The following is a 133,453-nucleotide window of genomic DNA, read 5'->3' on the forward strand; positions in this document are numbered from 1 at the left end:
CAGTCATGGAAGTTGTCTCTGGGACGGCTAGGGAAGAGCCAGTTGAGCTTGATGGTGTGGGCTTTAGGACAGGCTTTGATTTTGGTCCAGGTTTGGGTCTGGGGCCTGGAATAGGCCTTGCACCTGGTTTTGCCTTTAGACTGGGTCTGGGGGTCCACCGGAACCCAATTCTGGAGCTTGGACTGGTGGTCCTTGTGCTAGGTCTAGTGGTGGTTGTAGTTCCTGTAGTTGAGCTACTGCTAATGCTGTCCCCAGGGCTGGAACTAGCAGTCTTGTAGCTTGTGCTAGTAATCTTTGAGCTTGGACTATTGGTGCTGGCTGAAGAGTATCCCGGTGTGGTGTTGCTTCGGCTGGTACCTTTCTTAGTTGTCTGTAGATTGGGTCTTGTAAAGCTGATCCCAGGGCTATGCCAAGTAGTGGTTGTTGAAGTTGAGCCAGTTCTGTGATAGGTCTTTGGGCTAGAGCTGGAGGAGCTTGTTGGGCTGAGTGGTCTGGGCTTTAGGACAGGCTTTGATTTTGGTACAGGTTTTGGTCTGGGGCCTGGAATGGGTTTTGTGCCTGGTTTGGGCTTTTGGCCAGGTTTGGGGTGTAGGCCAGGTCTGGGCTTAATCCTAGGTGTGGTAGTCATTGTGTTGGGTTCAGGGTTTTGGGCAGATGTCGTCTCAGGGCTGGTACTGGTGGTTCTTGAGCTGAGGCTAGTGAATCTGGTCCTTGGGCTGCGGCTAGGGGTGGTTGTAGTTGCTMGAGTTGAACTTGAGCTGGAAGAGCTGGTTGGGACGCTTGAACTGGAAGTATTCGGCCTAGGGCTAGTAGTGGTTACTGGAGAGTGTCCCGGCATGGTGTTGCTTTTGCTGGTGCTTTTCTTAGTGGTCTGTAGACTGGGTGTTGTACAGCTGATCCCAGAGCTAAGGCTAGTGGTGGTGGTTGAAGTTGAGCCAGTTCTTGGATAGGTCATTGGGATTGAGCTTGATGAGCTGGTTGGGCTGGGTGGTCTGGGCTTTAGGACAGCCTTTGGTGTTGGTCCAGGTTTGGGTTTGGGTCTGGGGCCTGGAATGTGTTTTGCTCCTGTTTTGGGCTTTATGCCAGGTCTGGGCTTAATCCTAGGTTTAGTAGTCATTGTGCTGGGTTTAGGGTTTTGGGCAGATGTCATCTTGGAGCTGGTACCGGTGGTTCTTGAGCTGAGGATAGGGAAGCTGGTTCCTGGGCTGCGACTAGTGGTGGTTGTAATTGCTGGAGTTGAACTTGAGCTGGCAGAGCTGGTTGGGATGCTTGAACTGGAAGTCTTTGGGCTAGTGATGGTTGCTGGAGAGTGTCTTGTCGTTGTGCTGTTAAGACTCCCTAGGCTGGGGCTTGTATTATTAATCCCTGGGCTGGAGCTGGTAGTGCAGGAGCCTGGAGTGGTGGTACTTGGGCTGAGGCTTGTGCTGTTGTCTGGAGTTGAACCAGGTCTGGGAGTGATCTCTGGGTCAGAGCTGGAAGAGACAGTTTTCCTTGATGGTGTGGGATTTTGGACAGGCTTTGGTTTTGGTCTAGGTTTTGTTCTGGGGCCTGGAATAGGCTTTGCACCTGGTTTTGGCTTTAGGCCAGGTCTATGGGTCCACAAGGACCCAATTTTTGTGCTTGGACTGGTGGTCCTTGGGCTAGATCTCGCGGTGGTTGAAGTTCCTGGAGTTGGGCTACTGGTACTGCTGACCCCATGGCCGGAACTAGTTGTCTTGAAGCTTGGGCTGGTAATCTTTGAGCTAGGACTAGTGGTGGTGGCTGAAGAGTGTCCCAGTGTGGTGCTGCTTTGGTTGGTACTTGACTTAGTGATCTGTAGACTGGGTCTTGTAAAGCTGATTCCAGGGCTAAGGCTAGTGGTGATGATTGAAGTTGAGCCAGTTCTGGAAGTGGTCTTAMGGTTGAAGCTGGAGGAGCTGGTTGGGCTGGGTGGTCTGGGCTTTTGGACAGGCTTTGGTTTTAGTCCAGGTTTGAGTCTGGGGCCTGGAATGGGTTTTGTAACTGGTTTGGGTTTTGTGCCTGGTTTGGGCTTCATGCCAGGTCTGGGCTTAATCCTAGGTCTGGTAGTCATTGTGCTCGGTTCAGGTTTTTGAGCAGATGTCGTCTCGGGGTTGGTACTGGTACTGGTGGTCCTTGAGCTGAGGCTAGTGAAGCTGGTTCCTGGGCTGCGGCTAGTGGTTGTTGTTGCAGTAGTTGAACTTGAGCTGGAAGAGCTAGTTGGGATGCTTGAACTGGAAATATTTGGGCGAGAGCTAGTGGTGGTTGCAGGAGAGTGCCTTGCCATTGTACTTCTAAGACTGCCTAGACTGGGGCTTGTATTACTAATCCTTGGGCTGGAGCTGGTAGTAAAGGATCCTGGTCTGGTGATATTTGGGCTGAGGCTTGTGCTTTTGTCTGGAGTTGAGCCAGGTCTGGGAGTGATCTCTGGGACAGAGCTGGAAAAGCCAGTTGGGCTTGATGTTGTGGGCTTTAGGACAGGCTTTGGTTTGGGTCCAGGTTTTGTTCTGGGGCCTGGAATAGGCTTTGCACCTGGTTTTGGCTTTAGGCCAGGTCTATGGGTCCAAAATAACCCAATTCTGGCACTGCTGGCCCCAGGGCTGGAACTAGTTGTCCTGTAGCTTGGGCTGGTAATCTTTGAGCTRGGACTAGTTGTGGTGGCTGAAGAGTGTCCCAGTGTGGTGCTGCTTTGGTTGCTACTTGTCTTAGTGGTCTGTAGACTGGGTCTTGCAAAGCTGATTCCAGGGCTAAGGCTAGTGGTGGTGGTTGAAGTTGAGCCAGTTCTGTAAGTGGTCTTAGGGTTGAAGCTGGAGGAGCTGGTTGGGCTGGGTGGTCTGGGCTTTAGGACATGCTTTGGTTTTTGTCCAGGTTTGTGTCTCTGGCCTGGAATGGGTTTTGTGCCTGGTTTAGGCTTTAGTCTGGGCTGTAGGCCTGGTCTGGGCTTAATCCAAGGTTTGGTAGTCACTGTGTTGGGTTCAGGGTTTTGGGCAGATGTTGTCTCGTGGCTGGGACTGGTACTGGTGGTCATTGGGCTGCGGCTTGTGGTGGTTGTAGTTGCTGGAGTTGAATTTGAGCTGGAAGAGCTGGTCGGGATGCTTGAACGGGAAGTCTTTGGACTAAGCCTTGTGGTGGATACTGAAGAGTGTCCCGGTGTGGTGCTGCTTTTGCTGGTACTTGTCTTAGTGGTCTGTAGACTGGGTATTGTACAGCTGATCCCAGGGCTAAGGCTAGTGGTGGTGGTTGAAGTTGAGCCAGTTCTTGGATAGGTCTTTGGGCTAGAGCTTGATGAGCTGGGTCGTCTGGGCTTTAGGACAGACTTCGGTGTTGGTCCAGGTTTGGGTCTGGTGCCTGGAATGGGTTTTGCTCCTGGTTTGGGCTTTAGGCCAGGTCTGGGCTTAATCCTAGGTCTGGTATTCATTGTGCTGTGTTCAAGGTTTTGGGCAGATGTCATCTTAGGGCTGGAGCTGGTACTGGTGGTCCTTGAGATGAGGCTAGTGAAGCTGGTTCCTGGGCTGCTGCTAGTGATGGATGTAATTGCTGGAGTTGAACTTGAGCTGGAAGAGCTAGTCTGGATGCATGAACTGGAAGTCTTTGGGCTAGTGGTGGTTGCTGGAGAGTGTTTTGGCGTTGTGCTGTTAAGACTCCCTAGACTATGGCGTGTATTACTAATCCTTTGGCTGGAGCTMGTAATATAGGATCCTGGACTGGTGATATTTGGGCTGAGACTTGTGCCGTTGTCTGGAGTTGAGCCAGGTCTGTGAGTGATCTCTGGGACAGAGCTGGATGGTATGGGCTTTGGTTTTGGTCCAGGTTTGGTTCTGGGGCCTGGAATAGGCTTTGCACCTGGTTTTGGCTTTAGACCGGGTCTGGGGGTCGACAAGGACCCAATTCTGGCGCTTGGACTGGTGGCCCTAGGGCTAGATTGAGCAGTAGTTGAAGTTCCTGGAGTTGGGCTATTGCTACTGCTTGCCCCAGGCCTGGAACTAGTCATCTTGAAGCTTGGGCTGGTAATCCTTGAGCTAGGACTAGTGGTGGTGGCTGAAGAGTGTCCCAGTGTGGTGCTGTTTTGGTTGGTACTTGTCTTAGTGGTCTGTAGACTGGGTCTTGTAAAGCTGATTCCAGGGCTAAGGCTAGTGGTGGTGGTTGAAGTTGAGCCAGTTCTGGAAGCAGTCTTATGATTGAAGCTGGAGGAGCTGGTTGGGCTGGGTCGCCTGGGCTTTAGGACATGCTTTGGTTTTGGTCCAGGTTTAGGCCTTAGGCCTGAGAATGGCTTTTCGCCTGGTTTAGGTTTTCGTTCATCTTTAGGCTTTATGCTGTGACTGGGCTTTAGGCCTGGTCTGGGCTGTGGCCCAGATTTTGGCTTTGTGCTAGGCCTTGGGTTCCACCATGACCTGGTAATTGTTGGGCTGGGTCCTGGGTTTTTGTCAGTCATTGTCCGTGCAGTGCTGGAGCTGGTGGTGGTGGTCCGTGAGCTGAGGCTGGAGGACCTAGTCAGGATGGGTGGTATGGGTTTAAGGCCAGGTCTGATGGCCTGGATAGTTTGTTTGGGCTTGTGCTTCTGGGAAGGTCTGTTTCTTGGGCTAATAATCCTTTTTGATGAGCTGATGGTTGTTTGGTTTGAGCTTGTTTTGATACTTGGGATGGTTCTGTCAGTCCTGTAGCTGGTGCCTGAACTTGGGGTTGTGATGGGGTCAGACCTGGTGGCTCCTTGGCGAGGTAAAGAGGAGATGGTCCTTTGAKTTGAGCTTGTGTTAAGAATTGATTTCCTTGTGCTGGAGATGGAAGAAAATCTTGGGCTAGAGGTTGAGCTGGAGGAAGGACTTGGAATATATCCACCGGCACCATCTGATCTAGATCCTAGGCTGGGATTGGTGGCAGGGCCTGAGATGGAGGTGGATGTTTGGTCTGGTCCTGAGGAGTGAGGTCTGGGGATTAAGCCCTGTGTCAAACCAGTGCTTGGGCTAGTTGAGGCTATGTCCTGATTATCACTTGACCCATCTGTCGTCACCACTATGCTGTGTCTCTGCACTTTTTGGACTCTTTTTTCTACCTCTTTCTCTACCTTCTTTACTGTCTCCTCTCTCTGATTCTCTTTCTTTTCTTCTGTCTGTCTGTGGCTCGGGGTTTGCTTCTCTCTCTCTTTCTTCTTCTGCCATTCTTTCTCTCCCTGGGTCTTCTTCCCTTGCCAAGGATGTTGGCTCTGCCTCTCCTTCTCTTTCTTTTTTTCACTATCTTTCTCTATCTTCCCCTCCCTTTCCCTCTCTATCTCCACCTGATGTTGTCCCTTCTCCTCGATCTGTTCCCCATTTCCCCACCCTCTCTCTTCTTTCTCTCTACTCTCACGCTCCAGATCCTTCTCCCTTACCTTATCCCCCTGACTCTCCTTCTCAGTTTGCATCTTTGTTTCCCATAACCTCTCTCTTTCATTTTCACTCCCCCTGTTTTTCTCTATCTCTCCCCCTCTCCCCCTTTCCCCTTCTAAAATGTTATCCTTCTCCATCTCTGTCTCCCTTCCCTCCTCTTCCTCTCTCTTGGTCTCATTCTCTATTTTTTTCTCCCTCTCTATCCCCCATTCCCTGTTTCCCCCTCTTTCTCTCTCCTTTTCCCTCACCCACTCTGTCTCCCACTCTTTCTCCCGTTCTCTCTTTCTTATCTCAACAATATTGCTCTCAATCTCCCTGGCCCTCTCCTCCACTCCCTCTCTCTCTTCCACAATTGTTCTCTCCCTGTCTCTTGCCCCCTCTCCCTCCTTGTCCATCTCCATCTTCCTTTCTCTGTCTCCCTGTCTCTCTGTCTTCTTCTCCCACTCCTTCTTCCCCTCTTTCTCCTTCTCCCTCTCTCCCAATCTCACCTTCTCCTTCTCTTCTTTCTCCCTCTCTCTGTCCCCCAGCCTCTCTCTCTCCCGCTCCATCTGGCTTATCCTGCACTCCATGCAGGCTCTCTTCAGCTGCTCCACGGTCTCCTTTAGCCTCTGCACCTCCTTCACAGTCCTCTCCAATTCCCTGAGCTGCCGGGGCAGCATGACGTCCAGCGGTGGCAAGGTCACTCGGTAGGGGCATGCGTCCTCGTCCATCCCCTCTCCCCCACACTTCCCTGCAGGCTTTATAYTTACCAAGCAGCTCACAGATTCTGTACCCCAATTAAAGTCTCCCTTGCTGAGGTTTGCATAGTTCCCAGGGGGCGTGGAGAAGGCCAGCAGGGTCCCGCACACGCAGAGCACAGCTAACCTCATCGCTATCCTGAGCTATAAGAATTCTGAGAGAAGAGAGGGCGAGAGAGGGTGCATGAGGATGCCAAAGACCCACCTCGGTGTGTGGGAAGCTGTGACAGAGAGTGGGAGGGAGAAAAGAAAGGGAAGAAAGAGGAGGGGGCTGAGGGACTTCTTGAAAGTGGTGTTTGCTTGTGTGAGAAGGATTTAGAGGAGAGAGAGAGAAAAGGAATGGGAGTGAGCGATTAAAAATTGGGCGTCCACTTCAAGGGGGTATCCATGTCTGTGAGTGAGACAGGAATGGATGAGATGAAGAAAGAGGGAGTGAGAGAGGTAAAGAAAGAGAGGGGAGGAAAGAGAGAGAAAGAGATAATTGGGGGATTATAGCAGTCTTTGGCCGCTTCAGCATGTCACCAAAAGAGTTAACAGGTACAGAGCTAAATCGGTCATAAAAGGCACAAGGCACGTGAAGCTTTAAAAACGAAAGGCATTTATACAGCATATTGTAATCCTATTATTATTTTCCACATTGTCTTTAACCAAATCAAAACATCTAATGAGGACCATTCGCAACGCATTCTTATTCCATGCTGTAATGATAAGCACACATTGTTTTCTCTTCTTGTATATCACTGCAGTGAATATGCATGTGTGTGACGGTTGCTTTGGCATCCATTTCCCCATGCGTCCTGTTAATAGGGCCGACACGCATGCGAATGACAGATGAGACAGGTCCAAATATGCATTTGAAGCACAAAGTCGCCGGGCCCTGGGCTGTGGCTTTATGTTTGTTGCATTACTGTTCAGACATATCTGATATCTCTCTGTCTCTGAGCCTCAGTTCTCTCTGGCTTGAGTGGAATAACAGGCAAGAATTTATCATCACATATTTATCCAAGGGGGTTTGTGGTTGCTAATTACAGTGTATGGGTAATGAATTGCCTTAGTTAGAGATAAGGATTATGGGCCAATTGTATGCATTCTATTCATGGAAAGAGCAAAGTTTTACGCCTTTGGAATGTGCCACTGGTATAAATCCACAGTGCCTACGTAGTCGAAGAATGAAGTTGCCCCCGATACACATGACTAGGCACCAACCCCAATGGCTCAGGTTAGGATTTGGGTGAGTGAATTTTTAAAATCCTAGATATGTGCCTAAGGGCAACTTCTACCCAGAACGATGGCACTACACTGCACAGCCAATTTCCTTCATATTTATTTTAGACCCAGGCCATTAACACCCTCTACTGTGTCCTTAGCCATGTTTGGTCAGGAGGGGGGTTTTCATCCTCAGGGTGCCCTCTTTCTGAACGCAGTGTTTTGAATTCCCACGGTAACCTGTCTTGGCCTACTCTCTGTCCTGGGTTGTGTAAGCACTAAGCAGCACTATAGTTTTTCCTTAAACCGGCAAAAATAAACATCTTACTATCAGTAAGGCTTTGCTACCTAGACTGGACTACTAGATCAGGCCTCCCGGCAGGCCTCACCATCACCATCCACTCTAGGCAGAGAAGTGACTGTCGTTGGGCCTGTATGTTTGTCTGTGTGTGACTGCCCTATTCCTAACTGAGCTGGATTCACATATCTGTCTGCGATGCCATGCCACTTCCCTGTAATGCCATAATTCCTGGTAGGCCACTCCAACTCTGGAGCGAGATGTGGCAGTTGTGTTGGCTCTATGCCTAAGTTTTCTTCTCAGACCAACCAGAGTCTCATCTGTCTGCGACGCCATTCTAGTCCCCTGTAATGCAGCACTTGGCATGTGGGTCTGATAGCGTAAACACAGTAATGTAATGCAGTATTAGGCATGACAAGTCACCTGTCATTACCATGAGGTTATGTTTAGTCTAGAAACTGTAGTTGAGACTGGTCAGCTGGTCAGCTGTGTTCTGACTAGATAGGACAAGGACAGGAGCTTTTTTGTATTTGTATTTATTAGGATCCCCATCAGCAGTTACTCTTCCTGGAGTCCGAGCAGGATACATTTCTGTTTTAATCCTACATCATAAATAAAATAACACATCATAAACAAAACAACACATCATACAAGACATTACATCATTACTATATCCTCACACATCTACAACATACATTTTACAATACTACAATACAACAGTATTAAAGTATTACAGTGTGTGTGTGTGTGTGTGTGTGTGTGTGTGTTTGTGTGTGTCTTTTCACAGTCCACTTTGTGCCGTGAGGTGTTGTTTTATCTGTCAACTAATTTACTACACACACACACTTACACACTTGAACACTAATTAGTTCACATCTTCTCCAGCCTCAGTCAACCCTCTGTACATACTGGAACTGATAACTTCCTGTTCCTCTGTGTAAAAGTTCTCCACTTATTCATTGGTCAGTTGCCTGATTTTTTAAAAATGAGAAAGCGAGGACTTAGAGTCCCACACATCTGGGCTGGATTTCCTACACAGTGTCAAACACAGATAACATCAGGTCATTTTTGTTTCTGTTTCAAGAGCCTGTACCTCATTAAGACATTGTTTGACAATTCTTTCTAAGATTCCCTGAGTTGATACAGGGTCTGGAAAACATGCTTTAAAGGGAGAGTGGGTTGTTTGGTTCTAACACCTCTCARCCAGGGGAGTCTGACTCTCAACCATCCACACAATCGTTATAAAAAACCTTTCTATTTTTCCCCTGAAGGAGAAGTTGTGGTGTACTGGAAAACAGTTTGTTTGTACCTTTTTTTTTGCCAGCAAATTTACAACAGGACATTCTAGTTTTATAATCCTCATATTGTGTCCTGAGGGACCACTATATTGTATAACTTGTTTAACTGTGAATTTCTCCARTTAGTTTCACAGTGCACTAATGGAGGAGGAGTGGAAACCAGCAGTAAACAAGATAATTGAGATGTGTCAATTCATTTGACCCGTATCGTGCTTCGCAATAGTGTAAAATCTTCCTCTCCTTATATTTATATCTATCTTCATCTGCATAGATGTGAAAGAGCAGGACATGTGAAAGCAAAATCCTGGTTTATATGTCTTCCATATGTTTTTAGATAAGAGGAGAGGACAGGGAGAGGAGGACACTTCAGACAATTGACTCCAGACATGTACAAATTACCTCGACTAACCTGTACCCCGCACATTGACTCAGTACCGGTACCCCCTGTATATAGCCTCGTTATTGTTATTTTATTGTGTTACTTTTATTACATTTTTTACTTTAGTTTATTTAGTAAATCTTTTCTTAACTCTATTTCTCGGGCTTGTAAGTAAGCATTTCACGGTAAGATGTGACAAATAAAAATTGATTTGATTTGATTTGATTTGACATGTTTGTGGATGGAGAGTGTGTGTGAGGGTCGAAGGGGAGTTACTTACTCTTTCCAGTGAGTCATCACCATCTCCATGGTAACCCACTCATTCAGTGTCAGTTCTCTGTCCAATATACACTCAAGAACAATTTAGGGCCAGAGAAATAAACACACTCTGTTAGAATAATCCACTGTTAGGATTTAACTGAATGCTGTGTTTATTCTATACTCTCCGTTGTCTCTGATGGATTTTAACCCCTACTTGAATGTTGCATTAAAAGGATAGAGTGGTATTAAAAAATGGATCCCTTCGCCGAGGGTGCACTTGAACAGAATTATTTAGATGAGGGATAGTTTGCATATTTTCACTGTGTTTATTTCWGATTTATGTTTGCATGCAGAGAAACTTCCCTTTTTCAGATAACCAGTGCATTACTGGAAACATGTTTGAATGCTGTTTACAGCACTTAGTTTATTCGGTAACTGAGACACAAGCTAGGTAATATAAATAATCAATAAATGTGAAAAGACACAGCTGAAGTTGAGCGTAAACAGGCCTATTACTATTATCAAGGTTGGATTGTGTAATRTGAGTCATGTTTTGAAATGACATCACTCGCTTCATGTATTTGGGTTTTAACTAGATCTGTGAAAACAGCAGAGAGGTTTAAAGTGCACGTGATGTCTCTCTCTCCGTCTCTCAATTTTCCCTGTCACTATATTTTTCCATTTCCCTCTCTTCTCTCTTCCTCCCTCTAACACCTCCCTTCCTTCCTCCCTCCTTTCATACAAGTACTTGGGAGTATGGCTAGACGGTACACTGTCCTTCTCTCAGCACATATCAAAGCTGCAGGCTAAGGTTAAATCTAGACTTGGTTTCCTCTATTGTAATCGTTCCTCTTTCACCCCAGTTGCCAAACTAACCCTGATTCAGATGACCATCCTACCCATGCTAGATTACGGAGACGTAATTTATAGATCAGCAGGTAAGGGTGCTCTCGAGAGGCTAGATGTTRTTTACCATTSGGCCATCAGATTATCCACCAATGCTCCTTATAGGACACATCACTGTCCTCTATACTCATCTGTAAACTGGTCATCTCTGTATACCCGTCGCAAGACCCACTGGTTGATGCTTATTTATAAAACCCTCTTTTACCTCACTGCCCCCTATCTGAGATACCTACTGCAGCCCTCATCCTCCACATACAACACCCGTTATGCCAGTCACATTCTGTTAAAGGTCCCCAAAGCACATTACACCCCTGGGTCGCTCATCTTTTCAGTTCGCTGCAGCTAGTGACTGGAACGAGCTGCAAAAAACACTCAAGCTGAACAGTTTTATCTCCATCTCATTATTCAAAGACTCAATCATGGACACTCTTACTGACAGTTGTGGCTGCTTCGCGTGATGTATTGTTGTCTCTACCTTCTTGCCTTTGTGCTGTTGTCTGTGCCCAATAATGTTTGTACCATGTTGTGCTGCTGCCATGTTGTTGCTACCATGCTGTGTTGTCATGTGTTGCTGCAATACTACGTTGTTGTCTTAGGTCTCTCTTTATGTAGTGTTGTGGTGTCTTTTGTCGTGATGTGTGTTTTGTCCTATATTTTTAAACCCAGCCCCTGTCCCCGCAGGCCTTTTGCCTTTTGGTAGGCCGTCATTGTAAATAAGAATTTGTTCTTAACTGACTTGCCTAGTTAAATAAATAAGCTCTCTCTCCCTCCCTCATACTCTGGTCCGCACAGAACTAACCACTAACTACTGGGCCCAYACGTCAGTTCAAAGTCTAGTTTTGATTTACATTTGCTTGAGTTGTCAACTAACGTGAATTCAGTGTGAAAACAACTAAATAATGTCACCATGTCATTGGATGTAGGTTAAAAGTTGGGTAAAAAAAAAATATATATATATTACATTGATAACTTTTTTCAAATACAATCAGTTTCCACGTTGATTCAACGTCATCACATAGATTTTTTTTGCTTGAAATAACAGTGGGTAGTCCCTACTCCTGCACTTGTGAAGTTCAGAGAAGATTGGGTAGATTTCAGCAATATGGAGAGAAAAAAATCGATCAGCCTATTAATCAATATGAAGGAAAAGGAAACCTATTAATCAGCCTATTAATCAATCAAATCTATTTTATAAAGTACTTTTTACATCAGCAGTTGTCACAAAGTGCTTTACAGATAACCCACCTAAAACCCCAAAGAGCAAGCAATGGAGCGGTAGAAGCACAGTGGCTAGGAAACKACATTGCTTATGCCTATCCAATTCTGTAGGATCTACATGAAGTGAAGTGCTAGGAGTAGAGTCCTCTCCCCCTCTCTCGTCAACCCCCCCTTCTCTCTCTCTCTCTCTCTCTCTCTCTCTCTCTCTCTCTCAACAGCAAGACATGGATGCCATTGTTCAGTGAGTCGTGCCTCTGCTGCCATCGTGTGGTATATTTTAATATTGCAGCATAGCCGTGATTATGTATTTTTTTAACCTTTATTTTTAAGAACAAATTCTTATTTTACAATGATGGCTTACCCCGGTCAAACCCTCCCCTAACCCTGACAATGCTGGGCCAATTGTGCCCCGCCCTATTGGACTCCCGATGACGGACGGTTGTGAGACAGACCTCCTGAGTGGCGCAGTGGTCAGTGCTAGAGGCATCACTACAGACACRCTGGTTCGAATCCAGGCTGTATCACAACTGGCCGTGATTAGGAGTCCCATAGAGTGGCGCACAATTGGCCCAGCGTCGTCTGGGTTTGGCTGGTGTAGGCCATCATTGTAAATAAGAATTTGTTCTTAACTGACTTGCCTAGCTAAATAAAAAAAAATACAGCCTGGGATTGAACCAGGGTCTGTAGTGATGACTCTAGCACTGAGATAAATTGCCACTCAAAAGGTTGGTGTAGTGAGTACCCAAGCAAGGAAAAACAAATAGTCAAATGTGGATTAATAACTCTTTACAGGAAAGACACTCATATATTTAGAATATTCTCTATCGTCCAATCTCTTTCATTTATGTCACTATATCAATTATATATCTCATATCACAGTGATAGTGAGAGATGTGGCAATGTCAATATTGTACTATATTCATTGTAACAGTGTAGCTGAGGTACAGGGTGCATAGTATAACATTGTATCAATGACAGCTAGACTTTCCCGTTTGCAAAGTGTTTACTGTTCCCCCCCTCTTGTTTTCTGACGTACTACACAGGGGCCCGCCCCTCCCTGTCTCTCACGCAGCAGTTACGTATGAGCGTAAAAAATTGAAACTTTCAAGATGGCTGAGTCCGTAGGATCCATGCATTTCGCAGCTAATGGCAAAATAAATCCCCCAAAACCCTTGGTACCCAAAATACCACCTGAGAGTCGACCACAGTCTTCCAACGATGTCTTCCCCCCACCGCCCAAGAAAGTCAGAATTGAGGAGAAGAGCTTGAAGCAAAAGAAATTGAACGGGGACGTAGTGTGCGCAGGGGAAAAACACAACGGGAAGCAGAGTTATGGAAGCCCAGCGAAATGGAGTTTCGGCCCGGCTAAGCCGAGCAACTCCACCTCGCCAGCTCCCGCACGAAAGATCTTCAAGATCAGCAACTTTCTCGCCTCTCCTTCGAAAGTGAAGAAACCGAAGGAGAAACGTCACAAGGAAAAAGAGAAGAGCACTAAAATGCAGAGATCACTCCTGGAGAAAGTGAGCCCTCCGAGTTGCCATACAAAGACGGAGAATGGTGATGTAAAGATGTTACGAGGTCAGTCTTCTGAATAACGGATTTCATGTTAAAAGTAATGGAAACTAGGTTTTAAATTACTAAGGCCAGCTGATAACATTAGTTACAGTGCCACTGTACAGTAGGCCTACATAATGCCACTAGGCCCAGCTGTTTATAATACTACTGACTGATAGGCCTACACTTGAGAAGTTGAACATGAATGACGTGTTGATTGATCACTATCAATATATCTGTTACTACATAATCTGTATTACATTTCCATTTTTAAGATCACACTGGCAAAGATGAGGAAAGAGAGAAGAAAAGGGAGAAGGATACTGATAAAGAGAGGGACAGGGAGAAGAAGAACCACCCAGGGATGGTTGTGAATGATGTTGCGAGGGAGAATGGCGAGGTGAAAATGCCACTGAAAGGTATGGGTGAGAGAAGCTCTTCATGGTGATTGCTTGGAGATTGATGCCGTGTTTGTCATGCRCATGTCAGAGGTGTTCACACTGTTTTAGTTWRCCTCTCATAATACATTTAGTCAAAAGCTGTGAAGTAGCTAGGTCATTTACCAGGACTAGTGCCTTCAAGATGTATGCACATCTTATTTACACCTGTTGGCTTACACGTCTTCTCTTCCATGCAGACTCAACAGAAAAGCCAAAATTCAACTCTGAGGACGAGCTCCTCTTGAAAAAGTTAAAGAAGAAGAAGAAAAAGAAGCACAAAGACGGCGAGAGGGAAAGACGCAGCAGGCCCAAGATGTACCACCGCTCCAGCCAGACGGTGTGTTCTGGTGTATCTGTGGACCTGCCGGARCTGCTCAACACACCAGACAGAAGTAACAACAGCACCAATAACAGTTTCTTCCAYACCTTCCCAAGTCCCCATCAGGATTTTTCCAGCGTCACCACTAGTGTGTCCACCTCCACAGCTTCCATGGTCAGGGAGAGGTTGGGCTATGGCTCCCCCCTCCACAGTGCCCCGTCCCTTGGCATGGCGGTGCTGGAGTTTGGCAGTCTGATCCATGTGGAACAGCAGGCCAACGGCGGGGCCTTGGTGGCCCACGCTTACACTCAGCAGCTGGCCTGTCTCTCCCCGGCRGAGATGCAGCGCTTCGCCCAGGAGTTTGTCACCCTGTCATTCAGCGAGGACCAAGCTGACGCCGCCCATTACGTCATGGGCATCATCCATGGAGCGGCCTCCTACCTACCAGACTTCCTGGACTACTTCTCCTACAAGTTCCCCAACGCACCCGTCAAGATGGAGGTGCTGGGGAAGAAGGATATAGAGACCACCACCATGACCAACTTCCACACTCAGGTCAGTGGATGGATGAGGGAGAATGCTTTATAATGCTGGTATAATACTGTTGTGCTTTATAAGCATCCCAAAGAATCACCACATCAGTACCAGTCACTTCCACACACTGGTGCTGATGTTGTGTATGTGTGATTTGAAGTGCATGTTGTTTTTGTAGCCCYGCGTTTTCACGGGACTAGCCTCTCCATCTGGGCCATATCCATTTTGTTTACGTTTAGGCTTTGTTATCTTTGCTCCAAAGGCGTTGGTGAATCTTTGACGCTCCATATGTTGTTCGATTATTGCCTGGATGAGGGTTTGAACCAGCCTAAAATGACAGAGCATATCAATCCCACCTCGTTGATTTCCCACTGCGCCAAGGATGTTGCTCATAAGTCGAGGTTGCGCAGCCAAGAATGAATAATTGTAGCGAATTCGGGGGAATTTTTTTACCAAAGGTGAACATACTCAATGACGCCGACCCGGCTGCTGTATTTACCCTAGAATTAGTTTTTTATGCTTTCTTTTCCTTACAGTAGGAAAGCATTGGGCTTCTTACCCTGTAAATCTCTCTTTTTAATATGAAAACCCTGCACCTCTAAGGTGCAGGGTTGAGTAACTGGGTGGTAGTTGGCTAGTGATGGCTATTTAACAGTCTGATGCCCTTGATATAGAAGCTGTTTTTCAGTCTCGGTCCCAGCTTTGATGCACATGTGCTGATCTCGCCTTCTGGATGATAGCGGGGTGAACAGGCCGTGGCTCGGGTGGTTGATGTCCTTGATTATCTTTTTGGCCTTCCTGTGATATCGGGGGCTGTATGTGTCCTGGAGGGCAGGCAGTGTGCCACCGGTGATGCGTTGGACAGATCGCACCACCCTCTGGTGAGGTACCGGGCGGTGATACAGCCTGACAGGATGCTCTCAAGGGTGCATCTATAAAAGTTTGTGAGAGTCTTACATGCTGACCAGACCGGACACGTGCACGAGTGTCGCAAAATACATTTTGAAATCAATGTTATTAAATTATTGCACCCACACTGCTCGCTCGCGCCAACGAGCGTCTGCGATGCCAAGGGCTAAAATAGAACTCCTTTATATTTCTGACGCAGATCGCTCTGAAAGTCCTGCCTCTCCCATCTCCTCATTGGTTTATAGAAGCAGGTACCCACTTGCCATCTCCTCATTGGTTATACCCACGTGGGTGATTGAAAGACYAARTGTTTTGCCGGTCGTCGTGGTAATACTATGAYAGTTTAGATGCCYATCACCATATAAGTTCAAAGATGAAAAAGCCTGGAAGGAGGAGAGATGACTAGAAACGATTCGGTTGYCCGTTTTATGTGTGGATTAATTGTCGGAGTAYAGGACCTTGTGCATTTCAGGTAAAATAACAACTCAATGTTTATATCCCAGGACAAATTAGCTAGCAAGTGCAAGCTAACTAGCTAAAGTGCCATACATGTTTAATGCTTTTCGACCTGTCCCCAAATTAATGTCACTGGTTCAGAGTTTGTTTTGATATTTTAACCTGCGTGTCGTGATCGCGTTTGGTGTAGGGGGGCAAAATAAATATATGCACGATAGCGCACGATGGCGCACGCGTGCAGCCGGTTTGGGTTCCGTGTTAGGGGCCAAGCTACATTTCTTCAGCCTCCGGAGGTTGAAGAGGCGCTGTTGCGCCTTCTTCACCACATTGTCTGTGTGGATAGACCATTTCAGGGTGTCAATGTGTATGCTGAGGAACTTGAAGCTTTTCACCCTCTCCACTGCAGCCCCGTCGATGTGGATGGGGGCGTGCTCCCATGCTCTCTCCTGAAGTCCACGATCAGCTCCTTCGTTTTGTTGAGGGAGAGGTTATTTTCCTGCACCACTCTGCCAGGGCACTTCTCCCTGTAGGCTGTCTCATTGTTGGTAATCAGGCCTACTACTGTCATTGCAAATTTGATGATTGAGTTAGAGGCATGCGTGGCCACACGGTCATGAGTGAACAGGGAGTACAGGAGGGGACTGAGCACGCTCCCTTGTGGGGCCCCTGTGTTGAGGATCAGCAGGAAGTCCAGGACCCAGTTGCACAGGGCGGGGTTCAGACCCAGGGCCCCAAATTTAATGATGAGCTTGGAGGATACTATGATGTTGAAGGCTGAGCTGTAGTCAATGATAGAGGTTGACCGATAATGATTTTTCAACTCCGATACTGATTATTGGAGGACCAAAAAAAGCCAATACTGATTAATCAGCCGATTTAAAATAAAACATGTATTTGTAATAATGACAATTACAACAATACTGAATGAACACTTATTTTAACTTAATATAATACATAAATAAAATCAATTTAGCCTCAAATAAATAATGAAACATGTTCAATTTGGTTTAAATAATGCAAAAACAAAGTGTTGGAGAAGAAAGTAAAAGTGCAATATGTGCCATGTAAGAAAGCTAACGTTTAAGTTCCTTGCTCAGAACATGAGAACATATGAAAGCTGGTGGTTCCTTTTAACATGAGTCTTCAATATTCCCAGGTAAGAAGTTTTAGGTTGTAGTTATTATAGGAATTATAGGACTATTTCTCTCTATACGATTTGTATTTCATATACCTTTGGCTATTGGATGTTCTTATAGGCACTTTAGTATTGCCAGTGTAACAGTATAGCTTCCATCCCTCTCCTCGCCGCTACCTGGGCTCGAACCAGAAACACATCGACAACAGCCACCCTCGAAGCAGCGTTACCCATGCAGAGCAAGGGGAACAACTACTCCAAGTCTCAGAGCGAGTGACGTTTGAAACGCTATTAGCGCGCACCCCGCTAACTAGCTAGCCATTTCACATCGGTTACACCAGCCTAATCTCGGGAGTTGATAGGCTTGAATTCATAACAGCAGAGCTGCTGGCAAAACGCACAAAGTGCTGTTTGAATGAATGCTTACGAGCATGCTGGTGCCTACCATCGCTCAGTCAAACTGCTCTATCAAATCATAGACTTAATTATAACATAATAACACAGAAATACGAGCCTTAGGTCGTTAATATGGTCGAATCCGGAAACTATCATCTCGAAAACAAAACGTTTATTCTTTCAGTGAAATACTGAACCGTTCCGTATTTTATCTAACGGGTGGCATCCATAAGTCTAAATATTCCTGTTACATTGCACAACCTTCAATGTTATGTCTTAATTACTTAAAATTCGGGCAAATTAGTTCGCAATGAGCCAGGTTGCATATACCCTGACTCTGCGTGCAATGAACGCAAGAGAAGTGACACAATTTCATCTGGTTAATATTTCCTGCTAACCTGGATTTCTTTTAGCTAAATATGCAGGTTTAAAAAGATATACTTCTGTGTATTGATTTTATTAAGAAAGGCATTGATGTTTATGGTTAGGTACACGTTGGAGCAACGACAGTCCTTTTTCGCGAATGCGCACCGCATCGATTATATGCAACGCAGGACACGCTAGATAAACTAGTAATTTCATCAACTATGTGTAGTTATAACTAGTGATTATGATTTATTGATTGTTTTTTATAAGATAAGTTTAATGCTAGCTAGCAACTTACCTTGGCTTCTTACTGCATTGGCGTAACAGGCGGGCTCCTCGTGAGGCAGGTGGTAAGAGCTTTGGACTAGTTAACCGTAAGGTTGCAAGATTGAATCCCTGAGCTGACAAGGTAAAAATCTGTCGTTCTGCCTCTGAACAAGGCAGTTAACCCACCGTTCCTAGGCTGTCATTGAAAATAAGAATGTGTTCTTAACTGACTTGCCTAGTTAAATAAAGGTGTACATTTTTAATTTTTTTAACCGATTTCCGATTGTTCTGAAAACTTGAAATCGGCCCTAATTAGTCTGCCATTCCGATTAATCGGTCGACCTCTAGTCAATGAACAGCGTTCTTACATACGTAGGTATTCCTCTTGTCCAGATGGGATAGGGCAGTGCGATGGTGATTGCATCGTCTGTGGATATATTGGGGCGGTATGGAAATTGAAGTAGGTCTAGGGTGTCAGGTAGGATGGAGGTGATATGATCCTTAACTAGCCTTTCAAAGAACTTCATGGTGACAGAAGTGAGTGCTATGCGGTGATAATCATTTAGTTCAGTTACCTTTGTTCCTGTACCTAAGAAAGCAATGGTGGATATCTTGAAGCAAGTGGAGACAGCAGACTGGAATAGGGAGTGATTGAATGCACTACCAGTCAAAAGTTTTAGAACACATACATTTAACGTTTAAAAAAATGTTTACTATTTTCTACATTGTAGAATAATAGTGAAGACATCAAAACTATGAAATAACACATATGGAATCGTGTAGTAACCAAAAAAGTGTTAAACAAATCRAAATATATTTTATATTTAAGATTCTTCAAATAGCCACCRTTTGCCTTGATGACAGCTTTGCACACTCTTGGCATTCTCTCAACCAGCTTCGAGGTAGTCACCTGGAATGCATTTCAATTAACAGGTGTGCCTTGTTAAAAGTTAATTTGTGGAACCGTTGTGGGTGAGCGGATGATCTCCGTATGGGTACTTCCCACTGTAAAGCATGGAGGAGGTGTTATGGTGTGGGGGTGCTTTGCTGGTGACACTGTCTGTAATTTATTTAGAATTCAAGGCACACTTAACCAGCATTGCTACCACAGCATTATGCAGCGATACGCTATCCCATCTGGTTTGGGCTTAGTGGGACTGTCATTTGTTTTTCGACAGGACAATGACCCAACACACCTCCAGGCTGTGTAAGGGCTATTTGACCAAGAAGGAGAGTGATGGAGTGCTGCATCAGATGACCTGGCCTCCACAATCACCCGACCTCAACCAAATTGAGATGGTTTGGGATGAGTCGGACCGCAGAGAGAAGGAAAAGCAGCCAACAAGTGCTCAGAATATGTGGGAACTCCTTCAAGACTGTTGGAAAAGCATTCCAGGTGAAGCTGGTTGAGAGAATGCCAAGAGTGTGCAAAGCCGTCAAGGCAAAGGGTGGCTATTTGAATAATTTCAAAWATAAAATGTATTTAGATTTTTGAAACACTTTTTTTGGCTCTTACATCATTCCATATGTGTTATTTCATAGTTTTGATGTCTTCACTATTATTCTACAATGTAGAAAATAGTAAAGAATAAAGAAAAACCCTTGAATTGGTAGGCGTGTCCAAACTTTTGACCGGTAGTGTATAGATAGCTAAACAATCCAGCCAGCTTGTCTGCGCATGCTTTGAGGACGTGGCTAGGGATGCCGTCTGGGCCAGCAGCCTTGCGAGGGTTAAAGCGCTGAAATGTCTTACATCGGCCACGGAGAACGAGAGCCCACAGTCCTCTGGAGTGGCCCGCGTCGGTGGCACTGTGTTATCCTCAAAGCACCTGAAGAAGGTGTTTAGCTTGTCCGGTACCAAGATGTCGGTGTCCGCAGCGTGGGTGGTTTCCCTTTGTAATCCATGATTGTCCTTGCCACATACGTCTCGTGTCTGAGCCGTTAAATTGCGACTCCACTTTGTATCTGTACTGACACTGTTTGTAATGTTTGATTGCCTCACTGAGGGCATAACTGCACTGTTTGTTTTTGACCATATCCGTTTGCGCCTCAATGAAAAATTGTGCTGTATAAGCTTGAAAAATAGTAATATAGTTAAATAGACACTACAGAGGGACAAACAATTGAACACAAATAATTATATTTCTATAATTAATTGAAAATGGAGAGAGACTGCTGGCTCCATCAGAATGCCCATCCTGTAAGGAGCGGAGGACAGGGGGCTGCAGAGTCCCAGCCGGGCACGGGTTTAGAGGGCACGGACAGAGGCCAAGCTGGTGGAGTAGCCTGTAGAGGAGCGGAGGACTGATGCAGGTAGAGGTGTGGACTGGATGGTGGGACCTCCAGGTACTCCTTGAAAGTAATTGGCAGCTTTTTGTTTTTGCGTCACTCTTTTAGAACTGTGTCTCCTGAAATGGCAAGCATCCTTACTGTCAAAAATAGAATTAAATTAAGTCAAATCCAAGTTGTTCGTGATATACACAGGATACCTCAGTGTAAACAGTGAAATTAAATGCTTACTTGCAAGCTACCTGTCAACATAGCCCTTGATAATTCATGACTCTCAATTCCATTACATTACACGTAAGTCATTGGACCAAGGCGTCTTCTGTACGGGGGTTAGAGTTACTACACAGCCATATCTCCATGTTAGAGCATGTGTTTACGGAAAACAGACTGAAGGCAGAGTCGACTGCCTGTGGTAATTGGCTATCTACGTCTTTTAAGTGTGTGTGTGAACAGAAGACGGATGCCACAAACGTGTTGTCACTGAAAAATACTGTCAGCGACAACTGTGTTAAAACCCGGTCAAAACAGTGTGTGTATTTTGATGTGATATGAAAGTAGAGGGATTTCTGTTTCTGGAACCGTACCGTAGTTGAGAATCGATTCACGTTTAGCTGGAGTATTTGGCTGTTTTGGCTGCCAGAGCCAGTTCGCCTTTAAACAGAACATGTAAGGTCCTTGGACTATAATGACTAACTTTAGGCTCCTTTAGTCCATTGTTGGACTACCTCTCAACAGTGCAGTGAAATGTCAAAAACAAAGAACACAATAAGGCAAGTGGTAAACAAATATTAAAAGGTATAAAAATAGTAGTAAAACCTAGCAGTAATGGTATGTACTGTGAAATGTGCTATGTCAACAAGTAGATGAAGTGAGCAGTACATATAAATAATATCAGCAGTGATGTGTGTGCGTGGGCAAGGGCTGTGACTTTAGTGGAGCGTTAGGTAGGAAGCAATACTGTCAGAGTCAGTGGAAACTGTCTTTTAAGGTGCAGGTGAACAGCAGGTTGTGCAGGTGGACAGCCAGGCCTTTTAAGTCTTATGGCCTGGTGGTAGATGCTCCGGTACCGTCTGGCAGACAGAAGCGAAGAGAACAGGCCGTGGCTGAAGTCCTTGGTGATCTTCCCGGGGGACGGTGGAGCTGCCTTTACAGGCGGTGATGCAGCCAGATAGGATCTTCTCAGTCGTGCATCTGTAGAAGCTGGTGTCTGAGGACAAGGCTCCCATCTGACAACTTGCTATGGAAATAAGGGGGCGAGTTTATTGATGAGTATAAGCAAATTGGGTGTATAGATGGAACATTTTAAATGAACAGTGTCTAACCTTTACCTGACATCTCAACTCTCTCAGCACATTATAACACACACAAGCAAGTGCATGTTTATTCAWTGTCAACATCTAGCTAGCCACATTATTCATTTAAGTAATTTCAAGCTATCTGACTTTAACTAGCTGGGCAACAAAACTTAGGCCTACTATAAAATCACACTAGGATTTCAGCCTAGTATGGAAATATTGGGGCTGACATGAAGAGAAACTATTTTGACAACCTGTCAAAACATGCAGCTAGCTACTGTTACTGTAAGTACTGTGGCTAGCTAAGTTGTTAGCCAACTGTACTAATGTGATGATCGTACATGCTAGTGATAATGTTCCAATTGAAAACAGCAGACAACTTCTGATTTCAGAAAAATATAATATGAGCCGCGAAAGTTTTAACTTTACTGTTGGATGAAATGTTTGTTAGAGACAGAGGAGAGACACTCTTCTAGTTCCGGACACTTCCATAGCTCTATTCTCATTGGTCAATTCTTGATTGCGCTGGCGTCTCGGATTGGTTGGCAAGTGCAATTTTTGGTTACCTCTTGGTTGTAAATCAAATCAAATTTTATGTCACATACACATGGTTAGCAGATGTTAATGCYAGTGTAGCGAAATGCTTGTGCTTCTAGTTCCGACAATGCAGCAATAACCAACGAGTAATCTAACCTAACAATTCCACAACTACTGCCTTATACACACAAGTGTAAAGGGATAAAGAATATGTACATAAAGATATATGAATGAGTGATGGTACAGAACGGCATAGGCAAGATGCAGTAGATGGTATAGAGTACAGTATATACATAGGCATATGAGATGAGTAATGTAGGGTATGTAAACATTATATTAAGTGGCATTGTTTAAAGTGGCTAGTGATACATTTTTACATACATTTCCATCAATTCCCATTATTAAAGTGGCTGGAGTTGAGTTAGTATGTTGGCAGCGCCACTCAATGTTAGTGATGGCGTTTAACAGTCTGATGGCCTTGAGATAGAAGCTGTTTTTCAGTCTCTCGGTCCCTGCTGATGCACTGTACTGACCTCGCCTTCTGGATGATAGCGGGGTGAACAGGCAGTGCGCGGGTGGTGTTGTCCTTGATGATCTTTATGGCCTTCCTGTGACATCGGGTGGTGTAGGTGTCCTGGAGGGCAGGTAGTTTGCCCCCTGTGATGCGTTGTGCAGACCTCACTACCCCTGGAGACCTTACGGTTGTGGGCGGAGCAGTTGCCGTACCAGCGGTGATACAGCCCGACAGGATGCTCTCGATTGTGCATCTGTAGAAGTTTGTGAGTGCTTTTGGTGACAAGCCGAATTTCTTCAGCCTCCTGAGGTTGAAGAGGCGCTGCTGCGCCTTCTTCACAACGCTGTCTGTGTGGGTGGACCAATTCAGTTTGTCCGTGATGTGTACACCGAGGAACTTAAGACTTACTACCCTCTCCACTACTGTCCCGTCGATGTAAACGGCGATATGTAGACGGCGATATGATTGGTTGTCATAACCAGAAATTTCCTGGACTCACTGTTGTCAGGGGTCCTCACGAGATGGATATTAAATACATGATTGGAGATGAACACCTCAAGGATGACCTGATCAGCTCATTCTCTTCCCTCCTCTGTTTGTGAAAGCTAGGCTATGCGTGACTTCTTAACTCTGCACTAGGTCCTGCTAGTGTGACTCCTTGATTCTTCTCCGAGTGTTTGTTTCCGTTCAGAATCTGCATTTATATTTCCCCCCGACCAGGGACTCTTACTCCTGTATCCTAGCAACCCTGTTTCCTTCCTCCCTGCAGATAGCTTGAAAGGTCTACTGCTCTCTCTCAGYCGTCACGTGGTTGAACATTCAGCAATGCTGAAAATGAAAGGCAGTCACTTACTACTTGACTTGATTCCATCATGTGAACAAACACTGCAGGGTGTTGAAGGGTTATTAGTGAGCTTCTGTTACCATTAGTAGCTGTGTGTATTGGGCCATGACAGAGACACCTGCTACAGCTAGATGTTGCTGACATTAATGGATTCTTGATGGATAGATAGTCAGCTTGTCTTGCGAATATAATGTGTTATGGTGTTAACAGTCCATTTCCGCATGATGGGAAGAAGATGATGAATCAGCCTGTGCTTGTATTTAGGTTAAACTGTGTTGTCAAAATTACAGTAACATTTCTCAACATCAGTGGTTATTTTTACTGACCCGAAACTTGCATGGTAAAAGAAAAGTTGAAAAGCGGAGTTTGTTGAATGTTTATCTTCTGTCTGTTGGTAGATGTCTTTCTAGCCTTATTGACTATTTCAGCACCTGTGTATCTGATGCTGGTGTCTCTCTTGACTCCTACTTCCAGAGCACTTACCTGTCCATTCACATCTCCCATTTTAACCTATCTTCCCCCTTTGTCTGTCTCCAGGTGAAGCGTACCTACTCCCAGGGGACGTACCGTGCGGGGGCCATGCGGCAGGTCAGCCTGGTGGGGGCCGTGGACGAGGAGGTGGGAGACTACTTTCCCGAGTTCATAAACATGCTGGAGGAATCGCCCTTCCTTGAGGTGGGTGTAGAGTATAGGTCTTCTCGTCTCCCAAACATCCGAATTGGATCCGTTAAATTCCTCCCCGACAGGATCCGGTAATAAAAAATAAATAATCTATGTCGATTCGGATCTGAGGTGGACCAGATACGACCCAAAACATGTCAGACCTGAGAGAGAATCAGATCCAAATTGGGTCGGCCTGTATCCTACCAATGGATCCAAAATATATATTTTTTAAATGCAGCTTTTTTGTCGCGCAAGACAGCGAAATGGTTTTGACTTGTCTGGCAGTGAACTTTAACGTGTATTTTCAGTTGTATCTAAAATAATTGATCTGTGGTCTACAGCTTAGTATTTTCATAATAACATGCCTATAGTTAGATGGAGAACATGAGGTTTTCAGAAATGTTTCCTTATTTCGGTTGATCAAATATTTGATTAAGATTCAATTCTTTGTGATGATCATCGTGTGCCAGAATGAGAGCAGCGAATAGTTCACTTTTGTCTAACCTAATATTTTATATGCCTATTATTTTACTGAGCAACATTACAATCTAGCCTATTTAACTGTTTTGATCAACATTGATTTAGACTAAAGCTAGGCTATAGCCTGTGACCTGCAAGCTTCAAATAGGCTACGGAAGGATGGCGTCTCCCATCAGTATTCCCAACAATTGGGAATTGTCGGTCTAGATATGTTTTTCCGCTATGACAGTGCTATAATTTAATGTAAAATATTTCTACGTTTTCAGAGATCTGTTTTGTTTCTGTTGACCACTTTTTTTTTGTGGTAATTTTTAAGACTATGAAAATCACCACATTATGTGATGAGTGCTGTGTGTTAGACAAACAGTACCAGTCAAAGGTTTGGACACACCTACTCATTCAAGGCTTTTTATTTTGACTATTTTCTACATTGTAGAATAATAGTGAAGACATCAAAACTATGAAATTACAACCATGGAATCATGTAGTAACCAAAAAAGTGTTAAATAAATCTTTGAGATTCTTCAAAGTAGCCACCCTTTGCCTTGATGACAGCTTTGCACACTCTTGGCATTCTCTCAACCAGCTTCATCTGGAATGCTTTTCCAACAGTTTTGAAGGAGTTCCCACATATGCTGAGCACTTGTTGGCTGCTTGTCCTTCACTCTGCGGTCCAACTCATCCCAAAGCATCTCAATCGGGTGATTGTGGAGTCCAGGTCATCTGATGCAGCATCCATCACTCTCCTTCTTGGTCAAATAGACCTTACACAGCCTGGAGGTGTGTTTGGGATCATTGTCTTGTTGAAAAACAAATGATAGTCCCACTAAGCCCAAACCAGATGGGATGGCGTATTGCTGCAGAATGCTGTGACACTGAGTGTCACCAGCAAGCACCATCACACCTCCTCCATGCTTCACAGTGGGAACCACACATGCGGAGATCATCCGTTCACCTACTCTGTGTCTCACAAAGACATGGCAGTTGGAACCAAAAATATCAAATTTGGACTCATCAGACCAAAGGACAGGTTTCCACCGGTCTAATGTCCATTGCTTGTGTTTCTTGGCCCAAAGAAAGTCTCTTCTTCCTATTGGTGTTCTTTAGTAGTGGTTTCTTTGCAGCAATTCGACCATGAAGGCCTGATTCACGCAGTCTCCTCTGGACTACAGTTGATGTTGAGATGTGTCTGTTACTTGAACTCAGTGAAGCATTTATTTGGACTGCAATTTCTTAGGCTGGTAATTCTAATGATCTTATCCTCTGCGGCAGAGGTAACTCTGGGTCTTCCTTTCATGAGAGCCAGTTTCATCATAGCGCTTGATGGTTTTTGCGACTGCACTTGAAGAAATGTTCAAAGTTCTTGACATTTTCCATGTTGACTGACCTTCGTGTCTTAAAGTAATGATGGACTGTCGTTTCTCTCTTCTTATTTGAGCTGTTCTTGCCATAATATGGACACCTACTGTATAACACACCTACCTTGTCACAACACAACTGATTGGCTCGAATGCTTTAAGAATGAGAGAAGTTCCACAAATTAACTTTTTACAGTCACACCTGTTAATTGAAATGCATTCTTGGTGACTACCACATGAAGCTGGTTGAGAGAATGCCAAGAGTGTGCAAAGCTGTCATCATGTATTTTTATTGGTTTAACACTTTTTTTAGTTACTACATGATTCCATATGTGTTATTTCATAGTTTTGATGTCTTCACTATTATTCTACAATGTAGAAATAGTAAAAATAAAGAAAAACTCTTGAATGAGTAGGTGTATCCAAACTTTTGACTGGTTCTGTAAATATATCAAAGTAAATAAGGTGATGTGTAATTGTGTGTGGTCCCAGCGTACCCTGCCCTGGGGCACGTTCTCCAGCCTGCGCCTGCGGAGCCCCACAGAGAGTGATGATGGGCCCATCATGTGGGTCAGACCAGGGGAACAGATGATCCCTGTGGCTGACATGCCCAAGTCCCCCTACAAGAGAAAGAGGTGTGTTGCGTTGTTTTGTTTGGCATGGTTGTTTGACCACCATAGTGAAAAGATTGAGTTAGGTCTAGGCTTGGTAGGGACAAGAACCAAGGCATGGCAGCAAGACACTAACATGACATAAGACATTAGAATTAATAGCTGACAACAATGAAGTAGTCTGAGGTATCTTAGGATTTGGTATCCTTATGCCACATCCTATAGCATTTTGTTACTACTTTTTAAGGTCAGTTTACATTTCCCCCTGTTCCAGGTCAACCAATGAGATCAAGAACCTGCAGTACCTGCCGCGGGCCAGCGAGCCCAGGGAGATGCTGTTTGAGGACCGGACCAGAGCCCACGCCGACCACATCGGACAGGGCTTCGAGAGACAGACCACCGCCGCCGTAGGGGTGCTCAAGGCTGTGCGCTGCGGAGAGGGGTGGGTACACACCTGGCCTCTGTACCCCTGATCTAGTACACACACACACACACACACACACACACACACACACACACACACACATCTGTACACACCTGAGCTCCTCTTGCTGACAGTGTCTCTCTCCCCTTGTCTGTCCCTGTAGTGATGCTCCTGCCAGGATTACCAAAGACGTGGTGTGTTTCCACGCTGGAGATTTCCCTGAAGTGGTCCAGAGGCTCCAGCTAGACCTGTACGAACCACCCCTCTCACAGGTACTTCTGAGATCAATGGATTCTACATGGATCATTAGAACAGATTATTAACCAATGATTGTGTGTGAATGGTGGCTTTAACTAACAAAATAATCTCCTCTACTGCCCCTTTCACTCCTCCTTTTTTGCTCTCCCACCCTCCCTCCTTCTCTCCGACACCTCTTGCTTCCACCACCTCCTTCTCTCCCACCCACCACCCACCACCCTCTCTCCCTCCCACCCACCCACCCCTCTCCCTCCACCCACCCACCCTCTCTCCCTCCCACCCACCCACCCTCTCTCCCTCCCACCACCACTCTCTCTCCCACCCACCCACCTCTCTCCCTCCCACCCACCCACTCCGTAGTGTGTGCAGTGGATAGATGATGCCAAGCTGAACCAGCTGAGGAGAGAGGGCATCCGCTACGCTCGTATCCAGCTCTACCACGACGAATCTACTTCATCCAGGGGAGTGGTGCACCAGTTCAAGACTGTGTCTGCTGTCTGCAGCCTGGCCTGGCACATCCGCCTCAGACAATACCACCTGGACCAAGAGAGGGAGGAAGAGGAGAGGGAGAAGAGCTGTACTTCTACACAGGCAACAAGTCAAGTCATAGAGGAAGCGGAAGAAACGGAGGAAAGTGAGGAGGAGGGAGGGAAAGAGGACACTCCTACACAGCCACAGGTAAAGACTGAGGAGGCAGGGGGAAGGGCGCCTGTACAGGAGCCGCCATCAGTTTGCAAGGAGGAAGAAGACACGCGGGAGGAGGGAGGGGAGAGAGGAGGCTGTACATCGACACTGGCATTCCCTTTAGTCAAGGAGGAGAGAGGGAAAGGAAACGCAGTCACAGAGACACTACTGGAAGTCAAGAAAAGAAAGGAGGATGATGACCATCACAAGATGGAAGAGAGGGTGAGAAAAAGAGCAAGAGATGGCACTACACCCACACAGATGCCACCACAAGTGCTGATGGAGGAAGATAGTGAACTCTCAAAGGCATCACAGCAGGCTGGCATAGAGAGAGAGGAGGAAGAAAGACATCAGAAGACACCTCCACAAGTCCAGAATGAAAGACAGAGGGTAATAGATGGTAGCACAGCCACACAAACACCTCCACAAGTCAAGAAAGAGAAGGACAAAGGGAAGGGGAAAGATTTGGAGAAAGACGGGAAGGAGAAAGTGGAGAGGGAGAAGAAGGAACGGGGGAAAGAGAAGGAGGAGCGGGGGAAAGAGAAGAAGGAGAAGGTGAAAGATAAGGACAGAGAAAGGGAGAGAGGGAAAGATAAGGAGAAGGATAGAGTGAAGGAGAAAGAGAAGGGGAAAGATGAGAGTGTAATGGAAATCACCACACAAACAGAGATGTCTCCACCCATTAGGAAAAAGGAGGATGAGGAGAGGAAACACACACATCCATCCCAACACGCCCAGAGGGAGGAGAAGGGAATGAGGGAGGCAGACACAGCCTCAAAGACACAACCTCAAATCAAAAAGGAACGAGACAGGGACAGAGGTGGTAATAGTGCACAGACACAGTCTCACACACGGCTAGAGAGAGAGGAGGGCAGAGAGAGCAGCACACACAGACACAAACCCTCTCATGGAAAGAAGGACAGAAACGGGTATAGAGAGGGTAACCCATCCACACACCCCAATCCAGGGAGAGAGGAGGATGGGAAGGTTCTCTCTCCTAGACCCACACCCTCTCATGTGAAGGAAGGAAAGAGAGATCGAGAGGTCAACCATAAGGACGAGAGGAAGAAACCGCCCCCTGCCCCTAGCTGCCCCCCCTCGTACCACAAACCCCCACGGACACTTGTAACCTTTGACCTCTTTAAGCCTATGGACGCACTCCAAGCCCCGCCCCTGTCCCTGGCAGACAGGTCTCACCACAGTGACTGTCGAGGTGCTCGCTCCAAGTCTGAGAGTCGGACACTAGCGCCCTCTAAAGGAGCAAAAGTAAAGGACATGACACACACCAAACCTGCAGTTCCTCTCCAGGACACACGGCCGCAGCACTCGCTAAAACAACCCCTGAAACCACACACCACACATCCACAGCATAAAGACTTTTTATTATGAATGTGTAGTTCTCTCTATTGTACAACTTACTTAGCCTTCTCCAAGATCTGTTGCTGCTTCAGCAATACTATAATTGTCATGCCATAGTACATATACAGAGGAGTTGAATTGGCTAAGGCATATACAGATCTGGGATCAGGCTACAACTTACTGTAAGGCCCTGTTTGGAACTTTGAAATGCATCCTTTCTTTCTTCCTCCATTCCTTGGAAGTAATTATTGGTCTAATACAGTTGGAGGGTAAAACCTAGTCCAACAATGGACTAAAGGAGCTTAAAGTTACGCATTATAGTCCAAGGACCTTACATGTTCTGTTTAAAGGCGAACTGGCTCTGGCAGCCAAAACAGCCAAATACTCCAGCTAAACGTGAATCGATTCTCAACTATGGTACGGTTCCAGAAACAGAAATCCATKTACTTTCATATCAAAAGACATATCAAAAAATAAAATTCACAAATTAAAAATATACACTTACTGTATACTGTTTTAACCGGTTTTAACAGTTACAGCCGACAGTATTTTTCAGTGTCAACACGTTTTTGGAGTCTGTCTTCCATTTACACACAGGTGTTCAGAGACGCAGATAACTAATTAGGTACGCCTTTATCTTCCGTTTGTTTTCCATAAACAAGTGCAGTAACATGGAAATATGGCTGTGTGGGAACCCTCATCTTATTTAGGTGTGTAGTAATTTAGCCTTTTTAAAAAATATTATTTTGTTGCTAATATGAAAAGATGCGTTCCTTACGTTTTCAAAACCATGCCGCAAGCGACGCATTTTAACGTTCAGAACGAGTGTCTGGGCTCTTAAACTCCCCTGGCCAGAAGATACTATCGTCAATAGGCGCTACGGTAGTTAGCCTCTATGAATGTGTGACACAAACATAGGTGTTACACCACGTAGTTCTCTCTGAGGAAGGATGCATTTCATAGCATCTGAAGAGGGCTGAAGGAATGTACGCTAAGTAGCTCACTTCACGTTTGTTAGTGAATCTACGTAGGTTCTTTCTATGAAAAGCGTTGTGACCCGTGCGTTAGTGCCTGTGCACTACTTAGCTACACTGTTCTTCAAGCACCTATTCTAGGTACCCTATGGCTCAGTCCAAAAACAGCTCCTTGGCTCCTTTGTCTTCTAGCCTTTCCCCCTTTTAAAGTTTGCAGATCTGAAGGGACTGGTTAGGTGTATGTAGGCAATATGTTTCCCCATCTAGGCTCAATTACAAATAGACTCCTACCCCCAAACCCTTGAAGTCTACACTAGACTATACTGAAGTGGTTAGTAGGGATAGGACTGTTTGGAGTGTAGAATTAGCCTTCCTGTATGCTATGGGGAGCTTCTACTATATTGCTTATACCTATCCAGGCACCTCAGGTTTGCCAACACTGAAGGGCTTAGAGCTAGGGGCTATTTTTGGACCAGTCTTGTATGTATGATTCAACACAGGGCTGTAAATGATACGTACCGAATCTGTACAGTATAGATGTACTAGTACTGATGTGAGAAAATGTATACATAAATGCATATATTTTTTGTAAGCCGAGTTTTATTTTCCATAGAACTTATTTATATCATTTTCAGTCTGTTTTTATTTCAGATGTATGTGAGAAACTCTGTTGTAAATGCCTTTTATCTCCTGAGATTAAGACTTGGTAGTGTGATTTATACTCTGACCAGAACCTTTCAATAAAAGGTTCCTAATATTACAATGGTCTCTTCATTGTGCTCATTCAATCTGTATGGCAGTGGTTCAGCACTATAGCGCGATTGAAATTTAAAGGCAATGTTAGAAAACAGTATTCACAGTAAACACTGCATATGTCAGCTCAATCGCAAATTACATTTAAATTGTGCTGAATAAAGATTGAATCGATCCCTTAGTTAAACTGAATTGACCCCAACTCCGATCGCACACACTGACAACCACCAATCATCCAAATAATGTTACATTTGATTGACATAATGCATGTCTGTCACTCGGGACATAATACCAGGCACACCACACATTTCTTTACAGAATCTTCCATAGTGCTACTGCCATATGAGTATATACATTTTAAGTGGAACTCTCAACCTATACCATGGGCCCTACAGACAAAGTCATGACCGGGAATATCCCAAATCCCCTTTAGTGTCTACAGATCTCAGGGAACCTGATCTGATAGGTGTAAGGCTGCTGACACAATGGGATTTTGTGTCTGAGAATTTCGGATGGAGACGATGCTTTTTCAATAGGTGCCGGATGAATGACAACGGATGATGATTCTCTGACAAAAAAAACGCAGTCTTTTGACAGACAAACTCGTCTGAAAATAGTTGACTTGAGTTGTACTTTTGACGGACAATGATGTACACTGTTTATTAGGTACACCCGTATCGTACCCGGTCGGACCCCCCTTTTTCTCCAGAACAGCCTGAATTCTTCGGAGCATGGATTCTACAAGGTGTCGGAAACATTCCACAGGGATGTTGGTCCATGTTGATGCGATGGAATCKTGGAGTTGCTGCAGATTGGAGGCGGTACATTCATGTTGTGAACAGCCCGTTCCACCTCATCCCAGAGATGATCTATTGTGTTTGGTTAGAAACACTGTTCAGATTTGGACCAGSCAATTTTTTCCCACTCAATTGTCCAGTGTTGGTGATCGCGTACCCACTGGCGCCGCTTCTTCTTGTTTTTAGCTGATATGAGTGGAACCCAGTGTGGTCATCTGCAATAACCAATCCGTGACAAGGATCGATGAGTTGTGCATTCCGAGATGCCGTTCTGCACACCACTGTTGTACTGTGCTGTTATGTCTGTTTGTAGCCCGCCTGTTAGCTTGCACAATTCTTGGCATTCTCCTTTGACCTCTCATCAATGAGCTGTTTTCGCCCAAAGGACTGGATGTTTTTTTGTTTGTCGCAACATTCTCGGTAAACCCTAGACACTGTCGTGCGTGAAAAGCCCAGGAGGGCGGGTGTTTCTGAGATACTGGATCTGGCACACCTGGCACCGATGATCATACCACGCTCAAAGTCACTTAGGTCACTCGTTCTAACGTTCAATCGAACAGTAACGGGATGCCTGCTTTATATAACAAGCCACGGCCACGTGATTCACTGTCTGTAGGAGCAATCAATTTTCGTGAACAGGGTGGTGTACCTAATAAACTGGCCACTGAGTGAAAATCATATGATTTCATCCATGTTCACGCATCTGAGTGTGGCTGTAGCTTAACGGATAAAAAATAAGGGAAGGTTCTAAAGGTTGTCAGACCTTCAGTCCTGGCACACCCCAGCCAGCCAGCGACAGGCCCTTTGTACAGTGTTTCTCAATCCATTCCTGTGAGACTCCAAAAATATGCACATGTTGGTTCTAACCCAGGTCCAAGCATTAGCCTTATTTCGCTAACATGGTTGATGATTACTTGCTTAGTAGAATCAGGTGTGTTAGTGCTTGACTAGAGCAGAAAACAAATACATGCAGCCTCCTGGGTGAGCCACAGGACTAGATTGAGAAACTCTGCCTTAGCAAACAACAAAACATCACAGAAGACAACATGGAGTTATTATAGCTCTTTCTAACCCCGATGCCCTGGCTGCCAGTAGCAGTAACAGTACGAGTCCTGTCCATGAATAAGCTGACCTCTTACAGAACACTCCAGAGGGCAGGTAATCGCTGCCTCTGTTCTCTTTGGAGTGGGTCAGGTTACCAGTTATGTAATTCTCTTTATATCAGACTCAGAGCCTTGTTCCAAGACTTATAGAATGTACACTTCATTTCTCCCTTTGAAGTAGTCACTAATCTGCATGTGATTAAATAAATGAAAGATGGGATATACTGCTGTATAATCAGTCATACTGCTTACACCAATCCAACCCAGCAAAGTTGAGGAATTGTAAATATTTATTTTTGTGTCTGTTTCTCRGTGCTATCCACAGAAAAACAGATCCCTACCACTTCAAAAAGACACATAATTAATGTTCACATATAAACCCCTTGGACCTAACGGTTCCAGTTATCTGAGAGTAACAAAGGCACATGCACAGATCAGTCAGTCTGTCAGGAGGTCCAGTCTGCTTATGAATACCCTGAATTCTCATCCAGAGTCCATCATGGCAAAGACCAACATGGCTGCAACATTTCTTGCTGTATCACTAGGGCGAAATAAAGATTACATTTGTAAGCAGCATAAACCCATAAAACATATTGCCATATCACTACTCTCTCTTGTAGTAGTCTCTCTTGTAGTAGTCTCTCTTGTAGTGGTCTTTACATCCTGTACTAGTGGAGTAAACTAAATCAATTCCCATCTCCATTTACCCTCCCATTCTTTCAGTCTTTGCTGTAGTGAAAATGAACAATTTCTCATCTCCATATTCTTCAGTTCAGTTTCTCCTACAGTGGATAACAATAATCTCCCATTCATCTCCCCTACAGACTAACTTGCAGTCTTTATATCCTAGACGGAGTAAATAAAATCTATCTCCATCTTTCTCCCTCTCCATCCTCTCACTCTCTGCGGTAGTGAAAGACACTGTAGCCCAGCTCCACCATGGCCCCGACCAGCAGGGCCCAGAGGGGAACACACACCACACTGAGCCAGATTTCCATCAGCCTCTCCAGCCGGGCACACAGCGTCAGACAGAAGCCCAGCTTCAGCAGCATGGCCACTAGGTACCACACCCTCCGTCGCAGGTTCTGCTGGCCTCCACGCGGGTCATAGCCGGGCTTGCACCGACCCGCCATCTTCACCACGAGCATGAGGATGAGGATGGTGTCAAAAATCCATACGGGGAGGAAGATGAGGAACCAGTTCCAGGGGATCTTGGAATCCAGTTTGAGGACCAGCATGATGAGGAAGATGAGGGAGAAGACCCAGGTCAGGAGGACTCTTTGGGCCAGAGACATTCTCATTTAAGGGATGGGGTGGTGCCCTGGAGGGGGAACGTTAACAATGTGGCACTGGCAAGTCAAGAGCGAGACGAACCTGAAGATAGGAGACATACATGAGTGACATACACACCTAAAATGTGAGACAATACTAGCTAACATACCAGATTGTACAGGTTGTGATAGGAAGGTATAGCAATGTTGTCCTCCTGGCAATGTTTATTTTTTTGTGGGGTGAGGGCATGCTAAACGTATAGGAGTATGCTGTAGGTAGCTAACATTAACTACTGTAGCTAACTAGTCTCTGCAACGTGCAGTCTGAGTCTGCAAGCACACTAACGTTAACTAGTTGACACACTTCTAATGGGGGATCATGATCAGATTATTGCGATTTATATTTAGTCAAATAAATGAATGGCAACAATATTGGTTAGCGAAAATAGCATTAGCTTAGCAGCTACAGTTAGCTAGCTAGCTAGCTAAATCTAGCCGAACTCACATATGGCCAGCCAACATTCTCCTTACCTGGATCGGAGGATTTGTCACCTAAGTATCTTTAAAAATCCATATCATAGACAATCTTGTATTTTATTGCACTTTCCGTTACGATAAAAACGAAAAGTGTCTAGGGGATTTTTCGAATGTTTATCTTCCGGTTGTCGTTATTAAAAACATTTTTTTATCACGCTATTATCCACTAGGATTGGCCATTCTCTGTCAATCATACAAAACAGCCCTCTGATTGAAGGAAAATAAATACGTGAAACCGAGCATTACCGTAAAGTACACAAAAGGTGTGCATATTTGTTTAGTTCAGGCAATGGTATAATTTAAGTAAATGGACTAAATATATATATTTTAAGGCAATAGAAATCTGTACTTAGCCATTAGAATTTTTATTCAAATCTGATATCACAAATGAATGATAATTACAACCTTGGATAAAAATTTCTCATTACAGATTGTCAAAAAAAGCTAAGTATTAAAAAACGGTTGAGGTAAAACATCATAAAAATAGCTTCTGTTAAAAAGCCCTTATTGAAATCACAAGTTAAGTTAAAAAGCTTACTTCACAATACCTAGCTGTCCTAAAAAAACGATTTATTTACAGTTGAAGTGCCACACAACACAGTAAATGAGACAACATTAATTATCGTTAAACCCTATTTTTCTCATCATAAGTAAACAGTAAACAACAATTACAGTTCAATATTTAGTTTCTATGGGTAATACATAACATGAATGCTTTATGACCTTTGAAAAAAGGATGACAGACTGGTCCCAGAAGTACTTTAGCCAACTTCTCTATCATTGCCACACCATACATGTCATGTTTGGCATGACAGTAAAAAAACACACAGAGGAAGGGAAACATACAGATGGGACAAGCCAGGTTAACACAGATTGGACTAGGCAGGTTSTTAGAATGAGAAGCAAGATGTGACCAAATTACATTCACATCGTGTATTTACTCCAAAAGCTACTTTTATCTTTGAATTTTATAGTAACTGCAGTTCTCCAAGTTTTGTAGATGAAAACCCAGACACAATCCAAGGGCCCACATCCAAGGGCCTACAAGGTATGGCATCATAGTAGTGTGAGTCAAGTTTCAAAACACACAAAACATAAGCATCCCAAAAAAGCAGATATATTCAGATCTAATCAAATGCTTAGAAAAGTTTGTTTTTTCTCTAAGTAAATGCTGACTAAAAAGAGGCCTCTTGTGGGGAGAAGTATGGAGTGCACTTAACCATGTCTTTTTAGGTCTAGGTTGCTTCTAGCCTAGCCACTGATCTAAGGTCAGTTTAGCATTTTCCCCCTAATGTCTAAGATAAGATATTTGGGGAGGGCAAGCTACCCATGATTCCCTCTACTCAGTGCTCTGCCTACTCCCCCGACCATATCTCATTGACTCTGAGCAGCGGGGCTGGGAATTCTATGAATATCCCGTCTGAATCTAAGTCCAGGGACTCCAGCACCTGTCCAATGACGGTCTCCGGGCTGGAGGATCCGCTGATTGGAGAGGAGGGGGCAGCCTTGTCCATGTCCGTAAGGGTCATTGTTGCCTCCGTCCCATGGAGGGGTCCTGGGGAGTGGAGGGGGAGGATGGAGGGGGAGGGGAGAGGAGACTCCATGGTTCCTGACAGAAGGAAGATTGTGGGTTAGAATCAATCAGTCTGGCAAGAGTATTTTCTTATTTTTAATACTCTGGGAACTTTTACACCCTGCGCCTCTGGAAGTTTGCAGTTTGTAGTGTATGCATAACGTAAACCTAGTGAGGAGGACAGATGACCTACCTCTGAACTGTGGAACCACACAGAGCCTGTTAGCAGAGGCGCTGGAGGTGGATGCGTCGGACCTGGAGGCCATGTCAGCGTAGGCCAGCCCCTGTTCCTCCAGGCAGGAGATGATCTCACAGGCAGAGTGGCGTCGGATGCCCCCGCTGCCCACCGAGCTGGCATCAGGGTCATACTCTGCCACGGGCGTCAGGAGGAGAGGGATGTTGTAACTCTTAGAACGGACCACAGGGTTCTTAGACGGCTGGTCCGCAGGCTGCTTAGGCCAGCACCACTGCAAACGCTTCTCTGTGAGGGAGGCACATAGTGTGTAAGAGAAAGAGAAAAGAAAGCAAAGGAGAGAGAAAACATAGTGGGAGAAGAGTGAACAGCGCAGTGTATGCTTCTTACCCAGCACACAGGAGCAGTGTGCCACACTGCCATCTCCAGAGTAGAGGCCGTGGGTGCCCAGGTAAGGAGAGACCACCCTCTGGACCAGAGACTCCAGACGCAGGTAGTCCTCACTCACACCCCGCGACTCATGGACACCCTAAAGGGAGAGAGAGGAGAAAGGTCAGAGCGAGTGTGTGTGTGTGTGAGAGAGAGAGATAAAAAGAGACAAAACGACTCAAAGATATAAAGGGGAAACATATAAAGACAGAAAAAGAGAGRGAAAGAGAGAGAGAAAAGGAGATCAAATAAGTGAGCGATAAAGAGAGAGAGGCGTACTGTACCTACCTGCAGTATAAGCAGCATCTGTGTGACGGAGGGGGGAATGCGGGCGCGGGGCCGAGACAGAGCGTCCTCCAGCTTCACACTCAGAACTATGGTGTTCCTGAAGTGGAGCAGAGCCAGCTGTCTCACATTGGGCTCCTTACCCTGCAGGCAGGAGAGGAGAAGGGTAGAGATAGACAGAAGAATGGAGCGAAGGGTCAGGAGAGGGGGATGTAACGTTATGAAAACTTAGCTTTAAATACCTGAGAAAATATTCTTATTTATTGTCTGCTGAGAGAAATACAGATAGAGAGAGAGAGAGAGAGATTGAGGGTGAGCAGGTTAGAGGAGCGTCAGGACAGAGTGACAGTGAAAGCGAGATGAAGGAGAAGAGTCAGAGGATTGGTACCTGTACTGGGTGAAAGATGGCCTGCAGCATGTTGAGAACATCACAGAAGAAGAAGTCCCATGTCTCTGCCAGAGAGTCCAGTGACTTCTGACCTGCATACCAACAGGAGGAACAAACCATCTGCTGTTAGTAAGAGAATAATATCACAATGCACAGCTGCTTGGGACCTATGGCCTCAGATTACTTTGGCGTGTTAAACACAGAACACCACAGACCCTGACAAAGGTAATGTAAGCTTCAGTTCAACTATTCTTCTTTGGAGCACTGGCTGCTCTCTACTGTGTCACTCTGTAAACACATCTACTAATATTCAATTAACAGTGAGACACCACAAATACCTTCGTAGAATCTTATTTTGTCCCGTAGAATGACCATGCCCTTTGTCAGCAACTGGTTCTGAGGGACAGAGAGGTTCAATGAAACAACTTTTGTAAAAAAAAAAAGATATTATGGCTCAATCAGAAACAATCTATCTATGATATTATTTCACCATTTAGCAGAACCATCACTTACCTGGAGGTATTCTGTGAAAAACGACCCCAGCTCTGTTTTCAATAGGTATCTGAGTAAACAAAGACAAGAGTTCACCCACTAGAGCTATAGGGTACATTTGACTAGTATAATACACTGATAACACAAAACAGGCAAAAGATTCAAAACCAACTATGTAAAATTTGATGATAGCATATTATTGGTTAAGTACGTGTATATTACTGTGTAGGTACATGTATTCACACCAAGGAATGTACAGTAAACCTCATATAACTGCATGGTATCTGGGTAAGTGCAACCCAGCTCTCTCTTTTAAACATACTGTTCATGTTTGTTTCCAGTGGTATAAGTATATGTTGAAACAGTGTTAGGAATAGACCCTATGATTGACTCGGCTCTCCAAGTGTGTGATGCGTGTGATTTCAGTTGTTTACTAGGCTATAATGGAGGCTGATATGACAGAACTGATGGCTCTAATGTCAGGCCTGGAAAGATAATGAGACATCTGGCAAGGCCACATGGCTTCACACACACACACACACACACACACACACACACACACACACACACACAACACAGGCAGACATGCCATGTTAGCAAACCGTTGTGTGTGTTTGTTAGTGTTTAGAACTCACCTGACACCTTCGTGAGACATAGGTTCATTGTCAGACAGACCTTTCTTCTGGAAGACGGCAATGACAGCATTGTGGATGCTAGTGAACACGCACGCACGCACGCCGCAGCACACACCACACACACACACAACACACACACACACACACCAAACAACACAACCAACACACACACACACACACACACACCACACACACAGCCACAACACACACGTACTGTTTAGATTACATTTACCCATTAGATGATAGTTCATGTTCATACAAATGTAGAATCTTAATTTGAGCGAGTTTGCTATAGCAGGAGTTATTATATGGATTATAATTATCAAACATTATTGTAGGGGTTGATGCATTTTTCATAAGGGAAATCTGAAATGTCTAAGTGGAAATTATAAACTTGAAATACAATACATGTTTTACATTTCCTGCATTGGAGTAAAGTTATCCTGCAAGAGGGTGATCAAATGAAGTTCCTACATCTGTAACAGGCACAGACTACATGCATGGTCAGGCTGCAGCATACCTGTTCCAGGTAGCGTTGGCCCCGGCCCTCTTCTGTTTCTCTCCTCTCTCCTCCGGTGATCCCTTCTCACTCTTTCCCAGTTCACTGAGACTGGGGGAGCTCATCAACTTCAGCCTGTGTAGAGTCCTCATAAAGGCAGAGAGGGAGGGAGAGAGAGAGACAGCACACTAAGTATTGAACTAAACCAAAGACTAGAGTCTGAAATACTAGAAGAGAATGAAAATAGGGGAGTAGAGAGAGGGCATGAGAAGAGAAGAGAAGGAAGAAAGAGTGCAATGTGAAAGAGGGAAAGAGAGACATCTGGAATCTGGTCGAGGCAGAGACCAGAGCAGAAGACTGAATGAGAGAGTGAGGAGAAGAGAGAAAGAGGATAAGAGAGAGCGAGAGAGAGAGAGAGGGGAGGAGGAGGAAGGAGGGGCTATCAGAGCTGTCCTTTGCAAGGGGTGGGCCATGGTGTGACTTTTCTCTCTCTCTCTCTCTCTCTCTCTCTCTCTCTCTCTCTCTCTCTCTCTCTCTCTTTCTCTCTCTCTCTCTCTCTCAATTCAAAGGGGCTTTATTGGCATGCAAAACATATGTTTACATTGCCAAAGCATGTGAAATAAATAAAAGTGAGAAGAAACAAATGTAATAGTAAATATTGCAATCAAAAATGTTTAAAAAAGATAAAGACATTTCAAATGCTATATTATCAGCTATTTACAGTGTTTTAGCAATGTGCAAATAGTTGTAGCACAAATAATGGGGGAGGATAAACAAACAGATAAATATTGGTGGTATTCATAATGTTGTTTGTGCTCCACTGGTTGCCCTTTTCTCATGGCAACGGGCCACAAATCTTGCTGCTGTGATTGCACATTGCGGTATTTAACCTAACAGATATGGGAGTTTATCAATGTTTGATTTGTTTTCAAATTCTTTATGGGTCTGTGTAATCTGTGGGAAATATGCATATTTAATGTAGTCATACATTTGGCAGGAGGTTAGGATGTGCAGCTCAGTTTCCACCTAATTTTGTGGACAGTGGGCACATATCCTGTCTTCTCTTGAGAGCCAGGTCTGCCTATGGCGACCTCACTCAATAGCAAGGCAATGCTCACCTACTCTGTACACAGTCACGGATTTTCTTCATTTTGGGTCTTTCACAGTGGTCAGGTATTCTGCCACTGTGTACTCTCTGTTTAGGGCCATATAGCATTCCAATTTGCTTTGTTTTTTGGTTGAGGCTCTCTCTCTTTCGCTCTCTATCTCATATACACACATACTACACTGACACTCCAACACACACACACATACTACATACGCTCACACACACACACACATGCATATTGACACCCTACATACACAAACACACTTTCACATACGCTGCTACTACTCTGTTTATTATATATCCTGATTGCCTAGTCACTTTTACCCCTACCCACAGGTACATGATGTATTACCTCAATTACATCAACAACCTCGTACTCCTGCACACCTACTCGCTACTAGTACCCCTTGTGTACAGTCTCGTTATTTCCTTTTATTTTTAGCAAATAGTTGTCTTACTTTTTAACTCTGCACTGTTGGGAATGGGCTCATAAGTAAACATTTCACTGTAAAGTCTACACCTGTTGTATTCGGCACATGTGACCAATCAAATTTGATTTGATGACAGTGTCTAAAGAAAGTCTACACCCCCTTGAACTTTTTTCACATTTTGCTGCTTTAAAGTTACATCTAAAAGGGATTAAATGCGACATTTATCCTATAGATCTACATAACCTACTCCACATTGTCAAAGTAAAAGAAAGTTCTTGAACATTTTCCAAATTCAGAAAAAATAAAACTGAAATATCATAATTGGATAAGTCTCCACTGCGCTGAGTTAATACTTGCTGGAAGCACCTATGGCAGCCATTATAGCTGGGAATCATGTGAGTAAGATTTGACCAACTTTGCAGAACTCTTAGGGCAATATACACAACCGGTCAAAAGGTTTAGAACACCTKCTAATTCAAGGGTTTTTCTTTATTTTTTACTATTTTCTASATTGTAGAATAATAGTGAAGACATCAAAACTATGAAATAACACATATGGAATCATGTAGTAACCAAAAAAGTGTTAAACCAAATCAAAATATATTTTATATTTGAGATTCTTTAAAGTAGTCACCCTTTGCCTTGATGACAGCTTTGCACACTCTTGGTATTCTTTCAACCAGCTTCACATTTAATGCTTTTCTTTTTTGTCTTGAAGGAGTTCCCACATATGCTGAGCACTTGTTGGCTGCTTTTCCTTCTCTCTGCGGTCCAACTCATCCCAAACCATCTCAATTTGGTTGAGGTCAGGGGATTGTGGCGGCCAGGTCATCTGATGCAGCACTCCATCACTCTCCTTCTTGGTAAAATAGCCCTTACACATCCTGGAGGTGGGTTGGGTCATTATCATGTTGAAAACCAAATGGCGTATCGCTGCAAAATGCTGTGGTAGCCATGCTGGTTAAGTATGTCTTGAATTCTAAATAAATTACAGACAGTGTCACCAGCAAAGTACCCCCACACCATAACACCTCCTCCTCCATGCTTTACGGTGGGAAATACACATGCGGAGAACATCCGTTCACCCACACCACGTCTCACAAAGACACAGCGGTTGGAACCAAAAATCTCCAATTTGGACTCCAGACCAAAGGAAACATGTCCACCGGTCTAATGTCCATTGCTCYTGTTTCTTGGCCCAAGCAAGTCTCTTCTTCTTATTGGTGTCCTTTAGTAGTGGTTTCTTTGCAGCAATTCGACCATGAAGGCCTGATTCACACTGTCTCCTCTGAACAGTTGATGTTGAGATGTGTCTGTTACTTGAACTCTGTGAAGCATTGATTCCTGCAACTTCTGAGGCTGGTAACTCTAATGAACGTATCCTCTGCAGCAGAGGTAACTCTGGGTAATCCATTCCTGTGGTGGTCCTCATGAGAACCAGTTTCATCATAGCGCTTGAGGGTTTTTGAGACTGCACTTGAAGAAACTTTCAAAACTGTTGAAATGTTCCGTATTGACTGACCTTCATGTCTTAAAGTAATGATGGACTGTCGTTTCTCTTTGCTTATTTGAGCTATTCTTACCATAATGTTGACTTGGTATTTTACCAAATAGGGCTATCTTCTGTATACCCCATACCTTGTCACAACACAACTGTTTGGCTCTAACACATTAAGAAGGAAAGAAATTACACAAATGTAACGTTTAAGAAGGCACACCTGTTAATTGAAATGCATTCCAGGTGACTACCTCATGAAGCTGGATGAGAGAATGCCAAGAGTTTGSAAAGCTGTCATCAAGGCAAAGGGTYGCTATTTCAAACATAACATATATTTTGATTTGTTTAACACTTTTTTGGTTACTATATGATTGCATATGTGTTATTTCATAGTTTTGATGTCTTCACTATTATTCTACAATGTAGAAAATAGTAAAAAGAAAAGAAAAACCCTTGAATGAGTATGTGTTCTAAAACGTTTGACCGGTAGTGTATATCCATAGTTTTTATAAAAATTGCTCAACCTCATTAAATTTGGCTGGGAATCATTGATGGACAATAATATTCAAACTTTGTCTCAGATTTTCAAGCAAATTTAAGTCAGGACTGAGACTAAACCACTCAGGAACACTCAACACGTCTTGGAAAACCCTTCTGTTGTGTCTTTTGCATTAACATTTGTGTGATTGTCTTGCTGAAAAATAAAACTATCCCAAGGTTAGGTTTTCAGAAGACTGAGGTGGCTTTTCCTCTAACCTGGGTTTTGCTCCTTTCATATTGATTTTGATCCTAACAACCCCCCCAGTCCCTGCCGATGACAAGCATACCCATAACATGCCACCACAATGTAATTCTGCCCTATGACACCCATCAATTTCTTTCAAGTTTCCAGTTAGTTCCATGGTAGTTATACCAATCCGATTGTAGGGCAACTCTCTGTAGCGCCATCTGCCATCCACTACATAAGGAATGGGGCTAGGGGTTGATTTCAGACTGGCTATAGCTTTATGACCAACCTCATAAGAGGGCTAACCAGAAGGCAAATTTTTAATGTTAATCCTTTGAGTTGATCCTCACCTCCTGATTGGATGATGATTGCTGTCAATATCAGGGCTTGGGGGCGGGGCTGAGAAGGTGGTGAAGTTGAGTGACAGGGGTCGGGGGGAAGGGCGAGAGCCGTGCCTCCGACGGAGTCCATCCAGCATCTGCCAAAAGAAACATTGAGAAAACAACATAAAATTCATCAACACAAGTAACTGCAAGAAAGCCTTGACTCACCAGGGTCTTATTATTCAGGTTGGGTTCAGGTTTCAAAGTGACAAATGCTCAGAAAGAACCGTATTATACAGAACAGGCATTTCTCTTCATCATGCAGAATAGGAACTTGATTGTGTCTGTGAGCTCTATATTTTATAGATTATTATTATGTCACAGCAGCTAGCCAACCAGGAAACATTGAACACATGGAAAGAGAGAGAGAGCAGTCAAATCCACAGTGAACTCTGAACAGCCTGGTATTGGATGTTCTCTCTATCACTGGATACTGTTGCTGTAGCAGCCTGTCATTTGAGAAGTGTAACAACAGTGGTATTTTGAAATCAAAAGTTAATGCTAACTCACTGCTAACTCAAACTCATTCAGTCTACACGCACGCACACACACACGCACGCACACACAATAGAAATACAAGGGTTAGTTTTAGTTTAGAATATTTTGCATGTGATGTGTCTTCCATTGATAGGATGTCAAGGTGTCGTCCAATGATGTTACAAATAATACAATGGCGCCATCAGCTGGTTATTGGGGAAAACTACAGTCTAGGCGCTCTGTTATTTTAACAAAGAGTATCAATAAAGAGTTGTTTTGATCCTAAAAACGTCATGCAGTGGGCGTATCTGAGACTAAAGGAAATTAGAGATACATTTCTTCCAATATTACACAGGTCTAATGTTACACAATAACCAGGCTTCACTGTTGTGTCTGCACAAAGGATATTGGTACATAGGGCTGTTGCAATTTGTAACGACAGTTCCTAAAAAAGACATAGTAATTTAGTAATGATTGAATAGGAGCCTACAACCCAATTTAAAACAAAATGTCATTCACTCAACTAACAAATCCTACTTCCAGTGGTACCATTTACTTAATGTCATACTGTAGCCTAATAATTGTGACTGGAGATTACAATATGCAGATTAATCTAATAAATAATAATAGGAGGATCCAAGCACGTCTGGGGCTGTCCAGGGGTTGGGGCAATGTGTGTCAGACTATGAACATGGCAGGTGTGTATTCTCTTTGTATGGCAGGCGTGTGTTGTTGTCTCTGCGTAAACTGGTCGTTGGAGCAGACGCAGACTCCACACACACACACACACACACACACACACACACACACACACACACACACACACACTCCCTTCGGACTGTCTGCCCCGCATGCCACGCCAGTCTGGGTATTCATTTGGATATTCTGCATTTGTTCTTGCGGAGCGGCTGAGGTCCCTTTTCTTCCATAACAATCTTGAGATCGATCGCTTTAATTTGCAAACGAGGGCATTTACCTCGTTAATTTATGAGAACCCCTAGACTACATAATAATATCCTTGCTTTATACGATATTTGATGTGTACAACCTACACAAAGGAAATGTATTCCAAATATATCCCCATCATAGAACACGATGGCCATGTCACAGGGAGGAACGTAGCCTACATTACAGTGCGTACGTGGAGTAGACAACTTTAACATGTGCTACAGGATATGCAAACAAACTAGCCCATGTAAACAATGCGACAGTAGACTATCTTAGATTTCCCAATCAACAGACGCCCATACCTTAAAAATTAGACCATAAATAGCCTACCCGGTAGGCTATCATTCAAAGTTCACTGTACACACACATCCATAGCACGCTACGTACTCACCGTTCTCTCTCCTGATCGTGTTGCTTATAATATAATATAATGATATGGATATCATATATGGATGTTCACTAGCATTGATGTATAGCCTATCAGCAATAAACACCATAGTCTATCTCATTGTTGATTCCCAGTCTGCACTGACCAAACAGCCATTGGGGTGCAGTTGTGGGGTGCGCCAGCGACCTATGCTGCGGGAGTCATTCCATGAGCATGCATGCTCGCCCCCGTGTTGTTTTGACGAGATCCGATCCACTGGACCAGACGCCTTGCGTGTTTTGCGTCTGTTGGTGCTTTCAAGACAACTCGGAAACACGGAATCTCCGAGTTTAACTATACGTTTTTTTGCGTAGAGAATTTCTATTGGTCAATTCAGACATTTTTCAAATGGTAACGAGTTTTCAAGTTGGACATTTCCGACTTTCCCGAGTTATGAGTTGTCTTGAAAGTGGCATGTGAGCGTGTACGCGCGTTTTTGTGTCTGGTGTTGTAGGGTGGACGAGATAAACATTCTCATTCAAGCAAGGAAGTTGTAAAAAGGAAAAGAAAGATCAGAATGCGCAATTTCAATTAGGCCTATAGATGTTTATATTATATTTTACAGCATTCTTCTACAATTTATTGTACATAATTTGTAATGTAATAGCCTACACATTCCCTTTTCGGAGAGCTGAATAGTTTTGAATTAGACTAGTAACCTAATTTTCCCTAGTTACACAGTTACAGGCTGTAACTATTTACCAGTGGTGGAAAAAGGACCCAATTGTCATACTTGAGTAAAAGTCATGATACCTTAATAGAAAATGACAGAAGTAAAAGTGAAAGTCACTCAGTAAAACACTACTTGAGTAAAAGCATAAAAGTATTTGATTTTAATTATACTTAAGTATCAAAAGTAAATGTAKTTGCTAAAATATGCTTAAGTTTCAAAAATAAAAGTATAAATAATTTTAAGTTCCTTATTAAGCAAATCAGACGGGACACATTTATTTTTTAAATTTGTAATTTACGGATAGCCAGGGGCACACTCCAACACTCAGACATCATTTACAAACTATGCATTTGTGTTTAGTGAGTCCGCAAGATCAGAGGCAGTAGGGATGACCAGGTATGCTCTCAAGATAAGTGTGTGAATTGGACTATTTTCCTGTCCTGCTAAGCATTCAAAATGTAACTAGAACTTCTGGGTGTCAGGGAAAATGTATGGAGTAAAAAGTACATCATTTTCTTTAGGAAAAAGTTGTCCAAAATATAAATATATATAAAGTATAGATTCCCKAAAAAACTACTTAAGTAGTACTTTAAAGTATTTTTACTTAAGTACTTTACAGCATTACTTTCATCTTCACTCACATAAACGCTCAGTGAGGGTACTTCATAAATTTGAGTAAAATCTTTTTTTTTTTCTGTAGACCCATCCTTGGTGCTTAGGATGTTCAGGTCTGGACCTTTGTTGGTCTGTCTCCATAACAATGACTGTTTACAAGTGGATTATAATAGAGTAGAACGAAATGAACAGTCAGATCCACACACGCACACACACACACACACACACACACACACACACACACACACACACACACACACACACCACACACACACCACACACACACACACACACACACACACACACACACACACACACACACACACACACACACAGCTCTCATGGCGAGATTTTCTTGGGTATCAGGCTACATTCCTGTGGGCTTCTGTAGCCTAGATGTAATGTGTAATTCACATTTTGAATATGACCACTATCTCCCCATAAAGTCCTGACTAATGGGGTTAGACACATGCTGCTCTATATCCAGCATTGACCCCAATCTCACCCAGTTTAAGCACAGCAGAGAGGGCTCTCCTCTGTGCCATCTGTCACATCATCATGGCACGAGTGGCGGGGGCCACTTTAGTGCAGTCAGTCAGGGTTGGCACAAGGTTGGTCGAGAAACTGCGATTATAAATATTTTTACGTTGACAAAGGTCAAGGTTATTTATTTTTCACATATACAGCTATCTATGTGACTGAAAACAATGACATATGAATTAATGATGATGATGATTCATTTAGGACATGAATGCACAAATCCTAACATCCTTAAAAATACTGGACAAACCCACTTAACTCGCGTACGACCAATGAACAAAGCGAAGGGATTTGACTAGGGTAAAATTCAGGATGGGTAATGGCTGTTTGTAGAGTACATTTTGTTTGTCGACGCAACATGGAGACAAATTGAAGATACAACAACCATTTGAACAGTTTGCTATTACAGCAGATAAAGTGGACTTGTGTGTCTTGTGTGTGCTCGTTACCACACGCCTCGGGACAAGACCTGGGACATGCTTTGCTCTCCAGAACAGGGTGCCATTGAAGGGAGTGATAACTGGAGTGGCACAGTTGAAACTGAAATGGTAGATTCCTGGTGTCTGTGACGCCRGCCGTTTGGTGCAACGCAGATCCTGTTGAGAGTGTAGTGAAACACAGAAGACACTGCCTGTCCTGCGGAGTTTTTATGCAGAGTCTTTACCCAACAAAGTCAAGTTAGGATGTGTCAGTTGTCCCGTGAGAGCTTTAGTCACTAATTCATTACAGTGTTTTAGGGGCCAAGCGTATGGTCATGTTGCAGCAGAGTGTAGAAGGGAGATTCCTAGATGTGATAAGTGTGCAGGACTTTATTTAACCTTTATTGAGACAAAGGAATGTGTAGTATCAGTGGAAAAAGCTGTGCGTGTTAACTGTAGGTGTACCTATGGTGTCCGATGAGAGAAAGGCAGGTCGAGGTTGCCAGAATCCGAGTAGTACAGAAGGTGTGGTATGCTGAGGCAGCGAAGAGAGTAGTAGAGGAAGATGGTTCTATTGCTAGGGATCCTAAGTGTGTGAGTAGGCTGAGGCCAATAGAGAGTGATAGGAATAACATTTCAGTAAGGTTGGATTCTAAGCATTCATAGCCATGATAACCATGGCTATGAAATGGAAAGCAAATCACTGAAAATAAATGTTGTGGTGGCAGCTGTAGAGAAGTACTTGGGTCTACAAAATMTTACTGCAGAGGAGTTACAAGATGTGTTGAACGATAGCTTCCCGTCCTCCTAGGCTGCTGGCCTGGTGTAGGATCAGATAGGGTCAAATTGTGTAATAATGGTGAGGTTTTAATAGGTGTAGGGTTAGTTGGTGTAGGGCTAGTTTCCCCCGTTCTTTTCCTCTTCCCTTTTGTGTAACAAAGTTGAATGATTTCACACCCCAGAACAGTAGGCGGAAACACAGGGCTAGAAAATAGAAATTGTAGATTAAGAGGCCCACACTCCAGTACAGTAGGTGGCGGTACAGTGATGGTATATGCACCTTTCAGTTGGTTGCGATCCACCAATACAAATTTAAAGAAGAAGGAGAAGGGTCACATTCTTCAAGGAGATAAGTCACTCAAGGAGGTAGGGGAAGGAAGATGGCAGAAGCGGATGTTCTGTTTGAATCAGATGGRGTGTCWAGTGGAGATGAGAAGAATTGGATTACAGTGGCGAATACAAAAGGAAATAAGAGAAGTAAAGTTGTAGTGGAAGCTAGTAAARCCAAGCCTAGTTCTGATTCTTTTRTGTTTGGAGTAAGAGTTTTGGATCGATGGAGTTTCCTGGGAGATCCATTTTAAGTCTATGAAAATCATGGATGCTTTGGGTAAGGTGGTGTCGGTGAGAGTAACGAGAAGTGGGCTTATTTTGTTATTTTGTGTATCTATGGAACAGAAGGACCATGCTCCGCGCCTCAAGAAGATATCGGATTGGAATGTGTCGTGTGTGGATCTTCGAAGCAGGGCAAAGGATATATGTGAAGAATTGGATCAAGTGGTTGGTGCACAARGACTGACCCGCATGGTSMATGGAGTGAGGAAGCCCACTCTATCCATTCTATTGTTTTTTTATTAGATTCTCTCCCTTCTCACGTCTATTTGGATTTTATGAGATGAGTCATGTGAGAACAGTCATGACCAAACCCATGCAATGTGAAAAAAGGAAATRATTTGGCCATGTGTCAAGTGTATGTAGATGAGAGGGGTATCGTATGCTGCAATTGTGGTGGTGAACATGCACCTGKATTTCTGAAGTGCCCTGTTAGGGTGAAGGAGACGGAGCTGGCAAGAATAAGGGCTGTCCATCATGTCTCCTGTCCAGAGGTGGTGAGAAGAGTGGAGTGACGTTGAATAAGTAATGGTAGTAGGAGTAGAGACACCAGATGATGTTCCTTGTCAACAGAGGGATCCTGACATGTTGCATGTTATGAATTTGGACTTTGTAGCATTTATTGCATTGGTTATCAACTGTACAGCGCAAACAGAGAGGAAATCAGAAAGAATAGTCATCGTTGTGAGTGCGGCTGAGCGTTTTTTYGGACTCAGATTTTACAGCAGAGWCATTACAAAGAGACTTGTAGATGAATGCTCTGTCCTCACAGGCGCCTGAGCAGGAGTGAGGTGGTTGTTTTACCACCCCATACAGTAGGTGGCGGCAATACACSAATAGGTTGTAGTCTGCCATAAAACTTTAAAGAAGAAGAAGATGCGTCACTCAAACTTCGACTCAGGGGCAAGCGGGAAATACAATATTTTGTAGCTAGCTAGAATTCACTAGCTATAAACTTAACACGCTCTAAACTCTAAGGTAATTTACGGAACATGTATTAACTTTCCAACSTTTGTGAATAATACAGCTTCACCTCATAGCTAGCAAATTTTTCATCGGCTAATATATGCCAAAACAACTGCTAGCCAGTTAGTTATAGCGAGCCAACTAGTTAGCTAGCTAGACACATTCCAGAAATGAGCAGTTTGTATCAAAGCGATAGCTACATTGTAACTATTCAAATCAAATTTTATTGGTCACATACACATGGTTAGCAGGTGTTATTGCGAGTGTAGCGAAATGCTTGCTTATTAAGGTCAAAGTATGAGTTCGTTTGTAAACTCTGCGCACTTCGTTATGTCAGCATTTACATTTTCTAACGGTACGTTGCCGATTTGGACAGTAATACAGCTGGATACGTTTTATTAGTCGTATGTACTGGATACACATGGCATACACCGTCCAACGAAACGRTTACTTTCAGGGTCTTTCTCGACACTGTAACAGTAAGAAACAAATATATAACAATACGAACAAAGGAAATGGCTAAGTAGAATAGAATACACATTTAACCACAAGTAGATATAATGTTAATACAGGAAGTGTCGTGTGGCAAATTMTGGTGGCACCAMAATTGGGAAGGACGGGCTCGTGGTAGTGCATCTTTAAGGGGCGGCAGGTAGCCTAGTGGTTAGAGCGTTGGGCCAGTAACTGAAAGGTTGCTAGATCGAATCCCTGAGCAGACAGGGTAAAGATCTGTCGTTCTGCCCCTGAACAAGTTAGCCTGTCTTTGTAAATAAGAATTTGTTCTTAACTGTCTTGCCTAGTTAAATAAAAACAATGAGCTGACTGTTATTAGTGGAATGGTATGAAACAAATGGTTTGATGTAATTCCGTTCCAGGTTTTATTATCAGCCGTTCTCCCCTCCGCAGCTGACAGGAAGGCACAATTGAATGCTTAGAGACCGTCAGCTTGTGGCCGTGGGTTCTTTTTTGATGCTGCGGGCCTTTTACAGGCACCATTTCGAGGAGATGTCCTAGATGGGTGTGAGCACGGTCCCAGTGATGTACTGGGCCGTTTTCACCACCCGCTGGAGGACCTTGCGGTCGTGGATGGAACAATTCCCATACCAGGCCTTCATGCAACCGGTCAGGACTTGATTGACTGTCTGTCATACACTTTTTGCAGCACCTGCCACAGTATTGATAAACTGGAGACTGTGAAAATATGCACCATGATACAGAGGAGGACAAGAGCAGCCAAGCATRCAACACGCGCTTCGGGCAGGTAGGTTTGGGGTGCATCTCAGGAGTCTAAAGTGGCTCCAAATCCTCTATCCTTTCATGTAAACACTGATGTGAAAGAACTGGACAAGGGAATGCGTCATCCATCCTTTGTTTTCAGATCAGTTAAAGCTGCAATATGTAACTTTTTGGGTGACCCTACCAAATTCACATAGAAATAGAGATCTGCCATTCTCATTGAAAGCAAGTCTTAAGACACTTGTAGATCTGTTGTGAACTATTGCTATGCTTCCCATTAAGTTTAGTTTTAGCGGCTRTTACTTTAAAAGTACTTCTGAGAGTACTATATTTTTGGTTATGGAAAATATATTTCACAGTGGTTTAGATGGTACAGTGATTCTCTATAGTCTACACTATGCTTGTTTTGTCACAAACTGAAATTAGGCAAACTATTAGAATTTTAGCAACCATGAAATGGCGGAGTGATTTCTGCATAGTGTATCTTTAAGATGCAGGATAAGAAAGCCTCTTTAGACTATAGAAAATACCTTAGACTTTTTTTATCCACCCAAATGAATAAAAACAGTGTAGGACACTGACCTTTTTGCTTTATAATGGCAAGCAAACCTCAACCAAGACTTTATCTTTCCAGTATAACTATACTGCAGAGGAGTACCAGGCAGTCCAGAATGCACTGCGACAGAAGCTGGGACCTGAATACATCAGCTCCAGGATGGCTGGAGGGGGCCAGAAGGCAAGGCCAAGTCACACAAACTTTTTTGTTGTTGAAAACAACTTCGAATTACATCCTAATCCACCCAAGAGAAAACTAACCAATAAGTACACACTTCATCATCAGCCTTCACTCACTAAAACGCCCGCTTGGAACTAAAAAACAGTGTTGTCCTTGTTGCAGGTGTGTTACATCGAGGGGCACCGTGTGATCAGCCTGGCCAATGAGATGTTTGGATACAACGGCTGGTCTCACTCCATCTCCCAGCAGAATGTCGGTAGGAGAGCTGGAGCATCGCTAGCTATTAAACAGTATATTTAGACACTTACTTCTGTCTTCAGTGTAACCTTTATTATTTATTTATGACCCACTGGGTACTGTATATGAATGTGTTAGTGTAATGCACAGTCACAACACAGCGACGGTCTGTCTCCTCACAGACTTTGTTGACCTCATCAATGGGAAGTTCTACGTTGGAGTCAGTGCGTTTGTCAAAGTCCAACTGAAGGTGGGTGATGGGCAGAGAAGTCAACCATTGTTATTTCAAATCTACAGTGCCACTGTTGGCTCTTCCCAGTTTTGGAAGTGTGTTTCAAGGGAGGGTGCAATGAGTTGTGTGTTGTTCGGCAATGCTGTGCCAACATTGGTTATTATGTTTACCCATTAAATAGTTGGGAGCATCTATAGTACATATATAGTAGTACATACACTGAGTGTATAAATCATTGGCACCTTCTAATATTGAGTTTCAACCCCCCCCCTTTTGCCATCAAAACTYCCTCAGTTTGTTGGGGCATGGGCTCTACAAGGTGTCGAAAGCGTTCCACAGGGATGCTGGCCCATGTTGACTCCAATGCTTCCCACAGTTGTGTCAAGTTGGCTGGTTGTCCTTTGGGTGGTGGACCATTCTTGATACACACGGGAAACTGTTGAGTGTGGGAAAACCCCTCACCGTTGCATTTCTTGACAAATCGGTGCGCTTGGCACCTACTACCATACCCCGTTCAAAGGCACTTAAATCTTTTTTCTTGCCCGTTCACCCTCTGAATGGTGCGCACACACACACACATAATCCATGCCTCAAGGCTTAAAAATCCTTTAACCTGTCTCTTCATCTACACTGATTGAAGTGGARTTAACAAGTGACATTGATCATAGCTTTCACCTGGATTCACCTGGTCAGTCTGTCATGGAAAGAGCAGGTGTCCTTAATGTGTTGTACACTCAGTGTCTATAGTAGCATATATAGTGTACAACTTTGTTTTTTAATACAGTTTACTCTCTGTTAGCACCACTACAAACCATTTTGGGTGTGTCAACTCACGCTTTTTACTATAATGTATTTCACACACTTACTGTATTACTAAGTGTGTTTGGTGTGTCTCTCTCCCCATAGGACGGGTCGTTCCATGAGGACGTTGGCTACGGGGTGAGCGAGGGACAAAAGTCCAAGGCCCTGTCACTGGAGAAGGCCAGGAAAGAGGCGGTCACTGATGGACTGAAGAGAGCACTCAAGTACAGGGGGAGACACTACACTTCATGTACCATGAACTACTTTTTACTGTGTGTGTGTGTTGGTGTCTAAGTTTGTTGTAGTTCTGATATTTGATCCCCCATCCTTCCAGATGTTTTGGAAACGCCCTTGGGAACTGTATCATGAATAAAGAGTACCTCATATCCATCAACAAGATCCCTAAACAGGTTAGATACTGTTCCTGTCAACTGTCATTTACATCCATCCATCCTTTCCAGTGTTCACTGTCTGTGTCTCTCCCAGCCTGCTCCCCCTCTGGACCCGGCCCAGACCAAGCGTTCTGACAGTGAGCCGTCAGTGGAGAAGGCCCGGCTGTCTAGCTTGGCCCGGTGGGAGGGTGCTGGGCCTGGGTCAGGGAGGGCACCACTGGAGCAGCCCAGGGCCCACAACCACCACCAGGCTCCCCCAGGGGAGCACGGGGACAGAGGGGGAGCCAGGACCTTTCTCTCACACACCCCTACTGCTGTCTCTGGACCTGTAGCTCCCTCAGCTCCATCAGACAGTGAGAATAAGTGCTGTAATCTTGTCAGGTAAGCAACAGCCAGATGACTAACTGTCAAACCTTTCTTGTGTATTGGTTTTATTACAGGTGTGTCTGTCTCTATATTTCCTCTCTGTACCCAAACTCTTACTCTCACCTCTGTTCTCTCTCTTATCTCCTCTCTATCCCTCTCGTCCTCCTTCCTTCAGGTCTTTATCAGATGTGGAGGACCTCTGTCTCTCTGACGCCCACACAGACCCCAAGCAGCTGAGGAAGCTCAAGCAGCAGCAGCTGCAGCAGAAGTTCCGCCAGGAGATGGAGGTGAAAAAGCTCCTACAGGGACAGGGACAACCTCTGCTCCAGCTCAAGACAGAGGGCCCAGACACAGCTATTGCACAGGCACCCAGTGGAGCTCATGGTAAGACAATAAGCAAGCAAGAAAATACTATATTTTGGAGGACTGGTGCTTGACTTGGGCAGGAGCTCACCGGAGTACCGGCACCTTACATTTTCTATTGTGAAGCTCCTGCACCTAAAATATAAACAGTCCCGGTACCCAAAATGATTTCCGGCACCTATTTCAGTCCAAGTCGAGCACTGTGGAGGACCATACAATCTGTTAGCAAGAAATGTCCAAGTTCTGTATTAATGCAGTATGGCGTTTGTGTTAGCGTCAGTTAACCATGTTCTATGTGACTGGTGTTCGTCTTGTACTAGTGTTGCCATGCTCTTTGGGAATGGGATACCTCTCCTTCCAGGTAGGTTTAGCACCCCTGACCAGGGACAAAGACCACCATGGCTTACAGCACACCTAGTGGACACAAAGAACCCTGCAGKAGGGATGAGTATCTTGCCAGTACCGTAAACCACCACCAGGGAGCTCAAGTAGAAAGAATGGGAACTACGCATATTGTTGCGGAAATCTACCTCCCTATGCTGCCGTCTCTGTTACATGTGTACCTGAATACTGTGGCTGCTTCTAGTTGTTACTGTTGTACTAGGGGCTATAAAATCCCCATAGTGTGACAATATACTGTATATTCTCTAACACTTGTCATCGTCCCCCCAAGATAACCCAGAGCTGTGGAACTTCACTCTTGACGGCATCCAGGAGTTGGAGGCCCCAGCAGGTGGACCTTCTATAACATCATCCTCGTTACGACCCAGCACGCCAGGGGGTAGTCACCAAATGCTGACCCGCAGTAAGACACCTCAGAGAGGGGCTTCACCATCCCTACGACCCCCCGTCAGGCCCCACGAGCCCCCACCACACGGCCAAGGACAGGGGGGGCACCAACCCCAGTATCACAACCCTAGGACATCTGACAGGGCAGGTGAGACTGGGTAATGAATGAGCTGCTTTAAAACAGTGGACATCATTAACCCTGGTCCTGGGGGACTACTGGGCGTGCTGCGTTTTGTTTCAGACCTGAACTAACATATCTAATTATCAACACCTTGATTAGCTGAATCAGGTATTCTAGCAAAGTAAAGTACCTTCAATTTAACCAGTTTGAGAAACATTCTTGTTATTGGTACAGCATTTTCTAGATTATTAATTGCCTTTTCTTGTCACAGGTGAGGCATTCAGTCCATGTAGACAAGGACAGTACATGAAGAAACGCAAGCTGGACACTTGAGAAAAGGCTGTTACCTAAAAGCCATTTTACCAACAAGTCTTCATTTTGATTTTGTATTTTATTTTAATTGAGTATATTGGCATCTCCTGTTGCTGCTAAATGTAAAGAAATGTTTATGGTTTTTGTAAATAAAATCAGGGATTTGTTTGCCTTTCAAAAAACGGGACTATTCTTTTACATGCAAGTGTAACCTTTGTTCTGAATGTCATCATGTTACAGGTCCAGGATCCGGGCCACACCAACCTCATTGGCAGAAATAGGTCTACTTGGTGCATGTAAAAGATGAAACAATATGATTTCAGTTGAATTTTTATTAATTTTTTAACACTTTGTACAACGTGAAAAAACAACCATAGAGTAGGCTGGTCCCTGGAAGAGCAAGAGAAAAGATGGACAAAAATCCAAGAGTACAACATGAAATAACGTTATAAATGTCAGTAGCCTAAGGAGACAATTGTGCCTGTAGAATCTTTTCACCACTTGAGGATAATTGGGTGATTAGTAGCTTGTGCTGTACAGTGGGTTGTTGTAGGTAAGCCAAAGGTCTAAAACCAGTTAGCATGCAGAATTCAGGAAAGACACATGCCAATATTATATTGAGATACATTGACACCTGAGCAATTCATGATCGGCACTTTGTGTGGACTTGCATACAGCAAAGAAAAGCAGGATCTCAGTTTTCCCAATATCAAAAACACTAAATAACAACCCTCGTCGGCATGAAAACATTTCCCCTTGGTGCCTATTAAACATTGCATATTCTGCATTGCAGTAACTTATTATTCTCTAGAGAAGTTAAAGTAGTAGTTCAATCCAGGAGTGGGTGAGGTCACTGTATCGAGGGGAATGGCACTCATCACGTAAGGTGGCAAAGAAGCAAGAGAATGGTGCCAATGGAGAGAAAAAACACAGTTTAGTTTTCTTATCTGTTGAAAACAAGTGCTGCTATGCAATACTGTACTGATTACATTCACTTAGACAAGTCATACCCTTTTTCAACAACCAACATAAGATACACAAATGCCGGTTTTGGTGACTACAGAAAATAACCTGTTTTCATGCAACACTGCTCTGCTTTACATGAGTCAGTCCTGTGTTGATATAAGACTCACCTGCCTCTTCTGACAGACTTCATTAGGTATGTTTAACTTTCACATGAAACATTTACCCATGTCTATGGACGTTTGATGGATCTCACAGGTCGSCAGTTAACTGGTCTTTCAGTCACTGGACTCTAGTCCATCAGAAAGAACAGTAGGGCTAGGTGATTATGGTGGAAGTTCTCAGTAGTGAGGATGCGAAGCACTAAAGAGTTCTGAAAGTTTACAGGGCTGTCCGTGTGTGTACTGTGTGGGGGTGGGTAAATCGCAAGACATAATACTTACTCTATGGCGATGAGCATTATATGAAAGCATTATTTAAATGTAACACATGTACCTTGCATGTATAGACATATACACAGTAAAACAAAACAAAAATGACAGGGTGGTGTATGATAAGAGCTGAAGAAGCACAGGACTACTCTGCTGTTACGGAGTACAATACCAATAATAACCCTGCAATTGCACGTTATATTCCTTTAACTACATGTTGTTTAACAACATTTAATAGTTAGTGAAACATCAAAATATGATGGCTGAATACAGGTCCATAGAGAACATATTGTATTTGTATTTAAATATACACACAAAATAAACCACAGAAAGGGAACCCCAGACAATTTGTCATGATTTTGAAATATGACGACAACGGGAAATAAGGTTGGATAGATTTGTGAAAAGTTGACATTTCTAAGGTCTGTGTGAACATCATGCCCCGTTCACTGCTAGATAATATACCAGTAGTATCTATAGATAACCCCATGTCTCAGGAATGTACCGAGGGCCATAGCCTTACTTACCACCTGGTGTACTGTAGTCACTCTGATGAGGTGAGACAACCGACACAGTAGCTGAAGCCTACAACTCAAACAGTTGATAAGCCTAACCAGTCTCTAAAGCGTAAACCAAAATCACTCATGGATACAGTCAGGCTAAATCCAAAGCATGGACATGACAGGAAGTAGATAATGATAAACTATCTACAGACAGGTCTGTTACTTAGCTCACGCTAACAGGTTATGGTCTCAAATAAGAAYGTAACACCCTCAGTCAGGCATAACATCACACCATCTCAGAGGGACAGATAGAGTCAAATATAACCATAGAATCATAACCTAGGACAAGAAATATTTGTTATACAAAGAAAATGTGTACATGCGTTTAGGGGTTGAAGGCCACTGTTACACGGGGCCAGGGACTCACTCCTTTCCCCACAATGCTATTATTGCATCTTACTGTATGGCGATGATATGGGTAACCACTATCCAGTAAAACCTTACCGACTTCCATTCACTCTTCTTTCCTTCTCTACATACTGTATCTCTCTCGACTTTCTTTATACAAACTTGATACCCACAATTCATCTGTTTCTCACCAAGATAGCTTCCCATACCATTCAACACCCCCGAATCTCAGCCAATAACAGTAAGGCTAGGAGGTGCGTGTGTGTTGGCAGGGTTTCTCTCTATCTTCTAAATTCTGTCCTAGTTAAGCTTAAGGCCAGTTACAGTCAAGAAGTGATTAAGAGTTCCCCCTCCCCCTCCCTATCCTCTCCTTCAAGGGAATGATGACGTCACAATGGTGCTTTCAACAGACGTCTCTGGCCGTTGCTGTTTGTGCTCTTGGCTTAATGGCTTTCATTGGACAAACCTAAATGTCAATCACAACCCGCTTCCACAGCCATTGGCAGAAAAGACTGGGCCCTGGTAGGGGTGAAGGTGTGATTGGTGTGCTATGGGTATGTATTGCACTCTCCCTCCAACCGACAGACAGACCTCTTTTTTCGCCTGACAGGACCACAGTCTCCTCTCCTTCGTTCTCTTCTTTTTTGTTCACCTCACCAATAAGCGAAACAGAACAAAACATCAGAGAGTGCTAGTAGTTGTCCTATGGCTCTCCTCCTCCCTGCCCTCAGTCCCTCTCAGCCTAGCCTGACTAACCCAGGTCCAGGCTACGTGGGCCTCAGGTTGGGGCCTCCAGGGTTGCTGACAGGTTTCTGAGTGGCTCCCACGTGGAAGGCCTGCTGAAGCGGGGCTGAGGCCGAGGAGGGGGCTTGGGGCTGGTACTGGGCCTGCGGCTGGGTGGAGGCCAGGAGGCCCACCTGACAGGGACCTGTAGGTCCTGCCCACTGGGGGGTGCTGTAGGTGGATGGGCCGTAGCCGAAAACCTGGGCAGGGGTGCCCAGAGAGCCCTGACGCGGGCAGAGGGGGATGGAGGGGTTGGTGGAGGGGTGGGTAGTAGGGCAGAGGTGGCCGGGGGCAGAAAACTTTCGGCCCATGTTGGCTTGTGGAGGGATATGTAGAGGGATCTGTAGTTAGGAAGAGGGGACAGGAGAGAAGGAGAGGAATTGGATAAGGGGAAGTTACAAAAAAACACTATTAAGTGAAAAAAAAAGCAAGCATAATCATGAAAAAATAGAGCTAAAAACATAGATTGGCAGATGATGGAAATGGCTGGTCTTTAGACTGAGTCGTGAGGCCTTACGTCGTGTCCGGGTCCCTGGGATGTCCCCTTGGGTCCTTTCTTGCCGTGGGAGAGGCTGATGGCGTCTCGAGCCCAGTTGTCAACTAGCAGGTGCAGGTCGTCTGTGAATGTGCCCTTGCGACTCTGTGTTACGGCCGGGGCCATGTTAGGGCCTGACGGCTGAGACTGGCTGGTGTTCGCTCCACTGTCTGAACTGGTCCCACTCACTCCTGGAAGACATACAGAGACGAGTTCAACCTGGGAAGCCAACTCGTTTCTCAAATCAAGTTTGGCTTCTCTTCTGGAGATGTATCATCTCTTGGTTTGATGAATATTACGTGGGTTTGCCTTTCTAAAACATGTAGTGAAGGAGCATAGACAATAGGAGCGCCGCTGGGTTTGCTTACCCATGGTGGAGGTGCTGAGGCTGGGCAAGGAGGGGGAGAGTTTGAGATTCTGGAGGGAGGTCCGGCTGCCTGGCTCAGAGAGCCCTGCCGTGGGGCGAGACGTCTGCTTAGAGGAGGACTCTGGGGAGATCTGGCCTGTGACTTGGGCTGCTAAACACACACACCAACATCAACCACAGAGTGGAGAGAAACAACTGATCACATTACATTTATACCTTCTAAGCTAGCAGTCTCTACCCTTTAATATTGACTGATTACTCGTTGCTTGCAGTCCAACATTTGTATATTAATTTCCATTCAGCAGTGCGGAGATAGTCCCTCACTAGATACAGACAGCTGGACTGACCAATCATAACTCGTGTTACCTGAGTGCAAGGGACCGGGCTGGGCGCTGCTGCGGGCTGATTTGCTGGCCTTGGTCTTGGRCCTGCGTCGGCCCCCGGCCATGGCCACAGACGGGGAGAGGACAGCCGAGGGACGAGGTTTACCCAGCCTGGTYAACAGAGCATCGATTTCCTCCTTGTGACGGGAGTGGAGGGTCTGGCTCTCTATCATATGTCTGTGGAGGGAAGGAGGAGTGGAGGAAGAGAGGAGGAGGGCAGAGTGAGGCAGGGTTGTAACAAATACAGTACAACAGTCATCACTTCTCTCTTCCACCACTACTAAGTGATCCCATTGAAATTTAAAAACATATAAAGAGAAATATTGCCCAAAACGGCAAACAAACAAACAGGTTACATCTTGGAGGAGTGAAGGTAACATACTTCTCTCGGAGGTGGCTGACTTCCCTCTCAAAGGCCTCATCCTCTGGCCCTGAGTCATCCTCGTTGTCGCTGGTCATGTAATGATTAAACAAACCTCTGTTCACGCCGGAGGCGGAGCTACAGGGGTTAGAGGTTGTTGAAGAGGAAGGGCCGTTCTGATGGGAGGAGCTAGATCCCGAAGGAGCCGTGGTATTGGCTGCAGCTGGCGTCACTGAGAAACGGCCCACTTTTGAGACAGAGTTGGGGCTGGTTGTGACACTGGCAGTCACCTGAAAGCGTCCGATGGTGGCGGGCTGCGTTGGGACAGAAGTGAGCCCATCTACGGAGTCTCCATTCCAGACTCCTTTGGAGAGGGAGGAGGAGCGGTGGAGGGTGTTCTCTGGGCTGGAAAAGGAGGAAGACGAGGAAGAAGAGGAGGAGGACGAAGAGGGTGTGAGGGAGGAAGAGGAGGCGATGGTAGAGGGGTCAGGAGTGCTGCCGGCGCCAGCTTCTGAGACCTGGAAGCGTCCCAGTTTGACGACCCCTGTGGAGGGCGTTGCTGCTCTACTGCTCCCTGGGATGGTCTCAGGGCTCACAGCTCTCCTCAGCTGGCCGTCCAGACTACCAAGAGGCTGCTGGGACTGGACACACACACACGAGACATGTCAGTAACAAACATACCAACACAACTCACTCAGAAAACATTCAAAATAACTAACGCAACTAATATAGGTAAGATAACACAACAGAACAAGCACAACTCTGTGTGTAATGTGTAACTCTGTCGTTGTATGTGTCGAACTACTTTGCTTTATCTTGGCCAGGTCGCAGTTGTAAATGAGAACTTGTTCTCAACTGGCCTACCTGGTTAAATAAAGGTGAAATATATATTTTTTCAAATAAAAACTAGACACACCACTTAAAGATGACCCAACGTTCACCTATTCCACACATCTACAAAACTCAACATTACAGTACATAACTTAAAACTTCTCAAGGGTACAAGTTCTGAAAAGAGGACTAACCTGGTTTGGTACTGGGAATGGAGGCAATTGCTCAGAGGTAGGGGTGTCTGCCTGCTCGGAGACACCAGGATACATCCGACACACACACACACACACACAAAGATGTAATCATTATTATCAAGGTGGGAGAAAATCCCTCAAGTTACAACAACTGAAAAAAGCATTTAGTACAAATACTATATTTTCTCAGTCACTGGACAATCAGAGTACCCTCTACTGTACCTGCGCTCTGGTGGCTTGGCCATGCTTTTCTGGATGGATCTGTGCATGTTCCGCTGGTGTGAGGCCCTGTCCTGCGTTGGAGGGGGGGCCCGGGGCTCCCTGTTCCCCTGAAGTGAGGGACAGGTTGAAGGGGGGCACCAGGGCCGCCAGATGGGGAGGGGAGATGGTCTCTGTGGAGGAAGAGGTGGTCTCAGTGTTGCCAGTGTCAGCGGAGGTGGTGTCCTTAAAGAGGGAGCGCAGCTTCTTTTCTAGGGCATGGATGTCATCTATACCAGGGGCCTTGGACTGGGACTCTCCCCCATCTGGGTCCCCTGGCTGCAGCTGGGACGGTTGGGAGGGCAGGGTAGAGGGTGGAAGTTGGGTGGGAGCCATTGCAGGCTGTGCCACAGGGACAAAGGTAGGGACAGGCTGAGACTGGGAGGAGGTGGGCTGAGTGACAGGAATGGACACAGGGATAGGCTGAGAGGACAGGATAGGAACAGGAACAGGGTGCTGCTCTGAGCTGGTCACAGTCCCAGAGTTACTGGGTGGAGCTCCAGAGACAGGGGGGAAAGGGGCAGAGCTGCTTCCCAGCTGGGGGGTAGCAGCTGGGGGGACAGGGGCCGGGGTGGCCTGGGGAGCAGCTGGAGGAGGGGATGTGATTTGGGCAGGGGTAGGCTGAGAGGGGGCAGCTTGGTAGCCAGGCTGGGGGTGTGGGGTGGGATCAGTGGTAGCAGATGCAGGGGCTGGAACTGGGGTTGGAGACACCCTCCCGGTGGCAACTTGGCATGTGGAGGGGGGAAGAGAGGAGGACCCAGAGGGGATGACAGAGACATGAGGCAGGGTGGAGGAGGTGGTGGGGGCCGGGTGCAGACCAGCCTGGGAGGAGGGGACTGTGCTGGTGGCTCGTCTCTCCCCACGCGTCTCCCTCATCTCAGTGAAGGCCTGCTGGAGGCGGCTTGAGGGGGCAGACAGGGACAGGCCCAGACTCACTGGGGCAGCGGGGAGGTACACAGAGAGAGGAGTCACTTACATAATCTGGGCTCTTACAACAAGTCATTTATCATCATGACGTCAAACACACTAATGTTGGTAAATGCATCAAGCAACATGTTTTAGAGTTCTCAAACATGTCAAGGTTGGAAGTGGGGCACATTTTTGAAACACAGACTTCTAACATTCTATATGTGAGTTCTGGTTGCACTTTATGGCCCAGAGATTCCAGTAACTCTCACCTGGATGGGGCTCGTCCCCAAACGAGGTGTTAGCCGAGGGAGGGCCGAAGAACTGCTCTCTCAAACGGGACTCTGGGACAGGGCTGACGATGAACCTCCGGCCTGCAGAGTGGACCACCTGAGCTGCAACGTCTAGGCAACAGGGGTGAGAGGTGAGTAGTGAAAAGGTGAAGCCCAGACAACCATAATTCAGTAGAGATAGTAAATGTGTAGGTGCATGTTTACCAGACAGAGGAGTGGGCTTGTCACGCTGCTGTAAGGGGTCATCTACCACAATCTGTGGAGAGAGAAGGACAACACCATGTCAACTAAAGGCTGCCTAGGAGTTAGTGGGTGGGTAGTGTAGTGAGGGGAAAGATGAAGTGTTGCTGTGGTATGTTACTTGAGTGAAGGGCGGTTGAGCGCAGCCTTCCTTCATGCCCTCTACTTTATCGCCCGGCATTTCGATGACCTCCCGAACCTGCTCGATGAACGACTTGCGTTCGCTCTCCAGGATAAACTTACTCAGGACCTGAGAGAAGGATATACATTTAACTACAATAATACAAAAACCCATGCCTATCAAATCCACATTTCCACCTGTGGAAAGAGACTTGTGGAGCTACAAAACAAATACATCTAATTTCTTTACTTTTGACAATTACAGAGACTTGGGGGATACAACTCAGATCAGTGCCTTTTAGTTTCTTATCATCATCATTACCATGATCCGTGCGATCTCTTCAGGGTTATCTCCATCCAGGTCGAACTTAAAGGTGACCATCTTCCTGTTGTGGGTCTCCAGCTGGCACTCCGCCACCCGGTCTCCCATGTTGGAGATCTGAAAACAGACACACAGAGAGAGGACACCAGCTGAAATACGACCAGACGTCTGTAGACACAGAGAGAGGACACCAGCTGAAATAACGACCAGACATCTGTAGACACAGAGAAGAGGACACCAGCTGAAATACAACCAGACGTCTGTAGACACAGAGAAGAGGACACCAGCTGAAATACAACCAGACGTCTTGTAGACACAGAGAGAGGACACCAGCTGAAATACAACAGACGTCTGTAGACCACAGCAGAGAAGACACCAGCTGAAATACAACCAGACGTCTGTAGACACAGAGAGAGGACACCAGCTGAAATACGACCAGACGTCTGTAGACACAGACAGCAGGTGAGAGGCCAATAGGGCTGCAAAATTCCTGTAACGTTTTTCTGAAATGCCGGTTAGAAGATTGTCCGGAATCCGAAGGGAATAAGCAGGAAATCTAAAATCCTCCAACCAGTATTTCTGGAAAACCTGGGTATGTTGAAAATGACTGGAATTTTGGCTTGAGGAGATAGAAGTGGCCATGTGGGGTCTGTGTGTGACTTCTGTGCGAGCCAGGGACAGAGCGCTCCACATAGAGGAAGACAGACAGACATTGAGTTGAGGTGAAAGTCTGACCACGTGACTCTTACATTGAGGACGATGAGCTTGGCCTTGGCGGTCTTCTCGTGGCAAGAGTGGCTGCGTACAGAGTGCTGCTGGTGCCGCTTGATCATGGAGCGCCCTTCGTGTCTACCATCTGATGTCCCCTCATAGCCGTTACTCAAACCTGACGATACGTTTGAAAGGCAACTGGGAGAGAGAGAGGAGAGAGAAGTGGGGGGAGTGAGACATCACAAGGAACAAAGGGCCGTATCATACAGTATATAGGTGTATTTTCAATAGAACATATTGAGTAGCAGAAAAGGCTTTCTGGTGTGAGCTAGGTATAAAGCTGATGTGGAGAGATGTGATGCCTTACTTCTCCACAGACTGAGGCACCGGCGCTGTCTGGCCTGCTGCCTTCTCTGCTGACGCCGGCTGGGATACACTCACAGAGGCCTGAAACATCGTCACACACACACACACTGTTCATTAAAAGGATCTTTACAACCATGTCATGTCAAGCATGAAAGCAAGGGTGTGTGATCTGACCGCAAGGGTGTGTGATCTGACCGCAAGGGTGTGTGATCTGACCGCAAGGGTGTGTGATCTGACCGCAAGGGTGTGTGATCTGACCGAGTAATTGGAAATGCTTTGAGCACAAACACACACAGAAGGTTTTGAGCACACACACACTGAAGGTACAAGGTACTTCTCGTAGGACATGTTTTGTATGTGTGTTTGTAGGCTCCTTACAATACTATCACATGCCAGCCTAACAACCAACACACATCTCACACACACACACACACACACGTTACCCCTGGTCTGTGTGTACCTGCGGCATAGAGAGGTTTGCGGCCTGATAGAGGAAGTAGAGGTGCTCTGCGTTGATTGGAGGAGATAGGATAGGGCTCGGATCATTGGCCCATGACTGACAGCCATGCAGGAAGAAGCAGCAGCATGCAAGAGGAATGTATGAAAGAAAGAGTAGAGCCACGGAGCTTTTAGTCCAGGGTTTCCCAAACTCGGTCCTGGGGACCCCAATGGGTGCAAGTTTTGGTTTTTGCCATGACACTACACAGCTGATTCAAATGATCAAAGCTTGATAATCAGTTGATCACTGATGTGTAATAGGGCAAAAACCAAAACGTGCACCCATTGGGTTCCCCAGGACCGAGTTTGGGAAACCCTGTGTTAGTCCAAAAAAGAGAAATAAAGTGGGAAAGAATAGAAAAGAGAAGGAATGACAGGACTGTACTCGCCTGATACAAATAGATGGAATACATGCTGTGTCCTTGTTTGTGACTGTTTTAGCGTTAGTAAGAGCGTAAGCTGGGGTTGTTGTGAACTAGTGTGTCGATGTGTATGTCTCACCTGTATTTGTTGGGCACCAGGCTGGAGCGGTGGTAGTGCTGTGCTCTGAGGTACAGTGCTGCCCACTGGCTGTGGCTGCTGGAGGTGCACGGGAACAATGGGATGAGATGAGGGGGTGGAAGAGACACATAGATAAGAGATCTTCACAAATCAAACAGCCATATCTGCAGACAAGACAATCTCTTCATTATCTATTCACCAACACACTGCTCCTCAAACAAACTCACTATTCTTCCCCCAGAGGCCTAACCGCCTCATAGCTTTACACTGGCTCTCATCCACAATCCAACTCCCCCAGGAATTTACCTACTGCATCATATAGCAACACTATAAATCAGTCTCATATAGCTTCAGTACAGGTCTTACAGCATGGATTATACCACACACACACACACACTCCCTACTCTAGTCAAAAAGCCGTGAAGGATACCATACAATAGGCTTGGGGGGTATCCAGATTTTCATATCGTCATACCGTCCTTCTCTCATCCCGGGATTTACAGTATTACCGGCATAGCACACAAGGGGGCGCTAAAATGCAAGAAAAGGCCATTGGGCCTCTATTACCAAAATGCTAACAAAATTAGCACAAACAAGCGAACAATAAACAAACTAATTGCAAAGAAAGACAAATACAGCTCAAAAAGTTATACAAGCATAGTTAGTAGCTACCTAATGTCATTTTTGGTGAGTGTGGACATGAACAAGCGAAAGGGAACAAGATACATTTAGCAAATGAACAAAGTTGTGATACATTCCTTTCTGAAGTAAGAGAAGCATGTGTACACGGAACAGAAGAGAAAATCACATATGGAGAAAATACATGCTAATAGGAAGCACCTGGAGAAAATGGCAACTGTACAGATAATTCATCAAGAGCTCTTTGACTTCTGGTAGAAAGCCATTATAAAATACAGCATCTAATTTCAAACATTTACAGTGCATTCGGCAAGTATTCCGACCCCATAACTTTTTCCACATTTTGTTACGTTACAGCCTTATTCTGAAATTCATTATTCTGAAAAAGGTATTATATTAAATTTCCCAGAATGCATTAGTTTAACCCTCAAGTTGACCCTAAAGCCTTTTAAAACAAAGCCAAACAAATTAAATGGTTGGTGGAAATATACAGTGCATTCGCAAAGTATTCAGACCACTTGACTTTTCCCACATTCTGTTAGGTTACAGCCTTATTCTAAAATGGATTAAATAGTTTATTTCCCCTCATCAATCTACACACAACACCCCATAATAACAAAGCAAAAACAGGTTATATATTATATACACACACACACATACACATATATAATATATATATATACACACATATATACACACACACATATACAGTGGGGAGAACAAGTATTTGATACACTGCTGATTTTGCAGGTTTTCCTACTTACAAAGCATGTAGAGCTCTGTAATATTTATCATAGGTACACTTCAACTGTGAGACACGGAATCTAAAACAAAAATCCAGAAAATCACATTGTATGATTTTTAAGTAATTAATTTGCATTTTATTGCATGACATAAGTATTTGATACATCAGAAAAGCAGAACTTAATATTTGGTACAGAAACCTTTGTTTGCAATTACAGAGATCATACGTTTCCTGGAGTTCTTGACCAGGTTTGCACACACTGCAGCAGGGATTTTGTCCCACTCCTCCATACAGACCTTCTCCAGATCCTTTCAAGTGTCGGGTGCTGTCGCTGGGCAATACGGACTTTCAGCTCCCTCCAAAGATTTTCTATTGGGTTCAGGTCTGGAGACTGGCTAGGCCACTCCAGGACCTTGAGATGCTTCTTTACGGAGCCACTCCTTAGTTTCCCTGGCTGTGTGTTTCGGGTCGTTGTCATGCTGGAAGACCCAGCCACGACCCATCTTCAATGCTCTTACTGAGGGAAGGAGGTCGTTGGCCAAGATCTCGCGATACATGGCCCCATCCATCCTCCCCTCAATACGGTGCAGTCGTCCTGTCCCCTTTGCAGAAAAGCATCCCAAAGAATTATGTCCACCTCCACGCTTCACGGTTGGGATGGTGTTTCTTGGGGTTGTACTCATCCTTCTTCTTCCTCCAAACACGTCGAGTGGAGTTTAGACACAAAAAGCTCAATTTTTGTCTCATCAGACCACATGACCTTCTCCCATTCTTCCTCTGGATCATCCAGATGGTCATTGGCAAACTTCAGACGGGCCTGGACATGCCCTGTGCTTGGACAGGGGACCAGCTGTGCGCTGCAGTATTTTAATCCATGACGGCATAGTGTGTTACTAATGGTTTTCTTTGAGACTGTGGTCCCAGCTCTCTTCAGGTCATTGACCAGGTCCTTGCCGTGTAGTTCTGGCTGATCCCTCACCTTCCTCATGATCATTGATGCCCCACGAGGTGAGATCTTGCATGGAGCCCAGACCGAGAATGATTGACCGTCATCTTGAACTTCTTCCATTTTCTAAAATTGCGCCAACAGTTGTTGCCTTCTCACCCAAGCTGCTTGCCTATTGTCCTGTAGCCCATCCCAGCCTTGTGCAGGTCTACAATTTTACCCTGATGTCCTTACACAGCTCTCTGGTCTTGGCCATTGTGGAGAGGTTGGAGTCTGTTTGATTGAGTGTGTGGACAGGTGTCTTTTATACGGTAACGAGTTCAAACAGGTGCAGTTAATACAGGTAATGATGGAGAACAGGAGGGCTTCTTAAAGAAAAAACTAACAGGTCTGTGAGAGCCGGAATTCTTACTGTTGGAAGGTGATCAAATACTTATGTCTTGCAATAAAATGCAAATTAATTACTTAAAAAATCAATACAATGTGATTTTCTGGTTTTTTTTTAGATTCTGTCTCTCACAGTTGAAGTGTACCTATGATAAAAATTACAGACCTCTACCTGCTTTGTAAGTAGGAAAACCTGCAAAATCGGCAGTGTATCAAATACTTGTTCTCCCCACTGTATATATATACATATACAGTCATGGCCAAATGTTTTGAGAATGACACAAATATTAATTTTCACATAGTATGCTGCCTCAGTGTCTTTAGATATTTTTTGTCAGATGTTACTATGAATACTGAAGGGATAATTACAAAGCATTTTCATAAGTGTCAAAGGCTTTTTATGACAATTACATTGAAGTGTGATGCAAAGAGTCAATATTTGCAGTGTTGACCCTTCTTTTTCAAGACCTCTGCAATCCGCCCTGGCATGCTGTCAATTAACTTCTGGGCCACATCCTGACTGGTGGCAGCCCATTCTTGCATAATCAATGCTTGGAGTTGTCAGAATTTGTGAGTTTTTGTTTGTCCACCCGCCTCTTGAGGATTGACCACAAGTTCTCAATGGGATTAAGGTCTGGGGAGTTTCCTGGCCATGGACCCAAAAAAGATCAATGTTTTGTTCCCCGAGCCACTTAGTTATCACTTTTGCCTTATGGCAAGGTGCTCCATCATGCTGGAAAAGGCATTGTTCGTCACCAAAATGTTCCTGGATAGTTGGGAGAAGTTGCTCTCGGAGGATGTGTTGGTACCATTCTTTATTCATGGCTGTGTTCTTAGCCAAAATTGTGAGTGAGCCCACTCCCTTGGCTGAGAAGCAACCCCACACATGAATGGTCTCAGGATGCTTTACTGTTGGCATGACACAGGACTGGTGGTAGCGCTCACCTTGTCTTCTCCGGACAATCTTTTTTCCAGATGCCCCAAACAATCGGAAAGGGGATTCATCAGAGAAACTGATTTTACCCCAGTCCTCAGCATTCCAATCCCTGTACCTTTTGCAGAATATCAGTCAGTCCCTGATGTTTTTCCTGGAGAGAAGTGGCTTCTTTGCTGCCCTTCTTGACACCAGGCCATCCTCCAAAAGTCTTCGCCTCACTGTGCGTGCAGATGCACTCACACCTGCCTGCTGTCATTCCTGAGCAAGCTCTGTACTGGTGGTGCACCGATCCCGCAGCTGAATCAACTTTAGGAGACGGTCCTGGCGCTTGCTGGACTTTCTTGGGCGCCCTGAAGCCTTGATCCGATAAATGGTTGATTTAGGTGAGCGCTCTGGAGTAGGTTTTCAAAGATCTCTCTGTACTCTGTTCCGTTCATCTTTTCCTTGATCCTGACTAGTCTCCCAGTCCCTGCCGCTGACAAACATCCCCACAGCATGATGCTGCCACCACCATGCTTCACCGTAGGGATGGTGCCTGGTTTCCTCCAGACGTGAAGCTTGGCATTCAGGCCAAAGAGTTCAATCTTGGTTTCATCAGACCAGAGTCCTTTACGCGCCTTTCAGCAAACTCCAAGCGGGCTGTCATGTGCCTTTTACTGAGGAGTGGCTTCTGTCTGGGCACTCTACCATAAAGGCTTGATTGGTGGAGTGCTGCAGAGATGGTTGTCCTTCTGGAAGATTCTCCCATCTCCACAGAGGAAGTCTGGGGCTCTGTTAAAGTGACCAAGGCCCTTCTCCCCCGATTGCTCAGTTTGGCCGGGCGGCCAGCTCTAGGAACAGTCTTGGTGGTTCTAAATTTCTTCCATTTAAGAATGATGGAGGCCACTGTGTTCTTGGGGACCTTCAATGCTTCATAAATGTTTTGGTACCCTTCTCCAGATCTGTGCCTCGACACAATCCTGTCTCGGATCTCTATGGACAATTCCTTCGACCTCATGGCTTGGTTTTTGCTCTGACATGCACTGTCAACTGTGAGACCTTATATAGACAGGTGTGTGACTTTACAAATCATGTCCAATCAGTTGAATTTACCACAGGTGGACTCCAATCAAGTTGTAGAAACATCAACGATGATCAACGGAAACAGGATGCGCCTGAGCTCAATTTCGAGTATCATAGCAAAGGGTCTGAATACTTAAATAATTGAGGTATTTCAGCTTTTTATTTTTTTAATAAATTCTCAAAAATTACTAAACTTGTTTTCGCTTTGTCATTATGGGTTATTGTGTGTCGATTGAGGGGAAAAGTAATTTAATCAATTTTAGAATAAGGCTGTAACGTAACAAAATGTGGAAAAAGTCAAGGGTCCTGAATACTTTCCGAATGCACTGCAAATTTAGAGGGAGGCTGTGGGTATGAGAGTAGAGGGAAGAGGTGTGCGTTTACAAGGGACGGTTTTTATATAGCTGAGGGGGAAGCGATGGGTGGCAGTAACCTCCATACTACAATAACAAAATACAACAAAGGGTAAGAGAGGGAAAGGTGGAAAGAACGAGAAAGACAGAGGGAGGCGAACAGAAGGAAGGAACAGAGACCAAGAGAAAGAGGGATGATAGAGAGGAAAATATAAGAAGAGGGGGATACCAGTACATCTGAAGAAAACAAAAGAGACAATGGCAAGAAACGCATAAAGAAACCGAAAGAAAGAGGGAGAGAGGGTCCACCATTGTTTTCAAAAATGTGTCTACATTGGTCTTTTGGTAACAGCCCACAAGAACCTCTCATCATGGTGTTTCCATCTATGATCAGTTGAGGAACAGCAGTGGTGTTATTGTGATGGTGACGTGTACCTGTTGTGGAGCCCCAGGGACAACAGTGGCAGTCTGGGCAGCAGGAACCACCTGACAAACAGAACAGAGAGAGGAGGAGAGGATAGAAGGAGGGAGAGAGAAAGTCAGATGTAGTTTCTATTATACTGTACATACAGAGACAAGAGTTGGGTACTGTTACTGTAAGAATATATTAAATACATTGCGTGCCACGATAATGACACTCACCATGGTCTGCTGCGGCTGCTGCTGCGATTGGTCGGTTTGGACAGGGGGCGTGGCCTGTGGGTATGGGGCCTCTGGCTGAGGCTGCTGACTGGGCAGAAAGCTGTATGACACCACCGGCTGAACCAGGTGCGTCTCGGGAAGGATGGAGGAACTATCTGTTATTTGATTGGCTGAAAGAGGGAGGGGTAAAGAATAGGTTTATTAATTGATAGTTCATAAAAACACTAGATTAAGACTAGGTCAATACTACATAGCACTGAGTGCAAAAAAAAGGTGCCAGGCAGAAGGTACAGACCTGTCTCTGTCTGCTGCAGGTACTGGTCCACCTCTGGCACCTCTGACTCTGGCTGGGCTGGAACTTGGGTTGATACTGGGACTGGGAGCTGCCCTGTAGACTGGGGTATGTAGGGAACTCCCTGGGGCCCCAGCTGTGCCGTCTGAGGGGGGATGTCGGGTGTCGTCTGCAGGTTGGGCTGTGGTGGCTGCTGGGTGGGCTGTGGCTGGGTGTAGGGGGCAGCCTGTTGGCCTGGCTGGGAGGCCTCTGTGCCAGGCTGCTGCTGTAGTATTACTTGTTCTTGTTGTCGTTGACCCTGCTCCTCCTCCAGCCTCCTCTTCTCCTGCTCCTCTCTCACCTTCAATATCATCACATCAAGTTCACCTCAGTTTAATTCATTTGATTGCAATATCATAAAACTTTACATTTAGGATTCAGACCTAAGATTCCATTGAGCTGGTACAGACCTGTTGCCTCTGCTCCCTCTTCCTGCTGATGAGGGAAACCCTGTCCTTTATGGCCTTAGCCATGGTCTTATGGTCCCCTTCACACACGTAGCCAGACTCCACCTGAGACAGAGACACACAGACAGAGAGAAAGAGAGAGAGAACAGAACAGGGGACCAGGGCAGTGTTAGGACTTGAAAGATTCCTAAATAATCAGGAAGAATAGACTCCCAAATGGCACCCTATTCGCTATTGGCCCTGGTCAAAAGTAATACACTATATAGATAATATGGTGCCGTTAGGGGTGCAGTCAATATCTCTCTGAAGTGGACATTGTGTCGTCACCCACCATCTCCTGGGCCACGTCCTCGGGGACGTCCTTGCTGAGGTCGAAGGAGAACTCGATGGCCTCGTTTTCCTTGTACTTCCCCTTCAGCTTCTTGACGTCCTCTATCCTCAGCCACAGCTTGATGGCCTCCATCTCCCCGTCATCTTCCTCAGCCAGCTCCACACGCACCCCGGTCTCCTCCTGGAAGAAGGCATGGTTCAGCAGGTCCTTTATCGAGTACCTAGGAGAGACGGGAAGAGTCAAATCAACACAGATATTTTTGACACAACAAAAGCCTTTTAAAGTCGTCTCATTTTGAGAAGGTCCTGGGTGCATGAGTAGGAATACTCTCCCTTGCATCCGTGATTCTATAGCTGGACTTCGCAGAAATCACACTGGGTAAGAGTGTCTGCTGAATTAACAGAATGTGAGTGTGAGCTGACCTCTCGTCCTTGTTCTGTCGGATGCATCCCTCGATGATCTCCTTCACCTCGGGGATGGCCACCTTGTCGAAGCTGGCCGGCTTCACCCCCTATAGGACACAGACACACACACACACACACAACTCCCAGTCAACAACCCACACATTGTCAACATAGAAAGATTCTTCTTCTGTGATTCTATCTTCCTGGGCCTGGTTTCCCGATAGCGATGGAACTTACGCTTACGAGTGTTTTATGATGCATCTTTCCATCAGAAGATGTAACGTGTGTTTTATGATGCATCTTTCCATCAGAAGATGTAACATGGTTTTCCAAAACACCACACAGAGAGTATGTTCGCAAAGTGCGTCGTTGAGGCCTGTGTTGATATGGATTGGATCGAAAGAAAGGCAGCACTGCTCTCGGATCAGCGTTCTCCCTTTCCAATCTAATCTTAACATTAGAATTATTCCACAACACTGATGGCGGATCAGCTCCTAGAGCGATATTATTATCCAAGGCTACAAATATTGATGTTGACTATAATAATGCACTAAATCAAGATTTGGTACATCATTGCACATGTTARACATCATGAAATATATTGAGTCAAATAGCTAAAAAGCATACAAATAGCTAGATATAACTTTATTGAATTAACATGAAATTCCAATATCATTCAGATATATATAGGTCTATGTAGCCTATACTGTATTTATCTTTTGATACAGTTCTTGGTTTTCATTTGAAGTTTCTTTATATCATTCACTTGTTATGCAAAGAAATCGTCAACTTTGTATTTGTAGTCACTGTCACATTTGTTCTGAAGTTATTGGCGGTCACAGAAAGACAGATAAACATAGATTTGGTGTTTAGCGGAGATCTTCTGTGTATAAAATGACGCGGAAGTGCAAAACAGCATCTAACGACGTACTTAGCTGTTCTGAGGCAGTTGTTAAATAACAAACATTTTCAAGAGCAACTTTAGTAACAATGGTTTTGGGAAACCGTTCGGAAATGTAACGATGCACCTACAAAAGGTTCTAACGATGAAAGTAGCCTTAAGATGCTTTTGAGGAATCGGGCCCTGGTCTACTCAGGGTTGTGTTCTGGAGGGCACAAGGTTGCAGATAGAAATGATGTGTACAAAGTTGAAATTATTCCATATTCTACATGCCAGAAGTATGTGTGTTCTACATAATATATGTCTGAACGTTCTGTGGCGTTGCCCTGTCGCCTCCTAGCAGCACTGTATTAGAACAGAGTATAACCCTTTACTGGGCAGCAGTGCATGCTTTGTGTTAAAACTCATGTAATTGAATGTGATGTACTTGAATGTCCCAAATGTTTTTGTGGGAAAACAACGTTGTTGAGGGGGAATAGAGTCACCGGTTACAGTGCTCTCATCTCAGACCAAGGTTCAGTAGCTACAGTACCCACTGAACCCTGGGCCTGTTTTGAGGGCCACTGATCTAAATTCTACATGTGCATTTAGGAGTTATGGTGACACTCCCACCCTTTGAAGATTAGTGGCTAGGGCTGTTACTGGGAGGGAGGGAGAGGAATGTAAATAAGGAAACTGACCATATTTCAAGAGGATTTACTTCTGGGTAACAGAGATTAGGTCTATAGAGACAGCAGGAGACTGCCTGGCTCTACAGAGGTATGGAGGGCTGGATAAGAGCTGTAGTCACAGTCACATTAAGACAGCTCTGATAGACAGTCATAAGTTTGCACAATCAATTCTGTGATAAGTATGTTGTGTATACTGATTCCTGGAATGCAAGTAACTTATCAAGGGAGTTTAACAATGTTTAACTGAGGTAAAAAGGTAACCTGTGTCATAAACAGGGTTGGGAAATTACACCAACCCTTCCAAATGCGGGTAGATTTTGTAATTGGTGGGTAAGAATGTCTATTTCACCAGCCARGTTGACAGGTGATCACACATATATTTGGAATATATACATTTTTTATCCATATGTAGAAGTTGGTCGAATTGACTGGAAAAGCCTACTAAAGTGTGACTTTTTCCTCGAGTTTCTTGGCCAGTTATATCACTTTGTTCACATGCTAGGTAGATTTTTTAATGTTAGTTTGAGTTCGCTGTAACTGTCTGCTGAAATGTTTTTTTCATCAGAGACAAGAGCATATRCAAGTTACCACGGTAACAGCCAGTCCCTTAAAAGGGGCAGCTGAGCATTTGTCTCACCTACTGATTGTGCTTGATTCAGCAGGGATCTCTCTCTCCTAAAAGCTTTTATTAATCAACTTTTAGTCATTTCTTATCATTAAAAACTCTAAAATAGTTTAAATGTTCTCCTAGATTTATTTGTGAGAGTCTACATTTCTACTTAACTTCTTATGGCTGCAGGGGCAGTATTGAGTAGCTTGGATGAAAGGTGCAGAGAGGTGCCCAGAGTAAACGGCCTGCTCCTCAGTCATAGTTGCTAATATATGCATATTATTATTAGTATTGGATAGAAAACACTCTGYAGTTTCAAAAACTGTTTGAATTATGTCTGTGAGTATAACAGAACTCATATGGCAGGCAAAAACCTGAGAAAAAATCCAAACAGGAAGTGGAAATTCTGAGGCTGGTGGATTTTCAACCAAGCTCCCATTGAAATCCCAGCGAGATATGGATGAGTTTTCACTTCCTACGGCTTCCACTAGATGTCAACAGTCTGTAGAACTTTGTCTGATGACTCTACTGTGAAGGGGGGCCGGATGAGAGGAGAATTAGTCACCACTGCCATGAGGTGACCATGCTTTCACCATGCGCGTTCACATAAGAGGGAGCTCCGTTCCATCGCTCATCGTCAATGTAATTCTCCGGTTGGAACGTTATTCAAGATTTATGTTAACAACATTCTAAAGATTGATTCAATACATCGTTTGACATGTTTCTACTGACTGRTATGGAACTTTTGGACATTTCGTCAGGTTTTAGTGAAAGCGCTTTGTGACTTTGGAATTGTTTACCAAACGCGCTAACCAAAGTAGCTAATTGGACATAAATAACGGACATTATCGAACAAATCAAGCATTTATTGTGGACCTGGGATTCCTGGGAGTGCATTCTGATGAAGATCATCAAAGGGAATATTTATCATTGTATTTTGGTCTTCTATTGACTCCAAACATGGCGGGACAGTGGCTGGTGGACCAAAAAGTGAATTTCCCACCGTGGTCGTGCAGTGCTCACGGAGTGATCAGGTGTACCTACTCCCTCCCAGTGTAGTTGATGAACAACTGTGATCATTGACGTGGCAGCAGAGATTACAGTACTAGAATGCAATGCTGATTGGTGACAAAATAGGCTCACCTTCAAGGTCCATTTCTAACCATAAATCATGGAGTATCTATGTCGAGGTGTGTGTTTTATTGCTCCTCCTTTGCCAAAGACCAGTTCCAGTATCAGCCAGAGGGAAAATAACAGGACAGTGCAAACACTCCAATCAATCACACACTCCTCACTTCAACTGACAGACACGCAACACAACTTATAGACTCATTCCACACACGCGTCAGGGAGACAGAGCAAGGAAACAGAGAGGAAAGAGAAGGAAATAGAGGGGGAGAAAATAATGGAGTGGAGGATTGGAGGGAAGGGAAATAGGGTAGAGAGAGGGCGGAAGAGGACTCGAGGCGAAGACAGAAAGAGGGGTGAGAAATCGATAAAGTAGGAGAGAAAGAGAGTGGCAAGGAAGGCCAATGATGCAAATGAAAAAGAACTGTGCTCAAAGGGAGAAAACAGCAGGGAGGGAGGAGAGGGGGTGGCAGAGTGGGAGGACAACAGGGAGAGGGGGTGGCAGAGTGGGAGAACAGGGAGAGCGGGGTGGCAGAGTGGGAGGACAAAGGAGAGCGGGTGGCAGAGTGGGAGGACAACAGGGAGAGGGGAGTGGCAGAGTGGGGAGGAAACATGGAGAGGGGAGTGGCAGAGTGGGAGGACAACAGGAAGGGGAGTGGCAGAGTGGGAGGAAACAGGGAGAGGGGGGTGGCAGAGTGGGAGGACAACAGGGAGAGGGGGGTGGCAGAGTGGGAGACACAGGGAGAGGGGGTGGCAGAGTGGGAGGACCACATGGAGGAGGGGAGTGGCAGAGTGGATGACAACAGGGGAGCGGGGTGGCAGATGGGAGGACAACAGGGAGAGGGGGTGGCAGAGTGGGAGACAACATGGAGAGGGGAGTGGCAGAGTGGAGGACACAATGGAGAGGGGGTGCAGAGTGGGAGGACAACATGGAGGGAGTGGCAGAGTGGGAGGACAACAGGGAGAGGGGGTGGCAGAGTGGGAGGAACAACATGGAGAGGGGAGTGGCAGGAGTGGGAGGACAACAGGGAGAGGGGGTGGCAGAGTGGAGGACAACAGGGAGAGGGGGGTGCAAGTGGAGGACAACATGGGCGAGGGGGTGGCAGAGTGGGAGGACAACAGGAGAGGGGGGTGGCAGAGTGGGAGGCAACATGGAGAGGGGAGTGGCAGAGTGGGAGGGACTAAAACAGGATGAGGGGAGTGGCAGAGTGGGAGGACAACAGGGAGAGCGGGTGGCAGAGGTGGGAGGACACATGTGAGAGGGGAGTGGCAAGAGTGGGAGGACAACAGGAGAGGGGGGTGGCATAGAGTGGGAGGACAACAGGCGAGGGGGGTGGCAGAGTGGAGGGACAACAGGGAGAGGGGGGTGGCAGAGTGGGGCCAATCAGGGAGAGGGGGGTGGCAGAGGTGGGAGGACAACAGGGAGAAGGGGAGTGGGCAGACAGTGGGAGGAGACAAAAGGCGAGAGGGGATTGGCAGAGGAGGTACAGGAGAGGGCACGGGAGATTCACGGGATAAGGGGGGGTTGGCAGAGAATGGGAGGACAACAGGGAGAGGGGGGTGGGCAGAGTGGGAGACAACAGGGAGTGGGGGTGCAGAGTGGAAGGCAACAGGTGGCATGGAATGAGGGTTGAGGCGTGGGAGACTTGACGCTGGTGACTCGGCGGTAGATCTGTTCAGCGTTCTGGCAAACTCGGGAGTAATTGGGTAACTCTGAAGGTGGCACATTCTCAGCATGCACATCCCAAAGGCATACCAACATCCACTGATCGTCGTACTTCTCCTCATAACATCTCAGGCGCCATGAACCCAGGGGTACGCTTAAATCAACATACAACCATTCAGAAACTCTGTGTCTCTCTCTCCCTCTGTGTCGTGTCCACACGCCAAAACGCCCCTCTTCTCCTCTAAAAATCCGAAGAAGGAGGAAGAGTGACCCGTCGGCCGCTGGCCCTCCCCGGGTGAGCAGAACCTGCGAGAGGAGAGAAAGAGAGAGAGAGAGAGAGAGGGGGGGAGGAGAGCCAAAAAAAAAAGGTGGGGAGCTGGCTGCCGTTAGAACTGTAGAGAGAAAGGCACATGTTTCTTGTGGTAAGACCCTGGTTTTTATCTTGGGGGGGGGGGGGGTGGTGACAACCTGGTATAGGGGGTCTAAAGAAGATGGCTGGTGTACAGAACACACTATGGGCAAATTGGTGTTAGACACATGTCAGTTCAACTACTGACAGACTGTAGAATTACCCGGTTTACCTGTCAGAACCCGGTTAGTGAGTTGAGTGCCAATGATCAGGGGCTTCAAAATGGCAGAGAAGGGGCACGAATCATAAGACTAGCTATGGAAATAACTTGTGTCAAGACCTTACCTTTCACAAACAAACACTCAAACATAACCCATTTCATACAAACTTACCTTTAAGTAGGCCGACTTACCTGTCCTCCTTGACCTGGGGAGTAAGGTGTTACGGTGAGGGCCGAGAGAAGCAGATCCCATAGCTAGTTAGTGAAACAGTGTGTGTCTGGACACCAGCCGTATTCAAATAGCAGATACTCTGCTCTCAATCTTCTGAGGGTCTTACACAGAATTTGAAATGAATAGGTTTTTGTAAGATGTGTGTCACAGTGCACTTGCACACTTACCAGGCCCATAACAATACTCACTTACCAGCAGTACCCTACTTATTCCTTTACTGCAGCATGGAGCACAGCTGAGGCTAGAGCCTACAGTTTCAAAACATACCCGAGAGTGAAAGAAATCAAATAAAAAAAAGTCTGATAAAGGAGAAGTYGGTAGGGGGGGGCTTTCCAGACAGAAAAAGAAGCAGACATTCTCTCTGCTCCTAAAATGGTTTAAAAGACAGAGAAACACTGACAAAAACCTGTGGGAGCAAACCCTTAAAAAAAAGAGAGACAAAACGGGAAATGTTATTGGCATCATTGGCAAACAGACCACATATTTCCAAACCACAGAGCAAAGACCAGTCTGAGAGAACATAGAACCAGTGGCCATACCTGTAGCCCTGGTCTGGCTAGCCTGACGGTGAAGGCATGACAGGTGGATTGAGATTCATATTTCGCAGAGAGATTGGAGGCGCTACTTACTCTTAGTAGGAGCCTGACACAGCAAACTTTCACTTTATGGAGGAAAAAGACTATCTAATCGATTCTGTCACTGAGTAACCAGCCCTGGCGGACTCACTGACATGACAGTGTGTGTAAAGAGAGGGTTTGTGGGTCTCCCCATGACCTGGCCTCCGCTTGTGCTGTGGTTTGATTAGAGAGCTGAAACATTGTGGTCTGTTTTCCAACCACATTGTCATAAAAAAAAAACGATCAGAAACAAAAACCTAACCCCCCCCACCCACCCAATCAAACCCTTCATAACCTCAAGGTCAACCACAGTATAAGAACCTTACACAAGACATCCCTTTGGAGTGTAGCGGGGAGGAAAGCAGGGCACAGTAAAAGGAAGTGGGTGATATTGGGGTCTTACCTATGACACTCTTGGCAAAAGAGGACCTCTTGAGTGTGGCCAATCCCAGGTCTCCTATCTTGACGGAGCCWGTGGGGCCGGTGATGAAGATGTTGTCACACTTCAGGTCCCTGTGAATGATGGGAGGGGCTCGGGTGTGGAGAAAGTGAAGGCCCTTCAGGATCTGCCTACACCAGCTCCTCAGAACCTTAATCTTCATCACCTTGAAACGCTTCAGATACCTACAGAACAGGACACATATAGGGTTAAAGATGGACGTCACACATCCATCCTCATTACAARTCACTTACTCAGGAACCTAGTGCCGACAGTTTCATTATGACCATCTTTGAGAAAAAACACACAGAAGAGAACAACACCATTTGCATGACGTCCAGCACTGGACTGGTGTTGATGCCTGTGTGTAAGAGTGATACTCACGTTTTCAGTGTTCCGGAGGTCATGAGTTCTGTGACCAGCACAATGCACTTCCTGCCTTTCACGGGGGCCTCCCAGGATTCGTAGAAGCGGACGATGTTGGGGTGCTGCAGCCCCTTCAGCATGCCAGCCTCCTCCTTGAACCGCTGGCGTTCCGACTTGGACAGCTTACGGTCCTACGGGGGGGGGAGAATCATAGGAACGTCAGTGTTACAGTCAGTCAGGAGAGAGAATAAACACAGGTCGATGAGAGTACATTTAGCTTACAGACAATATGGCATATACTCTTRTCATTCAGCAAAGGTCAAACAACAATGCGAACAGTAGCCTTTTACTAGTATGATGTCAAAGTGAAAGTGGCTCTACATCATGGCACAAACATTCATGTTGATGCTTTTTAAAGTGTGGGGATTTGCAATATGAGTGTTTAGCTCACTAAACTTTTGGAAAGAGGGCAAATCTTCAAACATTTCTGTCAGCTTGCTTTCAGTTAGCACATGCTTGGGACAAAATACATCATCACTTGTTTCTTTCAAAGCAGTATAGTGACTGAGTTGGACAAAAGTGCTTTACAGTTCATAAAAACAAGTACGAATAGACCTATGTATATTCATCAAATTACAGTACCGGTCAAAGGTTTGGACACACCTAGTCCTTCAAGGTTTAAAAAAAATATCATGTTATACTATTTTCTACATTGTAGAATAACAATGAAGACATAAAAACTATGAAATAACATATGGAATAGTGTAGTAACRAAAGAAGTGTTAAACAAATAAAAACAGGAGATTCTTCAAAMTAGCCACCCTTTGCCTTAATGACAGCTTTGCACACTCTTGGCATTCTCTCAAACAGCTTCATGAGGTAGTCACCTGGAATACATTTCAATGCTCCCGAGTGGTGCAGCGGTCTAAGGCACTGCATCTCAGTGCTTGAGGCGTCACTACAGACAACCTGGTTCGATTCCAGGCTGTATCACAACCGGCCATGATTGGGAGTCCCAGCCGTCGTCCAGGTTTGGCCGGGGTAGGCCGTCATTGTAAATAAGAATTTGTTCTTAACTGACTTTCCTAGTTAAAAGTTGAACAAAAAATAAATTAATTAACAGGTGTGCCTTAAAAGTTCATTTGTGGAATTTATTTCCTTCTTAATGCATAGGAGCCAATCAGTTGTGTTGTGACAAGGTAGGGCTGGTATACAGAAGATGGTCTTTTACCAAATAAGGCTAAGTCTATATTACGGCAAGAACAGCTCAAATAAGCAAAAAACGACAGTCCATCATTACTTTAAGACATGAAGGTCCGTCATTCCGTAAAATGTAAACAACTTTGAAAGTTTCTTCAAGTGCAGTCGCAAAAACCATCAAGTGCTATGATGAAACTGGCTCTCATGAGGACCGCCACAGGAAAGGAAGACCCAGAGTTATCTCTGCAGCAGAGGATAAGTTCATTAGAGTTACCAACCTCAGAAATTGCAGCCCAAATAAACACTCAGAGTTCAAGTAACAGACACATCTCAACATCAACTGTTCAGAGACTGAGTGAATCATAGTCAAATTGCTGCAAAGAAACCACTACTAAAGAACACCAATAAGAAGAGAGTTTCTTGGGCCAAGAAACACAAGCAATGGACATTAGACCGGTGGAAATCTGTCCAGACGCAGAGTAGGTGAACGGATGATCTCCACATGTGTGGATCCCCACGTGAAGCATGGAGGAGGTGGTGTGATGGTGCTTTGCTGGTGACACGGTCAGTGATTCATTTAGAATTCAAGGCACACTTAACCAGCATGGATACCACAGCATTCTGCAGCGATATGCCATTCCATCTGGTTTGTGCTTAGTGGGACTATCATTTGTTTTTCAACAGGACAATGACCCAAAACACACCTCCAGGCTGTGTAAGGGCTATTTGACCAAGAAGGAGAGTGGTGGAGTGATGCATCAGATGACCTGATCTCCACAATCACCGACCTCAACCCAATTGAGCTGGTTTGGGATGAGTTGGACCGCAGAGTGAAGGAAAATCAAGTGCTCAGCATGTGTGGGACTGTTGAAAAATAATTTCAGGTGAAGCTGGTTGAGAGAATGCCAAAAGTGTGCAAAGCTGTCATTAAGGCAAAAGGTGGCTACTTTGAAGAATCTAAAATATATTTTGATTTGTTTAACACTTTTTCAGTTACTACCTGATTCCATATGTGGTATTTCTTAGTTTTTTTCTTAGTTCATAATAAAGAATAACCCTTGAATGAGTAGGTGTGTCCAAACTTTTGACTGGTACTGTACATTAAAGACATGCTCAGTTCGTCAAATTTCTGCCCTGCTAGAGCTGCCCCAGTCAAGTGTATGTGCTGTTAATGTGAAGTGGAAACATCTAGGAGCAATAACGGCTCAGACGCAACATGGTAGGCCACACAAGTTCACAGAACGGGACCGCCGAGTGCTGAAGCGTGTAGAGCGTAAAAATCGTCTGTCCTCGGTTGCAACACTCACTACCGAGTTCCAAACTGCCTCTGGAAGCAACGTCAGCACAATAACTGTTCGTCAGGAACTTCATGAAATGGGTTTCCATGGCCGAGTAGCCGCACAATAGCCAAAGATCACCATGCGCAATGCCAAGCGTTGGCTGGAGTGGTGTAAAGCCTGTCGCCATTGGACTCTGGAGCAGTGGAAAATGTGTTCTCTGGAGTTATGAATCACGCTTCACCATCTGGCAGTCCAACAGACGAATCTGGGTTTGGCGGATGCCAGGAGAATGCAACCTGCCCGAATGCATAGTGCCCACTGTAAAGTTTGGTGGAGGAGGAATAATGGTCTGGGGCTGTTTCTCATGGTTCGGGCTAGGCCCCTTAGTCCAGTGAAGGGAAATCTTAACGCTACAGCATACAATGACATTCTAGACGATTCTCTGCTTCCAACTTTGTGGCAACAGTTTGGGTAAGGCCCTTTCCTGTTTCAGCATCACAATGCCCCCGTGCACAAAGCAAGGTCCATACAGAAATGGTTTGTCGAGATCGCTGTGAAAGAACTTGACTGGCCTGCACAGAGCCCTGTCCTCAACCCATCAAACACGTTTGGGATGATTTGAAACGCCGACTGTGAGACAGGCCTAATCGCCCAACATCAGTGCCCGACCTCACGAATGCTCATGGCTGAATGGAAGCATGTTCCAACATCTAGTGGAAAGCCTTCCCAGAAGAGTGGAGGCTGTTATAGCAGCAAAGTGGGGCCCAACTCCATAATAATGTCCATGACTTTGGAATGAGATGTTCAACGAGCAGGTGTCCACATACTTTTGGTCATGTAGAGTAGCTGCACATATGGGATGTATCATGCCATTTTCGGAGATCACTTTGGCTGGTGAGTGCTACTTTAAGAACTACTGGCAAAAAAATATACAAAAGTACTGGAAGAGTCACTTTAAACTTTAATATAATTTGATGTATATATATAGGCAGAGGTAAAACTGAAATAATTTTCACACTATCAAACAATTGTACGCGCGCACACACCCACGGACGTAGGACCTTGCGCCTGTTCTCTCTGGCATGGGGCAGTGACATGAGGAATGTGTGCAGCTTTGGCATACCTTCCCACCAAACTGAAAACAAAAAGGGCCAAAGCGTGACCGAGCGAGAGACGAAAGTGGAAACGTGAAAAACCTCATTCTTCCTGTCTACTAACCAAATCCCCTCAGCCTACCATCGCAAATCATACATAACATTTCTCAACAGTAGGGACGGGAGTTTTTCTTGGTCAGGTCATGTGTTCAAAAAAACAAACTGCTGGCTCTACTCAGACAACAGCCAAAGCTAGCCTACCAGAAAAAAACAATACAGCTTCATACAGCTATTTGAAACAATAGATTGCTGATAAAGAGTTCAAGTCAGATGAAGTAGGCCACACTCACTACTACTATATCTAGACTTCTCATAGTGCACTCTTATCCAAACACACAGAGCTCTGTCCAGTAACATTCAACAGGTGGCCAGCGTAAAGCCCTGACAGAATATCAAGTACAAGTCAAATCAGATACCTTCATGCATTTGTAGACTAACTAATAAATTCTAACTAAAAAGTCTAATTTCACTTCGACAATAGGCCTATTTAAATACTAAAACAGGAGTAAAAAGGCAACAGAGTTTGTGCACAGGCCAGAGGCCTTTATGCCTCAGTCTCAGATACACTGCTAGGCCTACATCTGCTCTCTGATCTGCTAAACGTGCCAACCCAGACCAGAAACCAGACCACAATATGAAACAACATCAGTGCAAGATCTGGCAAGTGGCCAGGTTGTCCAGGAAACGCTCCCTATTGTATGTGTGAGTGAGAGAAAGAGAGAAAGAGAGAAAGAGAGAGAGAGAAAGGGAGCTTTCCACTGTCAGACTGACATCTGACTGCAGTTAGAAAGGAACTGAGCTGTTCTGGCTCTGGGGCTTTGGTCTGACTGTTAAGTGTTGGGTGTCTTTGGGGGTGTGGTTACTAGGGAGGGGGGTTTGGAGGACAGGAGGTGGAAGGATGAGGATTCTTTGGACAAAGGCAGGTTTTATTTTTAGGGAGGGTACGCACAGGAGTGAGGGGGTGACAGGGAACCAGAGTATATTTCAGGAGGAGGGGTGACCCTGAGCCTGGATAAGGGCTGAGGTTGAGTCAGGGGCGAGGGACTGCTTGCTTTGCTCTCTAACTAACTGACCTAGTTTCAGTTCATCTGTTGTGCCCATGGCATAGGCCAGCAGTTCCCCTTCCCCTTTCTCTTCCCGTTTTGCAGTGCATATGGAAACAGCCATGAAAAACATTTGCGGTTCGATACCACGGTTGTGCGCAATTCTGAAGTTTGGAATCAACTCATATTCAACTCATGAGTTAAAATTCAAATTGAATTGGCCAGGATGTAGACTAAAACATGTGAGTGATAAAGTAAAATCGAATTCAGTGCAATTCAAATAAATTCCACTCAGTCATACAGAACATGAGTTTCAATGAATCTGACAGGTCACACTTCCAGATAACAAAGAATATTTCACTTTACTCTGGAAACAATGTTCATATACTCTTAACCGTAGAAGAGCAAAATACAGTGCATTCGGAAAGTATTCATACCCCTTGACTTTTCCCACATTTTATTACGTTACAGCCTTATTTTAAAATAGATTAAATTAAATGTTTTCCTGAATCAACACACAATACCCCATAATGACGAAATGAAAACAGGTTTAGAAATGTTTGCTAATTTCTGAAAATGAAAAGCATAAATACCTTATTTACATAAGTACTCAGTCCCTTGAGACTCAAAATTGAGCTCAGGTACATCCTGTTTCCATTGTTCATCCTTGAGAGATTTTTCTACAACTTGGAGTCCACCTGTGGTAAATTGAATTGATTGGACATGATTTGGAAAGGCACACACCTGTCTATATAAGGTCTCACTGTTGACAGTGCATGTCAGAGCAAAAACCAAGCCATGAGGTTGAAGGAATTGTCTGTAGAGCTCCATGACAGGATTGTGTTGAGGCACAGATCTGTGGAAGGGTACCAAAACATTTCTGCAGTATTGAAGGTCCCCAAGAGCACAGTGGCCTCCGCCATTCTTAAATGGAAGAAGTTTGAAACCACGAAGACTCTCCCTAGGGCTAGCCGCCTGGCCAAACTGCACAATCGGGGGAGAAGAGCCTTGATCAGGGAGGTGACAGAGAACCCAATTGTCACTCTGACAGAGTTCCAGAGTTCCTCTGTGGAGATGGGAGAACCTTCCAGAAGGACAACCATCTTTGCAGCACTCCACCAATCATGCCTTTATGGTATAGTGGCCAGATGGAAGCCAATCCTCAGTAAAAGGCACATGACAGCCTGCTTGGAGTTTGCCAAAAGGCACCTATAGGACTCTCAAACCATGAGACCAAAAGGCACCTAAAGGACTCCCTGGTCGGATAAAACCAAGATTGAACTCTTTGGCCTGAATGCCAAGCATCACGTCCGGAGGAAACGTGGCACCATCCCTACGGTGAAGCATGGTGGTGGCAGCATCATGCTGTGGGGATGTTTGTCAGCGGCAGGGACTGGGAGACAAGTCAGGATCGAGGGAAAGATGAAGGGAGCAAAGTACAGAGAAATCCTTGATGAAAACCTGCTCCAAAGCGCTCAGAACCTCAGACTGGGGCAAAGGTTCACAGGACAAAGACCCTAAGCACACAGCCAAGACAACGCAGGAGCGGCTTTGGGACAAGTCTGAATGTCCTTGAGTGGCCCAGCCAGAGCCTGGACTTGAAACCGATCTCTGGAGAGACCTGAAAATAGCTGTGCAGCGACACTCCCCATCCAACCTGACAGAGCTTGGAGAGGCTCTGCAGAGAAGAATGGGAGAAACTCCCCAAATACAGGTGTGCCAAGCTTGTAGTGTCATACCAAAGAAGACGAGGCTCTAATCGCTGCTAAAGGTGCTTCAACAAAGTACTGAGTAAAGGGTCTGAATTCTTTCTGAATGCACTGTACATATCCTTAGAGATTGACAGTCTTAAAAGTAACAACAATGTTAACGATAACCTTACGTTTTTAAAGAATCGGTTGATTAAATAAATGAAACCATTAAATTATTTATAACATTAAAAGTAATTTCCTAAATTAAGATGTATACTAATCTTATTTATATAAATAGCCTTTGTTCTCTTATTCCATACTTTTGGCCTGGTGTGAACATTTTAACAGCAGCTGTAAAAATCTGTCGTTCTGCCCCTAGGCAATGCAGTTTACCCCCTTAAAATCAACCACGACAGGGTCAGAAATGTTGTGACAAAAACCATGTCCCTACACTTAATTCAAACCACTCCGCCCCATTCTGTGTTTACATGTGTTCACCATTCATTAACTGCCTCACTGACTGACTCCAAACACAGTTCAGTGCAACGGAATGGACTGGTCTAACACACCATTCACTTACGGTAATTCAAACAGTTCATTACGATATTTTAACACTAGGAACTCCTCTGACATTGTCATCTCAAAAATAGCATCTATGGAGTATAAAGCAAAACCTTATTAGGCAAGTTGTTGTTCACACTTACAAAGCAATGCAAACTACTTCCTGCATTAACCTGAGCGTGGACATCTGTTACTCACAAGTCCCCTTAGCTTGTCACATACAAGCAACAAAAGACACCACATTACTACTCCATGTAGTAACAACCATGTAGTAACACTGCACATCACGTGGTCACGAGAGATCACTGGCTACAAAAGATGCTAGCAATAATATACACTACATTTCAGTTCAAAACATCTTATGCATGTTTATAATTTGCTTATATCACACATGCTCATAGCTTAAAACTGAGCATTTCCGTTATTTTGTTGTGGTTGAGCAACCACAGATGTCTGAGTAAAACAATAACAAAAGAGGAATAACATCCATACCACAATACCGGGCTGTTTGCAATGCGTCATTGGTTAGACTTATTTACATACCAGTAATGTTACTGCTGATATTTACAAAGAAGTGCCAATACAACTGAGTGATACTAGTGTCCTAATCACAATGTTATACTATTATATCCTCTTAGTATGAATATATTGTTTTTATACATCCTTAGAAAATAGTGTTAGGTTCAAGCTCTGTGTAGGAGAAATGTAATTACAGTGCACTCGGAAAGTATTCAGACCCCTTCCCTTTTATCCACAGTTACATTACAGCCTTATTCTAAAATGGTTTAAACATATTTTTCCCCCATCAATCAATCTACACACAATACCCCATAATGACAAAGCGAAAACGCACTGTATTTACTGGACTGCAGGAATGTGTACTCCCAATACCTCAAAGTTGCTCCTGACTGAGGTGATCTGCACGGAGAAATCCTGGGTGATGGAAAAGTATATCTTTGTGGCAGGTGGATGCATCCTGTCAGTAACAGTGGATAGAGCCATAGTTACTAAATCCGAGGGGATACAGCCCCAATTTATGAATATGATGGGAATGAGAGACGTTGTGTAGATCTGGTGAGTTCATTGACCCAATACATTTGTGACGGAATGGTCCGTCACTGGCCGCAGGCAGCGTTTGGTACACTAACAGGCTGACTACACCGCTCGCGTCGCGTGGGTTGCAAAATAAATTTAGAAATCTAAATTATTCAATTATTGCACCCACACTGCTCGCGAGCGTCTGCGTTGCCAAGGGCTAAAATAGAAGTCAGTTCTATTTGTGACGCAGATCACGCTGCAAGTCCTTCCTCTCCCATCTCCTCATTGGTTTATGGAAGCAGATACCCACGTGCCTTCTCCTTATACCCAAGTGGGTAAATGAAAGACTAACGAGGTCAGTGGCGGTAATGCACCTAATTTATGAAAGTTGCCAATCGCAATATAAAGTCAAGAGAAGGAAAATGCCTAGGAGGAGATGACTAGAAACGATTCGGTTGACCGTTTTATGTGTGGATTAATTGTCGTAGAGGACCTTGTGCATTTCAGGTAAAATAACAAATCAATGTTTATATCCCAGGACAAATTAGCTAGCAACAGCAAGCTAGCTAAATAGGACAAATTAACTAGCAAGTGCAAGCTAGCTAAATTGCCATAAATGTTTAACGATTTTCGACCTGACCCCAAATTAATGTAATTGGTTCAGAGTTTGTTTTGATATTTTAACCTTAGTGTCGTGATCGCGTTTGGTGTGGGGGGACAAAATACAATTATGCACGATGGCGCACGCTCGCAGCCAGTTTGGGTTCCTTGTTACACTCATTGCGCCTCCCTGCTCCGTTATCAGCTACGTTAACAATGTGGGTCAACACACAAGTTAACTTCTCTTAGTACATACATTTCACACCTAATTATTACCTTCCGTCAGTAACAGGTTATGGTATAAAGAATATACAAACAAGCGTTCATGTTTAATTTAAGCAACGTTTATTGTACTTATCAATGTTATGGATGAGTGCGTTGTTTGGTTCCTTTCTCTCCATCTCTGTAGCTTCCGGGTATGCTGGGATAAGGACCAGAGCTACGGTAATCGGGCTGGGTTTGTAGTGCCTGTTCCGAATCGCTCGTTCATGTGAATGGGCATATTGGAAGACTACARGTCAGTAGGGATGGGATTTTGTAAATGTAAAATGGGTTATATTGGTTTATTGTATCATGAGAAACGTGTTGCAATGTATATAATTATTTATGTTTAGCTGAGTGGAAAATGTAGGCTTTGATGAAGGTAATTGCTTAATTAATTAGTGCTGGGTATTTTCTGATGGGAGGGGCTTCCCCGAAAAAGGAGCCTCTCTTTCAGTTCAAGGGGGAAACCATTTTGGATTGAGCTGTTGATGGGGTAGCACTGTTTTTAAGCTGTCACCATAATGTATACTTTGGATGGCAGAAACTGTTGTTTTTCTTCCGTATTCACTCTGTAAATAAACACCCTTGCACAGAAGTACTTCTGCGGCTCCGCCATCTTTTTTTTGATAGAGGTTATTCAGTTTAGCCTTCTGGCCTACTCTACGTGACAACATTCAACCACCGAGAAGTCGCTAATTAGTATGTATGTACGTACGTATGTATATACACTGCTCAAAAAATTAAAGGGAACACTAAAATAACACATCCTAGATCTGAATGAATGAAATATTCTTATTAAATACTTTTTTCATTACATAGTTGAATGTGCTGACAACAAAATCACACAAAAATTATCAATGGAAATCAAATTTATCAACCCATGGAGGTCTGGATTTGGAGTCACACTCAAAATTAAAGTGGAAAACCACACTACAGGCTAATCCAACTTTGATGTAATGTCCTTAAAACAAGTCAAAATGAGGCTCAGTAGTGTGTGTGGCCTCCACGTGCCTGTATGACCTCCCTACAACGCCTGGGCATGCTCCTGATGAGGTGGCGGATGGTCTCCTGAGGGTTCTCCTCCCAGACCTGGACAAAAGCATCCGCCAACTCCTGGACAGTCTGTGGTGCAACGTGGCGTTGATGGATGGAGCGAACATTGATTCCAATGTGCCAATTGTTCAGTCTGGAACGCGGGCCATCCATACATCAATGCCTTCCTCTTTGCAGGAACTGCTGACACACTCCAGCCACATGACGTCTGACATGTGTCTTGCATTAGGAGGAACCCACGTGCCAACCGCACCAGCATATGTCTCACAAGGTCTGAGGATCTCATCTCGGTACTCAATGCAGTCAGGCTACTCTGGCGAGCACATGGAGGCGTGCGGCCCCCACAAGTCATGCCAACTCTCCACGCATGACTTGACTCCAACCCCAAACCGGTATGCTGGAGATGTTGCAGGCAGCAGAACGTCTCCACAGCGTCTCCAGACTCTGTCACGTCTGTCACCACCTTGCCAGTGTGACCTTCTTCATCTGTGAAGATATCACAGGTGCCCAGTGGCGAATCTGCAATCTGGTGTTGCTGGCAAAAGCCAAACGTCACTGCACGGTTGGGTTAAGCACAACCCCACCTGTGACTCGCGCCTCATACCCACCTCATGAGTTGTTCTGACTAGTTGAGCACACAGCACAATTTGTGCCTGCTGGAGTCATTTGCGGGCTCGGCCGGGCAACCTCCTTGCCGAAAGCAAGGTAGCGGTCGTTACTGCTGGCGTTGTTCCCTCCTACGGCCCTCCCTTCTCGATAAGTCTGGACCTGTCTCTCGCAGCGTCCATGCTGGACACTACGCTGACAGACACAGCAAACCCTTTCCACAGCTCGCATTGTCCATCTGGATGAACTGCACTACCTGAGCACTTGTGTGGGTTTGTAGACTCCGTTCATGCTACCACTAGGTGAGAGACGCCATGCTCAAAAGTTGACAACAAAAAAAACATCAGCCAGGAAGCATAGGAATGAGAATGGTCTGTGGTCACCACCTGCAGAATCACTCCTTTTTTGGGGTGTCTTGCAATTGCTATAATTCCACCCTTTATGTCTTTCATTTTGCACAGCAGTGAAATTTATTGCAGATCAGTGTTGCTTCCTAAGTGGACAGTTTGATTTCATAAAGTGTGATTGACTTGGAGTTACATTGTGTGTTTAGTGTTCCCTTTATTTTTTTGACGGTGTATAATATATATTACGCATGGGGAGAACAAGTATTTATACACTGCCGATTAGCAGTTTTCCTACTTCCAAAGCATGTAGAGTCTGTAATTAATCATTGTCACACTACACTGTGAGACGGAATCTAAACAAAATTCCGAAATCACATTGTATGATTTTAAGTAATTCATTTTGCATTTCTATTGCATACATACAGTATTTGATCACCTACCAACCATAAGACAGCTCACAGACCTCTGTTAGTTTTCTTTAAGAAGCCTCCTCTTCTCACTCATACCTGTATTAAAATGCACCTGTTGAATCGTCTGTATAAAATACACTTCACACACATCAATCAAACAGACTCCACCACTCCACAATGGCCAAAGACCAATAGCTGTGTAAGGACATCAGGATAAAATTGTGACTGACCACAGGCTGGGATAGGGTGCACGAACAAGAGCAGCTTGGTGAGAAGGCAACAAACTGTTGGCCAATTATTAGAAAATGAAGAAGTCAAGAATACGGTCAATCACCTCGGTCGGGGCTCCATTAAAGACTCTCACTCGTGGGCATCAATATCATAGGAAGGGTGATGTAGCCCAGACTACACAGCAGGACTGGTCATAAACTGAAGAGAGTGGGACCACAGTCTCAAAGAAACCTTAGAATACACTACGCCTCATGGATTAAAATCCTGCACGCACGCAGGATCTCCTTGCTCAAGCCAGCACATTCCGGCCCGTCTGATGAGTTGCCATGACCATTCTGGATGATCCAGAGGAGGAATGGAGAGGTCATGTGGTCTGATGAGACAAAATAGAGCTTTTGGTCTTAACTCCACTCGCCGTGTTTGAGAGAAGAAGGATGAGTAAACCCAAGACACCATCCAACGTGAAGCATGGGTGGAAACATCATTCTTTGGATGCTTTTCGCAAAGGGACAGGACGACTGCACGTATGAGGGGAGATTATAGGCATGTATCGCAGATCTTGGCACAAACTCCTTCCCTAATAAGACATTGAGATGGTCGTGGCTGGTCTCCAGCATGACAACGACCCGAAACACACAGCCAGGCACTAAGAGTGGCTCCGTAGAAGCATCTCAAGTCCGGAGTGGCCTACATTCTTCCAGACCTGAACCCAATAGAGAAAACTTTGGAGAGCTGAAAGTCTCGTATTGCCCAGCGCAGCCCGAAACCTGAAGGATCTGGAGAAGTCTTATGAGGAGTGGCGGAAATCCCTGCTGCAGTGTGCAACCTGGTCAAGAACTACAGGAAACGTATGACCTGTAATTGCAAACAAAGGTTTCTGTAGCAAATATTAAGTTTCTGCTTTCTGATGTATCAAATACTTATGTCATGCAATAATTGAAAATTAATTACTTAAAATCATACAATGATTTTCTGCATTTTTGTTTTAGATTCGTCTCTCACGTTGAATGTACCATATGCATTACACTTACAACCACTCTACATGCTTTGTAAGTAGGAAAACCTTCAAAATCGGCAGTGTATCAAATACTTGTTCTCCCCACTGTATATATATATATTTTTTTTTATGTAGAGGCAAGGACAGAGAGCTTTGTGGCGATATGGCTCTTCTTGCCTCCCAATCTACTGACCGGTGACCACAAACAGTGAAGCAATTGTGTGAGAAAGCAGAAGGAGTTTAAAAGAGTGTATAAAAGGTTGTTAAGAGGTGATCGTGGGATGTTACGCTCCAGAGTCTATAACCCACAGCAAAAAGTGGGCCCCTATGCAACTGTGTAAATGGTTACATTAGAAACAACATCAAACAATTCAAAACCATAGCCAATAGTTAAGACTAAAACAAAATTGGAAACGAAGCAGAAAGCGGTAAGGAGTAGTTCAATATATACAGTATGTTTTACATTTGGTAAACATTGGTGTGATGACTGATGTATTTTATAATTTGGAAGCATTACATATTAACCTCAAAATAAGACATTCATGAGTGTGAAGCAAATGAATATACAACGGAGACTGGTAATAAATATGTACAGCAAAAAAAGTTAGGGTAGACTAAAACACACGAAGCCTTCCGGGGTGGCAGTGGCCTGCCTGTGAAAATAAGTTTTGTTTTGTCTGTAATTAAAACCTTTTTGTTCACCTGGTAAAATAATGTTAGAGGGAATGAGTGGTAAAGCATAGAAGAGATGTTAAAGGGAAACTAGTGTTAGAGTGGAAGAGAAATGTACTGGGTGATGATGATTGAGAGGGCTTTCCAGTTGGAAAGGGTGGAAGAGTGAGTTGAAGGAAAACATACAGTTGAAGTAGGAAGTTTACATACACCTTATCCAAATACATTTAAACTCAGTTTTTCACAATTCTTGACATTTAATACTTGTAAAAGTTCCCTGTCTTAGGTCAGTTAGGATCACCACTTTATTTTAAGAATGTGAAATGTCAGAATAATAGTAGAGAGAACTCTATATTTCAGATTTCATTTCTTTCATCACATTCCCAGTGGGTCAGAAGTTTACATGCACTCAATTAGTATTTGGTAGCATTGCCTTTAAATTGTTTAACTTGGGTCAAATGTTTCAGGTAGCCTTCCACAAGCTTCCCACAATAAGTTGGGTGAATTTTGGGCCATTCCTCCTGACAGAGCTGGTGTAACTGAGTCAGGTTTGTAGGCTTCCTCGCACACATTTTTTCAGTTCTGCCCAAAAATGTTCTATAGGATTGAGGTCAGGGCTTTGTGATGGCCACTCCAATACCTTGACTTTGTTGTCCTTAAGCCATTTTGCCACAACTTTGGAAGTATGCTTTGGGTCATTGTCCAATTGGAAGAACCATTTGCAACCAAGCTTTAACTTCCTGACTGATGTCTTGAGATGTTGCTTCAATATATCCACATAATCCACATTCCCCTCCACATGATGCACTCTATTTTGTGAAGTTCACCAGTCCTTCACGGTTGGGATGGTGTTCTTTGGCTTGCAAGCCTCCCCTTTTTCCTCCAAACATAACGATGGTCATTATGGCCAAACAGTTCTACTAGACCAGAGGACATTTCTCCAAAAAGTACGATCTTTGTCCCCATGTGCAGTTGCAAACCGTAGTCTGGCTTTTTTTATGGCAGTTTTGGAGCAGTGGATTCTTCCTTGCTGAACGGCCTTTCAGGTTATATTGATATAGGACTTGTTTTACTGTGTATATAGATACTTTTGTACCCGTTTCCTCCAGCATCTTCACAAGGTCCTTTGTTGTTGTTCTGGGATTGATTTGCATTTTTCGCAGCAAAGTACGTTCATCTCTGAGACAGAACACGTCTCGTTCCTGAGCGGTATGATGGCCGCGTGGTCCCATGGTGTTTATAGTTGCGTACTATTGTTTGTACAGATGAACGTGGTACCTTCAGGCACTTGGAAATTGCTCCCAAGGATGAACCAGACTTGTGGAGGTCTACAATTTTTTTTTCAGAGGTCTTGGCTGATTTCTTTTGATTTTCCCATGATGTCAAGCAAAGAGGTTTGAAGGTAGGCCTTGAAATACATCCACAGGTACACCTCCAATTGACTCAAATTATGTCAATTCGCCTATCAGAAGCTTCTAAAGCCATGACATCATTTTCTGGAATTTTCCAAGTGGTTTAAAGGCAGTCAACTTAGTGTATGTAAACTTCTGACCCACTGGAATTGTGATAGAGTGAAGTATAAGTGAAATAATCTGTCTGTTAACATTTGTTGGAAAAATTACTTGTGTCATGCACAAAGTAGATGTCCTAACTGACTTGCCAAAACTATAGTTTGCTAACAAGAAATTTGTGGAGTGGTTGAAAAACGATTTTAAGTGACTCCAACCTAAGTGTATGTAAACTTCAACTGTATGTAGACTAGTGAAAGTAAAAGAAAGTGAGTTCGGAGTAGAAAGAAAGGAAAGATTCATGTTACTCATGGTCTATCAGTTGAAGTCAAGTGTAATGAGTATTGACAGTATAGTTCATAATATTAGTAGCTTTCAGCAAGCACTCTAATAATGCAATATTTTAGTAATTTGAAGCGAAGGTTCTCATACAAGGTCACATGATGAATACGAGTGTTGACAGCATCTGCATTCTATTGTTTGATATGCTCCCATTACGTGAAACATTGTCGCAAATTGAATTAAACCGATCCAAAGAAATGGGCTGTGAAACTAAAAAAGCTGATAATCCAGCACAGGTTTCTTATTTGATCTCCCAGGGACAGAAATTATAGAAGGCAAGCCATACGTCAATGCAACAGGTCTAGACAACAAGATTACCAGTGAAAGAAACTTTTGCACATGTTTCCTACATCCATCGTTTTTTGAATTTTCTAATGCTCCATGACTGTCCAGCTTCAATTTTTGTCCGTAAATGATTGGGGATTGCCAAACAAATTTTGGTGGGTCTTCACAAAATGTATAGTAATCTAGACTTTAAAAATGCATTGAGACAATGATCTGTCATTAACATGCCACTCGCGCCGGTATAATACAAGGACAAACGGGGACCATACTGAGAAAAATGTATGCTGGAAATTTAAGATAAATAAAGTTAATGTTTGCAGGATATCTCCCTTTCTGTAAATGTGTGTCCGTTTGTGCTAAATTGAGGGTCGATTGATAGACTCAACGTGAAGTACCCTTTCATAGGGTTTCGGGCGTGTCACAAAATGCACGTGTCACTGTCCCAGTAGCAATCGATTTCGGCTGTGGGGCAGTGACAGTTAAATTAAGAACTGGGTCTATTTGACTACATCCATAGTTTTATTCCATCGTTCTCATCAATGGCTATGCCATTGCAAGCTTTGACGGAAGGGGGGGGGGGGGGGGACAGAGACACGACCCAGTATACTGGACACCAGGGTGTCAAGAAGCGTTTGAGAAGTTTAAACAAGCGCTGTGCGAAGCCCCCACTCTGGGAATACCAGATGTAAATAAGGAGTTTGAGATGATTGTACACAAGGATAAGGGACTACCACTCTACATTTAGGTTGGATCATTTATCAATAGTTCTAATTGTGATGGGAGAGAGAGAGAGCTGCCCCTGGACTGTGAAGCACAAAGGGAGGGGCGCGTGCGCTACTCACAACAGCGATTGAAGGGTGAAAGAGGAACCTGTCTAGTCTATTTGACAATTTCTTGAATTACCTTATGGAATTCCCTATACTGTTCCAGGACAGAACCGTTATTTTAAAAGCACGGGAACCAGTTAATAACGTTATTTTACATTCCGGGCATTTTTTACAGTCCCACAACAAAAAAACGCAACAAAGCGCCTATGCAAAGCTTTCACTCTGTCACTCATGAACGAAAGCAAAGCTACTCCTACACATTTCTGTGCCATCATTCATATTTTGTGCAGAGGTGTCATATGATTTCAGACTTGGCAATATCATCATGCAGGTTGTTTCTGAAACGAATAAAATCTTTGTAAGAATTAATTGAGTCTAAATTTGAGGGTTTCCTCCCTGGTTGAGAGAGAAGGCCCTGTTGTACACTTGAGCTGCTAACAAGCTACTCTGTCAGTGGTTATACCAACAACAATGATGTATGTAATGATGTATTAAGTTAGTTACAACATACAATGATGTATTAAGTTAGTTACCTGGAAGCTTAGCTAAATATGGTCTAACGGTTTATTGAAACTCTACGCTCAAGCTGTTTTGATGTTGAATTTGATTACCAATTATTGCAATTTCACACTCTGTTGGCTATATATGGGGAAGGTTTTACTAAGGAAGGAACGACCATTGAACGATTAGCCACAGACCCCTGTATACAGGAAGCTTGTTCACCAGAGGGAAAGTTGTCTGTATTTGGGGTGGCTCATCTGTTGCAGAGTGTGATTAGGAAACGTGACTCAAGAGTTGTGCTTGACACGCAACACTACTACTCTCTCCTTTTTTTGTGAGCAGATAAGCTTTAGACATACATCACAGAGGACTGGGACCAAGCTAAGGGAAAAGGAAATTGTCAGAGAGTTGCTCAACATTAACCATTAGGCCCTAAAGCCTAAACTGTTCATAGGATTTTCTCTAGGCGGTGGGTGTAGATAGGCCTTGGGAAGAGAGGTGTGTGACTGACCTGAGTACTGGTAAATAATACCAATAAATACCAACTGTAGCTCAACACAAGGAATTGGTAGAGACTTTAGCTGGTAGAGATTGGCGTGAGGTGAAACTGATTGAGGCCACAGCTAGTGTAGAGTGGCTATGGGAGGTGGAATAGAACGAAGTGAGGAGGACATGGTGTAGGAACACCTTCTGTAGACCTGCCACCTCTGGGGGAAGACTGAGTGAAAGCAAGAGGTGTATAGATCCTATATTTTTGTCAATCTCAGCAGAAAAGCAGCCCACAGGCCAGGGTTTCCATTAGGAAAATGTGGTGCCGGACAACCTGACCCGGGAAGATTTAGATTTATCTGCCATTTGAGATATTTACCAGACCCATATGTATTGGGTGGGTAACCCATTAGGGCATCCACCAACAGTGCTCAGAATGACAGGAATCACATTTAGATTATGGTAATTCATCTTAACGGAACATGCAACTCCTGTAAGGAAGCAGCCAAGAAAAATACATTCAAACAATTGCAATTTGCAGAAAAACAACATTCTAAACAGCGCACCTGGGAAAACACCATTCAAAGCAGGGCACCTGATAGCAGTTCCATATGTGACAAAGATGAAAATCTCTGTTAGAAACTTAGAAAGAAGGGGAATGAAAATATGCAATATGACTAGGATTGTGCCTTTGGCTTCTATACAATGAAAGAAAGTTGTTATGAAAACCAGAAATGGCATAGCAATGGATCCAATAGAGAAATAAAAAATATTCAAAGTACTTCACCATGACTTAGGCACAGAGGAATCAAGGTTCATTAGCTTCTTTAAAAAGATAGCTTTGGGCCTCCCGAGTGGCGCAGCGGTCTAAGGCAATGCATCACAGTGTTAGAGGTGTCACTACAGACTTGGGTTCAATTCCTGTCTGTGTAGCATCCGGCCACGACCGGGAGACCCATGAGGCGGCGCACAATTGGCCCAGCGTCGTCTGTGTTAGGGGAGGGTTTGGCAAGCAGGAATGTCCTTGTCCCATCGCGCTGTAGCGACTCCTTGTGGCGGGCCAGGCGCAGTCGCCAGTTGAACGGTGTTTCCTCCGGCACATTGGTGCGGCTGGCTTCCGGGTTAAAACTTCTTAAGAGTCAGGCCCCTTTTTTCTCCATTTCCGCCTGAATGACGTGCCCAAAGTAAACTGCCTGTAGCTCAGGCCATGAAGCCAGGATATGCATATAATTGGTACCATTGGAAATAAAACACTGAAGTTTGATAGATATGGTAGGAGAAAATCGAAAGAAAAACCAACTGGAAAAGAAATTCTGTTGAGAAACCATCCTCTTAGAAATGCAAGAGAAAGGTAATATTGTAAATTAGCTCCCTGGATGCAATTCCTATGAATTCCACAGGGTGTCAGGTGTCTATGTTCAAGGTTTCAGGGTTGTAACTTCAAAAACGAATATGAAATAAATAATTTTGTAGAAGGACACAGTCCCGGAAATCCGTGTTTGCGCACGCCATGAAGAAATTACGCACCTGCTAAAAATCGGTTTCCAAATTAACATACTTCTTTCCGAAATAAATAGTATAGTTTGATTACATTTTAGGGTATCTGAGGAGTAAATAGAAACGTATTTTGACTTGTTGAAACAAATTTTAGGGGTAGATTTTCGAATTCCTTTCTCTGAAAGTTGAACGAGTGGATTACTCATATCGATGTCACCAACTAAACTGACTTTTTGGGATGTAAAGAAGGATTTTATCTAACAAAACGACACTACATGTTATAGCTGGGACCCTTTGGATGACAAATCAGAGGAAGATTTTCAAAAAGTGAATATTTAATCGTTATATGTGAATGTATGAAACCTGTGCCGGTGGAAAAATATTTTGATGTGGGGTGCCGTCCTCAAACAATCGCATGGCGTGTTCTCGCTGTAATAGCTACTGTAAATCGGACAGTGCAGTTAGATTAACAAGAATTTAAGCTTTCAGTTGATATAAGACACTTACATGTACCTAAATGTTTAAAATCCATAATATTCACGATTATTTATTTGAATTACGCGCCCTCCAGTCTCACCGGAAGTTGTCCCGCTAGCGGGACCCCGATCCTTTTAARCGAGCAGTGAGTCAAGAAGCAGTGCGGCGGGCCTCCCGGGTGGCGCAGTGGTCTAAGGCACTGCTTCGCAGTGCTAGCTGTGCCACCAGAGACTCTGGGTTTGAGCCCAGGCTCTGTCGCAGCCGGCCGCGACCGGGAGGTCCATGGGGCGACGCACAATTGGCCCAGAGTCGTCCGGGTTAGGGCGGGTTTGGCCGGCAGGGATATCCTTGTCTCATCGCGCACTAGCGACTCGTGTGGCGGGCTGGGCGCAGTGCACGCTGACCAGGTCGCCAGGTGTACGGTGTTTCCTCCGATACAGTGGTGAGGCTGGCTTCCGGGTTGGATGTGCGTTGTGTCAAGAAGCAGTGCGGCTAGGTTGGGTTGTGTTTCGGGGGACGCATGGCTCTCGACCTTCGCCTCTCCCGAGTCCGTATAGGAGTTGCAGCGATGGGTCAAGACTGTAACTACCAATTGGATATCACAAAATTGGTGAGAAAAAGGGGAAAAATTACAAAAAGAGTAAACAAATTTTAAAAAGATAGCTGTGGATTATTTCAAATCACAAGTTTGTAGGTCTATGCCTATTTGAGAAAGCCACAACTAAATAATTGTGGGCGTCAGCAAAAAGCATCTAAAATGTGTAAAGATAATGTGTCTTGAGTATCATTTAAAATGTTGAGACAAGAAGGGCAGGTGTGTGGCGAAGAAAGACGAGTCGCTCCACAGAACAATTATTGCGCATTTACGGTTTCATTGAGTATGGTTACATGCACACAATGCAATTATATTAAAACTATAGTTCCTCACAGTTAACTATTTGAAAAATCTTTCCAACAATCTCCTCCTTGATAATCACCAATCCTCAGTGTGAAAGAGCAATGAAAGTTATAGGTCTACTGCTGCATTGGCCTATAGGCTATGAGTTCCATGCGCTCAATTATTGTGGATAGTCAGATGAATATAACAGTTCTATTAAAACGTTTACATGCTTTGCAAAAATAACGATTTCCCTAATAATCCTGTTTACAAGGACACATCTGAAATCAGGCTACCTGATTGCACTCAGATAAACGCAGAAAATCGCCCATCAAAATAAACGTTCTACCACAGTGACCATGTTATTTTTGGGAAGCCTATTTTATTCTGAGTTCGGACATATATAAAGTTAGTTTGTGAAAACTACTTGTAAGACACATGCATTCAGTTGTTCCGAACTCAGGGAGGCTCGCTCAGCTGGTGCTAGCACATGCGCAGACCAAATACGCCGCTGGAACATCGATTTAAGTGTTTACATTAGAGGTCGACCGATTAATCGGAATGGCCGATTAATTAGGGCCGATTTCAAGTTTTCATAACAATCGGAAATCGGTAATTTTGGATGCCGATTTATTATAAAAAAATATTGTTACACCTTTATTTAACTAAGCAAGTCAGTTAAAACTTCTTGAGAATACAGGGGGTGCTATTTTCCCATTAGCATAATTTGCTCTACAGATTAAACTGCCTCTTATTCAATTATTGCTCTTACTATATGCATATAAATAATACCATTGGAAAGAAAACAATCTCTAGTTTCTAAAACCGTTTCAATTTTGTCTCTGAGTGATACAGAAGTCATTTGACAGCACTTTCCCTTGACCAGAAGAAAAAAGCAAGATGTGTTTGCCAGCTTCAACGCTCTGCCTATATATGGTCGTGCCCCCTATGCCCCGAAACACACCTCATTGGCCTTCCTCTGGGTGACAAGAGGACGTCAGAGGAAAAATATCTTGTTTATCTGGGACTGACGTGAAATGAGAGCTAATTCTTTGGCGTGACCGACAACTTCCGGTTCTCTATATCGTGCGACTTGGAGCTGCGATTGTCTTCTGTTGTACGGCCATTATTATCTCCGTCTCGAAGTTTGTTTGATACATGGACCAGATCATCGTAATGTATGTTTTTTCAATATATTTTAATCAGATTATTTGAATTTTTTCGGGAGTTTTGTGGTGTTCCGTTGTCTGATTTTATTTACGTTTGAGAGATCCGTGCCACTCGACCAGTACCTGTGCTAAATGGAGTGGGAAAGGAACAATTCTGAACGGAACCAACGACTCATCTTGACAAAGGACACTTTGATCAACATTCTGATGAAAGATCAGCATAGTAAGACCCAATTTACGATGTTATATCATATCTGTTGTGCATGTGAACTGGCCGTGGGCGCCTAGCCGAATCTGCCTGGTATAGCTATGCTAATTTAGGGCTACATTTTGTTTTTCGTTATAAAACATTTAATAAATCTGAAATATTGTTTGGATTCACCAGATGTTGGGCTTTCAATATCTGTACGCTGTGTATTTTTCTGAAATGTTTTAAGATGAGTAATTCGTTATATGACGTTGGTCTCTGTAATTGTTCTGGCTGGGTCAGCACTATTTCAGATTGCAGCTGCAATGTAGAACTGTGATTTATACCTGAAAAATGCAAATTTTTCAAAAAAAAAACTATGCTATACCATAAATATGTTATCAGACTGTCATCTTATGAAGTTGTTTCTTGGTTAGTGGGCTTATATTATATTTTTATTTAGTCGAATTAGTGAAGCTACTGACGCAGGAAAAACTGTTGGGAGTAAAAAAATCGTGTCCTTTGCTAACGTGGTTAGCTAATAGATTTACATATTGTGTCTTCCCTGTAAAACATTTAAAAAATCTGAAATGGTGGCTTTATTCACAAGACCTGTATCTTTCATCTGGTGTCTTGGACTTGTGATTTAATGAATATTTAGATGCTACAAGTTACTTGTGACGCTATGCTAGCTATGCTACTCAGTGGGGGGGGTGGGGGGTGCTCCCGGATCAGGGTTGGTGACCTCGTGAGAAGTTAAGAACACATTCTTATTTTCAATGACGGCCTAGGAACGGTGGGCTAACTGCCTTGTTCAGGGGCAGAACGACAGATTTTTACCTTGTCAACTCAGGGATTCAATCTTGCAACCTTATGGTTAACTAGTCCAAAGCTCTTACCACCTGCCTCACAAGGAGCCCGCCTGTTACGCGAATGCAGTAAGAAGCCATGGTAAGTTGCTAGCTAGCATAAACTTATCTTTATAAAAAACAATCAATCATAATCACTAGTTATAACTAACACATGGTTTGATGATATTACTAGTTTATCTAGTGTGTCCTGCGTTGCATATAATCGATGCAGTGCGCATTCGCAAAAAAGGACTGTTGTTGCTCCAACGTGTACCTAACCATAAACATCAATGCCTTTTCTTAAAATCAATACACAGAAGTATACGTTTTTAAACCTGCATATTTAGCTAAAATAAATCCAGGTTAGCAGGCAATATTACCAGGTGAAATTGTGTCACTTCTCTTGCGTTCATTGCACGCAGAGTCAGGGTATATGCAACAGTTTGGGCCGCCTGGCTCATTGCGAACTAATTTGCAGAATTTTACGTAATTATGACATAACATTGAAGGTTGTGCAATGTTAGAGGAATATTTAGACTGATGGGTGCCACCCGTTAGATACAATACGGAACGGTTCCGTATTTCACTGAAGAATAAATGTTTTGTTTTCGAGGTGATAGTTTCCGGATTCGACCATATTAATGACCTAAGGTCGTATTTCTGTGTGTTATTATGTTATATAATTAAGTCTATGATTTGAGCGATGGTGGGCACCAGCAGGCTCGTAAGCATTCATTCAAACAGCACTTTTGTGCGTTTTGCCAGCAGCTCTGCTGTTTATGAATTCAACCTATCAACTCCCGAGATTAGGCTGGTGTAACCGATGTGAAATGGCTAGATAGTTAGCGGGGTGCGAACTAATAGCTTTTCAAAACGTCACTCGCTCTGAGACTTGGAGTGGTTGTTCCCCTTCTCTGCATGGGTAACGCTGCTTCGAGGGTGGCTGTTGTCGATGTGTTCCGGTTCGAGCCCAGGTAGCGGCGAGGAGAGGGATGGAAGCTATACTGTTACACTGGCAATACTAAAGTGCCTATAAGAACATCCAATAGTCAAAGGTATATGAAATACAAATCGTATAGAGAGAAATAGTCCTAGAATACACTACAACCTAAAACTTCTTACATGGGAATATTGAAGACTCATGTTAAAAGGAACCACCAGCTTTCATATGTTCTCATGTTCTGAGCAAGGAACGTAAACGTTAGCTTTCTTACATGGCACATATTGCACTTTTACTTTCTTCTCCAACACTTTGTTTTTGCATTATTTAAACCAAATTGAAGTTTCATTATTTATTTGAGGCTAAATTGATTTTATTGATGTATTATATTAAGTTAAAATAAGTGTTCATTAAGTATTGTTTGTAATTGTCATTATTACAAATAAAATAAAAATGTTTTTTTATTATTGATTTTCTTTATTTATATATATATTTTTTTTTAAATTCGTCCGATTAATCGGTATCGGCTTTTTTTGGTCCTCCAATAATGGTATCGGTGTTGAAAAATCATATTCGGTCCGACCTCTAGTTTACATGTCTTAATTATTTGAAAGATGTGCTCAGAAAACCAAGTGTTTTAATAGGCGTAAGTTTACTTAGATTTTTACCGTATGCCGATTAAGATAAGAGAATGGTGTTTACATGACTATTGCATTATGTGAATGGGAGGCGGGCTTCAATTACCAGTAGAGAAATAAAAATAGTAGCTCTTTTTAATCATGCACCAAAAACTGTGATTGCATTTAGAATTGTTGTGCAATGAATGGCTTATAAAGCTAAATGTTTTTAGTCCCAACAGCAACCAGCTGAGGAGCTGCAGGGAAATCCAGCTGCAGCAGAAATCCGGCTCTGCATGCTGTGCTTATGTGATAGTTTGTGCTGGATAAATAAGTGACAAATGTTTAGATATACTGGTAAAGTTACCAGATAGATGAAAAAAAATCTACCAGCCACTCAGAATACTTACCAGTCATAATAACATCAAAAACCACTCGGTTTAGTTCTTCCAGGTTCACTCAAAATCTTATTTTTTTAATTAAAAAAAACAAAACAATTATGTTCAAGTCCATAACAATGATTAAACCACATCAGGAGACCACTTTTGAGGCCAGGGGAAGAAAATAAAAAAATATTTGATGGTACTTGGCACCGCTAACTGGCTACCAAAGTGGTAGACAGGCATTCATGCAGTTCTCTTCAGAAAGTTACAAGAAATACAAATCGCTGGTGCATTCTTTACAATATTAAAGAATCTGACCTCGCTTTTTTCTCTAGGGCACTCAAACAATTGCACAGTGAAGCCTATCATTACAACAATTATTATCTGGGTGATTTTTCCCCCCCTGGTCACACTGGTGCTCCCAAAATAAAATGTTAGGTCCCACAGCAAAATATCTAGGAGCACCTAATAGAGCCCTGGTGATACCTGTCCTCTGTGACCCGTCTTCACACACCGGCTTTGTCTGCAGCTGGGAGGCTGGAAAGCCTGTCTGGTCTAGTCTAGGCTGTGAGGGAAGAGATGGGCCTCGGTGTACATGGGGTTGGGGTGGGTGGTGTATAACCTAGACTATGTCTGGGGAATAAAGCCTTGTGCTTGAGTTTTACTGATCATGGGACAGCTTTAATAACCGTGTGAGGGGATTTCAGCTCCTCCCAGCATAGTGCCTACTAGGGTTGGGTGGTATTGACTTTTGTAACATCATACCATRCCTGTACCATACCAGGGTATACTGTATTACCACACAATGGGCAATATTTAATTCAAAAAACATATATATATTTTTTGACGCGCAAAACAAATTTAGGCAGCGGGGATCTTGATCCAGGGGGGATTGTCTCTTCTGTACCCAAGAAACTTGATCTTGCAAGTTAGCAAACCAAATGCATAGCTGGAGCCCTGAGCTGGAGATCATTTATTTGGCAGATCTTAGATAGTTAACTTATACTTCTCAGCAATGGGGTAGCACACACCACTTTATGTTTGTGACAAAGATTTGACATGTAGAGTTCGAGAGGGAGCATAAAATAAAGAAAAGGCAAGAATATATCCTGAGGCTATAGAAAATAAAATGTGCAGCTTGATTGGTTATACGCTTTATGTCTGAATCCTGGGGAGATATTAGTCACATACCACTGTCAGCATCATCTCTGTAGAATGGATGGAGTGTGGAAGGGGAGAGAGAAGGGACTAAGTGGAGGGGGGAGGAGGAGATAGAAGATGGATATATAGAGAGCTGAAGAAACAGGCCTTGGCAGGCCAGCCTGCTGCGCTTCACACAGGAGATTAGAAATTCATCAGTCAGGAATCTGACCCATTTTAAATTCACAAAAGCAATGAGCTCAGGGGTTGGACTGAGCATGTGCAGAATTCTCTCTCCGGGCTGAGTGAGGAGGAAGGGCTGTGATAGCAGCATCTCCACGTTCTTGGTGTGTGTGGGATCTGTGATTGTTATGACAGGCTCAGAGTGTCAATATCAAGACAGTGCATTCGGAAAGCATTCAGACCCCTTGACTTTTCCCACTTTGCTAAATTACAGCCTTATTCTAAAATGGATMAAATGTGTTTTTCCTCATCAAGCTTTACACAATACCCCATGACAAAGCAAAAACAGGTTTTAAAGAAAATTTGGAAAAATGTCAAGAAGGACAACCATCTCTGCAGCACTCCACCAATCATGCTTTTATGGTAGAGTGGCCAAACAGAAGCCATTTCTCAGTAAAAGGCACAACAGCCCACTTGGAGTTTGCCAAAAGGCACCAAAAGACTCTCAGACCATGAGAAACAAGATTCTCTGGTCTGATGAAACCAACATAGAACTCGTCGGCCTGAATGCCAAGCGTCACGTCTGGTGGAAACCTGGCACCATATCTACGGCGAAGCACGGTGGTGTCAGTATCACGCTGTGGGGATGTTTTTCAGCGGCAGGGACTGGGAGACTAGTCAGGATCGAGGCAAAGATGAAGGGAGCAAAGTAAAGAGAGATCCTTGAAGAAAACCTGCTCCAGAGCGCCCAGGACCTCAGACTGGGGCGAAGGTTCACAGGACAAAGACCCTAAGCACACAGCCAAGACAATGCAGGAGTGGCTTCGGGACAAGTCTCTGAATGTCCTTGAGTGGTCCAGCCAGAGCCCGGGATTTGAACCCGATCGAACATCCCTGGAAAGACCTGAAAACCATCCAACCTGAGAGCTTGAGAGGATCTGCAGAGAATAATGTGAGAAATTCGCCAAATACAGCTGTGCCAAGTTTGTAGCATCATACCCAAGAAGACACCAGGCTGTAATCGCTGCCAAAGGTGCTTCAACAAAGTACTGAGTAAAAAGGCTGAATACTTATTTAAATGCAATATCTGTTTTTAATAAATGTTTGCTTTGTCATTATGGGGTAGTGTGTGTAGATAGATTAAATTGTTTTTTTTTCATCAAATTTTTGAATAAGGCTGTAACATAACAAAATGTGGAAAGTCAAGGGGTCTGAATACTTTCCGAATGCACCGTATATGGTCTTTTTTTTTTTATACAGGGTAAAGTTGATAATTTCATAACCAACCTTCGTGAATTCTCATCCGAGTGGAGAAGCGTCTGATGTGGAACAGAAAGTTTATTTATTTATTTATTCTGCATTAACGCGAGACACATTACTAGCTAACACTTTTAAAATCGGCAAAAATGACAAATTAGTGGGTGATTTTCTTCAACTTTAAGTTGTAATTTAACATCATGACTTTCAAGACAAAACATGCAACATAGCTCTGTGTGACTGTACGAGTAAAGGATAAACACATTGTGAAACACTTGTCATACCAATACCACAATGAGGAAGGACACATTCTTTACACAAAATGAGGAAGTGTGGGGCCACTCTAGCGCCCTTCCTCTGACCAGAAAGAATCCAAACAATTAAAAGGGAAAAGGCAACGCCGTTTCTTAAAAAGGGAAAAAAGCTGTGGCTGTGACTCAGGAGACTGAATCAGGGAGGAAATCACTCTGGGTGTGGGCCACGAGATTCTACTAGAACGTGAACAGTCACCGGTGTTGTGGTGGCATAGACCCATGTAGTAGGGAGTGAATGTAATTAGTCATTTCCGGTCACAACTTGCAGACTTGTTTACGTGCTGCTGCGCGTTTTGTTGCCAACCTTACTTGACTACCTGACAACTTTATGGTTTTTACTTTTTAATTACCGTTTATATTTTTAGTTTTTCCCTCACTCAACTTTTTCACTCCGGATGTTTTATCTGGACATGGTTCGTCAGGACTTCCAACAGCCGAAGCTAAGTAGTAACATTAACATGATGCCTTCTAATTGCAGTCGCTGTACTCATAATATACAGGAGAGCGATGGCCTTACGGCGAGGATAGCTGTGCTGCAAGCCCAGCTTCAGACGCAATCGTTAGGCAAGGGTAATTTCAGTGTAGGAAAGGATGAAACAGCGTTGGTGCCACCAGTAAGTACAGATAGTAGTATAAATCCCCTCGCACGATCCCCGCAGCCGGACAACTTTCTCATGGCTTCTGGAGGGAAATGCTGTAGGAATGCTCAACTTGTGTCGCTCATTCAGCCGACAGAAAATTTCAACCGGTTCTCCCCATTAAGCAGCGAGTCGGAGTCAGAGGCCGAGCCTTCTCTGGTCTCTACTCCTCCCGTTACGGGGTCTGAGACGCCGAAGGCTCACACCATTAGCTCTGACAAATTGAAAACCCTAGTCATTGGCGACTCCATTACCCGCAGTATTAAGACTTAAAACGAATCATCCAGCGATCATACACTGTTTACCAGGGGGCAGGGCTACCGACGTTAAGGCTAATCTGAAGATGGTGCTGGCTAAAGCTAAAACTGGCGAGTGTAGAGAGTATAGAGATATTGTTATCCACGTCGGCACCAACGATGTTAGGATGAAACAGTCAGAGGTCACCAAGCGCAACATAGCTTCAGCGTGTAAATCAGCTAGAAAGATGTGTCGGCATCGAGTAATTGTCTCTGGCCCCTCCCAGTTAGGGGGAGTGATGAGCTCTACAGCAGAGTCTCACAACTCAATCGCTGGTTGAAAACTGTTTTCTGCCCCTCCCAAAAGATAGAATTTGTAGATAATTGGCCCTCTTTCTGGGACTCACCCACAAACAGGACCAAGCCTGTCCTGTTGAGGAGTGACGGACTCCATCCTAGCTGGAGGGGTGCTCTCATCTTATCTACGAACATAGACAGGGCTCTAACTCCCCTAGCTCCACAATAAAATAGGGTGCAGGCCAGGCAGCAGGCTGTTAGCCTGCTAACAGCCTGCCAGCTTAGTGGACTCTGCCACTAGCACAGTCAGTGTAGTCAGCTCAGCTATCCCCATTGAGACCGTGTCTGTGCCTCGACCAAGGTTGGGCAAAACTAAACATGGCAGTGTTCGCCTTAGCAATCTCACTAGAATAAAGACATCCTCCATTCCTGCCATTATTTAAAGAGATCGTGATACCTCACATCTCAAAATAGGGCTACTTAATGTTAGACCCTCACTTCAAAGGCAGTTATAGTCAATGAACTAATCACTGATCATAATCTTGATGTGATTGGCCTGACTGAAACATGGCTTAAYCCTGATGAATTTACTGTGTTAAATGAGGCCTCACCTCCTGGTTACACTAGTGACCATATCCCCCCGTGCATCCCGCAAAGGCGGAGGTGTTGCTAACATTTACGAAGCAAATTTCAATTTACAAAAAAAAAAAAAAAAGACGTTTCGTCTTTTGAGCTTCTAGTCATGAAATCTATGCAGCCTACCAATCACTTTTTAAGCTACTGTTTACAGGCCTCCTGGGCCATATACAGCGTTCCTCACTGAGTTCCCTGAATTCCTATCGGACCTTGTAGTCATAGCAAATAATATTCACATTTTTGGTGACTTTAATATTCACATGGAAAAGTCCACAGACCCACTCCAAAAGGCTTTCGGAGCCATCCTCGACTCAGTGGGTTTAGTCCAACATGTCTCCGGACCTACTCACTGCCACAGTCATACTCTGGACCTAGTTTTGTCCCATGGAATAAATGTTGTGGATCTTAATGTTTTTCCTCATAACCCTGGACTATCGGACCACCATTTTATTACGTGTGCAATCGCAACAAATAATCTGCTCAGACCCCAACCAAGGAGCATCAAAAGTCGTGCTATAAATTCTCAGACAACCCAAAGTTTCCTTGATGCCCTTCCAGACTCCCTCTGCCTACCCAAGGACGTCAGAGGACAAATCAGTTAACCACCTAACTGAGGAACTCAATTTAACCTTGCGCAATACCCTAGATGCAGTTGCACCCCTAAAAACTAAAAACATTTGTCATAAGAAACTAGCACCCTGGTATACAGAAAATACCCGAGCTCTGAAGCAAGCTTCCAGATAATTGGAACGGAAATGGCGCCACACCAAACTGGAAGTCTTCCGACTAGCTTGGAAAGATAGTTCCGTGCAGTATCGAAGAGCCCTCACTGCTGCTCGATCATCCTATTTTTCCAACTTAATTGAGGAAAATAAGAACAATCCAACATTTATTTTTGATACTGTCGCAAAGCTAACTAAAAAGCAGCATTCCCCAAGAGAGTATGGCTTTCACTTCAGCAGTAATAAATTCATGAACTTCTTTGAGGAAAAGATCATGATCATTAGAAAGCAAATTACAGACTCCTCTTTAAATCTGCGTATTCCTCCAAAGCTCAGTTGTCCTGAGTCTGCACAACTCTGCCAGGACCTAGGATCGAGAGAGACACTTAAGTGTTTTAGTACTATATCTCTTGACACAATGATGAAAATAATCATGGCCTCTAAACCTTCAAGCTGCATACTGGACCCTATTCCAACTAAACTACTGAAAGAGCTGCTTCCTGTGCTTGGCCCTCCTATGTTGAACATAATAAATGGCTCTCTATCCACCGGATGTGTACCAAACTCACTAAAAGTGGCAGTAATAAAGCCTCTCTTGAAAAAGCCAAACCTTGACCCAGAAAATATAAAAAACTATCGGCCTATATCGAATCTTCCATTCCTCTCAAATTTTAGAAAAAGCTGTTGCGCAGCAACTGAATGCCTTCCTGAAGACAAACAATGTATACGAAATGCTTCAGTCTAGTTTTAGACCTTATCATAGCACTGAGACTGCACTTGTGAAGGTGGTAAATGACCTATTAATGGCGTCAGACCGAGGCTCTGCATCTGTCCTCGTGCTCTTAGACCTTAGTGCTGCTTTTGATACCATCGATCACCACATTCTTTTGGAGAGATTGGAAATCCAAATTGGTCTACACGGACAAGTTCTGGCCTGGTTTAGATCTTATCTGTCGGAAAGATATCGATTTGTCTCTGTGAATGGTTTGTCCTCTGACAAATCAACTGAAAATGTTGGTGTTCCTCAAGGTTCCGTTTAACGACCACTATTGTTTTCGCTATATATTTTACCTCTTGGGGATGTCATTCGAAAACATAATGTTAACTTTCACTGCTATGCAGATGACACACAGCTGTACATTTCAATGAAACATGGTGAAGCCCCAAAATTGCCCTCCCTAGCAGCCTGTGTTGCAGACATGGCTGCAAACTTTCTACTGTTAAACTCGGACAACACAGAGATGCTTGTTCTAGGTCCCAWGAAACAAAGAGATCTTCTGTTGAATCTGACAATTAATCTTGATGGTTGTACAGTCGTCTCAAATAAAACTGTGAAGGACCTCGGCGTTACTCTGGACCCTGATCTCTCTTTTGACGAACATATCAAAACTGTTTCAAGGACAGCTTTTTTTCCATCTTCGTAACATTGCAAAAATCAGAAACTTTCTGTCCAAAAATGATGCAGAAAAATGTATCCATGCTTTTGTTACTTCTAGGTTAGACTACTGCAATGCTCTACTTTCCGGCTACCCGGATAAAGCACTAAATAAACTTCAGTTAGTGCTAAATACGGCTGCTAGAATCCTGACTAGAACCAACAAAAATTGATCATATTACTCCAGTGCTAGCCTCCCTACACTGGCTTCCTGTTAAGGCAAGGGCTGATTTCAAGGTTTTACTGCTAACCTACAAAGCATTACATGGGCTTGCTCCTACCTATCTTTCCGATTTGGTCCTGCCGTACATACCTACACGTACGCTACGGTCACAAGACGCAGGCCTCCTTACTGTCCCTAGAATTTCTAAGCAAACAGCTGGAGGCAGGGCTTTCTCCTATAGAGCTCAATTTTTATGGAATGGTCTGCCTACCCATGTGAGAGACGCAGACTCGGTCTCAACCTTTAAGTCTTTARTGAAGACTCATCTCTTCAGTAGGTCATATGATTGAGTGTAGTCTGGCCCAGGAGTGTGAAGGTGAACGGAAAGGCTCTGAAGCAACAAACCGCCCTTGCTGTCTCTGCCTGGCCGGTTCCCCTCTCTCCACTGGGATTCTCTGCCTCTAACCCTATTACATGTGCTGAGTCACTGGCTTACTGGTGCTCTTCCATGCCGTCCCTAAGAGGGGTGCGTCACTTGAGTGGGTTGAGTCGCTGACGTGGTCTTCCTGTCCGGGTTGGCGCCCCCCCTTGGGTTGTGCCGTGGCGGAGATCTTTGTGGGCTATACTCGGCCTTGTCTCAGGATGGTAAGTTGGTGGATGAAGATATCCCTCTAATGGTGTGGGGGCTGTGCTTTGGCAAAGTGGGTGGGGCTATATCCTGCCTGTTTGGCCCTGTCCGGGGGTATCATTGGATGGGGCCACAGTGTCTCCTGACCCCTCCTGTCTCAGCCTCCAGTATTTATGCTGCAGTAGTTTGTGTCGGGGGGCTAGGGTCAGTCTGTTATATCTGGAGTATTTCTCCTGTCTTATCCGGTGTCCTGTGTGAATTTAAGTATGCTCTCTCTAATTCTCTCTTTCTCTCTCTCGGAGGACCTGAGCCCTAGGACCATGCCTCAGGACTACCTGGCATGATGACTCCTTGCTGTCCCCAGTCCACCTGCTCCAGTTTCAACTGTTCTGCCTGCGGCTATGGAACCCTGACCTGTTCACCGGACATGCTACCTGTCCCAGACCTGCTGTTTTCAACTCTCTAGAGACAGCAGGAGCGGTAGAGATACTCTCAATGATTTGCTATGAAAGGCCAACTGACATTTACTCCTGAGATGCTGACTTGTTGCACCCTCGACAACTACTGTGATTATTATTATTTGACCATGCTGGTCATTTATGAACATTTGAACATCTTGGCCATGTTCTGTTATAATCTCCACCCGGCACAGCCAGAAGAGGACTGGCCACCCCTCATAGCCTGGTTCCTCTCTAGGTTTCTTCCTAGGGTGTGGCCTTTCTAGGGAGTTTTTCCTAGCCACCGTGCTTCTACACCTGCATTGCTTGCTGTTTGGGGTTTTAGGCTTGGTTTCTGTACAGCACTTTGATATCAGCTGATGTAAGAAGGGCTATATAAATACATTTGATTTTAAATAAATAAATTTGATGTAGTAGGTACTAAACGGTCAATAAGAACACATTGTCAAATTCCATTTCAAAAAGCTTTGCTGCATTGTGCACAAATGAAGATGACCCTTATATTCAGGAAGGGGTCCATCCTGATTGAAAATATATTGTTATCCCTAGGGACAACACCAGAATCACAATATTTTTTCCATGGCAAAAATGAAAACACAAAGCAGGCCACACTTTGGTCCTTTAAAAACCTTCGGTATGTAAAATAGTGTGCTATAGCCTGGAAAATAAATCCATTTGACTCTGGATGACAACATAATGACGTTTGTTTCCAACATTAGGGATGTTTTCCTAAACAAGTTAAATCCCCTGTGTTTTGTTTCCTTGTCACAACACTAACGAGTATCACAATATTTGTATTGTCCCAACCCTAGTCAGCTCTGTAACATTGCGGGCTAGATCTCAGAGAGGAAATGCCAGGAACTTGACTAATGAGATAAGGCCTATAATAAATACAAAGGTGAGGGTTTGGAAGAACAAAGGAGACATTGCACTAGTGTACTAAACTAATATCAGGAGGATTATTAGCAAATATTTTACAACAGATATTTGATACGGCTTTGAGATACAGAACGCGCATTGGCCATTGCGATTGCATAGGCCTCATTGGGCGGTAGACTACAACTGCAAAGTTTTTTAGGATATTACATTTATTAATAGACGGCTACTAGCAGTGGGTATAATATTTAGAGTTGGCAATCTAGCTCATGTTTTTTAGTTTCCACTTACTCAGTTGGTGAATTACCCCCTAATAAATTAGCCTATGATATCAGTGCACATAAAGTCGCATGTAAATTTGCATCACCAGAGCATGGCAATGTGAAGGGGCATGCTCGGATGACTGTGACTGATTTAAAACACCCGAGGGTGTGTCACCGGTGACACCCACAGTTAATGTCCAAATGCCCTGAATGTGACTCAGACCGCATGACAGTACCACAGTCACAGGAAGGAAAGATAGGTAGACTTATGGGCCTAGACTTCAGTAGTCATGAAGGGAGGGATTTGAGGATACAAGTTTATTAAATAGATAGTATTGAGATGCAGGTAGCTTAGTGGTTAGAGTGTTGGGCCAGTAAACGAAAGGCCTAGTTAAATAAAGTTTAAATAAATAAAAAATGAAAAAGCCCATGCTCTTACCTGCAGCTCACACCATGCCACCTCCACTGTGGTCTCTGTGTCCAGGCCCTTGTAGACAGTCTTGAAGGAACCACGTCCAATCTCAATGTCAAACTTCAGGAAACGCCCATCCGGCGACGTTCCCACCGCTTTCGTCTCTGCTTCCTCAATGTCATCCTGCACCTTTTTCTCTGCCTCTCTCTGTTCAGCCTCCACCCGGGCTTTCTCCTTCTCTTCCTCCCCCTCTTCCCTCTCCTTCACTTCACCGCCACTTCCAGGTTCTGTCGTTTGGCTTGGCGGTAGGGCAGCTAGACTGTTTGCTGGCTGAGCCACTACTGCATCCCCATCACAGATATCTTGTACTACGGCAGCCTTCTGCTCTACAAACACATCTACCTTCACTTCTCCTCCTTCGCTCTCCGTCACAGTCACACGGGGTGCAGGTCTTGGGGTAGGGGGTGGACCGGCAGGATGGGACACATCTTGCACGGGGGGTACAATGGGCGCAAAGATAGGGATTGTACTGGGTAAGGGGAGGTCAAGGGCGGTGGCATTGGAGTCACTGATGACGCTGCGGCGGAAGAATGGTCGATATTCGGCAGTGCAGCGATCGCGCTCCATGGTGTGGTGGCGGTGCCTCACCTCCACTGCCACCCTTTCACCAACAAGTGAGTCCGAGCCAGATCCGTTGTTTACGTTGCCATCACCACTCTTGGAAAGGGGAGCCAGGAACTTCACCATCTTGTCGTTGGGCTTTTCCGACATCCCACCACCCAACGCGAGAGTGAGCGGATACGATTCAACAGAGAAAAGAGAAGTCAAACTTCCTCCATACAGGCTTTGGAATGAAACAAATCTATCTGGTCAAAAAGAAAAAAAATGTTTTAAAAATGCCACTAAACAGGAGCTTGTTTTGCAGATCTCCCTCTCCTATTCCTAGCTGTGTGCTTGTTGCTTTAAAACAGTCTGCAGGTGTACAGGGCTCAGCGTCTGGATGGAGGGTGTTCTTTTGTAGATGGAAACGAACAGAACACAGTCACGGAACAGGAAAAGCTGATGCTGATACACAAGACCCTTTAGATCCACACCATCCATGCTGCAAGAAACCAGGTACAACCGCGATCCATCATAAGGAGCCACCAGGGCGGGGGAAAGAGCTAGACTCTGCTCCAAGCACTGAGCTTCACTGCAGGCAACGACAGGCCACACACTGCCAGCTGAGATCAAGTGTCACTGCAGGGGGAAAGAAGCAGGGAGAGATGAGATCAGTATTACAATAAAATTCAGGGGAGAAAGGGAAAACTGTTTTAAGGGCAGGCGAGGGGAGGGTTTGGTCAGAAAATCTAGAATTCCTGACTTATCAGGCCAAATTCCCTCAATGAGTGCAAAGAGAGGTTTGAGGAATGTCTGTTTAAAAAAAGTTGTTAAGAAGCAGTACATTAGAGTGAATATCTGTAGCTACCTTGTTGTGGTGGTCAAGTGGCAGACAGTTATCTCAAGCTTTACAGTACACAGCAGAGTAACAGTGATTCAACTAGGTAACTAAATATCACAATATTTACACATAATACGACAGTAGCTTCGTTGGCTTGTACGTTGTAGTCAACTGCATTCAACGCCGACCCAACAGCAGCTTTGAAACACTACAAGGTTTTATGCAACCCTCTGTCCTAGTTATGTCACACTATTATGGGTCTAAACCACATCGATTAAACCCCCTAGAGTCGATTGACACACCTGTGCCTCACAAAGTGACGTCATTTTGAATATTGAATAGCTCCGTGTGTTTATGCTAGAGACTTACTGTTTCTTGTAGTGGCTGCAAATCAAGGCCCTCTTTCCGCCGATATAAAGTTTACGCCTATTCCATAACATGGGAGCTTGTGAAAGTGGCCTTTTTCTACACGAGGATCCAGACAAGAAAATTATCACGAAACCGTCTGTAAAACCCGAACCGTCTGAGTTACAAACTAATATGTGACAGTGTCGGTTGTTTGGCTATACGACAACCACAAGCTTTACAACAGTCGTCTCAAATCTGTCACTGACATCGTAATTTTGAGGTCATCTCACAAAACCGACTGTCCAGACCGAACCATCAGAGCTACACACCAATATCGAAAGGGGAGACTCACAAAGGTGTCGGTTGTTCTGCCTAGTGGTTAGAGCATTGGACTTGTAACTGAAAGGTTGCAAGATCGAATCCCCAGCTGACAAGGTAAAAATCTGTCGTTCTGCCCCTGAACAAGGCAGTTCCTAGGCCGTCATTGAAAATAAGAATTTGTTCTTAACTGACTTGCATGATAATGCACGGCCCCATGTTGCAAGGATCTGTATACAATTCCTGGAAGCTGAAAATGTCCCAGTTCTTCCATGGCCTGTATACTCAGCAGACATGTCATACTGTTGCGCATGTTTGGGATGCTCTGGATCGACGTGTACAACAGTGTGTTCCAGTTCCCGGCAATATCCAGCGACTTCGCATAGCCATTGAAGAGGAATGGGACAACATTCCACAGGCCACAATCAATAGCCTGATCAACTCTATGCGAAGATGTGTCACGCTACATGAGGAAAATGGTGGTCACACCAGATACTGACTGGTTTTCTGATCCACTGACTGGATTTTTGTTGGTCACAAGGTATGTGACCAACAGATGCATGTTTGTATTCCCAGTCATGTGAAATCCATAGATTAGGGCCTAATGAATTAATTTCAATTGACCAATTTTCTGTATATGAACTGTAACTCTTTGAAATTGTTGCATGTTGCGTTTATATTTTTGTTGCGTGTGAGATATATATACACAAACAAAATAACTGATTAAATATTGAATTTTGCATTTACTGCTATAGCCCATAGAAATGTATTGAGTAACACATTCAGATTTGACAAAACATAAAGTAAATTAATCATTAGGAACAAGGTTTTGAAGTGAGATCTATATCTGAGAGGGAAAAGAACTGAGAAAAAATAAATGTACACCCATGTTTGGTCATATTATTTTTGGCACATTTTACCCCCAATGCATGTTTTACAGCCTGGTACTTGGTTACCTTCAGACCACTCCCCTGAAGATTACCTGCTGGCCACTAACAAGGATGTTAACAAATTTGTGCACAAAATTAGACCAACCTTTTGGTGCGTATTGAACATTTCTGGTATCTTTTATTTCAGCTCAAGAAATATGGGACAAACACGTTACGTTTTTATTTTTGTTCAGTATATATTTTTGTTATACCTACAGGGGTCCTAAAATCCAATGGCTAAATGATACATTTTATGACAATCTTTAAACAATTCTATATGCTAGCTTTGTAGATATTGCGGTCTAAGGGCTTAGACCTACACGGCTTAATTTCTGAGCTTTGTAGAGAAAATCGTGTGATTCAATTCAGCACAACCTATTTGTGCATGTGCTACACTTATAAAAAAATGTGACATTGATGAGTCAGTTATCAATGTGAAATGCTTGACGTAAATTTGTTAACATTTTCTAGCTAAATAGATAACATTAGCGACCAAATATACTCAACGCACAAACCGCAGAATTTCGCAACATCGCGAGACTTCCAGGAACGCTTGCGAAACAGACCTGGGTTCATAGTTTGATAAATCAATTAGAGAAGTGAAAGATTACTTCTTAGCTGTTCATTTTCTCGAACTCTAAAGTAACAACCTTGATTATAGCTAACGTCATAACTAGTTGATCACGTTATTAATCCCAACCTCGTGAAAGTGAAATGTTTTAATTTCCCTAAAAGCAACTTGAAGGAGTGCCTTTGATTTTACAGCCTACATATGCGCAGTTCGGCGCGAGACGACCGTTACACCTATTTATATGCATGAGTTTAGCGAGCCAACGTCGCCTGCAATCAAAGATTTTACAATTGTGAATGGAGATTTATATTGGATTAACAGTTTTAGCCTAACTTTTTTTTCTATTTTCCCCTAAAATGACATACCCAAATCTAACTGCCTGTAGTTCAGGCCCTGAAGCAAGGATATGCATATTCTTGGTACCATTTGAAAGGAAACACTTTGAAGTTTGTGGAAATGGGAATTGAATGTAAGAGAACATAACACAATAGATATGGTAGAAGAAAATACAACAAAAAAAAAACGTTTAAAAAAAAGTCTGTATCTTCTTTCGACAAACGTTAGCTACTAGTTAGTTAGCTCACCATCATTCCATGGCGACTGCGCAGTTAGCTAGCTATTATTATTAACTTACCTAAAAATGAGTGATAGAAATATAAAAAGTTTCTAAACCCAAAGGCGCAACATTGCAAGACCTCCGGGAATGCTTGAGAAACAGACCAATCAAACCAGAGAAGTGAACAATTCTTACTTGGTTGTTCATTTTCTCAAAATCTAAAGGCGCAATCTAGATTCAAGCAAATGTCTTAAGTGGTTTAACATGTTATTACTCCAACCTCGTGAAACTGAGAAACTGGCACGTTTTTATTTTCGTAAAAAAACAACTATATCACAGGAGTGCCTTTGAGTTGACAGCCTGCACATGCGTAGTTCTGCGCGAGACGACCGTTAGACCCGATGACGTGTTTCTACGCATGAGCTAAGGTAGCCAAGGTCCCCATGATATCGCCTACTAGTGTGATCGGAGAAGCAGTTTTAGCCTACCTTCACACTGTACTGTCTTTGGAAATATCTCATAGTTAACTAACTACTTTAAGTTATCGAGCTACGATGGTGCTTGGTGGCGACTAGCAACTTAACAGTTAGCTACCCCAACTTGATAAAATAACAATTGATTAACGTTTGTCAAATTACATTATCGTGAAATCGAAACGATAACACAAAACAATAATAATACAAAGACAAAAAACGAACATGAGATTTGGCACTTGACTGTTTTAAAWCTGTCTGATTCGCGTTGGCTAGCTGGAGCGAGAGTTCTTTGTTAGCCCATCTCCGCATAGAACATCGAAGGACAGTTCCGCGTTGCCAAAACTGCGATTTCTCTCCCGCTCATAGAATGCTAATAATAATAGAAATACTTTAATCGGTAGTTTCATTTACCGTTGTATGGTCAAGTTTCCATCCATAAGTAGCCATCAAGCTGTGAGAAAACTCTCCGAGACGTTTGTTTACCCAAGAAGGTCCTTGCCAAAGGAGCCGGTTGGAGCCTTCCAAACACAAACAGGCAGCGTCGATTCTTCTTCTTTGGGTTTATTGGCGAACTACACGAAAATTGTCACCACCAACTGGACAGGGGTGAAAAATTCACTAAAGAAAAGTAAATTCCACTGTCTACAGCAAAGCTCAAATTAACATTATTCAACACAAACTACGAAAGAAAAAAAACTGTGTGTGTATATATATAAATATATATATGTGTGTGTGTGTGGGCCAGTGACATTTAAAAAAAATTGATTTCATTTTAAATTCAAGCTGTATCACAACAAAATGTGGAAAAAGTCAAAGGGTCTGAATACTTTCTGAAGGCACTGTACATCATTGGTACTGACTCGTGTGGTCCCATTCTGTCGAGCCTGAGCAGGGGATTTGAGGTTTCAAATATTTACAGTGTATTTACAGTAAAATATGTACAGTGCCTTCAGAAACTATTCAGACCCTTTGACTTTTCCCACATTTTGTTGTGATACAGCTTGAATTTAAAATGAAATCATTTTTTTTTTTTTTGTCACTGGACCATACACACACTATACCCCATAATGTCAACGTGGAATTATGTTTCTTTTACGAATTCATGAAAAGCTGAAATGTCTTTAGTCAATAAGTATTCAACCCCTTATCATTTTCATTTTATGTGACTTGCTAATTACATATTTACTCCTGAACGTATTTTGGCATGCCATAACATGCCAAAATACGTTCAGGAGTAAATATGTGATTAGCAAGTCACATAATCAGCTGAATGGACTCTATGTGTGCAATAATAGTGTTTAAAATGATTTTTTAATGACAACCTCATCTCTGTACCCCACACATGCAATTATCTGTAAGGTCCCTCAGTCGAGCAGTACATTTCAAACACAGATTCAACCATAAAGACCAGGGAGGTTTTCCAATGCCTCACAAAGAAGGGCACCTATTGGTAGATGGGTTAATAAAAATTGGGGATTGATCAACAACTTTGTAGTTATTCCACAAATCTAACCTAATTGACAGAGTGAAAAGGAAGCCTGTAAAGAATACAAATATTCCAAAACATTTTGCAACAAGGCATTAAAGTAATACTGCAAAAGAATGTGGAAAGGAATTAACTTTTTGTTGAAAACAAAGTGTAATGATTGTGGCAAATCCATTACAACACATTACTGAGTACCACTCTCCATATTTTCAAGCATAGTGTTGGCTGCATCACGTTATGGGTATGCTTGTAATTGTTAAGGACTGAGGAGTTTTCAGGATAAAAAATAAATGGAATGAAGCTAAGCACAGGCAAAACAATCCAAGTGTGGAAAGCTCTTAGAGACAGACTTACCCATAAAAACTCACAGCTGTAATCYCTGCCAAAGTTGCTTCCACAAAGTATTGTATGTACATTTTATATTTCTACTTATCTAAAAAATATATTTCTGTATTTCATTTTCAATACATTTGCAAAAACTTTCAAAAACATGTTTTCACTGTCACCCATCAACCAATAGGTGCCCTTCTTTGCAAAAAAATCTAAATTGATTTCATTTTAAATTCACGGTGTAACACAACAAAATGTATAAAAAGTCAAGGGGTCTGAATACTTTCTGAAGCCACTGTACATCATTGGTACTGACTCGTGTGGTCCCACCCTGTCGAGCCTGAGCAGGGGATTTTAGGTTTCAAATGACTGAAGGAGCGGGAATATATATATATATCGTTTTTTTTGTGGTTTTTTTTCGTAGTTTGTGTGGAATAATGTTAATTTGATCTTTCCTGTAGACTATGGAATTTACTTTTCTTTAGTGAATTTTTCACACCTGTCCAGTTGGTGGCGACAATACACATTTTTGCGTGTAGTTCGCCAATAAACCCAAAGAAGAAGAATCAACGCTGCCTTTCTGTGTTRGGAAGGTTCCAATCCTCTCCTTGGCAAGGACCTAGTATGTGTAGATGGGTGAGAATTTTTTTTAGTACATTTAATCCATTTTTAATTCAGGTATGAAAACTTTCTGAAGTTCGGAAAGTATTCAGACCCCTTGACTTTTTCTACATTTTGTTACATTATAGCCTCATTCTAAAATGTATTGTCACGCCCTGACCATAGTTTGCTTTGTATGTTTCTATGTTTTGTTTGGTCAGGGTGTGATCTGAGTGGGCATTCTATGTTGTTTGTCTAGTTTGTCTATTTCTATGTGTTTGGCCTGATATGGTTCTCAGTCAGAGGCAGGTGTTTGTCGTTGTCTCTGATTGGGAGCCATATTTAGGTAGCCTGTTTTGTATTGTGGTTTGTGGGTGATTGTTCCTGTTTCTGTGTTTGTTCACCATACGGGACTGTTTCGTGTTCGTTAGTTTATTCGTTATTTTGTTTGTTTGTTTCAAGTATTCTAAATAAATATGAATACTCACCACGCTGCGTATTGGTCCGATATCTCCTACTCCTCCTCAGACGAGGAGGACGAAGACAGCCGTTACATGTATTAAATAAATAAAAAATCCTCAGCAATCTATGCACAATACCTCATAATGACAAAGAGAATACATTTTTTTTTGCAAATGTATTAAAAATAAACAACTGAAATACCTTATTTACATAAGTATTCAGACCCTTTGCTATGAGAATTGAAATTGAGCTCAGGTGCATCCTGTTTCCATTGATCATCCTTGAGATGTTTTTACAACTTGATTGGAGTACACCTGTGGTAAATTCAATTGATAGGACAATTTTATTTTATTTGTTTTATTTTTATTTGTAAAGGCACACACCTGTCTATATAAGGTCTCACAGTTGACAGTGCATGTTGGAGCAAAAACCAAGCCATGAGGTCGAAGGAATTGTCCGTAGAGCTCCAAGACAGGATTGTGTCGATGCACAGATCTGGGGAAGGGTACCAAAAAATGTCTGCAGCATTGAAGATCCCCAAGAACACAGTGGCCTCCATCATTCTTAAATGGGAGAATGTTGGAACCACCAAGACTCTTCCTAGAGCTGGCCGCCTACCCAAACTGAGCAATTGGGGAAGAAGGGCCTTGTTCAGGGAGGTGACCAAGAACCCAATGGTCACTCTGACAGAGCTCTAGAGTTCCTCTGTGGAGATGGGAGAACCTTCCAGAAAGACAACCATCTCTGTAGCACTCCACCAATCAGGCCTTTATGGTAGAATGGCCAGATGGAAGCCACTCCTCAGTAAAAGAAACATGACAGCCCACTTGGAATTTGCCAAAAGGCAGCTAAAGACAACTAAGACCATGACAAACAAGATTCTCTGGTCTGATGAAACCAACATTGAAATCTTTGGCCTGAATGCCAAGCGTCACGTCTGGAGGTAACCTGCCACCATCCCTATGGAACATTTCTGMGATCTTTTATTTCAGCTCATGAAACATGTTACGTTTATATATTTTTGTTCAGTGCAGTGCCATTTGTCACCATTGCTATAAAAGCGACAAAGTCCACTTTCTTCAGCGTTGATTCTGACAGACTAGGCGGGTCTTGATACTCTCGTGCCACCCGAGGCCTAGAACCTCCTCCTTCCCCCTAAAGACAGCAGTTTACTAGCTAGTTTAAAACTGGGCACTCCCCCAAATTCATCCTGCTAGTGGCTACATAAGCTACTACTATGTGAGGGCTATGGTCATTTGACTAAATGGCCTGAAATGTAGGCACCACGGCTTGCCAGTGATCATCAATGAATACTGCAACTTCACATAAATACTTACCTTACAGTGCAAGTTAAGAGAACTACCGTAGCAGGTTAGGATAATTGAGGTGGAAGGTTAGGAGAATAAAGTTAAGGTTAGGAAAGGGGTTAGCTTTCCTAAAATGCGTAGCTGGTTTGGATAATAAACGTGGCAGGTTAGTAGAATGAGGTTAAAGTTTGGAAAAAGGTTAAGGTTAGGCTTAGCTAAAATGATACAGTTAAACAATAAACTTGTCGTGCATCCCAATCAGCCACGCAAAACGATCTTGAGTGGCAAGAAATCTCCCAATTAGATGATTCGCTTTCAATACACCCACTTCTGTTGACAAGCCCACTTTCATACACACTCCAAGTATGCAGATAGAAAAATGAGCCAAATATTCCACCAGATGTATAAATTTGAAGCATCCGGTTGGCGGTTCCACTAACTACCAAATATGGTGATGAGAGGAATCCCAGTGGCAGGCAGTTGGAGAAGATGGAGTGAGAAGGATTTTGGCTGACATTCTGCAAATGTTCTTATCGATTAAACAGGTTTCTGTTTCCAAAACTAGAATCGGTAACAAACAGAGAAGACTGTGTTTTGTAGACTTCACCCGTTGCCAACGTTTTAAAAAATTGCGAGAAGGAGTGCAAGGGAAAATTGTGTTATTGCATACATGGTAGGCGTTCCATAAAGGAAATATGCAAATAAATGCTAGAACGCGCCAATAGGATCTCACTAGCTCGTGCTTGGCTCTGCCCACCTGCTTGCTTGTTCTGCCCACTATGACGCGACCGGCTTTGGTCTATCTTGGGTTAGTTATAACAATCTTTGGCCAAATCTTTGGCGCTGTCCCTGCCATACTATAGGCCTACTGCCCTGTCCAAAACTGCGACTGCTGCTTCGGAAAGACACGAAGACCCGGCGTAAACCTTTTGATGATGAAAAAGTAAACAAGAGCACCCCCTTCAGGTGAAAATTAAATGTAGGCAGAGTTTTAGAATGCTTAATGTTCCGTTATCTATATATCATGACACGTTTGTGATAATGTAGAAGAGAAAATCACACAAGACAACAATGACAAAACGGGACAAAACATACCAAGAATTTGAGTAGACATTGTACAGGGAAAGTTCAATCGCTTTTGGTTCAAGGGACAGTGGACTTGAGGCCTCACTTTTATCATAAGGACCTCTAGTCACTTCGTAGGTCGAATTCGTAGTTTTTTTCAATATGGCCCATGCGGTGATTGAGTTTGACACCCCTGCTTTAGAAAGTTGGGTTGCCTCCAATGATTTATATATACACTAGATCAGGGGTTCCCAAACTTTTTAACTCGGGGTCCCCCTTCCAGCACTGGGGAACATCCCGTACCACGCCTGCGCGCACAAGCACTGTTCATGACACAAACTGTTAACAGCCCTCGTTGGTGGAGAGAATTTTGAAGGTTTAAAGTTTAATTCCTACAATTCTACACATTTTGTCATGGGGTGCAAAGAAAATGTTGCAACTGTGAAGCACATTTTCTTGCAATTCTATACCATGTCTAATTTGTATTAATTTGATATTTGAGTGACAAAAGAATTACAACAATATCTATGGGCTGAACAACCTAAATAAAAAAACGTTTGCTGACATGGGCTAGTTGATGACAAGTTATAAATAGCTCTCTAAGGTATGCAATGACTAACATGACAAGAGGAACTGATGATGCACTACTCAATTTTGAAATTGCACCTTGTGCATTCTCAGGGGTGCGTTCTCAAGTATGCGTACTTAGTCCCCTCCTGTACTCCCTGTTCACTCATGACTGCATGGCCAAGCACGACTCCAACACCATCATTAAGTTTGCTGACGACACAACGGTGATAAGCCTGATCACCAACAACAATGAGACAGCCTATAGGGAGGAGGTCAGAGACCTGGCAGTGTGCTACCAGGACAACAACCTTTCCCTCAACGTGATCAAGACAAAGGAGCTGATCGTGGACTATAGGAAAAGGAGGGCTGAGCACACCCCCATTCTCATCAACAGGGCTGTAGTGGATCAGGTTGAGAGCTTCAAGTTCCTTGGGGTCCACATCACCAACAAACTATCATGGTCCAAACACACCATGACAGTTGTGAAGAGGGCACCACAGTGCCTATTTTCCCTTAGGAGACTGAAATGATTTGGCATGGGTCCTCAGATCCTCAAAAAGTTCTACAGCTGCACCATTGACAGCATCCTGAGTGGTTACATCACCGCCTGGTATGGCAACTGCTCGGCATCCAACCGCAAGGAGCTACAGGCCATCATTGTAAATAAGAATTTGTTCTTAACTGACTTGCCTAGTTAAATAAAAGGTTAAATAAAAAATTAAATAAAAATACAGAGGGTAGTGCGTGCGGCCCAGTACATCACTGGGGCCAAGCTTCCTGCCATCAGGACCTCTATACCAGACGGTGTCAGAGAAAGGCCCTAAAAATGGCCAAAGGCTCCAGCCAACCTACTCATAGACTGTTCTCTCTGCTACCACACGGCAAGCGGTACCGGAACGGCAATTCTAGGTCCAAAAGGCTTCTTAACAGCTTCTACTCCCAAGCCATAAGACTGCTGAACAGCTAATCAAATGGCTACCTGAAATATTTGCATTGACCCCGCCCCCATTTTTTTTACTCTTCTGCTACTCACTGTTTATTAACTGTGCATAGTCACTTTACCCCTACCTACATGTACCGTACCAGTCAAAAGTTTGGACACGGCTACACATTCAAGGGGTTTTCTTTATTTTAAAATATTTTCTACATTGTAGAATAATAGTGAAGACATCAACACTATGAAATAACACATATTGAATTATGTAGTAACCAAAAAAGTGTTAAACAAATCAAAATATATTTTAAATTTGAGATTCTTCAAAGTAGCCACCCTTTGCCTTGATGACAGCTTTGCACGCTCTTGGTATTCTCTCAACCAGCATCACCTGGAATGCTTTCCCAACAGACTTAAAGGAGTTCCCACATATGCTGAGCACGTGTTGACTGCTTTTCCTTCACTCTTGTCAGGTTTTGGCCAGGACTGTTTGGTTTTGTTCACTAGATGTCCCCCTTGCACCTTTTTTGTACCTTTTGTTTTTCTTGCCCTAATTATTGTTTGCACCTGTAAGTCATTCCCTTGTTAGTATTTAAACCCTGTGTGTTCCTTAGTTCCTTGCTCAGTGTTTGTATGTTAGCACCCAGCCCCAGCCTTTGTGAACATTTTTCTCTTGTTGGATTTTCCAGAGGTTCTCTGGTTTTGTTCTCGTGTATTTTTGGATTGGTCTTTTGAGGTTTGTTTTTTCCCTTGCTGTTTTTACCACTTTGTGGATTTTCTTTTGTATTTTGGAAGATATCTATTTTTTATTAAACCACCATCTCTAGTACTGCTGTGTCTGCCTCATCTTCTGGGTTCTGCCAATTATTAGTGACTGTTTCTCGCACCGGGTCCTGACAACTCTGTGGTCCAACTCATCCCAAACCATCTCAATTGGGTTGAGGTTGGGTGATTGTGGATGCCAGGTCATCTGATGCATCACTCCACCCCTCTCCTTCTTGGTCAAATAGCCCTTACACAGCCTGGAGGTGTGTTGGGTCATATTCCTGTTGAAAAACAAATGATAGTCGCACTAAGCGCGAACCAGATGGGATGGAGTATCGCTGCAGAATGCTGTGGCAGCCAAGCTGGTTAAGTGTGCCTTTAATTCTAAATAAATCACAGACCATCACACCATGTCCTCCATGCTTCACGGTGGGAATCACACATGCGGAGATCATCCATTCAACTACTCTGTGTCTCACAAAGACACGGAGGTTGGAACCAAAAATCTCTAATTTCGACTCATCAGACCAAAGGACAGATTTCCACCGGTCTAATATCCATTACTCGTGTTTCTTGGCCCAAGCAAGTCTCTTCTTATTATTGGTGTCCTTTAGTAATGGTTTAGTAATGGTTTCTTTGCCACAATTCGAATGTAATGGCTTCTGTCGGTAGAAGGAGAGGAGGACCAAAGCGCAGCGTGGTATGTATCCATATTTATTAGAATATTTCTTCTATAATGAACAAAACAAACAGACGAAAAGCCAACGAAGCTACAGTCCCGAACTAGAGAACACAAAAACAGATTGTCACGATCGTCTTTATGTGGACCAAGGCGCAGCATGATACGAATACATCTTCTTTAATTATAACGAAGACGAAACAAACACTTTTACAAACTAATACAAAAACAACAAACGTGAAGCTACAAACCTACGTGCACACATGCAACATAGACATAGACAATTACCCACAACCTGTCTAATACCTATGGCTGCCTAAAATATGGCTCCCAATCAGAGACAACGATAGACAGCTGTCTCTGATTGAGAACCACTCAGGCAACCATAGACATACCTAGACACCTACACTGAACACAACCCCATAAACTCTACCAAAACCCCCTAGACACTACAAACACCCTCGACTAGACAAAAACACACAAACATCCCCCATGTCACACCCTGACCTAACTAAAATAATAAAGAAAACAAAGATAACTAAGGCCAGGGCGTGACACAGATGAACGCAAGAACAGGAACAATCACCCACAAACCAACAGTGAAAACAGGCTACCTTAATATGGTTCCCAATCAGAGACAACATAAAACACCTGCCTCTGATTGAGAACCATATCAGGCCAATAAGACAAACCTAAACAAAGAAACACATAATATAGACTACACCCACCCAGCTCACGTCCTGACCAACTAAATAAAGACTAACCAAAGGAAATAAGGTCAGGAACGTGACAATGAAGGCCTGATTCACGCAGTCTCCTCTGAACAGTTGATGTTGAGATGTGTCTGTTACTTGAACTCTGTGAAGCATTGATTTGGGCTGCAATTTCTGAGGCTGGTAACTGTAATGAACTTATCCTCTGCAGCAGAGGTTACTCTGGGTCTTCCTTTTCTTTTGCTGTCCTCATGAGAGCCAGTTTCATCATAGTGCTTGATGGTTTTTGCGACTGCACTTGAAGAATTGTTCAAAGTTCTTGAAATTTTCTGGATTGACTGACCTTCATGTCTTAAAGTAATGATGGACTGTTGTTTCTCTTTTCGGCCCTTCTCCCCGATTGCTCAGTTTGGCCGGTCGGCCAGCTCTAGGAAGAGTCTTGGTGGTTCCAAACATCTTCCATTTAAGAATGATGGAGGCCACTGTTTTGCTCTGACATGCACTCTCTACTGTGAGACCTTATATAGACAGGTGTGTGCCTTTCCAAATCATGTCCAATCAATTGAATTTACCACAAGTGGACTCCAATCAAGTTGTAAAAGCATCTTAATGATGATCAATGGAAACAGGATGCACCTGTGCTCAATTCCGATTCTCATAGCAAAGGGTCTGAATACTTATGTAAATAAGGTATTTCAGTTTTTTATTTTTAATACATTTGCAAAAATTTCCAAAAAACAGTTTTTGCTTTGTCGTTATGGGGTATTGTGCATAGATTGCTAAGGATTTTTTATTTATTTAATCACCCTACCACTGAGGGGATTAGATTAAGCTGCCCCTCCTGCCCGTGTGGGTGGAGTTTGCACCGGGTGGACAAAAATATAAACGCATCATGTAAAGTGTTGGTCCCATGTTTCATTAACTGAAATAAAAGATCCCAGAAATGTTCTATATGCACAAAAAGCTTATTTCTCTAAAATGTTGTGCACACATTTGTTTAACTCCCTGTTAGTGAGCATTTTTCCTTTGCCACGATAATCCATTCACCTCAAGAAGATGATTAAACAGTATGATCAGTACACAGGTGCACCTTGTGCTGGGGACAATAAAAGCCCACTCTAAAATGTGCAGTTTTGTCACACAACACAATGCCACAGATGTCTCAAGTTTTGAGGGAGTGTGCAATTGGCATGCTGACTGTAGGAATGTCCACAAGAGCTGTTGCCAAATAATTTAATGTTCATTTATTTACCTTAAACCATCTCCAACGTCGTTTTAGGGAATTTGGCAGTATGTCCAACCCGCCTCACAACCGCAAACCACGTGTATGGTGTCGTGTGGGCGAGCGGTTTGCTGATGTCAATGTTGTGAACAGAGTGCCCCATGGTGGCGATGGGGTTATGGTATGGGCAGGCATAAGCTATGGACAACGAACACAATTGCATTTTATCGATGGCAATTTGAATGCACAGATATACCGTGACGAGATCTTGAGGCCCAATGCAAGGCCCATTTTTAAGCTATTTGTGACCAACAGATGCATACCTGTATTCCCAGTCATGTGAAATCCATAGATTAAGGCCTAATGTATTAATTTCAATTGACTGATTTCCTCATATGAACTGTAACTCAGTAAAATATTTGAAATAGTTTCATGTTGCGTTTATATTTTTGTTCAGTATATTTTATGGAAAATAGATATTAGTATTTTATGGAAAATAGTATTACCGTGCGGCTCAGATTACTGTTCGATTTAAACTGGGAAGGCCTCCCTCACCGGTTTTGCCCCCTTACGTTACAGGCCATAGCCCAGTGCAACACGGGCTAGCTCAACAGAATCCCCTCAGTGCCTCGGCATCAGTTGAGTCGACCCCCTCTATCTTACTCTTTCTGGTTTTTCAGATGTCCATTTTAACCTGCCCTAACAAGCAGTTCATGAGGCAGTCCATCTGCCTGTTTGCCACGCTGTACTTGGGCCCCCCAACGTACAGCTGCAGGGTCCGCTCCATGCCCAGCCCCTCACACCATCTATCTAGGACCATGAGCGAGAAATAGAAGGAGAGAGAGTTAAACAAAATGTCAAATAAGATGTACCTAGCATAGGTCTAGACCTATCCAAGGAGAATGCCCACTGGCTTCATAACCAAACTGAGGAATTATGTCAGGTATCAAACATCTGACTCAAACATTTATTTAAAGGAAATTAATTCATTTTTACCATCCTCCTCTTGGTGATTGCAACCCTAAAATTGGTTCTCAAACACTTTAGGCCTATCTGGTGAAACAGTTCTAGGCTACACAAAATAACACACTTAGGTAAAAAGGCTAGTAAATTAATTGTAAAGTAAACCGACTTTCTGTACGTTATGGTATGTCGTCGGGAACACGCCTTTGGGATTAAAGTGTAGCGATGACAGTCGTGAACGCGCATCGCGGGCTTGACGTCACTGAAGCGCCCAGGCTCTCCAGAGCGAGAGCCGCTGGTTGTGTTGGCAAAAAATATGGGAAAATTAGATAGAGGTATGCTGGGGAAATAAGGGAAAATGTCCGTATATGTTGCCGTTTTCCATTTGACGCAGGATACAACAAACTGACTTGACTGACCCCCATCAGACAGAGCTACAGCACGGTAGGCTAGTTCACTCTATAAGTGATTTTCGTCATCATTGTGTTCATTTCTAAGGATTCTGCTTGACCATATCATATTTATGAATATGTATGCATCAGAATATTATGACATTTTTGGCAAAGAAAATAACGGCATTATTGTTAGTTTTTTTTAGGGGGGAGCAAATTTCTTTAAATGAAGGAAAACCCCGTAAATGATGTTCAGCCCTACAGCAATGGAGGAGGAAAAGAAAGGGATATTTGAGAGGGAGCGATTGGGTGGCTCCTGTATTTAACGAATATATATATTTTTAGATGTTGTCCATTACTAAAGATTTTAGACGTCTTGCAACCCAAGTTGACAATCGTATTACCTTCAGACCATTTATCAGTTTTGTTAGCAGTCTATCTTGCATCCATGAGGTTTTTATTCCCCAATGTTTAAATGGCCAGCCCTTTCAGTCATAGCTAACGTAGCGAACAAGAAACAATGTAGCACACTACCTTGCGCGAAATAGGCTAGTGCAAGATCCATCAATCTACATTCAATTTCGGAACAGTGTTACGTTGCAATATTTCTTTTTCGATATTGCAGCAAAACGTTACATTGTAACGCTTGATAAGTCACATTAGCTTTTAGCTAGGCTGCCATTTGAAACTCCTACTAGCTATGGATACATTTATGAGGAGTCTACAATCGAAATGGTCCGTGGTGAAATGTATCACGGATAAAGATAGTAAGTGGGGTTTCTTAGGAAATTCTGTACTATCGGTCGCATTTTTGGGCCCACAACTCGCAGTCATTGGATACAATTGAAAAGGGGCGCTCCTCCCTACATTAGCCAGGTGACGTGACACATACAGTACCATAACGTACCAGCGTCCCTACATGAAATTCTATCTTTGACGCTGAACGTAAGGGAAAAAATCTAAATTATCTATACAAAACGGTCTTTGCAGAGCCTACTATTGAACTGTAGGTGTAGCGGATTTCACATATGTATTGATACAACTGTCCATTCATTCATAGGAGCAATAGGCCTACATTAACACGGCGATATGGGAATTATTCCATAGTAGCCTTTATACATTGGCTAGTAGAAATAAAAATGTTCAACTAACCTGTTCTTGCCTATACTTTCTTCGTCTATTGGGAAGAAACGTATTTTACATGTACGTGTTCAGTTGCAGGTGGTTCTCAAAAAATCTGAGAATATTCAGAAAGATAGTGAAATTCATATTTTTCCAACAAGTAACGGGAGTTCCCTCCTTTAATCATTAGGACATCTCGCATTTCCCAAAATATTTTCAGGAACAAGTCGGCGAGAAGTCGGAGCAAAACAGGAAAAATAACATGTAACAGCTTTATGAAACATAATACACAACATCCGGGACTAGCATTAGCCACTGTAGCATGGTGGGGGAAAAGGGTGTTTCATAAAGAAAGTATGCATATTTTCCCCGTTTCTTTTTGCCTTCTCGCCATTAAGTCGAATGAAGGCGAAAACCAACGCCTTTGCAGCCTGAATGGACAATGTTTTATGTACGAACCGGTCCAAGGGGGATACGAGTGTATAGCTGGCTGCATACATTCCCTTTGAATGGTAAGATGACATGACTATCGACATCGTTTCTATGCGACACAGCCGTGGCCATGTGTAGAAAGAAGTAGATGACAGTGCAACCAAAACAAAAATCAACACAAATGCAAGAGGGGCGCCCTAAAGCTCAGGTGTGAGTGCTACGCCACTGCTTATAAGTTAATTTATTTGCCACATCTTAGATAGTTATCTCCAGTTCAGGGTTCCAGCTATATGGTTTGCTAACGTTCTATCTAAGTGGCAAGCTTGCTAGATCAAGTGTCTTGGTTACAGCAAATCCCTCTTGGATCAAGATCTCTGCTCCCTAAATTAGTTTTGTGTGCACTACTGGTAATACTGTATACCCTGGTATGGTAAAGGAATGGTATGAATATCTGGATACCGCCCAACCCTATTTCTCACTCCATACAAAATGTGGATTTGACAATTTTTCTTTATATTCTCTTGTTTTTGGAGAACCYCCTGCYACTGAGCACAGACAAGATACATGCTTTGTTCTCGATTCGGTAGAAAAGTGTATCGGCTAAAACAGGTTCATAGAAAAATTGCTTTAAACACTTTTTACTAGCCACGGTATAATGGCTACTATGGAAGAATTCCCATATCACTGTTTTAATGGATATCTACACCCAGTTGGTGGGCTGTCTATATGGGAATTTCTTACTGGACACGCTCAAAGCATCTGCCAAAATGCATTGGCCCTTTGAAAAACCTTAGAGCAGGTTTTATTGCAAGATTATGCCTATGGTTGGTAGTGTGGTTTCCACTCTGGTTTCTCCTTTAATCAGCTTGTCTTTGTTGTATTTGGAAAGGCAACAATGTAGTGTTGTTGAATGCAGAAACATGAGTATGACCTCTTCTGGAGTGTATGGTACAGACTCATCTAGAGTCTGCTTCTTCCTAGTTCCTGCCTACTAAGTTTTCTTTTCTTGCCACTATAACCTCTGCTTGCTCTTTGGGGGTTACGGTCTGCATAGTTGTGACATTTGAGGTACTCATCCTACACACTTGGTGTAGGGACCCTGGATGTACAGTCGTGGCCAAAAGTTTTGAGAATGACACATATTAATTTTCACAAAGTCTGCTGCCTCAGTTTGTATGATGGCAATTTGCAAATACTCCAGAATGTTATGAAGAGAGATCAGATGAATTGCAATTATTTGCAAAGTCCCTATTTGCCATGCAAATGAACTGAATCCCCCAAAAACATGTCCACTAAATTTCAGCCGTGCCACAAAAGGACCAGCTGACATCATGTCAGTGATTCTCTCGTTAACACAGGTGTGAGTGTGGACGAAGACAAGGCTGGAGATCACTCTGTCATGCTGATTAAGTTCGAATAACAGACAGGAAGCTTCAAAAGGAGGGTGGTGCTTGGAATCATTGTTCTTCCTCTGTCAACCATGGTTACCTGAAAGGAAACACGTACTGTCATCATTGCTTTGCACAAAAAGGGCTTCACAGGCAAGGATATTGCTGGCAGTAATATTGCACCTAAACCAACCATTTATCGGATCATCAAGAACTTCAAGGAGAGCGGTTGTTGTGAATTTTCAATTGTTGTGAAGAAGGCTTCAGGGCGCCCAAGAAAGTCCAGCAAGCTCCAGAACCGTCTCCTAAAGTTGATTTCAGCTGCGGGATCGGGGCACCACCAGTACAGAGCTTGCTCAGGATTGGCAGCAGGCAGGTGTGAGTGCATCTGCACGCACAGTGAGGCGAAGAATTTTGGAGGATGGCCTGGTGTCAAGAAGGGCAGCAAAGAAGCCACTTCTCTCCAGGAAAAACATCAGGGACAGACAGATATTCTGCAAAAGGTACAGGGATTGGACTGCTGAGGACTGGGGTAAAATCATTTTCTCTGATGAATCCCCTTCCCGATTGTTTGGGGCATCCGGAAAAAAGCTTGTCCGGAGAAGACAAGGTGAGCGCTACCATCAGTCCTGTGTCATGCTAACAGTAAAGCATCCTGAGACCATTCATGTGTGGGGTTGCTTCTCAGCCAAGGGAGTGGGCTCACTCACAATTTTAGCTAAGAACACAGCCATGAATAAAGAATGGTACCAACACATCCTCCGAGAGCAACTTCTCCCAACCATTCAGGAACAGTTTGGTG

At 43.9% G+C, this 133,453-nt stretch overlaps 6 protein-coding genes across 8 annotated transcripts in view; 2 read left to right on the plus strand and 4 right to left on the minus strand.

The window, feature by feature from the left end:
- Positions 1-851, minus strand: part of LOC112069648 (mucin-2-like) — a 10,179-nt gene extending 9,328 nt beyond the window's left edge. Inside the window, exon 1 of the mRNA XM_024137001.2 lies at positions 1-851. This exon is cut by the window's left edge and continues 4,119 nt beyond it. Within this exon, the coding sequence (XP_023992769.1) occupies positions 1-838 (838 nt within the window). The 5' untranslated portion in view covers positions 839-851.
- An 11,908-nt stretch (positions 852-12,759) lies between these two features.
- On the plus strand, positions 12,760-31,092 carry LOC111961019 (lysine-specific demethylase RSBN1L). 2 transcript variants are annotated; one of them, XM_070438640.1, is made up of 8 exons: positions 12,760-13,241; positions 13,493-13,636; positions 13,855-14,531; positions 24,056-24,193; positions 26,512-26,654; positions 26,905-27,072; positions 27,218-27,326; positions 27,673-31,092. In XM_070438640.1, exons 1-8 carry the CDS (start codon positions 12,773-12,775, stop codon positions 29,383-29,385), a joined length of 3,561 nt encoding a protein of 1,186 aa, XP_070294741.1. In that variant the 5' UTR covers positions 12,760-12,772; the 3' UTR covers positions 29,386-31,092. The 2 variants fall into 2 exon arrangements, with proteins under 2 accessions (XP_070294741.1, XP_070294742.1); XM_070438641.1 differs by lacking the exon at positions 13,493-13,636.
- A 2,162-nt stretch (positions 31,093-33,254) lies between these two features.
- On the minus strand, positions 33,255-34,974 carry tmem60 (transmembrane protein 60). Its single transcript, XM_024137005.2, has 2 exons — positions 34,785-34,974; positions 33,255-34,356 (listed from the first exon to the last, which is right to left on the minus strand). Exon 2 carries the CDS (start codon positions 34,281-34,283, stop codon positions 33,879-33,881), a length of 405 nt encoding a protein of 134 aa, XP_023992773.1. The 5' UTR covers positions 34,284-34,356; positions 34,785-34,974; the 3' UTR covers positions 33,255-33,878.
- A 162-nt stretch (positions 34,975-35,136) lies between these two features.
- On the minus strand, positions 35,137-45,480 carry LOC112069649 (proline-rich protein 5-like). The gene is made up of 11 exons (XM_024137002.1): positions 45,248-45,480; positions 43,399-43,526; positions 39,306-39,431; positions 38,786-38,863; positions 38,172-38,220; positions 37,997-38,054; positions 37,659-37,750; positions 37,274-37,414; positions 36,947-37,085; positions 36,557-36,844; positions 35,137-36,399 (listed from the first exon to the last, which is right to left on the minus strand). The coding sequence occupies exons 2-11, from the start codon at positions 43,524-43,526 to the stop codon at positions 36,146-36,148; spliced, it is 1,353 nt and encodes a 450-aa protein (XP_023992770.1). The 5' UTR covers positions 45,248-45,480; the 3' UTR covers positions 35,137-36,145.
- Positions 45,481-49,777: 4,297 nt separating this feature from the next.
- On the plus strand, positions 49,778-55,926 carry rad52 (RAD52 homolog, DNA repair protein). Of its 2 annotated transcripts, none has more exons than XM_024137004.2 (11): positions 49,778-49,897; positions 51,048-51,146; positions 51,756-51,857; positions 52,020-52,113; positions 52,277-52,344; positions 53,233-53,351; positions 53,462-53,537; positions 53,614-53,900; positions 54,061-54,269; positions 54,922-55,195; positions 55,430-55,926. In XM_024137004.2, exons 2-11 carry the CDS (start codon positions 51,087-51,089, stop codon positions 55,431-55,433), a joined length of 1,293 nt encoding a protein of 430 aa, XP_023992772.1. In that variant the 5' UTR covers positions 49,778-49,897; positions 51,048-51,086; the 3' UTR covers positions 55,434-55,926. The 2 variants fall into 2 exon arrangements, with proteins under 2 accessions (XP_023992772.1, XP_023992771.1); XM_024137003.2 differs by having other exon boundaries at positions 49,779-49,897; positions 54,922-55,185.
- Positions 55,785-118,766, minus strand: LOC112069652 (serine/threonine-protein kinase WNK1-like). Its single transcript, XM_070438642.1, is given in 27 exon segments — positions 55,785-58,899; positions 59,076-59,284; positions 59,462-59,611; positions 59,827-60,020; positions 60,226-60,845; positions 61,230-61,280; positions 61,452-62,422; positions 62,666-62,797; positions 62,891-62,942; positions 63,048-63,176; positions 63,369-63,485; positions 64,118-64,277; positions 64,447-64,526; positions 65,445-65,522; positions 70,949-70,999; positions 71,156-71,325; positions 71,451-71,787; positions 71,897-71,998; positions 72,225-72,444; positions 72,647-72,735; positions 77,590-77,658; positions 77,661-77,693; positions 77,696-77,757; positions 79,426-79,646; positions 79,846-80,018; positions 113,610-114,821; positions 118,633-118,766. Coding segments are annotated over 26 exon segments (5,571 nt in total). The 5' UTR covers positions 114,354-114,821; positions 118,633-118,766; the 3' UTR covers positions 55,785-58,542.
- Positions 118,767-133,453: the final 14,687 nt, after the last annotated feature.

This window comes from Salvelinus sp. IW2-2015, unplaced genomic scaffold (genome assembly GCF_002910315.2).
Source record: "Salvelinus sp. IW2-2015 unplaced genomic scaffold, ASM291031v2 Un_scaffold1068, whole genome shotgun sequence".
Classification (NCBI taxonomy): Eukaryota; Metazoa; Chordata; class Actinopteri; order Salmoniformes; family Salmonidae; genus Salvelinus; species Salvelinus sp. IW2-2015.

What these genes read in the sequence shown, in the direction of transcription:
- tmem60 (XM_024137005.2), bottom strand. Translation starts at nt 34,283, where the DNA reads ATGAGAATGTCTCTGGCCCAAAGAGTCCTCCTGACCTGGGTCTTCTCC.
- LOC112069649 (XM_024137002.1), bottom strand. Translation starts at nt 43,526, where the DNA reads ATGCTGGATGGACTCCGTCGGAGGCACGGCTCTCGCCCTTCCCCCCGA. An exon ending in AATCATCATCCAATCAGGAG is followed by an intron (nt 39,432 to 43,398) that starts GTGAGGATCAAC and finishes TGCCTTTATGAG; the next exon opens with GACTCTACACAGGCTGAAGT. An exon ending in ACACTGCTCCTGTGTGCTGG is followed by an intron (nt 36,845 to 36,946) that starts GTAAGAAGCATA and finishes CCTCCCTCACAG; the next exon opens with AGAAGCGTTTGCAGTGGTGC.